Source organism: Gobius niger (assembly GCF_951799975.1).
Source record: "Gobius niger genome assembly, chromosome: 19".
NCBI classification, from domain to species: domain Eukaryota; kingdom Metazoa; phylum Chordata; class Actinopteri; order Gobiiformes; family Gobiidae; genus Gobius; species Gobius niger.
This window is the reverse complement of record NC_136870.1, coordinates 7070884-7179745: the sequence shown is the minus strand read 5'-3', so window position 1 is coordinate 7179745 and position 108862 is coordinate 7070884. Positions and strand designations below refer to the sequence as shown.

The 108862-nt window shown below is 41.2% G+C and overlaps 1 protein-coding gene across 1 annotated transcript; it reads left to right on the top strand.

The window, feature by feature from the left end:
* Window positions 1-8093: 8093 nt before the first annotated feature.
* On the top strand, window positions 8094-86465 carry rab26 (RAB26, member RAS oncogene family). The gene is made up of 9 exons (XM_079578010.1): window positions 8094-8301; window positions 11652-11762; window positions 30259-30300; window positions 36097-36163; window positions 52302-52354; window positions 73401-73466; window positions 74885-74941; window positions 76627-76703; window positions 85051-86465. The coding sequence occupies exons 1-9, from the start codon at window positions 8125-8127 to the stop codon at window positions 85151-85153; spliced, it is 753 nt and encodes a 250-aa protein (XP_079434136.1). The 5' UTR covers window positions 8094-8124; the 3' UTR covers window positions 85154-86465.
* Window positions 86466-108862: the final 22397 nt, after the last annotated feature.

Below are 108862 nucleotides of genomic sequence, written 5' to 3'. Positions count from 1 at the left end.
CCAAACTGGAGTTGGTGCTCCCTTGTAATCTGGGAGGAGCTCGGTATAGAGCCGCTGCTCCTCCATGTCGAGCAGAGCTAAGCGTGGCCCCAGCATCTTTTAGCCGCCTCCCTGACAGAACCAACTGACTGAGGGTTCATTTGACTTTCAAAGAGGGCCAAATAGACGCCCTCTGAATAACAATAGATGGAGATGCCACAAAAACTGCAAACCGGGTATGTCTTGTCGGAAGGAGAGACCTCTACGAAGCAGATGTATATGAATGGATGATTTTTTCCTTACACTGGTTTTTGTCAATATAAGTAATCATTTTAGGTTGATGATAGATGAAGTTCCTATGACATACTGTATATCAGCTGTCATATATCTTCCTGTCCTCCGAAAACATTGAGTAATATCCTCATCTGACTTCCTTAACCATCAAGAAGGTGCGTCAATCCCTTTAACCCCTTAACTCCCACCTGAACCGAGCACATTTTCCCCAATCCAAAAGCTTCTGGAAAAAAGGTGGGAAAATAGCGACAGAACTGAGACGAAAACAATGATGAAGATGTGACAAAAAAAAGTGAGAAAACTTTGACAAAAAAGTGACGAAAAAATGACAAAAAATGACCAAAAAAAAGATTAAAAATGACAAAAAGTGACGAAAAATGACAAAAAATACAAAAAAATGGACAAAAAAATGACAAAAAATAACCCAAAAAAATGACAAAAATGACAAAAAAAATGACCAAAAAATGACAAAAAATAATTAAAAAATGTCAAAAAGTGACGAAAAAATGACAAAAATGACCAAAAAATTGACAAAAAAATGATAAAAAAATGACAAAAATGTGACAAAGAAATGACATAAAATGACAAAAAATGACAAAAAAAAACCCAAAAAATGACAAGAAAATAACAAAAAAATGACAAAAAAGGGACGAAAAAATGACAAAAATGTGACAAAGAAATGACATAAAATGACAAAAAAGTGACAAAAAAATGACAAATATGGGACAAAAAATGACAAAATAATGACAAAAAAGACCAAAAAAAAGACAAAAAAATGATAAAAAATGACAAAAAAATGACAAAAAAAAAACACAAAAAAATTGACAAAAAATGAATGATAAAAAAAAATGGAAATAGATCTGATGACGGGAGGAAAAAGATCCATTTAGATGAGTTTTGTAGATCTTAGCTTTCAAATGAGGTGTTACACTGGCCTACAGGATTTGGGTAAAGCTGAACTGGAGAAAATGCTCTCGGTTCAGGCCGGAGTTAAGAGGTTAAGAGGTTGATTTGAGCCACGTGTTCTGACAATACATCAAATCTGGCATTGTGACGACATGGCCAAGTTCTAGTCCCATCAAGTCGCAAAACAAGAGCCAAGCGCGGCCCACCTTTCTTATGTGACAGGGCGTGGGAGGGAGAGTCTCAGCTTATCAAAAGAATGGGCTTCACTTTGGATTGTGAGTCAGCTGCGAGCAGATCAATCTCTATTCGCGGTCGCATTCAGCGCCATGAAGACCGTTTTTCACCACAGCCGTCCAAGTCATATATAGGGGAAGGTGCATTGAGCATAATGGATGAATCATCTGCTGTCACGGACTTTGAGAACATTGCTGACTTGCTGCGCAGGGACTGAAAGGCTTTGCTGTCGAACTCGACCGCGGAATTCAGAACACTCCAACAGAGAACGGATCGGCAGTGGCAGTCAGTTCGACGCCGATTTGTAAAAGAGTTAGAAGTGCGTTGAATTTTATGAAGAGTTGTGCGCACAGAAAATGTCTTAAGATTTTACTCTCTCTCTCCCACTGATCGCGACGACTATTACGACCAACCAAAAAGAAGTTGCAGGTCACACGTTCTAGAAGGGCTGCTCGATTAATGAAAAAATGATAATCACGATGATTTTAGTCATATTTATTAATAAAAAACTATGCTGAATATTTTCTGTTTTCTGAACAGTCATAAAAGTACAAATGATTTCAAGTAGGCCTTGATTAAGGAGAGGTCTCTGTTTCACACCTGCCCCCTGCTGGCCAGCCCTCACACCTGCGCAAGCAAACTGAGCAGCGCGGCCTGATGACATCATCACACAGCGCTGTTTGTTTTGATGTCAGACACCTGTGAGGGGGCGTCACAAGAGGAGGTGACTGCACTGATGGAAACACGGCTGACATTCACTTCCTCGTTTACATTGCGCTGTCTTGCGTTCTTTCTTAAGCCTTAGGCTCTCACGGGTCAAACTAAAAACTTGACTTACCCCATCGTGAGCTAAACCATGTTCACGTCTCGAGAGAAAAAGAGCTACAGCGTCCGCTGTGGCGCGGATCGGCCCGCGCTTGGCGTGAACGCGAAGCAAAACAAAAGCACATGTTCACCCCACACTCCCACACAACCACTCTCCTGGACGCTGAGTCGATCTGGTTGGAGGAAAATGTGTGTGTCTCAACCCACTTAAATGCGCTAAGTCTGGAGTGACAAGATCACAAAGTGCTCCTACTGAGCGCAAAATGTCATGCTAGCGTCTCCGTTTTGATGCACAAGATCGGGCCCATTGACTGCCAAGCTTTCCGCAGAAGAGAATGAACACATTTTCGCTGTTGTATAAAGACAAATAAAGCACTTACAGACAGTGCACAAATCGTATTATCCTCGAAGCAGCAGCTATTAAGTCCATCAATGCGGCAAATATTGTTGGAATGAATGACAAATAAGTATTATTTTACGCTCTGTACGGGCTAACGTCTTTTTGTTTTGCCATTTCTACATGCACTTTTTTGCAATTGTTGACTTTTGTAGAGAAATTCGTCCAACTGAATTTGTCAGTACCTCAAGGCAACATTTCTAAAAGCTGTGGACGTTTCAATATTTTGAATCTGGGTCAACCTCTTAACTCCCGCCTGAACCGAGAGGATCTTATTCCTCACGTCATCAGATTTTTTTTCCCATCATTTTTTTGTTGGGTATTCAACTCATTTTGGCAACTTTTTGGTCATTTTTTTGGGTCATTTTTTGTCACATTTTTGTCATTTTTTTGTCAATTTTTTATCACATTTTTGTCACATTTTTGTCATTTTTTTGTCAAATGTTTTGTCAAATGTTTTGTAATTTTTTTGTCACATTTTGGTCATTTTTTGGTTATTTTTTGTCACATTTAAAAAAAAAATCATAAATTTTTTATCAATTTTTTGTCATTTTTTGTCACATTTTTGTCTTTTATTCATCAATTTTTTATCACATTTTTGTCACATTTTTTGTCAAATGTTTTTTGTCACATTTAAAAAAAGAATGTCATCAATTTTTTATCAAATTTTTGTCATTTTTTTGTTACATTTTGGTCATTTTTTCGTCAATTTTTTGTCAATTTATTGTGAGATTTTTGCCACTTTTTCATCAATTTTTTGTCACTTTTTTGTCAATGTTTTCTCACTTTTTTGTCACATTTCCATCATTGTTTTCGTTTCAGTTTTGTTGCTATTTTCACAGCTTTTTTCCAGAAGCTTTTGGACTGGGGTAAAGCCAAACTGGAGAAAAAGGTGCTCGGTTCAGGTGAGAGTTAAGGGGTTAAGAAACGTTACAGTGAATGTTTTGGGTTGATGGGAGAAGCCGAAGTTTCCACGAAGAAACCCGCCCACACACGAGAAGAACATGCAAAGTTTACCGCACATTGGAAGGTCCTTTTCCATAAAGTCAACCTCTCTTCATTTTAAGGTCAGGACCAAACATTTCTCAGCTTGTTTCCTAAACGTCCACCTAAACGGTCCACCTTCGCACTTTCAGTAATTGAAACGAAGAGTGACCTCTCGATTCCTCCTTAGGCCTCAGACTTCATTTCTAACCTCGCTGCTTTCATAATTCTCAAACGCCTGAAAGCTTTGCACAAATAGACCCACACAAGCTCCATTTCTCTGCCCTCAGTGGGAGTTCTGCATTCCACCATTTATGCGTACAGACACTGCACCTGTGGCCCTTACACCTATACCCAAACGGCGAGGGCGCATGCAAGAATACTAAACAGCCTTCAGACTTGTTTGTCGAGAAACTTCCGACGCATAAAATGTCGGAGTCGAGTGCCTTTCTCGACGCGCTCTGAAAGTCCCGTGTCGCTACGCAAAAGGTTGGCCTGATTCCTCTTCGTTTAAAATTCAGATTGTGATTACTGGCTTTGCATAGTCAGGTAGCGGCCTCATTAAAAACCCAGTGCGGCGGCGGGCCACCATGGGCTCCTGCGCTTTGTGGCGGGAGAACAATGGATTTTTTTCAACTCCTGGACAGAAGCGGTGAGCGATTGCAGCGAGAGGAGCCTATTTGTTAAGCTACTACTACTGCTGCTTCCAATTTTTTTATTTTTTTTTACAGCATGCCTTGCATTAGCAGTGTTTTAAGCTTTTTATAATGCTCTTTTATGATAATAATGTTAACTTTTATTTGAATTTGATAAAGGACCATTTCAATTGGAAAATTGCAGTTTAAACTACATGGTTTTGTTTGTCTTAAACACCTGTATTTGGACCTAAATATAAGAAAGGCATAACTGTCATAAGCATGCCATTATGATAAGATAAGATAAGATAAGATGGTACTTTATTGATCTCACAGATGGAGAAATTGCATTCGATGAGAGAGCATCCGGCAGCAGCACCCATTCAGTGCGCACCACTCTTTTTCCACTTTTTTTTTGGTGAAAGATGGTTGTGTCGTGGCCGCCATCTTCACTGTTTTGGTCACAGGAGGAGCACTGGTTGATGGGAAACCGTAGACGATGACCACGGCGGTGGAGCTCTTGCGCTTGGCCACGATGTTCTTGGCCACACAGGTGTAGTTGGCCGTGTGGGACAGACACGCCTGCTTGATGATCAGGTTGTGTCCACGGTCATGTAGAAGTTCCTGTCCTCGGCCGGGTCGATGATCTCGTTGTCCTTCAGCCACTCCACCCGCATGACCTTGGAGGATGGAGAAACTGTAGCTGCCCTCTGTCTCCTCTGATCATCTGAAAACGGTGCACCGCCTCCTGGGCTTGTCCCCGTCTCAGAGCGCGGTGTCCTGCACTGGTCAGCTCCACCTCGTCCTTCCTCTTCCTCCTGCACAGCTCCCTCCACAGTCTATCACCATCTCCTCGTTGGTCCCTTTGGTTGTTTCCTGTAGCTCCTCTTGTGACGCCTCCTCCGTGCTGCAGGTGTGGGGGCTCTTGGTGCCTCTTCAGTGTTCAGTGTCTCAGAAGAAGATGTTTGTAGATCTCAAATGGGTTTAGCTGATGCCCTTTCTTCCACAGCGGCAGCATTATCATCAGCCTCCTCAGCCTAGTGGATTTCTACTTCAATGATCACGGCACCAAAGTTTTTCAATTCAGTAAGTTATTGTTTGCACCTCACTCATTAGTCTGCTGGTTCTATATTAGCGGCATACAAGTATTGTGCATAGACATTGTTGTAGCGTTAACTAGAAATTGTAAGTATTTCTGAAACATTTGTAGTGTTTGTGATTGATATGTTTGAAATGGGTCACTTGCAAATCAAACACTGAGTCTCAAGTAAATAGCATATACAGTGCCTCTCGTAAGTATTCATACACCTTGGACTTTTGCACATTTTGTCATGTTTACAACCCTAAACATAAAGATTTTATTTTGATTTTTTTACTGAATGTTCACACACAAGTAACCGACAACTGTGAAGTCAAAGCAAAATGATACATGATTTTGTTAATTTTCAAAAAATAGAAAAGTGAAAAGTGGGGCGTGCATAAGTATTCATACAGCATTTTCTGAGTGCATTAAATTGCCTTTATAACATTCCTAATAACTCCAGAATGTTCACTCCTTGGCCTAACGGTTAAATAGAGGCCACCTGTGTGTAATCTACTCTCAGTATAATTACAGCTGTTCTTTTAGGCCCTCAGAGCTGTGGTCGGAGTGTATCGGTCACTAAACAACATCATGAAGGTCAAGGAGCTCACCAGAGAGGTCAGGGATAAAGCTGTAGAGAAGTTTAAAGCAGTGTTAAGTTATACAAAGATTTCCCAAGATTTAAACATCTCCCGGAGCAACTGTTCAATCCATCATTCAGAAATGGAAAGATTAAAGCACCACTGCAGACTTACCAAGACACGGCTGTTCACGTAAACTTACAAACTGAACAAGGAGAACACTGGTGAGAAATGCAACCAAGTGCCCCATGATAACTCTGGAGGAGCTGTGAAGTCCTGCCGCTGAGCTGGGGGAATCTGTACATGGGACAACTATAAGTCGTATCTACACAAATCTGGCCTTCATGGACGAGTGGAAGAAGAAAGCCATTATTGAAAGGAGGCCATAAGAAATCCCGTTTGAAGTTTGCTAGAAGTCATATGGAGGACACAGCTCCATGTGGAAGAAGGAGCTTTGGTCAGATGAGACAAAAATTGAACTTTTTGGCCCAAACGCAAAACGTTATGTATGGAGCAAACCTGACACTGCTCATCGTCCTGAGTGCACCATCCCCAATGTCAAATATACGGGGGGGAGCATCATGCTGTGGGGCTGCTTTTCCTCAGCGGGGACTGGGGAGACTGTAAGAAGAGTTGGGAAGATGGATGGAGCCAAATACAGAGACATTTAGGAGGAAAACCTGCTGGAGTCAGAAAGAGAACTGAGGCTGGGGCGGAGATTCACCTTCAGCAGGACAATGACCCTAAATACAAAGCTAAATCTACAATGGAATGGTTCAATAAAAACATATTAATGTGTTAGAATGGCCCAGTCAAAGTCCTGACCTAAATCCTATTGAAAATCTGTGGAAAGGTCTGAAAACTGCTGTTCACAAACGCTCTCCTTCTAATGTGACAGAGCTTGAGTTGTTTTGTAAAGATGAATGGGCTAAAATGTCAGTCTCTACATGTGCAAATCTTGTAGAGTCAGACCCCAAAAGACTTGTGCTGTTATTAGAGCAAAAGGGGGTTCCACAAAGTATTCATTCATCTGTATGAATACTTATGCACGCCCCACTTTTCGGTTTTCTATTTTTTGAAAAATAACAGAATCATGCATCATTTTGCTTTCACTTTGTCTGTTACTTGAGTGTGAACGTTCAGTAAAAAAATAAAAATAAAATCTTTATGTTTAGGGTTGTAAACATGACAAAATGTGCAAAAGTTCAAGGTGTATGAATACTTTCGAGAGGCACTGTACACAGTATCATCATACCCAAGTATGACTTGGCACAACCAATGTATTTATTTCCTACTCTAATGTTCATATCAAAAGTTTATCATCAAGCCAAACAGAGCACACACAAAATCTGTCAAAAATCTGTTGGAATTACTGATAGGCCTACTGGATTGTTTTGATTCTGATTTCAGTTCATTAGGTTCATTCAGTGCTTAAAACTAGAATAATCTTTGAGAAAATATACTATTTGACTAAATAGAATCCTTTAAATTGTTATTTGGGTTGTGATTTGTCGTTCCAAGGGTGATGGTGGGTCCCAATAGCCCTCCATACCAGCTGAGAATCACTGCTGTGGGGCATGACAGAAAGCAATCTGCACTTCTACCAATAGGTGTCGCTTTATTGCCATAATCCTGCTTAGAACAACATTAGAGATTCCCAAGATTCTGCACTATAAACATACAAACAAAACTTTTCATTAAGGATATCTGGTTACAGTTGTAGATCTCTCTCTATTGGCAAAAACATTGAGTTACAATTTCGCCATGAGCAAAGCGCTGCGTGGAAGTTTTATTAGACAGCGGCGCTTAAACCAATGCAAGTGTTTTCTTCTACCCGCTAACAAACAGGTAAAGTTAATTCTACAGCTAAAGTCTATTATACGAATACGATCCAGCTGGATGCATGGTTCCTTTAAGCGCACCAAAACAATGCTCCCGTAGCCCGCGCTTCTCTCTCCCGTCTCCACCAGAGAGTGGAGAGGAAGGAGAGAGACAGCTCTACTGCCGCCGCGCCGCCGCTGGAGCCACACAGCTGCTCCGTCTCTGCGCCAAACACCTGCGCGTTTTTATCCGACATGCTCTGAACTCACAGGTGAACTCCTTCCCCTCACGAACCCCGTGAAAACAAGACTTTCCCGCGCTCTTCGGCCACTTTATCGCGCGTCTGCGTCGCTTTGTTTATTTAGTTTTTTTTTTATTGATAGAGGCATGTCACGGAAGAAGGCAGTGAAAGGCAAGGGGGGCAGCAGGAGCCCCAAAGCGTCGCCCGGCAGCGGGAGAGCGGCCAAGGGTCTCGCCGTGGCAGCCTCCCCGTCCTCCGGGGTGGTGTACCCCAGCAGACCGTCCATCAGCAACAGCGGGGAGTTCTACGACATATCGTTTAAGGTGAGATGGAGATAAGATAGATAAGATATAGATAAGATATAGATAAGATGTAGCCTTCTTCATTTAATGTCTTTTCTTTCCTCCCCCCCCCCTGCTTTTTGTTGCTTTATTTTACTTACACAGCTGAATTAAATTAAGCATTAAAAAGTGGCGCGCGCTTGGTTCAGCGCGCGACAAGTTCAGCTAAAATGACAAATCACTGTTTTTAGCTGGTGAATTTAACTATATTATATAAATGTTGTTTTATTTAATTATGCAATGTGTAATAGGTGATAATGAGCTGTTAGTCCGAGTTAAATCACGAGGGAAAGGTACATGAACCTTTTGTAGGCTAAAGTTTGATACAAAATCTAATTAGTCTGGCTTAAGCCTAATTAGACTCACAATATTGACCATTAAATATAATTAGCTATTTTATTTGCAGGTAACCACCAAAGAAAACAATGATAATGGTTTTAAGCTAATGAATTGTGAAAAAAAAAAAACATATTTTGCAATGACAAATTCTAAAGGACAATGACTGAATGGATGATGGCGCAGAATCCCAGCCACATCTTTGTTCGTCAGCCCCATAGTGACAGTGGCTAGCTTTGAAGACGAAGCTTGTTAAAGGAATAGGTCACCGTTTTTACATACTGAGATATGCTCTTACCTCACTTTAGCCGAGTTAATATATCCCCGTCTGGTCTTTGTCCGTGCGCTCTGCCAGGCAAACGGAGCACATACGCAGCCTCTCCCACATGTCACATAGCTCCAAAAAAGCTCACGATAGAAGCTACCAAGCTCTTCCACGTGTTCCCTATTTAAATAAAGTTACGTGAAGTGTTTTCATGCAAAGTATATTTACACAGAAATGTAGCATGTCGATTTTATAAGCAAATAAAAAGGGGGACTATATTGTGAGGCGTAATGATACGAGGAGCAAAACGTCCACGCAGTAACTCCTAAAGACTTCCCCCGCTCACTTCCGTCAATAACCTTTAGGAGTTACTGCGCGGACGTTTTACTCCTCGTATCATTACGCCTCACAATATAGTCCCCCTTTTTATCTGCTTATAAAATCGACATGCTACATTTCTGTGTAAATATACTTCGCATGAAAACACTTCACGTAACTTTATTTAAATAGGGAACACGTGGAAGAGCTTGGTAGCTTCTATCGTGAGCTTTTTTGGAGCTATGTGACATGTGGGAGAGGCTGCGTATGTGCTCCGTTTGCGTGACAGAGCGCGCGGACAATGACCAGACGGGGATATATTAACTCGGCTAAAGTGAGGTAAGAGCATATCTCAGTATGTAAAAACGGTGGCCTATTCCTTTAAGAGTGAAGCAAAATATGAATTTAATCAACTATTAAAGGGCTTCGTACTTTGATTTTGAAGGGATTTTTTTTTAATTTTGAGACGATGGGCGAGGAAGCACTTCTCGGTCCTCATGGCGGGAGCTGACGTTAATGTAATACCGCCCCCTTGTGGTCAGGGGCGACTCCAAAAGACACTTGGTAGATGGGATTCTAATGGGACTTCAGACCTCCCTAGAACGGCTTAAAAGCCTGGCTCCAAAGAGTTTTATTTTTTCTAAAAATCGCTATGACCCATGTGACCACGCTGGCGTGGGTGAAATGTTTTTAACCACACTGGTTTTTGTATATCAGCCCGAAAAAGTGGAAGCATTTTCAGTGCATTGACTGGCTCCAAAGCCTGTCGATCAAGCTCCGGAGCTCTGTGGATGCTCCGCCTGCAGGGCTTCCCGCCTTTTTTAAGGAACAGGCTACAAAGGAGGAGATTGAGCAGCCATGTAAGTTTTACAGAAGACTTGGGACCATTACTATGAATGGGCCTGAATAGGTGATCATTTATCTCTAATTATTATATCTATGTTTTGAGGGATTGATAAGGCAGGGGTCTTTCTGCAACCTTTATCACCCTGGTTGGAGAGGTCTCTGATTTGTTGCATCATCATAAAACACACCTGAAGTTTATATTCAGGCCTGTTTCAGTATTCCTGCATATTTAGTAGGGCTGAACGATTAATTGCATTTGCAATTTCATCGCGATATTACACAACGCGATTTCGAAGTCGCAGAGGCACGCGATTTCGGCTGATGACCGCGGCCCATAAAAGTGAATGTAGCAGCGAGAGACGCCACCGACGTCTGCTCCGCGCTCCACCGCGTGCTTTTGTTTAGGTGTGCGGTAGATCGTGGATGTACTGTGAAAATATCAGCGTGTATAATGCAGCCACCACTAAGGACTATTGCTGTTTCCTCCGTTAGCATTGCGTTAGCTGAAGCGCTACACGCTCTGATGCACTGATCACAGAAACGTTCCTCCGGATTCACACGTCTCGGCCTCCACAGATGAAGCTGAGCCTGAGCTGCTTGTTCAGAGTCCTTTGTGGCTCACATTTGGAGGCTTATGTTTGGGAATGTTTTGGATAAAGATAAGAACTTATCTCACAACCACTGACTAGTACACAAGAGCAAATAGCAAGAAATTATTTAGGCTATTTACAAAAAAAATAATTCAATATAAGCTTATTGGAAACTATGTAGGCTAAATGACTATGTGGACTATTTGGAATTATATTCCATGTGATAATAAAGGACTAAAGAGTAAGTAATACTTTATTAAATCACTTGTAAATATTTAATTGTATTGCAACAAAAAGTTATTAGCGGAAAATCGCAATAAAATCGAAATCGCAATATTGATTGAAAAAAATCTCAATATTGATTTTTGGCAAAATCGTTCAGCCCTAATATTTAGTTCATCTCCTCTTTCCTATGCCTGCCCACACTTCTGTAAACATCATACGGAGTAAACTTAATTAAAGTTTGGCTACTCCAGAAAATCTCACCAAACTTGTTTTGATGCTAACCGTGTTCAAACTCTTACTATGTTTGCTGTTTGCTAATAATTCCAAGATTTAACTTTTACTCTGCTGCTCTATTTAGCCAAAGAGAAAGAATTCTGCCCTCTGCTGGTGTTACATATAACTACATCCACCTTTGAATAACTCTGGGTGTTAAGTCTTACTTAAAAAAATGCTACGGTGTGTAAAGTAGTAGTAAAAGAGAAAGCGCTTCAGATGGTGACACAAACGGCAAGGCAAACATGTGTATCGGAAAAGCATAAGTGTTTGCGGTGGTATTGCGTGCTCCAACCTCTATGCTAGTGTTTCCTTTTGTGAACCCCTCACCAGATGCGCTTCTCTGTCAGTGTTTTCTATGCCTTTCTTCCTCTGATAACTTCCCACATGGCATTCTGACAAAAACGCCCAAAGAACACAGTGTTGACGTTTTCCTGTGTGAATATCCGTCCTCTCACTGTGACGCATTCTGGTCTCAGGTGATGCTGGTGGGGGACTCGGGTGTGGGCAAAACGTGCCTGCTGGTTCGCTTCAAAGACGGCGCCTTCCTCGCCGGGAGCTTCATCTCCACTGTGGGCATCGACTTCAGGGTAAGAACGCCGACGTTAAACAGTCACACGCTTCAGTTCACACAGACAATGCAGAGGATTGTTGTGCTTGTAGCTGCTTTCACAACACCCAGGTAGGTTAGAAATGTCAGGTAAGTAATACTGGTAAGTATGAAAGACATCAAGAGACTGAGCAGCTTTAACAATGTACATAATAACGTTGTTCCCTCATCAAAAACACATCGGTATAGTTTAGTAATCCCATTCTCTTTGGTTGTTTCGTCGTCTACTCCTTAAGCGCTCTGATCTGTATTTCCTGCATTTTGTGGCATCGTAGAAGGAACATGAAACTGTCACTAAACATTTTTCAACCCCAAAATGTTCCAGGCCGATTCCAAATCGTGACAGCCCAGTCTTATCCTTATTTTATTCCAATTATAAAATATCCCCGGGAAAGACGCTTCAATGTCTACCACAGTCACCGTAGTTATGGCTGGTCGTGACGGGAAACGTAATCTGCCAAATCACTGCTACTATTTCAGATGCTGACCCAGAAAGTACGTATATACAGGCTTTGGTCGAGTTTTGCCAGCCAACAGTATAAAACACTAATCAATCCTCGTGCAGCACAGGTTTTGCCTCCTGCCCTGAAAATCACTACTTTCAATGTGCTTTTTGTAAGAAAGAATTATGTACCAAGAAAATGTAGCTTTGGTAGAAGTCATTATTGCAGAGTGTAATCTGCTGCCTTACTGTTCTGTGTGAGACAGTCATTAATGTGAGCTGCTTAAATTCTCTGGCGGGGGGGGGGGAGGCGCAAGTGGTAAAGACATTGCACAGCATTACTTGCAGTGCATGCAAGTAGAGTATCGCAAAACTTCTTTGAACTGGTTTATTTTTCTGATGGAGTCGACTCATATACACCGTGTCTAAGTTTAGTACTAGACATGCAGAATTATGTTACTTTTGGACCAAAGATTCAAGATAATTATCAATATTCACTGTTGCCAAAAGGTATTTTTTGTTCTGTTGCATGTTCCACTGCTCGTGCCAGTTTTGGTGGCAGTTTGCAGCTTTTCTGGTAGACAAAACTATCAGACACTGAGAATTGCTCCCAGCTGGGTGTTACTCCATGTCATTGGCTTCCCTGTTGGGGGCTGTGGCTTGTTGAATGTTGAATCCAATTGAATTTACACGTCATGAAACATTATTGTTTACATTGTAGCACCAAATCACTTTGTCCCATTAGAGAAGTCTTTTTATTTTGACCCATCCTTCAATGAGGAGCAGTGAATAAACTGCATACCTGTCTGTCTCTATTTTTCAGATTGTGTTTGCATGCTACATACTTCCCAGCTTGTCACATCTTGTAACAAGTGAAGTCTTCCTTTGTGAGATGAATAAAGTCCTATCTTATCTCATCTTAAAGATGCAGCTGTCACTTGCACTGCAAAATGTGTGATAGAGACTTTGATTCCCAACTTTACCTGGAGCAGTAGCTGGAAAATAGGATGTCAGTTTAGTCGACATGCAGAGCAACTGTCTGAGGCAGAAGGAAACAGTATTTTCACCAAAGCATCTTCAGCGATGAAGATAAAAATAGAGATCTGTGATCGCTTAGAACTGGCCGTGATCACATCCAAAAACTAACGGCACATCCAGAACAGCTCCTGCGTCAAACAGCTCTCTGTGGACTGACTCAGCTTCAGGGAAGAAACTGACTGTTTCAACCCCGAATATCATCTTCAAACGTTTGGGTGAAAACTTTATGTTGACTAAACTCTTTACTCAGCTTCAGAATAGCTTTCAATAGCACTTTGTCTGAAATCGATGAAGAGTTTCTTTTTTACTCTTTGTGAAGATTGAATAGTAATGGCAAATCAATTCTAAAACCCTAAAAAAATCTCCTCTGTAGCCTGGTGGATTGAGACTTACGGTAATTAACTTCACAAAAAACAGGTTTGTGCCTTTTATTATCAAAAGGACAACTGAGTGATTGTCATCTGACCCAGACCAGCCACATTGATTTTGTCTTGTGTGACATTCACATGAAAAGTGTTTTAAAGTTTGGGTCAACATTAACCTTTATTTGTGTGGCTCAGTTTTGCCTTTACTTGGACATTTTGAAAGCTTTTCTGTGTCATGACTCACATAATTATTAATCTCTATGAGATGTGCGACTCCTTGTGAGGGCCCATCACTCCTTTCCTTCTTCTGCCCCACTGCTTTTAATAGTGAAGTGTTTGCAAATCGAATCTCTGACCCAGGTACAGTAGCATGACTTCTATCCAGGATCTGTGCCCTGTCTGAGGCGCTCCAGCCCACCACACAGTGGTAAATGATTAAACCAGCGGCGCTCTGACTGTGGCCTGTTTCCTGACTGCAGGATCCTGCTGACCACTCTCTCTGTCTGTACGCATTAGTCTGCGCTCCACATGTGCCACTGCGTTCAGGTTCCTCTTCTTATATCACTTTGTTTACATCACAAATGGATGACTCTCAGTTGCACAATCAGGCATGTCCCATATGATGAATGATAACATAAGGCACATGTTCTGGAGGGAAGATGGTACAAATTTAAGGACATTTTTGAAAAAATAAAAATAAAAAAATGTTCAATCCGCGTAATTACATTCTTCATCATACCATTATCCACTTTGTACTTAAATTTTATCTGACTGAACCATCATCATTTTGCTGCTGTGTGCTGTTTTTTTTCTTTATTGACTTGAATGGTAGAATAGTGGGGCTGTGTTACATTTATTTGCAGTCTTCCAGATGGCTGATGTCATAAACCTCCATTCATCAAGTATTCATGTTCTCGACGCCTGTGCTTGAATTAGACTGACGTGCGAGTACATCAGGACAAAAACATGGCTAAAATGGAACACATTTTTGGAAAATCAGGACTAAAACTGAACTTTGGCACATGTTTAAAGGAGACATGGCAAAAAAGCATACGCTGTTTTGGGTTATTGTTTGCACTGTAGAAACAGGCACTTTGATCCTATCCATATCCTATATTGAACCCTTTGTGAGCAGTTTTGAGCTCACTGCAGCGCCACAGATGATTAATGATTATTTAGATATTGTGCAGCCTTATTGATGATGCACTGTCAGGAGAACAAAGACACCATAGAAGATTCAAAGCACCATAGCGATCCCCTAACAGTGATTTTATTTGGCTAATTGAATCGCCTGGCAGGGCTAACTCTCCATATGTCTTTTTTATGTTGTCTTACCTCAGTGTTGATGTCAGCGAAGCATAAGATAATAGCATGGGGGAGTAAATAGTCATCTTCTCTATTGTACTTGTACTGCCTCAGCAAATATCCACAAGTGACAAAGTGCTGTGTTGCCGTAATGGCTCACCCCCATCATTTTCATCTTTCTCATAGAGGCGAACAGATAGGATCAATAGAAGGAACAGGCCGCGCCACCGCAGAGCCTGCTGTAGCCTCCCGTGTGGCTCCAATAGAAAATGCAGATGAGCGGAGTATTCGTGAATAAGCGCGATGATGAAACACACCCATGCTAATGAGCTGCCACGGGACAACAGCAGACACAAAAACAGCCCGAAAGTCAAAGCTTGTTGTCTGACGTCTCGCACAACACATCGCGCCTGCTTCTCATTCCTCACCTCCGACTTCCTGAAGCCGTGTCCTACATAACTTCACCTTTTTCACAAAGCAAACAAAGCTCCATGTGCAATTCCCGTCCCGTCATTCAACTTGTTACTCTTTTCCTCTCCTCACTTGATTTCATCCGGTTCCCAGGAGACTGTTGTTACGGGCCGGTAACCGTGACAACCCAGCGCAGAGCATCGAGTGTGTGGAAAGTGCGTACAGTTTAGATCAGATTCCTGTTCGTTTGGTTGGCAGATGGCTCCGGGCTTTTCGGAGCGCCAAGGTTGATTGGGGTGATGCAGTTCAGAATTTGGCCTCTGCTCAGCCAGAAATGCAGAACATTGTCTAAAGGTGCAAGGGGAAATGATTGACTAAAAACGGCAGACGGGTCTGCTACACCAAGGCCACGGAATAAAGATCGGCATTGTGTTGTTACACCGCTCCAAAATGAGTTCAGGCTGTAGGGCTCTTGACAAACTTTTTAAGTTGCAATGGAGAGACAGTATATTTTTGTTTCGTAGCATTGACTTTTGTTTCGTAGCATTGACTCGCACCAAGCTCGTGTGCAGTTGGGAATATTCACAAGGCATTAGAGTAAGAAACCGCTACTGCCATCGTCTAAAGCAGTGGTTCTCCTCTGGTGTGGCCTCGGGACCCGCCATCACCCCGGGATGACGAGCAGTGACACACGTTTGAATAATATTTTCAAACCTAAAAAACAATCAAGAGCTTTTTTTGATAGATAATGATTGTTAGGAATGTTTTCAGGAAAAGGCTTGTAAACACACTGAACATGGTCCTGGGACAACTGGTCTGAAGTATTGGGGGTCGTTGTGAGGTCTTCTCACTTCTGTTCTTCGTCTTCTTCTTGGAAAATCTGTTGGGTTTACAGTGTGTGAAACACTTTATGTGAAGGGTACAGAGCCACTTAGCTGAAGATTCTAGGTTCAAGTCCAAGTATTCGAGGCCTTTTCTCTGTCTAAGTATTAGAGATCAATGTCTTGGCAAAAGTTGTCTCTTCTGGTTCAAGTTCTAGTTTCCACATTGTGCCAGGACACCCATTGGTGTTTAATAGATGTTTTGTCTATGCTGACTTTGTTCTGTATTGATGGATTGCAGGGCTCGTAATTAACTTTTTTTCTTGGTAGCGCTTTTGCTCCTAACTCTGAAATCTAGGAACACTGCCTAAAAAAAAGTAACACAAGCTAAGAAAAAAACAACACTCTAAACAGCATTATGCAGTGTGGCCATCTCTGCTCAGTTCTATTGAGCTCAAAAGTTAGGGCACACACAAAACCTAAAAAAAAAAGCTTTAATAAAACAACGTTACAAAGCATCGTTATTGTTGCGCTATAGGAACAATAGAATACAATAGAAGAGAATTAGCCTAAATAAGAATTTACGTCTCATCATTGAAAGGTCTACACAGGCCTTTAAGCCTTTTTAACATTATTTAGTCACATGGTGCACCTGTGCATTTGGTGGTGAATAACAGGTCTCCATGGTAACACTGAGAGGAGGGGGCTGACTCTTTCTCCTTTTCAGGAGCTTTGTGAAGGACAGTGATACCTGTCTCTTCCCTGTTTTTCCGTGCGCTCCCTCCGTTTTGTATCCCGTCGATAAAAACCCTGGGCAAGTGGACAAGGACATACACATGAAGCACTACAATGTCTGCTGCGCAAAATTCACGTTTGCAGAAAACAGATTGCTGATAGGGAGGCAGAAGTGCGCATGGATAAACAGCTGCTGCTCAAGTCATAAAACCAGACAAATGCCCAAAAGGGAGGACGGGTGTTTTTCGTCCAGACCCAGGGTTCAAAAACCGGTACAGTAAATGTATTCTACTTCAATAATGGTACGGTTCATCGTTCCGTCCTCGTACCACAGCCACTCAAACACGCATGTTTTTTGAGGTAGTTCAAGAAGGATTTCTTTTAAGGTGGACCGGAGCATGTGCGCTGTGCTGCACTTGCAACACAGAAGAAAATCTTGCAGTGGCAAACATGCAAACAATTATATTTTTAGTTTCGCATTGGGCATACATTTTACCAAATTGGTCGCAATTTAAAGCCCCGGATCAAGCCCTTGGATCCAATTAAAAATAAATGGGCACTGAAGATCGCTGAGGGTCTTGTTTGTGATCGGAGACGTGTATTTAGTTCCAAACCCAGCAAAATACATTGCACAGTGCCAGTGGAAGATGACACACGGCGCTTCTGCGCGCAGTATTAGTTTGTGCTCAAGAGAGGGCCTGACAGAAACGAAATTAGTGCGAGATGAATGGACGCGAGAGGGCTGTTAACAAACTCCTTGATTGTAAATTGTGTTGCCAAAGAGGCAGACTAGGTTCCTTATTTGTCACGGTTAAAAGGAATGACAACACAGCTGTATTCACTTCTGTTCTCTCCATCTGCTCTGTACAATGATTCAAACATTGGGCCTGTCGATGCTATTCTGACTTTTCAAGCTGTTCTTAAACACTGACGATCATTTAAAGGCCGTTCTTTATTCCTATTATTAAGTGAAAATGAACAGCAGTAGTAGAGGATGAACGCATCTCTGGCTGAACTGTAGATGAAATTGTCTTCGCCAGCTCATCCTATAGAAAGTGAATCAAACCTGGTTGTAGCGCGTTTGTGTGTTCACAAATCACATCTGTGGACAAGCTCTGGCAGTGAGTTACGCCACATTGTTGCACTGATGTCACCACATGCTTTATTCTTTTTACTTCAAATCTCACTCTTTGTGTCCGTGAAATGTATTTTCCTCAACTCAATCTGGATAAATGATGCTTAAGAAAAGTGTGGTTTCTTCAGTCTCAGTCTTTTTTTATTACAACAGTTACATGAGTACATAACCAAGTCTGTCTTTATACGTACGTTTAACCTTGGAGTTTTTTTTTTCACCATTGATATTCCCTTTTGTAATGAATAAAGCTACAATGTGGACGTGCAGGGACTAGGTTGTTGACTAGGAAAGGCAAAGAATCGGAGATGACTCACCTACGCATCATTGTGACAGCACCACCGCCGATTCAAAACCATGGGCAAGTGGACAAGGACATACATATGAAGCCCTACAATGTCTGCAAATTCACTGAAATCACAATGTAGCAGTGTTCAAAGCAATCCATGGGAAAGGTAAGTAACTCTGAAGTGAAATCCAAAAGATTCACCGTGCCCCTATTTGTTGCATTTTCTCCAAATTTTGCATTTAGTTTTCTGCCTCACAAATAAAATGACAGCAAAAGTTGATATTAGTTGTTAACCAAGGACAAATCAAGTTACAAACACAAAAGGCACATTCTAAGCAGTTGTTGGGGGATGATTCATCAAATTGCCACAAACACTTTTTTTCTAATCTGACGGATGCTATGAACTATTACATCCGTAGAGATCAAGGATGAGCTGCAAAGCAAAGAAACTTTGAAGCAAGTCTGAACAGAAAAGAATACATTTCAGCAACTGCACTGGCGACAATGAAGATCCAAGTCTTTTTCATACTGTATCATCTCTTTCCAAAACCCATTTGTCATTTCTCTGGTTTTCTGCCTCAAAAGTTTTCTTCTTGCTCCACAGTGACACAACTACTTCTATTGACTTCTTTTATACAAAAAAAGTCAGATGAAAGCAGGCTTACTCAGTGTCCTAATATCAGCCAGCCTGTCTCCCTCCTACACAAAACATACCAGGTAGAATTACATCTGAAATGAATGCTTCAAAACTTGAATGCGTAAAAAGAAACGTGATAAACACTGACTATTCATCAAGCTGCCAGTTCCTGCATTTTAAACTATTAACAACAGAAGACTGCAGCATCAAAATAGATGCTCCTGGAATACTAAACCCTGTTCCCCACTGTCATTTGAATATGGAGAGATATTGGACTTAGGGGAATGTTTGGAGGACTTAGTGGAGGGAAGCGACAAGTCCTAATAGGATTTCTAGCCCTTTGTTGGGATAATGCTATCATGGCTAAGCAACGGCCGAATGGTTTATTGGGGCATTACATGCTGCACACTTAGAACAAAATATTATAGCTCTACGGCCAAGCTCACTCTGAAGACCAATTCACATTTCCTGGACTCTTGTTGTTGAATCCTGACATCATTTTGGGGCAATTTTATCGGAGTTCATCGAAATTCACTTGAAAAGATACTGTTTTATGCAGTGGCAATGGCAGCATATAATGGATGAGAAGCAAAATCACACTATTTCATTCATAAAAAATACATAACAAAATTGTGGAATGATATCTTGCAATTTGTGCTTTTTGGGGAGGAAAACAAAGGTCAGACAAGATACTTTTGGTCCCCACAGGAACATTTCTCCTCTGCTTTTGACCCATCCTTCAAAAAATGGTAAAATGAGTGATCCCTGTGGTAGCCAATTTAGCATTTTTTTTAAATTTGTTTTTGAATATGGTAATCCAGAGGTGTCGACTCCCCCTCCATTGTACATGGCTCATGAAGCAGCGGAAAAGTTCTGAAAAGCGTCTCCTAGTTTAAGACAAATGCTCCCCCCCCCCTGCCCCTTGAGATTGGAATAAGACAAGCGAAGCGGGCCCAGCTTTAAGTGGACACGTCAGAATCTCCGCGGTTCACTGCACCTTTAAATCTGCACCAAGATCTGTGACAGTAAAGCAACGAAGAAAGAGTGGAAGAAGCCCGGAGGGTCCTGGGAGATGCAAAAGCTTAATCCTATGACTTCTTGGACAACCAGGAACGTTTATCTCAAGCAAAAGTTGTATGACGCTTCTGAGCTAATGTGCAAAGAACAGGGAAAAGCTGAAGGGCAGGAGTTTGGAGACTGACAAAAGAACACAAGGGTAGAGATTTGTGGACTTGATGGACAGACGGATCGGTGTGTTTAAATCTCTGAGGTCGGGCCGGGAGCAGCAGAACAAAAAACAGACGTCTTAGAAAACCAAAAGAGCGTTGAATAAAGCGGTGTGGGCAGAGTGCAAAAGGATGGAAAGGAGTAGAGTAGTCATCAACAGTGACAAATCCAGGATTAGGCCATCTTGTTGCAGGCGATTTCAGGCCGAACTACTGAGAGAAAAATAAAGCTCTGAAACCGAACTGAGCATTGGGAAAGATAAAACACAAAACCATTGGGCTTGCAGTACCAGCCATATCAATTTGTTCAGCCAATGCATTCAATCCAAGTGCGCAGTTCAGTTCGATAAGGCAGAAATGTTGAAATATGACGCCTCTGCTGCCAAAAGTTTTACGACTCTGCATTGAACATCCAGGAGTCAGCCATGTCCTTGGAGAGTCCCACTTCGCACATGAAATAAATCACTGTTCGGAAGGTCACCGCATCCAGACCGATAATCAAGTGAGTGCCGGCGACACACTCTCTCACAGCAAGTTCACGAGGGGAAAATACGGCCCAGGACAGCAGCTTTATCATCGACAGGTGATTTCTTGGAGGGCCTCTTCAAATCTTCACAGCCGCGCAGCGTTTAAAGTGTCAACACGGTGAGGAACGGGCCAGGTGCGATGTTCGTTTCCACTGTGTCTTCACTCTGAATACATACATTTGACTGTAGGACTGCCTTCACTCCACTTCTTTGTGCCTGTACCCATGCTTTGATCGCTCTTGTTTTGTCAAGGCTTAGACGGTGCAGAGATAATCCAGCAAATATTTTCTTAAATAGGTTATTAAACATTCTGCAAGAACTTCTTTCCCTTTTGATCAGTGGAATTCGAGGCACTTTTGAGACGTGTTGTCTTCTGAGTTGGAGAATTCTTCTTGAGACTGTCCTTGAGAGGAGCGCACCATGTTGGCTTTGTACTTTGTTCATCTTAGACATAACTGACTCCCAAATGAAGGGCTGATTTAACGTTTTTTTTTTGAGGGCCACTCCCCCCCACCTCCCAAAAAAAACCCTTCATGTTGTCCATCAACTTGTCAAATGGTGATCACTTTTTGGGACCACATTTTGAAAGTAATGGTGTGAAAATAGTCTACATTTCAAAAAGACTATCTCAGTTTTGTTTCTCATCAGTCGGGCATCTCGGGACACTTTCCCACGCAAGGGCATTGTGGGAGTTCATACTGCAGTGCTTTGCTTTAACCCAAGGTCTGACAAAGAAAGTTATTATTTTTTCCCCGAGAACTTCAAGAACCGCAGTCGAGTGCATTTGTCACTGTCAAATAAAGCGCCTACGACCTTTTTATGTTTTTTTTTTATGATATTTTTCATAAAAGCATTTGTTATGTTCAGCGACCTGAGCCGTTCCTCCTTTTGTGCACCTGACAAGCCAGCAGACAGACATAATTAACTCTCATTATGTCAGTACAATCACACGCGCGGATGATGTGTTTATTTATGTGGCATTGAAGTTAGCTAATTGTACTGTCTATCTCTCAGTCGTGAGGAGTAGCAGACGATGACCACACTATCTGCTAACTGTGAAGATCGTGTAGTGTTTCTTTGTTTTCTCCATTGTCTAAGTCCAAACAAAGTGTTCATAGTTATGTTCCAATAATATCTTGTCTCTTAATATGAGAAAGTGCATTATGTGGTTCAAGAACTGACTGAATATTCTAAAGACACTCTGCAATCTGACAGTGATGGACACATTGCTTAAAGCCGAGTGATGCTTATAGTGGCTCAAGAATACTGATCGTCTTTAGTCAATCGCTTTCATTGCGTGCAGTCGTCTGGTATAATCTTTTCTTGTCGCCTTCTAGATAATCATTGCATGTGCCTCGGAAGACTAGGGGTGTTTACTTCCGATGCTAATTGCTGTGCGCCGCCCTGTGCGCACAGCAGATGATTGAAGTTGTCATTCTGTCAAAGCCCGCTCTAAACAGCCACCTCCCATGAACATGTATTTTAAGAGTTTGCACTCGAGTGTTCAGCTCTTAAAAATAGATGTTTGCTTTCCTGGTATTTGGGGAAAACTGTCACTGCCACTCCATGAAAAAGTTTGTAACAAGCAAAATGTGCTAAAATATATATCGTAAAAGTTAACTTGGTAGTGCTTGTGAAATTGAAGACGGAGTGCAATATATTTGGTAAGAGGAGTCGTTGGTGATCTTGTGCTGCATTGAAGGCAACTGATACATTCCCGATCTCCGCTTGAGCTGGTAATAACAACTTGTAAACACGGAGATGATCAGAGTGGCCTGACTTCAGATACAAGCTGAAGACAACGATGGGGAAGTGTAGCCGAATGATACAACTTTAAATTAACCACTGCATCAGTGATGTTAACCTTTGTAATTGGCTACAGCCTTCACTAAAGAGTTAGTTAACACGCTTTGAATTATTGCTGGTGTGAAGAAATGGTCATGTAACATTAGCATTTTATTGGCCAAGTGTTGTAGCATTAGCCATGTTCACTTAACACATTGAGTGCCAAAAACGTAAAATTGTTTTTCGTTCCATGCGTTGAGTACCATTTAAATGGTTAAAATCGGTCCAAGGATGGGTGTTTCAAAACGTGTCAACAATGTTGTTGTTTCAGATAGATATTTAGGCATTTGCCTCTTCCCATAATGTTAGTGTCCATCCAGAGAAGAGGAGAGAGGAGTTAATCAGAAAGGAGAGTGTTTCATAAAACACACAATATCTCAGTTTCTAGAAAAATATCAGTGATTTTGATCAAAATTAGCTTCTGCTTAGCTTAGATTTCGAGGCACGTAGAATTAAACTATTTTCACCTACGTAGAGCTTAGAGTACAGCTTAGCTGTAACATACAATATGGTGTGGTGCTACAAATATCATGAAAAATGGTCTGGACTGTTGGCACTTGACAGCTAAATCCCATCAACAGCGCGGCACTCAATGTGTTAAGAGCTTATTCCCCTGAAACGCCCTGATGCCCAAAGACATCATTTCTAGAACCTACACATTAATTGCAATCTCTACAACATTGTTTTTGTTTATTGTGTCAAGTAGCTGGTTCACTGTTGCGCTTTCAAATGTATTGCATTACAATTAAGTTGTGCTAAAGCTGCACAACCAATTTTGAATTTTGATTTGCGCAATAAAAATTCTATTGGGTACAATTAGCTTTTCGCAAAGATTGCAGTCGAGTAAAACAGTAAGACAGTAAAACACCTTTGCAAATACCACAATCCTGTGTCTGTGCACTCATATTGTGCTCAAACCTCCTGAACATGTTCTGAAGTGCATGTGACTCTTGTATTAGCATTAACACTTCAGATTTTAGTTTCTTGCTTAACAAAATCTTTTTAAACAAATCAAATCACTGTTGCAATTAGGCATTTTTCCCAAACTGTGCAGCCCTATATTAAGTGCACAGTCTTCGATCCAATTATTGTCTTATGAAATCTAATTGAAGGTTATTATCATCACATAAACCAATTATTTTCCCGGTCTCATAGTTCAGCGAAATAAAAAAAGGTCACTTCCTTCAACTGTACAGGCCTATTTTCCAGATGCGTGACCGATGTGAGTGGGAGATTGCATTTCAGTCCAATTACCCTTGGTCTGCCCTGGTCGAATCTGCTTTTGTTTAGGCGTCCACTCGAGTCTGCCGGCCCTCCTCTGCCGCGCACCTCTTATATATTACATTACACCACCATATGGCATAACATCTTCAGTTCTTGGCATGATCTTTCTATGAAATCCAATTCACAGTTACCTGAACCACACTTAACACCACTATATGAACAAATGACTAACCAAACTGTAAAGAAACGGCTTTATTTAATGTCCTCCTCCTGCACAGGATCAAAACCTAATCGTGCTAAATAAAACAGGTGAAAGAATTCACTGAATAGACTGATGGATAAATGATAGTTTCCATCCAATTTGCCATGATGTGAATGAAATAAACCCACTTACTGCAAAGTGGCTGCTGAAGCATTAGCGAGCTTTGGAAATACACTATAACTCCGACTCGTTCGCAGCTTTGATGGAGCTTAGTTGCTAATCTTTTGTCTGGGATGCGATACGTTCCACCTGCAGATGGAATTGAAGTTGTTACACCTGGCAGGGATCAAAGAAGCAAAGAAGAAGAAAAAAAGAGAGATGATTTTGCCTCAAACGTGCCAACATTAAAGGAATAGGCCACCGTTTTTACATACTAAAATATGTTCTTACCTCACTTTAGACGTGTTAATATATCCCCGTCTGGTCTTTGTCCGTGCGCTCTGTCACGCAAACGGAGCACATACGCAGCCTCTCCCACATGTCATATAGCTCCAAAAAAGCTCACGATAGAAGCTACCAAGCTCTTCCGCGTGTTCCCTATTTAAATAAAGTTACGTCCGTCCTTTAGGAGTTACTGCGCGGACGTTTTACTCCTCGTATCATTACGCCTCACAATATAGTCCCCCTTTTTATTTGCTTATAAAATCGACATGTTACATTTCTGTGTAAATATACTTCGCATGAAAACACTTCACGTAACTTTATTTAAATAGGGAACACGCGGAAGAGCTTGGTAGCTTCTATCGAGAGCTTTTTTGGAGCTATGTGACATGTGGGAGAGGCTGCGTATGTGCTCCGTTTGCGTGACAGAGCGCACGGACAAAGACCAGACGGGGATATATTAACACGTCTAAAGTGAGGTAAGAACATATTTTAGTATGTAAAAACGGTGGCCTATTCCTTTAAAGGAACAGGCCACCGTGTGTCCACACTGAGATATGTTCTTACCTGAGCTTCGACGAGTTGATACGTACCTGTCTGGTCTTTGTACGTGCCCGAGTTAGCTTCTAACTTCACCCACGGTTAACCCTGCTCCACTTTGCCATCTGACAACGCTGTCAGGCATTTAAATAACTGACGGAAAGACATTTGGACGTGCTGGATGTATTGTGAGAGCTTGAAACGAGTTGGAGATGTCGCTAACAGCTGACGTAGCAACTCTCAGCGCTTGAAAACGTGGATGAACTGGTGCAGCTGTATTTAGCACTGCTTTTGCCACTGTCTGATTGTGAAATCCGAAGTTATCGAGTGGTTCTATCTCATTTGTGCGGCGAAGTAACAGTAATGCAATATGGATGAAATGCATTAGAAATGAGGCAAAGCGAGAGCTGGCGAATGACCCCGAAGCTTTCACCCTCAAACACCCATCTCCGTTTCTCCAAGTGCCATTCACGCAGCGTAAGGAAAATGGACTTTAGCGCAGGTAATGAAGCGTTCAAAGCAAAACGGCAGAGTAATACTTTATCGCTCGTCATTAGTTTCATTCCGACTCTTCGTAGGACTTTGAAGAAGAGAATGAGCTGTGAGCGTTAAGTCTGGGCTTATGGGGGTTGTTTTCAAATTTAAACTGATGCGCGTGTGTCTGCCATATTCAGCAGCTTTCATTTATTTTTGGGCTGCCATCGGGACCCCTCCGCCTGACACTGTAAACCTGTCCGCTGCGGTTATTGGAGGGTCGCGGTGAAATAAGGCTTCTGCTGAAAAAGCCTCTTTTATCTGTCGCCGAAAAGCCTCTTTATCTTCTTTTTAGTGCAAGATAATAAATGAGGATTTGTTCGGCTACAGCAAGATCCTTTTCTCATCTTGAAACTCCAATAAAGTGTCGCTCAAGGTCTTTGTTTAAATATTTCAAGCTCATTTAACTCTTCCCTATGAAAATTAACAGCGCGGGGTGTGAACAGGGTTAGGGTGCGAAATAAAACAAAATCCCTGTGCTATGAGTCACATGCTTCCTGTCTAATTCTAAATATTAAATAAAGGTATTAAAGAGTCATGTGAATACTTTTGCGGATTATTGCAGTTTTCAGATAGTTGAAAGTTTCCATATCCAGCATTTAACCCCTTATCTCCCACCTGAACCGAGCACATTTTCTCCAGTTTGGCTTTACCACAGTCCAAAAGCTTCTGGAAAAAAGCTGTGAAAATGCAACAAAACTGAGACGAAAACAATGATAGAAATGTGACAAATAAGTGAGAAAACATTGACAAAAAAGTGACGAAAAATGTATGAAAAAGTGGCAAAAATGTCACAAAAATGTCACAAGAAATTGACAAAAATTGACAAAAAAATGACAACAATTTGACAAAAAAATTACAAAAATATGACAAAAATGTGACAAAAATTTGACAAAAAAATGACAAAAATGCGACAAAAAAATAACAAAAATGTGATAAAAATTTGACAAAAAAAATTACAAAAAAATGTCAAAAATGTGATAAAAATTTGACAAAAAAATTACAAAAAATTTCAAAAATGGGATAAAAATAATTGACGAAAAAATGACAAAAATGTGACAAAAAATTACAATAAAATGACAAAAAGTTACAAAAATGAGTTGAACACCCAACAAAAAAATGATGGAAAAAAAATCTGATGACGTGAGGAAAAAGGTCCTCTCGGTTCAGGTGGGAGTTAAGAGGTTAAGGTGCCTTGAGCGGGGCATCTGGGCAAAATAGGAATAATTCATCAGTAATTTGGGGTTACTGGTGAATTTTGTATGGTTACTATTTTCAGCTGGTCTTTTTGTTGTTATTTATGCTTTTAAGATGAATATTTCTTTTCTAATCAAATTTCCCCTCGTGGATTTGTACTCTGAACAGCTTTTACTTTACCAACTTCCCGGTGAATGCGTCCATATCTTCTGGGGTTCCCCTTCGAATCGAGGCCTCTCGGTAAATGCTCAGTTCGCCCACCCCATAGTTACGGCCCTGCCCGTGAGCGCTGTGAAACCCAAAGCCTTGTGCATCGTGTCGCACAAGTTGGAAAAAGGAAAAAGCAGTGGTGATACATTAAGAAAAAGCCGCATTGAAGCGATATGAAGTTCTGCAACGTGGTTTGTGGCAGCAATGGCTAAAGCTTTGTTCCCCAAGGTCTGGTGCTTTGTGAAGTTATGTAGGGCTTTTATGATGGACGGTGTCGGATAGAGAACCAGTGGAGCTGTTAGGAGGAGTTTGGAGTCTCTGAGGTCGGTGTGGACGAGCACTCAGGTGGGTAGCGGAAGTTTGAGTGCATTGTTTTTGGAAACAGAGGGGAGTCTGTTACAACAATCCAGCCTGAAAGTGATGACTGCAACGTTTTTGATATTATGGCAAGACTCAGCAGGTGAAAGAAAATCATGCAGTGGACAATTTTGAGACTTTCGGGCTTGTTTTCTCCCTTAAATTTGTTTACATTTTTATGTCCGTAATCTTTTTTCTTCTTTTGCTGCCACAGGCCTTTATTCTAAATGCAGCAATTTCTTAAGATTGCGTGTGCTAAGATTTGGGAAGACAGCCAGCTGTTCTTACTCAGCTGATCTCTTCTGTTCTTAAAGTTTTCACACCACTGTCCAAATCCTCCTTTTCCTATTGGTCAGTTCGACATAGAGAGAAATTATTACATTGTTACTGTTCGAGAGCTGTTTGTAGTCTCGTTGTGGGAGGCAGAAAACTGCTATTTAAGCATTATTTGCCAGAATATGGTTGTGTAAAATGCATATTTGCAAAAATGTTCAAGGAGCAGCACATTTTTACAAATTGCCCTAAAACTCTTGTGGCCCTACTAATGGCGTATACTTTGGCGCGAGTTTATTTTGGAACTTTAGCTGCTTAACTTGCGTATTTCCTTCTTTAGAGAGTTTTGTGAAGTCTTTATCTTCCGCCCAGCAGAGGCTTGAGTGATTTTTTTTTCGCTCGGATGGATCCAGTCGAGGGTGTGTGCGTCCGCTTGGCATTTGCGGCGTGCAGTTCCCTCCTGTTTTTGGGGCCAGATATCTGTGGACCCCCTGCGTGGAGGAAAGAGGAATGATGTATTCAAGGTCCATCACAAAAACCGGGAAACAGCAGCAGCCTCTCAGCAAGAGACCCACTCGCGGCAGCCACCGACAAATAAGTGCAAACATTTCCCTTTATAACGAGGGCTGTTTAAGATGCGCAGGGAAATAAGGCGGCGGCTGTGGACCTTCCACCGGGCGTACAGTTTGAACCCTGTAAGGGAGGACTGCTGATTTTCCCCTGGGATCTAACCAAGGCTCTGTGCTCATCCATCTTATTTGCCAGTACCATCACATCCGCGGTAATAATGGATGAGCAACCTGGCTCTGCTGGCAATTTGAAGAGAGTATAGAAAACAACACTGGTGCTGAAAAACAGTGATTGTTGCAGAGTAAAGTTACAGAAGCATGTTTGCTCATGTTTTCTTGCAATATTGGCAGCTTCCTGTTTTCTTTCAGTGTTGCTGCACTGGCACTGCCTCCAAAGTTTAAACTGAAACATCTTGCTTTTTTAAATGGCATGTTTGGATTCTATATTAGCATAATATCACTAAAATGTGCTGTTTTCATAAATGCAGCAAAATCAAAGTTAGGAATACTTCTGCAGCCCCCACCTCAGTGTTCAATCCATTTCTTGAACTACAGATGCTCTTATCGCCTATAAATAAAATAACCTTATTTTGTTGCTGGCCCCAGCCAATTTGGGAGCATGGACCTCCATTGGGTTAAAAAAATGAAAGCACAATTCAGCGTAGGGCTGAAAGATATATCATCATCGTATCGATATCGAGATATGAGCATGAAAGATGTTAATGTTGAAAAAGCAATGATGTATTGTTATCGTATTAATATTGAGATATTAACTTTCTAAACATTAGGCAAGGCAAGGCAACTTTATGTATACCGCGCATTTCGTACACAAGGCAACTCAATGCGCCTTATTAAAATCGAAAAAGCAAGATGTAAACGATATAGATTTTCATTAAACTGCACTCTTGTAATATGTTTTTATTTTGTCTGAAAAATGCTTGGTTTTCATAACCTGGCTAACACCATGCTGCTGTGTGCGCTCGAATTATTTCGAACTGCACAACAGCCTGGGGACCATGGCCAAATCTCCGGTGGATTTGGGAACCAATCACAGAGCGAGGAGGGACGGCAAGACGATGATGCGCTATTCGATATATGGAAGCTTGTAGTTTATTTACGGATAATTAAAAAAAAAGTTTATTTACGGATCCAACATGACAGCAGCAGACACGATGGTATTTTTTGATCAAGCTTTAGGCCTTGTTCTAAATAATTTAGCTCAAAAGTTTACAGCGGGTACGTCATACGTCATCTCATACGATGATATGATTGGCTGGGGCTACGTGCAGACGCATGAGACTTTTTTTTTTTTTTTTTCGTATCGCCCAATAAACGACTATGGACGATCGTAAACCACACCTCTCCTACGAGAAAATGAATTGGTGGTCCCCAGACTAAATATCACTTGTGATTTTAGTCTGGTGTTAGCCAGGCTATGGTTTTCACCTAACCCATAGTTATATCATATTGTATCGATATCGAAATATCTGGCATGAATATCGAGATATGAATGTTGTCCATATCTTTCAGCCCTAATTCGCCGCCCCCTCCAGCAGACGACGACCGAGGCTGGCCCTGGTTTGAAACTGAAATGATGCAATGCTCTTAATCTAGAGATTGTGCTCCTTCAATCAGGATTGTGACCGCTGCGGCATTGGCTTTCTAAAGAACTGCAAACAAACGTCACGCTGATAAAGGACGACCTCGCAGTAAAGGCCAGGGGCCGTATTACACCTACTGTGCTCACACGAACCGGCTAAATGCATCCGTCTCACAAGGCAAATCCTGCTTCACTTTACAAACCTGATTCTCTGACTCCTCAAAGCTGTTCTTCCGTTTACCAGACCCCAAAAGCCACCAACACTTTCAGCCAATTTCTCTTTCTGCCACTTTCTTTCACCACTGGTATTTTACAAATTGCTTTAAGGGCCTCACTTACTTTCAGAGTGTTAGGAAAAGCGTATGCAATAATATCAAAAAGACGGCGTTTTAGCCGCGGGCTGGCTGGAGGTCATTGACGGGCACAAGGAGGATTGTATTCCCCTTAATCTTCCCACGATTAAAATTCTTACTGTGCTTCTCTTACTAAAAATGCTAATCCTTTCCCAAACACGTTGTATACAGATATTTACAAGGCTGTTTCTTCTGTCTTTCAGAATAAAGTCCTGACCATCGACGCGGTAAAGGTCAAACTGCAGGTAAGCATTTCCATCCTCTTGTTATGGAGCTTATGTAAATGCCAAGCGTCTCCCTGCTCAATCAAACCTGTCGGGAGTGTTTGCGTGTATGTTCATGGACCAATAACCCCCTTAGCCTGCTGCAGGGATTACCCGAACCAGAGTTATTACTTCAAGAGACCATTGAGTCAGAACTTCAGGTATGTATGAAGTATGAAGAATGTGTCAATGAATGTGCTAAAATGTTTTGTTCAATGAAGGTGAGATAGAGGTTTTTGTTCTTAACTTAACCTAAACTTTGCTGTACGGTTGTATGTTAGACAACTACCTTAATCTTAACCTTAAGCTAACCTTTTGCAAACCACAGACATAAGGACATTTTTCTCAATAGACCCCAGAACGAGTCATGTGATCATGTGATGTGAGGTTTGTACCATCAGGACCAAAAAAACATGGATTATTCACTATTTAGTAGAGTGTTATGTTCAAAATAAAACTAAAATACTCTCAAAGTCAAACCTTTTACTGAAAAACATAATTAAAATGAGCTTTTCTTTGAAAGTAATATTGAAATTCTACTCGGTTTTACCTTCTTTTTTAAATCTGAGGTCATTCCAAGTACCCCCTTTCAAGTGCCCCCAGGGGTCCCCGTCCCTATGGTTGGGAAACACTGCTTTAATGCCTGGTGTCTGTGGCGAGAGGGACACAAAAGCGCGTGTGAGTGAAATCCTGGTTTGAAAGACGCCACAGGAGTGAGCCGGGGTGAGATAGATGTGTGCGAGGAGGAGCGTGGATGGCGGTGAGTTTCCGGATCGACTGTTTCTACACGAAGCGTTGCTCAAATCGCCATAGGAACAATTGTAAATATCAGACACGTTTGTTACTTCCGAGTTTGGTTTTGGACTCGTAGTCGTAGAACAATCGCACTGGCACTACACTTGAGGAGCCCCGTGATAAATCAGGGCTTGTGACAAACTTTTATTGGGCCAAGCCTCCCTGAACTCGAGGAGAGGCAAATCCAGCTCAATATCAGGCTGAATCTGTGTCCTCAAGCCAACTTTCTGTCAAGCATTTTGGGACTCAGGGGCATTGTTTTCAATCATGACCTAAAGTAACTTGTCCACGCCTTTGTTTCAAATGGACTGGGCTGTTGCTATGGCTTTACTGCAGGTCTTACACAAAGCAGGCAACTACAATTAACTAAACGCTTTCGCCAATTAGGGCTGCAAGGTTTATCGATATCGAATCACAATCAAGGTTTTGACCTCAAGAGGCTGAGTTTTTTTTTCTTTTGTCTCTGGTGTTTGAGTGATTGATGCCACCAGTCAGAATTGTCAAGCCTCTGAAGTTTGTCTGAGTTTCCAAGGTCTAAAGTGTTTACATAGACACTATCTGATTCCATCCTGGACTTATTTAGTCACGTGGCTGTCCCCCAAAACTACTTTGAATGTCGGGGAAACTCTCTGTTCACTTTAAACCAAATATTTTTGAAAGCAGATGTTGATTATTAGGCCCGAGCACCATCAGCGCTGGCGAAGGGGCTCAACGCAATACACACAAAACACCTTTTCACTTTGCAAGATACCAAGAGATTCTAAAAGAATAGCATTCCAACACCCCAAAAACCCTGAAAAAAAAGAAACGAGGCAGAAGCAATACCGTAATCTAAGATTGAGGGACAAAAGGGTGTAAAACGCCCCCTTGCTTTGGGCAGGGCAGTCGGCGAGGGCCGATAAGCGCCGCTTTGCGTCAGTATTTGTGTATTGTTCTAATGTGGGGCAACAAGAATATGTTGTGTGACAGTCAAAAACTAACACGACTTCCCTCACCCATCATTTTAGCAGTTTATGCATTTAAATTTAAATTATTAATTTTTTATATGCAATTAATCGTATTTCCCCGAACACTCAGAACCTTTCTATTTGTGTGTTTCTGGTACACCCGTATATCTGACGTCCATTTGTCCACAACAGCAATGGACTCGGCCCGTCGGGGACTCAGTTTAGTTTTAAAAACATCCTGACAGGACGATAGACGCTTTACTGCTGTGTGCAGGTTGTGTTAAAAAGAGTTCTCCTTCCACCGTAGTTACTCAAGTCAAAAATACCATCTCAATGACAAACATGCTGGACAAACACAGAGACGTCCTCGATGCTAATGTTAGCGTTAGCCTCAAACACAGAGACGTCCTCGATGCTAATGCTAGCCTCAAACAAACGCTCCAGCCACGCCCACTCTGAGCCACAATAACCCTAACCCTTCAGAAATGGCACTTTGATTTCTGTTTACAGCAATTGTTAAACACTTAAAGGCGCAGTTTTATGACCCTTCTGGTTTATTTATTTTTTACTTTTATATAAATGTGGCATTAGTATTACTGTTTAATGAACTCTACAAGTTACATGAGTGATCAGAGTTCCTAAAACACTTGAAAGCTAAATAGTTATAAATGCACTTTGCCTCTGTTACTTGAATAACTATACAGATGAACAATAATAAATACATTTGTTGTTGAACTCATGTTTCTATCTAATTATTAGGTGCAAAAAATGTTTGTTTTTGTTTTTCGATTAAATTCCCCCCACTACTTTAAATGTATGAAATATAAAAATCGGAATCACAATATTTGTCAATTTTTTTGTCAATCACACAGCCCTACCACCAATGCCATTCTAAAAATATATATATCACTCCTTTATTAGGATCGAACAGATTGAAGAATCTTTTACTGGTTCATATCTCTTGAAGGTATGTGACCTCCAAACCTAAATATTGTGATGCCTCATTTTCCTTGTTCACTTCCCAATGATTGAACTCACTATACTTGAATATCGTTGCCTTGAGAACTTATGACTACTATGTGTTACTTCAAATGTTCATCATCTTTTTAATTGTTTATCTGAAGCACTTTGAGTTGTGCGTGCACGGAAAGCGCTCTCTGAACGAAGCCGAGCTGAGTTCATCTCCATCAGGCAGCGTTTGAGAGGAGACGCCGGAGGGAACTGCCAACTCTGCATCCGATTGTCCACACTGGACGTTATCAGGCACAGACAGTTACAGAGGTGCCGTCTGAACAAACCAATCTTTCAAAAGGCACATTAGATACCGTCTGATGAGTTTTCCACTCCGACTGGAATAACTTTCACGTTGCACTCTGTTTGTCAAATGTCAATCTTCTTTTTTTCCCCCCCCCCCCCCCCCAAAGACTCATCTCTCGCAAATGTGATCTTTCCAGAGCAGGTTTAATTGACCGTGTAGACATTTATTTATCCGCTCACTGTTTATATAAGCTTTATGACACACGGCAGGAATCTTTTAGTTATAGGAAGGCAGGTGTTGTTTATCTCCCAGCTATACTGACTTCAAAACCACACAGCCCATGCGTCTGCTCTCGGAAGATAAAAAGGTAAACTAATCCAGCACCCCTCGGTCATCGCTCTGTTTCTGAAGAGTCTACCGTACAAAATGCACTGTGCGACAGACTTTTCTTACTTTGTATAATATAAATTGCCATCACCGCCCACTTCCACAATGTTTAGTGTCTTTGTGAGCGAAAATACGATACGGTACTATTGAAAGATTAATCATCCCTTTAATTACGCAGCAATTGAAGAATGTTTTTGAAAGCGAAGTAAAAGGAGAATACTACATTGTTTTTTTTTCATTCTGGTTTAGCCTTCGATATAATGTTACAGTAAATATTCCTTCCAGGCATTTTTTTGCATTGATCATAGATTTAATCACTGTTCCATGGAAATTCAATTGGTTGCTTTATCTCAGCTTTTTGTCAATAACTGAACGTGCCCTTTAACTCCTGCAGCTTCCGTTGTAGGACTTCAGATAAGCTGCTGGTTTTGGCTCAGAACGGTTTATGAGATTTATTGGTAAAATGAGCTTATTGTAAAAAGAGAGTCAAAGATCGACTGCCCTGTTATTTCAAACTCATTCGCACACGCTCACTAGAGTCCTTAGATCATTTCTGCATGAGCCTTCCTGTAACAATAGTATCAATTAGTGTTTAACCTTCCCTCCGTCAGCTGAAAATGATTCCTCACAGACGATGGCTATAAACTAGAGTCACAGCAGTAAAATAAGCTGAGGAACCATGACAACCTGAAACTCTGCCCTCTGTTTAGCCAAAAATATTACAACCATTACATTTTTATTATTATTTTTTTCTCATATTGAACGATTTTTGTCATAATCAAAATACATGTAGCTGATTCATGAACTTAGACATATGTTTAATGCAGACCTCCGCTCCAACAAAAATAAATACTTGTTTCATTCAACACAAAAACTTCCATTGGCTCGTCCAAAACTAGGAGCTGCTTCTGCCAAAGAAAAGCTGTAAACCTCACGATTATGAAGACCCATGACCATTATTGAGATTGACCAGAAGTAGAGATATTTACTATTTTTTTGGTCAGCGGCCACTTAGCTGTGGCTAGTGATTTTGTAAAGTTACTAGCTTCACTTGCCAAAACTAAAATGTGTTTTCAAAAGTGACCATCTATGTTTGTTATTTTAAGTAAAATTTAATAAAATAGCTTGGGCTTCCTTGAATAATGCAGCCCTGAATTTTCCTCACCCAAATAGCATTCTATTCTATAGCATTCAGCGCCCCCTCCAGCAGATGGCGCCCGCCCTGATGTTGCCTATTACTACAGTATTAAGACAGTAATATGCAGTATGTAGATTCCTCCGGACCGGTACAAAAGTGGCGAATAGACAATGTTCAACGTGAAACATTTAGGGATGTACAGATCCGATATTCAGTATCGGTATCGGTAGCCGATCTGGGCATTTTGAGAGTATCGGATTGGATCAGATTTGATGAGTGGACCAGTCTGAGACAAGGCGGCCGTGAATCTGCGGTCATGGATCTGCAGCGGCTCCAGCCTGCCGGTTTACTGCAGCGCTGCAGATCCAGGACCACAGATTCACGGCCTTCATGCTATCGCCAACATAGCATACTGATTTGATTTATCTTATTTTTGTGTCTTGGCACCCAGATGGCTGCCAAAATAAAATCACAGAAACTGTACAATCAATCATAGCAGAACAACATCCACATCACACAGGAGGATATAAATTAATTTGTTTACTATTGTTAACCTGTCGCTAACACCTGCTTCTGAATAACTTTCTAATTTAAAATTCAAAGCTAAAGCCAAAAATAAAAAAGGTAAAACTACTGTAATATCCATAGGCTATAATATATAATGATGTGCATATTATACAAAAATATGATAATATGAAAAGAATGTATCGGATCGGTATCGGCCAGATGAAGTGTCAAAATATCGGATCGGGAGCTCAAAAAAGCGGATCGGTGCATTCCTAGAAACAACTGCAGGCCGAGTCTCTCCAACCTCCAATAACCTCGATTTTAAAGTTTGGCCATTTACAATGATTCTAAACTAATCAAACCACAACTAATTGAATCCATGTCGTCTATTGCCCAGCCCAAACGACTATAGCTGATTTCACACTTAGTTTTGGGGGCACAATGATCGCTAAATTGAGCTTTGTGTTTGCAATGTGGAGCAGAACTGTGCATGACAAACAGCAGCTTGTTAATAGCTTTCTTTTTTTAATTTTTATTATACTCTAATGATGTTGTTTGTAATTACTTTGGACCGCCGTCGGATTTGCAGTTTAATTATACGTGTCTTCAGTTTCAGCGAGACTGGATGCTAATCACTGCGCAATAATGAAACCGAACTGTTGCTTTTAATGCACTTGTTAGCGTCGTCTCCGTCGCCCTCCCGCCGCGGTACAAGCAATTACATCCGCCGCTTGTTGTCTTTTCAGATTTGGGACACGGCGGGCCAGGAGCGATTCCGGAGTGTCACGCACGCTTACTACAGAGACGCCAACGGTAAGGGCTCGAGCTTATCGGCTGCAATCACGCTCAAACCTGACTGACATCTTTAGCAGCTCATGATGCAACGCAACCATGTCTTTATCCAGTGCTCGGTCCGCACTTGAAAGGCAGACACAGAACATATAAGGTCTTTTGATGTTCTGGCAAAGGACACTGTGTAATAAAGCCACATTATGTCACACACTGTCGAGTAAAACCCAAGCATTTGTTTCGTTGTGGATGTTTTTGTTATGAAAAATGGCTTGTAACATTTCTGGGAGTGGGACGAAAATGATGGTAAATTATCCGTTTGAGTACATTCCAAGGGTGGCGTTGTATAATATAGACTTTTTAGAGCTTTTTGCAATGTTCTCAAATCCAAATGTGTGTTTCAAGCCACTATTGCGCATCTTTGGGTCATCTTTAGATCCTCACCAGTGGCTATTCTTTGCAGCACAGCGGCAGCTCCCAAACTACATATCCACCTAATGCTTTACTTTTCGATCTCTGCCAAACTTAATTTAACTTATTGTCATAGCTTCACTGCAGCCAAACGCGCAGAGTTGTGTTTTTTTTGTCTCTTTATTGAAACGGCTGCGCAGCAAAGGGGAGAAAGAGACTACTGGATATTTAGTTTCAGCTGTATTGGAACATTGCCTTTTCTCACAAAGTGTAAGATTGTGATAAAGATGCATTTGAGATTATTGCTAAAACCTTGAAAAAGCACAGCACCTGCTCTCATCAGTTATCAGAATAGGATTTTTCCACAGTGTAGGCAAAAGGAACACCAAGGTCCTTCACCAACTGACAACTCAAACTAGCAACAATAATATTCTGGTGCGTTTTGAATCAAGAATAACTTTTCTAGCATATATATATATATATATATATATATATATATTTAGTTTTTTTAAGGGACAATATGGAGTTTAAGAATGTTAAAATTATGTATTTTCCTCCCCCTACATGTTCCATCAATGTCCTAATGTGTAGAATGAGCTCAGACCTGTTTACCACAACTGCCTCTAAAATCCTGCACTGTCACTCATAAAGGGGTAAACTCTGGTCGAAATGCCGTCATGCACGAGCTTAATATAGAACCTGTAGTTACGCATTAGACCTGAGGTGGCAGTAGTGAGTATATAATGACCAACTTGAATCTAGTTCCTTTAAGGGAGCGTGTTCTGGGGCCACCTATTGCCTGTGCCCCCCCACTATGATGCCCTTGTTGACCACCCACTGCCAAAACAGTAATGTCTGAGTCAAGCTGAGTGTTAGGAGCACGTCTGCTACCACTGGCACATTTGTTTATATTTCCAATTTTACCACAGTTGAGTTGCTTTTGCGATGTACCAAAACAAACCCTGCAAAATTCCATAGTGTGCCTTTAATTAATAATATTAGTAAGTAATATTAGTCTACCTGGCATCTGGAATTCGTATCAGATTAAAAAGTTGTTATAGAGTTTTATCTGTCACCATAAATCCTACATTATGATAAGTTCCTTTTGTCTTTTTCAAATGAATGGGATCAATCCTTCACCTTGTTCTTCGACTCCTGCATGAGGCTATTATATGAGGCTAGGAGTTTCTTTTTCCAAACAAATGTGTATATATTGTGCAGTGATTTCCCTATAGGCTGCATGTTCCCTAACTCTTGGTCTGCGTGAGAAAATGAAGCTTCCTGTTGCACAGCGGGCAGCGGGTGTTCTGTTCCCTGGAGAGTTTATCAGGACTGTGGAACAGGTATTGGCTCGACAGAAGCAGAGTAGAGATAGCAGCGCCTCAGGCCACCGTGATGATAAGCAACAGGAAGTATCATCAACGCAAAGTCATATCAAAATGCGCTTGAATGAAGATTATTGGCCAGCTGCCCAGAGTTTGTGTCTCCAGAGCCTCGGTTTACCCTCACTGATCCTTAAACAATGCGCCGAGGGAGCTGTCAGCCCATTCTTCACAGCATTCTCCTTCTGTTAGCGACTTTAAAGGAAAGCTCATTCCCACTGACAGGGCCGGGCCAGGGGGAGTGGATTCTCTGTCACTGAAGATGTCCATAGACTGATTTTTATGAAGTTCAGTATTGACCGTAGAAACTCATTTCTGTCAATGCTTTTCGGTGAAGTGAAAGTGAAAGAATGTTTACTTAACACCCCCGATGCCACTGAGGTCCAGATTGAAAAAAGTCAAGCAAAGCTCTTAGGGATGCACCGATACCGATACCAGTATCGGGTATCGGGCCGATACCACATGCTTGTACTCATACTCGTACTCATTCATGAGGTCCCGATACCAGGAACCGATACCATTTGACGTGCGGCCAGCGCACCTACGAGGCGCAGCTACGAGGCGCACCTCTCAGCTGAGGAGAGAAAATAGCAACAAACTGGAGAATTCTTTAGTGGAAATACAATAATCCACATAGAGCTGACTTTATTACAGACTGCGCTCTCTAAATCAGAGTCTGTGCTGGATTTAGCCAGAGCTATATGTTGTTCGTGCTGCAGCGTCTGCAGTGTTTACAACATACAGGCTAATGTTGCTAACTCGCGGCTAGCGCAGTTTTGGCCATTCTGACGCCGTTTTATGACCAGGGGTTCATTCTTCTGAAAAACTAACCCAGCGACTAAAAAGTCCTCAGAAAATCCAACGTAAAGACATACAGCATGTCCATATAGAGCGAAAATGAGCTGCAGCAGAACAATGAAAACGCTGTAGCTTCTCGCTAAGTTGCTACAAAACACACGAGAAAATCTACACGGAGCTGCAGTAAAGGCGAAAAGAGACCATTTAAGTAACCTCTCAATACTATTGTTAAATAAAAATACATAAATGAATAAAGCACAGGCATTGGGAGCTTTTGGACATGGGCTTTTCTGTCTATGATGGACAGTGCAATAAAAATAAAAATTATATTGAATGAAAATAAAAATAAATAAATAAATGGCATCAGCACAATTCTAATATAACTGCTCTTAAATGTGTAGCCTACTTGTAATGTAAATGAGTAAATTTACTAATTACAAACCAATCTGCTGTGAAAAAAGTAAGAATGTTGAAGAAAATGCCTTGTACTCGTATCGGTATTCGGTATCGGCGAGTACTTAAATCCAAGTACTCGTACTCGTATCGGTTTTAGAAAAAGTGGTATCGGTGCATCCCTAAAAGCTCTGGAACAATTTAAGGTTATATGAGCCCTGCATCGACCTGGTATAGTCCTGGTTTGGTCCTGGTTTAGTCCAGGTTCAGACCTGCTCGCTGCTCATTTCTCTAGAAAACAATCGGGAAATGGTACATTTGCGCCTAACAATCGCGCTTGCGAATTTGATTAGATTATAAAGGTCTTCGCGGTTTTAAAACTTTAACCGTATTTCAGTCTTTCATGTTTCACAAAGAAAATCTCAAGGAGTTGACGGCTCCTTCTCTTTCTGTTCATCTGGGCTGTAGTTTACCGCTCTGCAGCAAAGGTCTGGTCCAAACCTTGAATCCAGGGTTCAGGTCCGGATGGGTTGACGCGGGGACCCGGATTCGTACCGAGGTCCACCAATCCATGACCTTTGACCTTCACAATCCCAGCCTTTGCAAATACCTGATTGATTGTGATTTGCTAATGTATCAAGACAGTATTTCAACGTTTGCAAATTGGACATGGCAGGACTGTATCAAAAGTGTCGTGTGTAGAATGATGTATGAAACGTATGTTTTTGTTGTTGATGTTTTCCATAACCAGTGCAGCCGCTTCCTGTGCGCTCATAACGCACTGTGTGTCTGGCATCAAGTCTCTCAGGGCACCGCATGGAAGCCATTGTTTTTGAATGGGATGTACAGTATATGCGCCGCTGTTTGTTTCACGCAGCTGACAAACAACGGCCCTTGATCAATGAGGACGATGAGAAAGAAGAGTTATAGAAATATGTGACAATGTGACCGACGATACAACGCATGTAGGAACCTCTGTGCGGCACAAGGAGACTTCACGCATACAAACAAGTTAAGATGTCCTGACAAAGCTTTCACATCATGTAGTGTTCTTCGTTAGGGCTGTGCAATTAATCGAAATTCGATTACGATTTCGATTATTACACTAGACGATCACAAAAATAGCATAATCGAGAACAAACGATTATTAAGGATGCCCTCCCGCTCGTCCATCCAAAGCGCAAAAAATCTGTCCTGCACGGTTTGTACTAATATTTTTTATACTTAGCTCTTCAGATGGCACCACTGTTAAGAGCTCACCTTGTGCTGAAAGGAGAACAGCTGTTTTAGAAGCCTCGACATCCTTTGCCCAGACACTGGTTTTGTTTAGTAGAAAAGTCTAAAACTCTTCTTCAGGAGCAGATCAACTGAGCTCAAACAAACTCTTATTATTTCATGCTGCTGAGATGATTGTTTCTGTCCCCTTCGCATTTCACGTGCTAGAGGCTCAGGCATTGGTTTGACATAAAAACATTAGCGCGGTGTGATGATGTCATCAGGCCGCGCCTCTGTTGGACAGGTGTGAGGGCTGGCCAGCAGGGGGCAGGTGTCCCTATAGGATTAGTTTAGAAACGTGAACATATTTAAAAAAAAAAAAGTTTTATTGTCCAAAGAAAATGTAGTCCATAGTTGTTTATTAAAAATAATAATAAAAATGAATAAATAAAATAAAGATTTTTTTTTAAGGCAACAAATAATCGTTTGAATAATCGTGATTTCAACGAGCAGCCCTGTTCTTAGTTAAGGTTAGGTTTATTGTCCCCGTTGGGAAATGTGTCCTCTGCATTTGACTCATATTTTGATAGCACTGAAGCAGTGGGCGACCGCAGTGCAGCGCCCATGGACCCACCTGGCTGGCAGATGAACCTGTTGTGCATGTTTTTCGGTTGATTTAAGCCCACACAGTTGCTAAACCGAAGTATCCGCTCTTCATAAGTTGCCCACTGTGCGCATGAGTCTAAGGCAACAACAGCATACAGTACATTCGTCATTCTCTGTAAATAACTCGCACGATTCAAGTCTGTTTTCATCCACCGTCACTCAGTACTTTAACCCATTACTTTTTTGAAGGTGACTACAAAAATGGATATTTCCTGATAAAAAAAGAGTTGACGTGACGTTGTATGTGCCCTGTAGTGTTATATAAATTATGTGCATGTTGAGTCAACAGGATGCTCCTACATGAGGTGTTACTGCGTGTTGTGGCTATTTCCAGTATCACTCATGTAGCCAGTGGAGAGTTCAGCCATTTTTACCATCCCGCTTTCCTGACTACTTTTATCACACCGTCTTAATCCAATACTTTTCAGCAATGTCGTTTATTTGGTATTTACTTCCCTCCAGTACTTTGTTAGTAGTGCTGAGTTGGGATGAGCAATAATGATCGAAAACAATGATTGATAAAAGCCTTTATTCAGATGCACAGTTTATTCCACAGCTAGAAAAATATAGGGCCTTTGACTCTTCAAAAAAACAAAATGCGTCCTCCCTCATTTCCATCCTGTTATCCCATGTCATTACACAGCAGTAAAGTAACCATTGTGCTCGTGTCAGTGGACAGTAATCCCTCGTTTCCAGCAGTTGCGCGAAGGGGCTGGTACGGTGTATAAAAATAAACACACGGGCAAGTGACAATACAGCAGCAAAAGGAAGGAACCATGACAACCTACCCCCCGACTCAGAGACATGTTTGTTTTATTCGCCGCCGGCTTCGGTCGCGGCGGTCATTAGGCCTTTAATGACGGAGCATGGGGGAACCCAGACAATCAGCGCAAATGAGCGGCCGGCTGCACCGAGTCGCCGCAATCTGCCCGATCCATCTGGAGCCGAGGCCACCGTGAAGCCTCAGATAACAGGTAGCTGCCCCATCCTTTTATTCCCCAGTCTCAGCGGAGCCAGCCGTTTGTCATTTTCACCGGATGACGCGGAGCCTGGAGTTTAGAGGCAGGCAACCATGGTGGAAAGAGAAGCAGCCTTAAAGGACACATGCTGGGGGTGGGTGGTCCTTTCGATGTGCCTGCCTGGTTGGTATATGTCACAGTTTTGCTTACGTATATTTTTTTTCACCAAGACTACCTAGAGACTCGCCTCATCTCCACGGGACGTCTCAGAGACATCTCTGTAACCAGCGGCAACTCGAGTCTCCAAATAGTCTCCACCTAGTCTCCAGGCTGGTGAGAAAGATCTTTTAGGTCAGGAAGTACAGATATGAGGACTTCTACTGCAGAAGCGTTTCCATGTACACTATATGTATTCATCAAGGCATCGTCATCCTTGTGTCATTCCACTGCCGCCTGCAGAGGGAGCTCGGGCAAGAATTCTGACCGGCCATGGCCACTGTATCTCGGTCATTTCTGTATTATCATTACATCGACATTATTTCAAATTATAGAATGTGAAACATTTGACATTTATTTATTGGAGAAGAATAACCCTCTTAGATGAACCAACTCGTTCATCCAAAGGAATGTTTTAAGCCTCAGTTATACACATACAACTTTAAATCATAATACACACAATACAAAGGTGTCCAAAAATAGTTTTCAAAGCCAGAATAAAAGCTAATATAAGACCTTCAAAGAGGAGGTGATGTGAGTGTACGGACAGGCTTCACTCGTGTCCGTACACTCACTGACAGTGGAGGATGGCTTAATGCATAAAAGGGGATGGATCCAGCGAGCTTTAACTGCTCTCCAGACGCATGTGTGTTTAATGATGAAATACTAAGAATAATCAGCGTCACTCGAATGGATCTTAACAGGAAAGATAAAGGGTCTTTAGGAAAAGCCTCGGTTCCCAGGGTGATAACAGTCGTTTTATTTTTCTCGTCTACACTAATTGGACAACCATGAATTACAGCTCTGACCATTTTACAACGGTCACAACTAAGACTGCTTTTGTTGTTGCTGTTTTTGGAAATGTTTTACTTACACTTAAGCACATGATTTGAAGCTAGTTGTTTAATTGAAATCTAGTCTCCCCTTTTAAACGTAATGATCTTTTAAATAAAAAATAGCTAAGACGACTAGAACAAAATGGAAAAAGGAAAGTCAGCTCATTGGGTGGTTTAAGGGGGTAGTTTAAAGTTGAAGAAGTGCTGTCAGAGGTGTTGCTGCAAACCACGGGAGAATATTGAACTGCTGTACTGTACACGATTCTTCCATTGTCCTGTTGTTGTTTTTTTCCTATAGTAATGAAAGTGCAGAGAAATACGATATGGATGATCCCAGGAATTAGCTGTGCGTTATGTGACACCTTTCAAGTGGTATATGGTATCCAAATGATTGTCTCCAGGAACATTCTAAAACTAAATAATAACAACACTTTTAATAAACATGGTGTAAAATTATTATAAAGGTCTTATTTCACTGTTGGACCTTTGGAGGGACATGGCCTGAAAAGTTTGGGAACCCCTGCTCTTAAAACAATATAGACAAGTTTGGTTCTCATGGAATTGTTGAGAATCCGTCACTAGACAAACTCTAGACCTCATTACACCTCCTGGCCATATTGCAGTTATGCCGCTGTCATTCGGTAATGCACCTCATCAGTCTTTGTCTCGGAAAGTAGAGCTGACATAGTGCCGCAACTAGACTTCGAACTGTACCTGCCAGATGGCCCCGTGGTGCTCTTCCACTTTATATTTCATATCAGAACTAATCTCTATGCACACCTATCCATCTCGCCTGTCAGTACTTTCATTATGAGTATACATCCTTGCCCGTACAATCTTTTGGATTGACTTTTGAATCACTAATGATTTCTTGCACCATTTCTCTGTGTCTGGCTGAAGTGGACGAGCCAAGAGTGTGAACTGATAGCAGGTATAGAACCCCTGCCACATTTGGCTCTTGGGCTGCAATCAGTGTCAGCACAGTCGACTTAGGGACATTCTGTCTGTGGTGACTAAGTGGCTGGGAAGAACTCGCTGAAGTTTCATCTGTCTTTTACGTAATGATACCTCATTACGTCATTACCTCGTTACCTCTCCTCTGCCGTCTTCACTGAAATCCGACAGCATCATTTGTTATTGTGTATTGGGGTGTAACCACTGTCTCTAATGGAACCCCAAAAGCTTCTGGCTTTTTGATTTATTTGAACGTGACTGATTAAATAGTTTGACTGTTTGCTCCCTTTTTGTGACAACAAACCATTCACACAGCAGTGGACTTTTGCTCCAGAATCCCTTAGTGCTGCTGACTCTATTGTCAGGATTGGAATAAATAATGGGTGTGTCTTAACTAGGGATTAACTGGTTTTACCCCTTTCTTTACAATTGCATAAAATCCACCCTTTGCCCATTCTAATTTAGACTTGACGTTTTCTGATCGGAGGAAATTACGATTATCTCATGACCTGTATACTGAGGTGAAATTTGCTTCCTTTGCACAACTACAGAGACTACATCTGAAATGTCATACCAGGTTTTGAGACACAACCACAATCTATGCTAGATGAATGTTTAATTATACCCCCATAAACAGATACATTTATCTCTGATATATAGAACAAACTCTAAACAATGTCTTCCACCTCGTCCAATAAGTGTAAAGATAGTTGGGAGAAGGACTTTGGTATCCATTTTCCGTGATGACATCTGGGAAGCATCTCTGGAACACATACACTCCTGCTCCAATGATACCAGACAGAGTCTTACACAGCTCAAAATTATACATAGGCCTAATTTTTCAAAAGTAAAGATCCACAGTATTTTCCTGAACACTTTATCAAGCTGTGATAAATGTCTGTCACTTTTTGGTCTGATGTATTTGTATTTGATGTATTTGTACATTGTCACCAGAACCGTTGATGATTATCCTTGGCACATCACAATTATTTGGAAAATTGACTTCAGCCCAGCAGCGGGTCATTTCCTACTCCCTTATTACTGCAAAAAGTTACATCTGATGTCATGGAAAGGGCCAGCAGTACCCACTGACAAAATGTGGCTTTGGGATCTGTCCAATACATTCATATTTGGAAAAAAAATCATATTTGTTGAAGGATAATCTTTAAGGTTTTTATAATATTTGACAACCCTTCATAGACTTCTTACAATCAGTATCTATTTTATTTCTATAAACTCTTATTTTACTTCTTGTTACAGCATTGTACTCTACTTCTGCTCTGTTTTAGTTTTTTGCTTTTTAGTTTTTTCTGCTTTGTTTTGGTTTTCTAAAAGGATGTGATAGGTTAACTGTAACGATTTTAGAAGCTAAGGTTTATTACCGCTGTATAAATAAAGTTTCTTCTTCTTCATTATTGTAGGCAGTGTTAGCAATAAATGTGTGAATTGACCAATATATTCTGGCTTTGCGATGTGGAGTGGTATCGCCTAATATTGCAACGATGAAAATAACAATGTACCCTCCGTCCTGAAGGCGAACGCTGAGGCACAGCACGAGGCGACTATCAGTTCCCCGTCTACGTCTACACTGGATTGTTTTCATTTCCCAAAGTTAAGCGGTGAGGACCTTTTCTGATTGAGCAGTTGAAGATAAAGTGTAAGAGGCAATCAATCCAACAAGGATCGAGGAGCAGTTGCCACGGAAGATTGATGGAAAAGTGAGAGACTGGCACTTCGGAGGAAATGTTAAGTGGTTCGCCGTACGATTGTTGCGCGAGCCTCGAGGTGCGCCATCAATCAAGATCGTCTGTTTTCTTTCCCCCCTTCACACATGGCACCGACTCTCTGCATGTTAAAAAGCATGTCCAAGGTCACGTCCAAAGATGTTTGAAGGCCTGGATCTCGTGAGAAGTGAGCTCAAGCGACTCCTTTCGTCACACTAATGAAGTCTGAATATCGATGTCAATATTCTCAGCAGCTATCTTCTTCCACCAGCCGCACCTGTTCACTTTTCGCACTACTTTAGAAGATCGATCGAATTGGAATGTCCGTAGCTGATGTAGAGCTCAGCAATCGATGTCGTGAGCATTGTTGCCAAGAAGGGACACCTTGAAATGGAGCGCCCGGGGTCAAGCTTAGCACGGAGAGAAGTTCAAAATGATCGCGGCTGCTCCTTAGTGCCAGGATAACGGGGACGCTGATGGAATGAGAAGAGGCTGGTGGCTGTTTCAGAGGTCTGCACGGTAACATCAGAGTAGCGCCAGGCACAGCAGGGATGAAGTTGAAGTCATTAAGCAGAAATTCCCAGTGCTACTTTCTCATTAGCAGGTGTGCAGAGCGAGATCATATCACAAAGGTGCGCTTTTACACATTCCAAGCTTTACTGGACCCGCGTGTAGGCCACGACCATTATCATTATGAAACATTCCAGGCGTCTCATGGCCACCAAAACTTTTTGCTAGGCTTTGAATGTAATTAAAAAGCATACAATTTGATTCCACCAGGTATTAAATCTAAATATCTTTGGAAATAGTTACATTGCTTGACAGTTTACTGTTCTAAATCATGCTGAGAAAGAAATCACACTGCGTTTGTGGCATTAAAGATATCCTGCGTAGCCATTAAAACAGCATTAGGAAGCATTGAATTTAAAATGCAGCAATGTAAAATCTGAGCAGTCATAGAGTTTAGTTATAGTTTTATAACTTCAGCAACGTTAGGGATCTGCAATTTTTCTGGCAAAAGGAAGCAATATCCATTGATTAAAACATCCATCCATCCATCCATCCATCCATCCATTCATCCATCTTCTTCCACTTTTCCATTTCCGGGTCGTGGGGGCAGCTGTTGGAGCTGCCCAAATCACATTGCACCAGCCCCTTATGGCTCCTCCTGCAGGTGGTGGGTCCACAGAAGGACGGCCTCACGATTAACCAGGCCTGTTTGTCTCTCATAAGGGGCTTCTGAATCGCTCTTTGTCTGACCCGTCACCTAGGACCTGTTTGCCATGGGAGACCCTACCAGGGGCACGAAGCCCCCGACAACAGAGCTCCAGGATCATTCGGGTGCTCAAACCCCTCCACCACGTTAAGGTGGCGGTTCCAGGAGGGGTGATTAAAACAATGACTAAAAACATGTACAATAGGCCAGGATGAATGAGAGTGTGATTGAGAGTGCGCATGGGGGACGACGGATAGAAATGAGTCCAAGGCTACAATCTGGTTTGGCTTAGTCATTAACATGCACTGTCCTGACCAAATAAACCAATAAATAATACATAATAAATAATAATCCATCCATCCATCCACTTTTCCGTTGCCGTGGGGGCTGTTGGAGCTGCCCAAATCACATCACACCAGCCCCCTATGGCTCCTCCTGCAGGTGGTAGGTCCACAGAAGGATAAACAATGATGATTTTTTTTTAAAGTTAACAAACCTTGGCAAAACACAGACTGGGTCAATGATCAATACATCCAACTCATTGTAGCATTTGGATACTCATGAACACCAAATTGAGAACTTTACATTTTGAAATCTGTATTGGTGTAATGTTACAGTGGATTGTGAACTGTTCAAACTTCAACTGGTCAAATACTACTGCATGAGTTAAAAAGTCAAAGTTCATGGTGGCTATCGGGGCTGCTTGTGACTAGGCTTGAATCAATTTCATGCCAATACTGCAGATTTTTAGCATTATCATTGACCAGTACTAGAACCAAAACATCCCATACTGTGTTTTAAGCGGACTCAGTATCGATGAATGCCGCATTTGGTTGTTTACTGTGTTGTGGCTCATATCGGCTTAAATTCTGGTTATTACAGCTCCGCAGATACCAAAACCCCACAACAACCACGAGATACACATTTATTTTTGTTGCCTTTATTTAATCTTTAGAGTGGTCTTGGTTCATCTCGCATAATGAGCCATGAACTCTGGAGCTAGAGATCTTTGTATAAGTCTCACAGTTGTTTCTCTTCACACTACTACTCTGAGTCCAAGCATCAGTATCGAATACGACTAAGAGGCAGAAAAAACACTTGTTGTAGTGCATTGTGCCTTTGTTTGATGTGTTTTTTTTGTCTGTTCTAGAGGGAGGGAAGTGTCAAGGCAAGCTGACGTTTCCCTGTGCTGCCAAATAACTACATTTAAATGGATGTGGTGAGGTTATTGCTGCATTAATATGACATAAGCGTGTTATTGTTGAAGCAGCTCTGTGTGAATTTAAATGGGTTTGTTTCGTGGCATATGGGGGGGATGTACATTGTCCACTGTCAGAACCGAAATGCCACCAGCAATGACCTTCTTAGCACCAATAATCGGCCTGTGACTCTTCATTTTCTCTGTTATGGTGTGACTTGTTTTCACTCCAAGGTCAGCGTTGTAATAATTGATGCAGATTGTCGTCCGAGATGATGGATGCTCTTTCCGCATCCCTTCGCTCCATCACGGTCCAGCAGCGAGGCGTGCGCTGGTCAAAGAGGTGGTCAGGGGAAATCGAGTTAGCGTATCAGTATGCGGCTCAGCAAGGAGGTCATGTGTGAAGATGACCTTCTGTTAGACATTGTTACGCAAATGAAGTAGATAATGTAGTGCTGGGTGTAGCCACAGGTTACTTGAAGTCGAATTTAATAGGTGCACGTTCTTCTTGGTGTGCGCAGCATAGGTCTCTTAAGTTGGGTTGGTAGATAATATACAGTATATTATACTGTATAAATATAATATACAGTATATTTGCCCAGGTCTGGTCTGAGATGATTGAATCCAGCCCACGACTTGTTTGGCATAAATTCCTGAGTATGTCCAAAAAAAAGTCTCTATCCCATTCCTTTGCAGAGTATGACTTTTTTTTAAAAGAAATTACCAGAATGCTCATTACAGCCAATAGGGGGCAGCAGAGGACACTGACATAATGAGAGATCAGGACACAAACAACGCATTGGCCCTGTCCCAATACTCGAACTTCCACCCAGGGTGTCCCAATACTCGAACTTCCACCCTCGCGCCCCTCATATGCGCGTTCCCGATGATGGGTGCGAGTGCGTAGGGTGTCCCAATCCTCCAGAGGGGTCTTTCGCCCACGCCCCCTTTGCGCCCCTGATCCACACTTCGCCGAAGCCCGCATCCAAGCGGACTTTGGCAAAGCATATTGCCCATAATTCTTTGCGGTACAGACCAAAGAGACAGAAAAATGGCTGCATCCGCGGATCTTGCGCCGAAAAAAAATACTTTTGATTAAAGCAGTACTAAGTAACGTGTTTACCTTAATAAATCCTTTCCGTAGTCCCTGTGGGGGTAATACAAGTGTTTATGGGATGATTGGAGGGTCTTTCATCTCCCCCTGGTGTCTCTGGACAGAAAACCATGTTTGCAACTTGGCTGCCACCGGACCGGAGAAAGCAATACACACTAATGAAATCATGAAGAAGAAGCTAACATGCTAACGGGCAAAGCTAACTGCGGGCTAACGTCACTTTAAACAGTATTTACAGGCAAGTTTGAGTGAAAAAAAATATTTCCATTGTATAATTGGATGCACAGTATCCCTCTCTCCCTTCGCCCTTTTCTGTCAGCGTAGTATTTACTCTCCAAGACAATTATTAAGTTGAAAAATCGTAACTTGCTACAACACCTGCAGTTGCGCTTATGGCCTCTAGGGGGAAGGGTTACTTAGTACTGCTTTAAATATTTCAAACATAAAACTTACCAGATACTCGTTAGTTACCCACTCTACATTTAAAGTAAAAATTATACAGTGAGCTCAAATAAATAACTAATATCTAATATATATTTATTTTAACATGTTTTAACGTCAACTCTTTAACTACTATGGCTAAATATTTTCAGAAAATAATAGTCCTACTAAATACCAGTATCATATATTCAAAATACATAATTTAGTGTAGTGTACAATAGGATAAAGTTGCAGAATAAGTTCGCGTTATTGTTAGTGTAGCCCTCCGACTCAATCAGGCTTCTTTTGTGGCCCCTTATAAAAATGAATTGCCCACCCCTGGTCTAGACCCAGTTGTTAAAAGATGCCAAAACACAGTGCAGTGGTAGCGCGGCCAGCTCGACTACCGTACATGCTTCTCCAGTTTAGGCAGTCCTGCAGATTTTCTCCGACAATCTGATTTTTTGGACCTTCAAACCAAGCCGAAAAATAATGAGGCCATTCACAGAATGTGTGTGACGGTATGAGGTTGTCTGGTGCAGAAATACAATGTTTATGACGAGTACGTGGCTGAAGAACAAACGGTAATGAACAGTTCAGATATAAGACCATAATTAAGACCTTCTTGCAGAGTTTGACCTTAATCCAGTGCCGCTGTAATTAAATTAGGAGAGCTTTGCTGGCTATCATCTTTGTCACTCTGTCTCTCACCTCCTATTATCATTTTGTTAATGGCAAAAGCAGAAGCACTCGCTGTGATTACAGCTCATTAAGGACCTTCACAGACTTCTCTGAGGGAAATAAACAAGTGCTTAATTGAAGGGGACAAAACCTGACAGAAAAGCTGCTATGGTCAAGATCGGGGAGGACCCCACGACATGGAATGAGTAATGGTAATGATGAGCGATGTACAAGACTGAATAGATTGCTGGTAACTAGCTTGTGTCTGGTGTGACGCTAGAGCTCCAGCTGAGAAAATGACTTGGAATTGTCCACGTAGGTGTAATTAGCTTTCTAATGGCCCACCTCGACGTGGGCTAAAAATACCTGAGGAGCTTCGCCTGAACGACAGCGAGGCACTTCGTAGCTAATTGCAATGCCCGGGCGTGCCGGCGTTGTCAGGTCCAACGCAAATGTTTGGATAATTAGCATGGGTCAGCACTTCCACAATACAGTTAGGAAAGTTACAAAGCACTGTCTGCCGGAGTTTCAATTTCAGCAAAACATAGAATAACCACTGGTCATCATTTGGTGCATCAGAGCAAACTGTACCATGCATTAATTAGCTTACGCAGAGTGGCTGTACGATTGTTCTCTGACTATATGGTTAATAAAATCAATGGTTATGGTTACATTTATATACATAACTAGGCACTCAAGGCACTCTCCTTTGTCCCCTTCGTCGATGTCCTCGGTGGTGAAGCCGAGTGTCCTCTTCCCAGCTCAACTGGAACGGCCTCCAGAGCGAGCGGCTACGTCCGGTCACGTGTCAAATCATGTGATAAAATATTAAATTATGCTTACAAGAACAATGAATAAAAGAGGCCAGGAAACTGTTTAGAAACTGGTTTTGGTTGGCTGTTGTACTGTTTGAACATTTTGGCCTGAATAAAATAACATTTCTGCAAGAATTTCAATTAAAATATATATTCAGCAGGTTCACAGCCATAGGCCTAACTTCTCAACTGCACTTCATTAAGATTAACTTTATATAAACCTTATTGTTACATCTTTACTTGCTTACAAAACTTCCACCAATGATTTTATTAGTACAATTTTTTTTTTGCACAAACGTGGAACAAAACCTTTTATTTAGTGAGTACAAACAAATGCATTTTTTTGGAGAAAAGGAAAGAAAATAAAAAACATCGGATGCAAGTTTTTATGCTCCCCATCAAGTGATTTTAGCACTTCTTATGGGTGAGCTTTAATTGTTGCATTTTCACAATTTTAGCAGCCTTATACATATTTTAAAAAAAGGACATTGATCTACGTGCATTGATATCTTTTAGGCTTCATCTTCTCCATAGAGCAAAAGAATATTACACTCCAGTTGGTTTAACTTCTGTTCCACATTCTGCTGATCAATCACCAAATTGTGTGTTGGTGGTGATTGCAGGGGTTCCAAGGGGCTGCTTAATTTGATTTTTTTCAAATAAAAATGTTATACGGACAAATTAAACAGTAGAAAATACGCACAAAGGCTTTTGTCCGAAGTCAAAGCTTACTGATGGTCCATTTTAAGTGTAGATGTATTTTTGATGGAAGGACAAAAGGTCGGGAACGACGGCAGTTGAATTCTATCAGTCATTGTTCATTATTGTCATGATTGATTGAAAGGTCAGCTGCAGTGTGTACAATACAAGTCCCTACATTCTGATTCAGAAGTCAGTGAGTCTTCCACTGCTACAGGAACAAAACATGTTACTTGTGCAGATCATGATTCATCGCTACCTTGGGCAGCGCTCTTTCAGGTGTCAAGGATTTCCTTCAGCGATTTGGATTCAATTTCTACGATTTTCCGCTCAAAAACAGTCAATGGTCAAGGTGGTAAAAGCCACAAACATTACATAACAGAAATGACCTTAATACCAGAAACTGATTTGAAAGTTACATCCTTGGATCAGCTTTTCAAAAATAGTTTTCTCTTGTCTCCTCAGCTCTCCTCTTGCTGTACGACGTCACCAACAAGAGATCTTTCGACAACATCCGGGTAAGCCACGCACTTCTGTTCAACCCTAAACATTCACAAAAAATGGTTCTGTGACTTGCAAGCTATCAGAAATCAATGTCCATGAAGTTAAAGTATGCAACGTAGGGATATAACGCATAGGGAGCTGATTTTTCCTCCCAAATCGACCATGTGTTTGAAGGCGCCTTGATTTCCCGTCCACTCCCACTGTGATCTCCCCGCGACCCCATTTGATGCCACTTCGGTTCCGCTGATTACGGAGCGGTTTAGGACAGGGACAAATCAAAGCACCGCACCACAGTTACGCAAGTTCACCTGCTTGGACTTCGGACTCCGCCGGACATCCGTGAGCTTATTACTTGACGTGCAGCCAATGTGTCCAATGTGCAATAGGTCAACTCCGAATCACTGTGGCAGCTGTTTTGGTTTTCCAATGTCTTCAGTCGGCAACGACAAACCTTGTCACAGGGTTACAGTGCATGTGATATGATTACATCAGTGAGCTTTTTTTTGGTTATTCCTTAGCATTTCAAATTCCAAACCGTATAAAGTTGAAGGTCTGTTGGATTGAAGCGTCCCAGATGTTGGGAGTAATGAGTGGAAGTGTGGCCTGAGCAGGTCCACACTCTGAATCAGGTGTGCACAATAAATATCCAGTTTCCTTGTCTTACACAAAATGGAAAAAGGAAAAGACATCTGTCAGACACTGTGATTTGGTCCGGTCCCAATGTTTTTTGAAAACTTTCAAAAAATGACAAGCTTTGAAAAAATATTGATATTGGAACATAGAATCATCAAACGTTTTGTTGCCAATAGCCAACAAGGTCACAAGAAGCAATTTTTCAACTCAAACTTGCTCCTGGCTGTGCGCCTTGAACTCGTACTCGATTTGGAAAAACAGTTTTGGAAAAATGATCCATCCATTTAGTGATTGCACAGCTTGCGACACATTGACTTTAACCTTGATTCGTTTGTGTCATGGAAATATCTAAAATGGGTTGTGGTATCTATGAATCCTCACCTTGACGCTGACGTCCTTAAATTGCATTGTGGACGACATTTCTGAGCCAGCCACTAGCTAACCCCGCACTTATGGTCACTAAATACTATTTAAAAAGTCTATTGTCTAGACTGGATTGAATTGTCTGGCTTCAGCTTCCGAGTCCATTTGGTTATTCTGTCTGTCAGATGGCAGTGATTAAAGTCTTACACAAGGCTGCGTAGTCTGGCACGAATGGTCAGATCCTACATGCACATTATGCAAATCTACTTCAGAGCCCAGCACTTTTCATTTTAGCAGCTCATTTTATCCTAGTTTGAGTCAGTCTTTGGACAAAAGGGGTTCAAGTTTAGTCATTTTAGTCATTTTTTAGTCTTAAAACTGCCTCCCACTGGTGTAAACTGATGTCATGTTGTCGGGCGCTTCACCCGCCTCGCCTCTGTGTGAGTGGTTTGTGGTACGAAGTCGACGGCGCAGAATGGCAGCCTCTTTTCCGTCAGTCTAACCCAGGGCTGTTGTAGTTTTCCATGGCGAGGATGGAATAACAAATGGTGTTGTTGAGATTGTGTGGGAAGAACAGAGCAGTTCAGTCAGAAAAACATTTAGTGACAAAATCTATTTGGTCGATGAATTCATGACTTACAATCAGTCTGCCAGCCCGACGTTTTTGCCATCAACATGAAATTGTTCGACAACTTGTTTTTGCCGCTTGACATCTTGGTGTGAAAAGCGTTGCTCTGGAGCCGGTGCTTGTGACTGCAGCATTGGTTGTGCAGATCCGCAGCAGATGCCCGCTCGCCGGGGGGGCCGTTTGGACGGTCCCCGTGTGAGTGGATGGACAGTGTGGGCAGTATTCCCCATGGAGAGGTCAAAGGGCACACCTGTTCGACGGCCGACCGAGACTCAACCCCTGACGTACACCACACTGAAGCTGCTTTCATTTGTTCCACTTGTTTGTCTCAGTGGGCAAAACATGTGGTCGTAGTAGTGTTGTAGTATTATTAGCAGCATTACTTTACTTCCCTCTTACATCCTCATAATGATATTTATTAGAATTGAAGATATTTTCTGTTCAATTTTCCCGATGAGCCATTAGTTCAAAGGTTTGTGACTAAGCTTCCAGAGATTTCTTCATGTCAAGGAGATTATTGCACTAGTTTGCTTTGCTATCTTATCCCCACAAAACAATGCTTTTCAGATCCTTTTGTAAAAGTTCATTACAGAGGGGAGCAGTATTGAAAAAGTAAATATCTCAATATTTGATAGGAACTTTCTCAAAACAGACAAAATATAAAGATCCAACTCAATAATGCATTTTTTCTTGATTTTCTTGAATTCAGTAAAAAAAAAAAAAAAAAGAGAAAGTAAATACAATGTGTCAGCCTGGGGGTTGAGTCATCAGATGGTTACTAACAATCATTGAATAGGGATGCACTGAAACCACTTGATCTAAAACCGATACGAGTACATTGATTTGAGTACTCGTCGATACTGAGTACTGATACGAGTACAAGGCATTTTCCTCGAACTTGCTTTTTGAAGTGTAAAGACGGTTTATAGAGGGACTTTTTCACAGCGCTGTATTCATTTACTTTTATTTATTTATTTAATAATGGTATACAGGTTACTTATTGGTGGCTACTTATTACTACTGCTCATTTTTATTAATTTCTACAAATTGCGTATTGCTTTACTGCAACTCCATGTGGATTTTCCGTACGTGTGTTTTGTAGACGAGAGCAACTTTTTTTATTATCATTTTTTGATTATTTTTGCTGCAGCTAAATTTCGCTCAATATGGACATGCTGTATCTCTTTATTTCGCTCACTTTTTAGTGGCTGGGTTAGTTTTACAGATAGATTAAGCCCCTGGGCTTAAAGCGACTAACTAGCCGCTGGTTTGCGGCTAGTTAGCAACATTAGCCTGTCGTCTTGGAAAACACTGCAGACACAGCGCGAGGTACAATAAAGAAAACATTTAGCTCTGGTGAAATCCAGCACAGACTCTGCTTCAGGTAGGGTGCCGTCTGTGATAAAGTCAGCTCTATGTGGAATATTGTATTTCCACTGAAGAATTCTCCACTTTGTTGCTCTTTGCTCTCCTCAGCTGAGAGCTGCGTCCCGTAGGCGCGCTCTGCGGCACGCCAAGTCGTATCGGTTTCTGGTATCGGGACCACATTAATGAGTATGAGTATGAGTATGAGTATGAGTACAAGCCTGTAGTATCGGGCTGATACCCGATACTGGTATCGGTATCGGTGGATCCCTACATTGAACCATAATACTCTCCTGTTGGCGGGTCAGCAGTGCAACTCAAACAGGAGGGTCTTTCTGTCGTCTTCACGAGTCTTCACAACGCCTTTGTTTAGAGACACAGCAGTCAGGGAACCCTCTGCACGCTCTACAACCACCACTGCCAGCCTGTGTCTCTGTAGCGCTTCGATTTTCTTTCAAATGCCTCTTCACACCCCTCCTCCCATGGCACAGTAAGTTCCACCAGGATGATCTTCTTTCCTGCAACATGGAATTTGTTCTTTCACCTACATTAGGGTCCTAATAATGCTAATAAAGTGACATAAAGTGGAGTTACTGAGAGCTATCCATCCAAAGGCACAACCACTTACCCACAAGACCCGGCTGTCAGTCAGGAATCAGCCATTTGTCTGCAGGTTTGGCCACTTCACATTAGCTGTTATTCTTTGCAGCGCCACAGGTATTGCTATTGAAATGGTAATTGGAGTGGAAATGCAGGGCTGCAGGCTGTCCAGCGGCACACCGAAATAATGTTGTCAGCCTTCACACTATGTGGCTCTGCTTCCCTCCCCAAAGCACAGAGCAGAAGAAGCCAAAATAACACCGGCTCGTTTCCATTTAGACGGCCATTCCACTTTCACACGCGTCAATGTTATGAAACCTGCATTCAGTGCTGGTTAGGGACTACGGACATTCTGTGATTTTAATAACAAAACATTTCATAAAGATCTATCCTGTCAGACCTGCTACATGAGTGAAGTTTCTATAGCTGCACCAGCTATGAAGTATTTTACTTTTATACAAATTGTAAAAAGCCATTTTCCGCGAGACTCCAGACACTTGATGAATGGTCTTTTCCAATTTCCACCTGTCCAATATTTACCTTTTCATCATGCCCAGCTCCCCAACTTTGGCTCCAGTGTCCTTTTACTCGAAAACATTCAACTTTGTCAGTTCATTTTCAGTTGTCGCTTCGAAGAATAACACACATTAAACGCAAATTATTCTCGAACATACTTCTGTCACTCTGACCAAAGTGAAGATTGAGTGAAAACGCTGATTGCTAACCTTGCTAACTTTCCTGACCCGGAACAACAACACGGGGAAGAAAACCACAATGCAAACGCGGTTAAAGGCTAATAATATCTTCCCATATGGAGCGCTCTTCTCACGTAAGTCTCAGGACGAGCTCATCTCTCTCTCTTTCCCTCTCCATGTGCGTAGCGGCGGCGCGTCGTGCAGTGATGGAACTGGTTCACCCACCGTTTCGTACATTCCGTTAAAATTAATTAATTAAAAAATGCAAATAATAAGCTCCACTTTACATTTGTATGAGCGTAATCTGAGCCTTGATATTGATGAGCAGGTGACACTCTGAAAGTCGTCCTCTGAGACTTTTACGCACAAGTTTATACACATTTCTGTTGCAAAATGTACCACAACTGTTCAGATCAGGTTTAGTTAAGCTCCATTTATCCTGCAATCTCACATTTTTACTAACATAAATAATATGCATTTATATACAGTATATATATATATATATATATATATATATATATATATTTAAAAAAAAAAACGCTTATGAGAGATTCATGAGGGATGAAAATTGCTCATGACGGATGTTTTTCAACCCTGTTCTTCAAAATGAAGGAGAGAAATTAGCCCGAGCGAAACCACTGTTGTGGACATAAATAACCGGGGCTTTAGGTTTCCAAATGTCACTGCTTGTGTTACATGTGTGGCCTGTGTTTACCTTCAGAAACGGCACGGATGCCCCTAAAACATTAAGGATAGTTCAGGTTACTGCTTCAGGTCGAAGAGCACAGGCAAAGGATTATTTTCCGTCGGTTATTTTTCGGCTTCAAAGACGCTGACTTTGGATCAGACCGGTTGTGAATGAATTTTAACCTGGATGGCAGGGGAAGCGAAGAATCAATGGTATCATCATCCCGCAGCTGTAATGCATCTGCTGGGACAACAAAATGGCAGTCGCTGTTATTACGCACTCACACAAGGGGGCAGTGTCCTGTCATGCGATCCCGGGTCAGTGTGTTCAAGAAAGTTGGATTATGAAAAATGGAAAATGAGTTTGGTGTTAAGGCAGGTCGTGTCAAAAACTGGAAGGCATGTGCTTAAAGCTATGGACGTGGCCTAACCTTTACAAACAAGTTCTGAAATGCATTTGATTTTCAGTCTCGTTTCAGATGTGTGCTCCTGGGCGTGTTTCCTTTATGGTGCAAACCAAATCTGGATTTTAAAACATAAATTACAACAAGCGCAATTGCAAATGCCGGAAAAATAACACAATTAAATGATGTCTGAAGGGATCTCAAGCAATCCTTTCAAGATCTTTATTATTCATCCTGCACGGTGTAGTCTGGGATTACCATGCACCTGTTTAAAACCTGAATACAGAAATATAATTATGCAATGTGGTAAACAGCGTTGCATTTCCCCAATGATCCACAGTGGAAGCTCATATTTCAGAGCCTAACAGGTTCCTAAGTACTAAACTCCCTGTTGGTGAAAAGGTGAGCCCTGTGGCGTGTCTGCAGTGACACATGGCTGTACAGACACGCTTCCCGACCGTCTCAGGTATCGATCCGCAGACCCCAGGGCTCGCGGGCCACGGAGAAATCCATAAATCATTGCATAACTAAAGGCGTCTCGCGGGAGGCTGCCGCTGTTGCGCCACAGCATCCCTCGACAGTAAAGTAGAAATCGATGCCATGAGCTCGAGGTGTCAACTCATGGCGGCGAAGTGCTCGGCCAGAGGGGGGAATTAGAGGAACAAGTGCAACAGTTTGGATTTATAATCATCAATTTGCACCTGAATAGGATGTAATAATAAAGCAGCTCCAACACTGTCTGAATAAAGAATTTTAAATTACTTTGAAGGTTGAAGCATTCAGTGCACCCAAGTCTGCAGCCTTCGAAGTTACATCTTCTTTTGTGATGAAAAAGTGTATTTTGTAATAAAAATGTCTCTCAGAAGATAATTAAGGTTATATACACAAGGCAACGTGTCATACCAAAGCAATTTTTCACTCTTTAGTCATTTTCTGCACTAAATGGAAGCAAATGAGCACACACAAATAATGTCAAAATCAGCTACTTATGGATGTTTTGTCTCATTCATTCATTAGAAACTTAAAGGCATATTTCAGGACTTTTGATAGAGTTATCCAGAGTGTTGATTTCTGGCAATCTGTATTTTTTAATTTATGCAGGCCTTTTATTTGAAGAGTTTAATGGTGCAAGGCTAGTGCTAGGCTAGTGCATGTCTATGGTAACTAGTAGCCTGCATTAAAAACAGTCTGATCTACCTGAGGCAAATCACTTATAACACCAGACTAACCATATAAATGTCTGTGTTAATTATAACCATTTTTCATTTAAAATAACTTGTATTCGAGCAGCATCGGCGGAGTGATCTGCTAGAAAATAGTCCCTCAAAATGCGGTGATTCATTTGAGGCAAGGTTCAAAATATCATTCTATCGACACAGACATTTATATCGGTAGTCTGGTGTTATAAGGGATTTACCTCAGGTGCTCTTTGGAGCGGATCAGACTGTTTTTAATGCAGGCTAGCTGATACCATAGAAATGCGCTAGCCTTGCATTAGCCTAGTGCCACTAAACTCTAATAAATAATAAAGGCTGCATGAATGAAATAAAAATATATCTCCAGAAATCAACAACACGCTGGATAACTGGGAAATGAGGCCCTATGTCAGGGGTAGGCAACGTCAGGCCCGGGGGCCAAATCCGGCCCTCCAGCACAGAACCTCCGGCCCTCAAGATGATTTTGAGAAACATTACTACACAAATCAGAACGTACTTCAACATTTTTTGGGTTAAATGGGAGAAATACTGTCAATGCACCCACATTAAGTCATATTATGTACAACTCCGGCATTTGTAGAAAGTGCACTGGAAAAATAATAACTTTAAGGAAGTAATGACAGAAACCTACTTGAATTAAGAGATTCAATCTAAAGTTTGGGTAGATTTGGTCTGGTCTTAGATCAGATAAAACATCTTATCGCTAATGGAACAAGTCATTATTCTCTTAACTCAGATTATATTGTGTCATTTCAAGTAAAAAACAAATCTTTTTAAAAGTAAAAGTTCATTTGTCTGATTTCAAAGCGGGTTTTATGCTCGTTCTATTGGCATTAGCATTTGTATCTTTATCTTAGATTAGTCCAAACAGACTCAAACTCAACTTAAAGAACCTTTATTCAAGCAATTTTAAGTCTTTTAACTCATTTAAGATGGTCACTTTTCTAGTGTGGTGCTTTACTTTGGCCTAAAACTGGCGGCTTCGGCCCTCGGTCTTTTAAAATGAAAAAAATTGGCCCTACGTTAAGAAAACTTGCCTACGTCTGTCATATGTCAAAAATCCTGAAATATCCCTTTAATCAGATTGTCCAGTAGAAGTGTAAAACCAGCACGATACTAAGACACTTCACCCACTTTTATAAATGTGATGTGTTCATAGTGGTGGCGTCGAAAGAAAAAATGGTCTCAATGATTTTATACCATCTTTATAGCATAAAAAAATCCATTATTATTACTTGTATGTATATTTGATTACAATATAAACTTATACAAATCCATGTTACATTTTTTAATAACAAACTGTCACTGAGTGTTACAGCATTTTTATTAACATCCCTCGAAGAAAACCTAGGAATACATTCTTCAGATAGAAATCAATATTTCCAAAGGCTGGTCCACAGTACAAGGCCAAGATTTATTATTTTCGAAATCTATCATCTGCACAATTCCCAGAATATGGTCGGAAAAACGGCAGTAGCACCGGCCATGACTCACTCTCCCTCTACACTTCAAATGTATGATGAAAATCAGCCAGATCAATTCAGAAGCATAGAACAATTCCTGCATAAAACGTGAAAGTGATCAAATCAAATAAAACGTTTGGAATATCGCCAGCTGTGATTCACCAAAAGCAGGTTTTAGCGTCTCCTTGAAAAAATGTCCAAGCCAATTTTCCTAATAGAGCTACGGGAACATAAAAGGCTCTGTGATAAACTGAAAAAAAAAAAAAAAGGAATGATGAGAGACAATTGTTCTACAGGGTTTTTGCTTTAGCCAGACTCCAAATTAATGGCACAAAATCTCTCTCTAGCTCTCAAGCCTGTTTACAACTCTCATTTGCATAACGCTTGTGCCTCTCCACTCCCAATTTTCAGGCAGACGTACAAATTGGAGGATAATTGTTGTTTTTCTTCTGCATTTATATCTTCCGTTTTGTCCAGTTTGTCATAGATTGTCATGATTTTCTTTCTTTCTTCCTTCAAACTTCTTCTTTTTGTTTCACTTTGCAGGGCATTTTCGTAGTAAACAAATTCATCTCCCACCTGAGCTGTACTGGAACATCACTAGTAGAATTGTTGCTTCATTCACAAAGTTTTGAATCATTACCTTCTCCTCTCTTCTTCTAATGCCGATCTTTACTGTACAAGTTTGTTCCCTCATAGATGGTTCAGTGTACAGGGAAAATGAATGGGAATTTTTGAGATTATTGATTCAATCATTCACACTACAAGGGAAAAATAAGTCCCTTTCATCTTTCCTCTATGCCAGGGGTAGGCAACGTCAGGCCCGGGGACCAAAACCGGCCTTCCATCATCAAACTCTGGCCCTCGAGATGATTTTGAGAAATATTATGACCCAAATCAGAGATCAAATGACTGTTAAAGTACTCTAGAAATGTGAAAAACACTGTCAATTCCTTAAAATGTCTTAACAGAGCACCCTTATAGGCCATAATCCTAAAAGAATACTCATCTATAGGTAGAAATGACTTAAATCTGTTTGAATTAAGAGATTAAATCTAAAGTTGGTGTAGATTTGGTCTGGCCTTAGAGCAGATAAAACATATTCTTGCCAATGGAACAAGCACAAGTTTTGTCTTAATTCAGATTATTTTGAATCATTTCAAGTGAATAATTTTTTACAGTAAAAGTGAATTTTCCTGATTTCCAGTGGGATTTCTATTTGTTCCATTAGTTCAAACCGACATAAATTTAACTTAAAAACCTTTATTCAAGTGATTTTAAGTCATTTATCTAATTGAAATGGACATTTTTACAGTGTATTCGATGTATAACACTGGCATCATAGAAAGTGATGCTTTACTTCAAATCCTTCAATTGGAGGGAAAACCGGCCCTCCACCAAGCAAACCTGCCGACCCCTGCTTTATGCTATATAATGAAGACGCCAAGCACAAGACCTTCTCCAAGCCTCTTACCAATAGCCTTATATAATTACTCCGTTTTCAGCTGGCCATAAACTTAAGAGATTTCCATTCTCACCTCTACTCTTTTAATTTAGCCGGGGGTAATAAGTGGCAAGCGTCCCCCCTCGGCTCTCACTCTTTTGATGGGTGAAACCGGCTCTTTCTCTCCTCTCGTTTCATTTCACTCCCCTCATTTCGCCGCAAAGACAGAAGACGGAGCCTATCCATGCGTCTCATTTAGTCTCTCTAGCCTTTTGTTCTCGCTTCCCCCTTCAGCTTTCACTTATTAGTAGCTCCACTTAAGTGAGAAGTTCTATCAGGCTTCCTGTCAGACAGTGTGGACCACAGTGTTTGCCTTTCCAACTGTACGTATTTGTGTGAAGCCCGTCAAAGTGTTGGGGATGAGTTATATAGAGTAAGTGCTGCTATTTAAAGCTTGGGCCATGTTGTTGAACTTCCGATCTTTTTTTGTTTGCCTTCTTTTATTCACTGTTGGACCTTGAGAAAGTTCAGTGCTTTGATTTCCCAAATCTGATGGATTAATGTTGGCTTTGTGTGGATTGACATAAATTGCACAACCGGTTTTAATTTGGAAGTAAGGAGGAGTCTTTTGACAGAAAGCAGGCTTTTTGCCGCATAAGATGCCATCTAGACATCGACTTAGAAACGATTCAACTCATAATTTGCTCGGCCATTCATGTGTGAAAGAACACAAGGGTGGAATACATTACGTTGCACCTGCTGATGCGTTTTTTGCTTTTGCCTCATTTGGAAGCTCGCCTGCCTGCAGCGTAGCCCTCGCTCACCGTGTTCTGTAATGGTCCTTTCACTCCTGTAGCTGCTGCTGTGAGCCAAACTCACATTAGCCTCCTCGATCTGCTTTTGCATCTGCATTTCCACTTTGAATGAATTCAGTAAAGAAATATAAGTTTGCAGAGGTGGGTGAGTAACCAAAATGTTTACTCAAGTAACGATTCTGCAATACTATTTTTGCTCAAGTAAAAGTATAAAGTTCAACTATGTCAACATGAACCTTTGGTCACTTTTTGAATTACTCATTGTAGAAAGAGTAACATTAAGTAATCATTGATATAATTTCCTCAAAAAGTCAAAAGTAATGGTTCTCTTCCTTCCTTTGGCACTTCAGTTTTAACTTTGAAATGCCTCTGAATACAGATGAACAAACTAAAGTCTAATTTGACTAGACTTTCTTGCGTCACATTAACCTCTTAACTCCCACCTGAAAAATGTGACAAAAACTCAACAAAAAAATGACAAAAATCCAACAAAAATGTGACAAGAATTCAACAAAAATGTGACAAAAATTCAACAAAAATGTGAAAAAAATGTGAAAAAAATTACAAAAACTCAACAAAAATGTGACCAAAATTGAAAGAAAAAAGAAAAAACATTAAAAAAAAGGTGACACAACACAGCAACAAGGTGAGGAAAAAGATCAGTTTTGTGGGTCTTAGCTTTCAAATGAGGTGCTACACAGGCCTATATAATAACCTAAGCAATTGGTTTAGGCGGGTAGTAAGAGGTTAAGGGGTAGGAAGTAGGAAGCATTGCCACACTCGACGCATGACAAAATATAAACGGCAAAACGCAGCAAGTTGAGCATTATGCAAAACATTCATGTCAACATAACGGCAGATTCTTGAATTGCTAATTGCAGGATCGTCCTTTAACACTTCTTGATCATTGATGAACATAATGCATTTGGCCAGTAAACAGCTGCTCCTCAGTGATTACATACTTTATCTTTTATACTGTCTCGAGAATTGCGCCAGCATCTTTAATTAAGCCTGGCACGTGTCTCGAGAAGGGATGGAAACATTATTTTTATTAGCTATACAGTAAATTGCAAAACAGCGCAGCGTAAACACAAGCAATGATAATATTCACTGATGATCGACAAAGGCTTTGCAATGTTTTGTATTCTAAACTCCAAAATGTTCAGTGCAAATTTGTTGATTGATAATCTCTAAAAAAGCTGGAAGACAAAAAAGCAACATCTGCACAGTCTGACACCGGCATAAATAACCTTCTGTTTTCCTTTGGAGCTAAAACCACAACAGAGTGCCAGGTGTATCTTTGGCAGACGAACAATCTGTCAAGCCAATCTTCACCCCGCTTTCTGGTCCTCGCCGCATTGGAAGTGTGTTGCAGTCGTCTCGCTGTCGCTGCTGCTCCTCAGACTCTGAAACCCAGTTTAATCTTGTTACTATTGACTGGCAGAATGAAGGCCCACCTACCAGCTCGGCTCAATCAATCAGTTTCAAAGCAGAGGCACTTCTTAGCTTCTGAAAAGTTGAGGAGAAAAGGGCCTTACCTCTCTTTGCTTCCTGACGTGGGCCTGTCTTGAACACTTCTTCATGATTTGGGCCTTGTTTCAAGAGATAGCTCTCGGGAAAAAGCAATCAGCTGCGCTACTTTTCGGGACTTTTCAGATTTTACTGGAACTGGCGGTGGTTCTTTGATATTTTGCGCAGCCTTCTCATCGTTTTCCTCAAAGACGTCATCAGGGTCTGACATACTCTTTGCATGACGCAATTCAACAGTGCGTAACTCTTCTATAGTGACTGGCAAAGTGGTCAAGGAGGGTCGAACAAAAGAGTCCGAGTGGTGCCGAGATTTTGATTCGGGAAATGTAGCGGAAAGAGGGATCTGAACTGATAACCTTCCGGCGCGGGATCGAGATGCAGCGTTTCCGGAATTCTGTCGGACCTTCCAACCAAAAGGATCTGGACCTGTAATGGTGGACGTTTGGGTGAGTGGTGGTGAGGAACAAGTTGGTATGGAAGAAGATGGAGAGGAGTTCTGCACAGTAATCCCCAAAACCGGACAGGAGTAGCGTTTGCTGGTAGGTTTTGCTGGTTGAGGTCTCAGTAAAGATACACTTCGTCGAGGAGGTTCGGGTTCCTTTTTGCTTTTCTTTACGATGATGACAGCAGAAGTGGACGGCTTAGTGAAGTCGGCTGACCACTGGTGAAGGTGAGAAGTCTTGTTGCATGGGTAAACTGCAGACAAAGGCCGGAGGTTAGACTGTGGTCTGGTGTCTTCTCCTGTTCCAACATGACTGCTGTTGGATCGCTCCATCATAGCTCCAGACTAAATAACAAGAAGATCCCTCAAGGTTCAGTCGATTTGCAAAGCGTCAAGAGTCTAATGATCAGAGAAAGAGAATGGCTGTTTACAGTTTTGGAAAGAGGAAGTAAATCACCCGTTGACTTTGCAACATTTCTTGCAAAACATTGCAAGTGTTGCTTTGGTAACAGTGACAACATTGGAGTTTTGTGTGAAGTTGTGCAATAGTTAGCTAGTGCTTTTTCACGTTCGGCACGTTTTTATGGAACACTAATGCTGTAACTGTAAAAAGGAATTACTAAAAGCAAATGCAAACTGCAAAGTGTTAAAAAGTATATCTCAGAGCCGCCTTCTCCAGATCCTCCCCACCCTGTGACACCCCCCCCCCCCCCCTCCAACCACTACTTCCCTAAAACTTTAAATACACTCTCCTTATTCATTTGCATGTAAGCAGTGCAAATATTGCACAAATGTTTGCAGCGGTTTCAACTGGAGTTACTAGTTGTGTCGCGTTGAGTTTATTGTAATAAATTAAAATCTTATTCTTGCAATTTTGGCCTTGTGAAAACTCGGACAGTGTTGGAGAATTGTGAATGATGAAAAAGCCTGCACACTTACTCCAAAAAGATTGCATTCATTGAGACAACGTTTCGATCCACATGGATCTTTCTCAGGTCATGTGTTGGAGAATTCCCAAGTTGTGACGAGATGAGGACAGTAGCAGCGGCTCCTGTCTCGTCATGTGGAGGGTTAAACAACTCACCTTCAAATTGTGTGGAAGGCAACTGAAGGAAGGTAAACATCAAAACTCCCTCCGAAGTCAGTCGCTGATGTCTGTCCTTTTCTTCTTACTAAATCCACAGAAATATGTCCTCACATGGCTGTGTTTACTAATCTGGGTTCAGAATAAAGAGAACCACTGGGCTGGTCTGACCATTCAAGTCTGCCCATACTTTTACATAAGAAGGGAAAGGTATGACTTCACTGGAGATTTTCTTCTCAAACTGACAGAAAGACATACAGTCAGGACCATCGACCCTATTTGTATGTTTTGGGCTCTATTAAACCACTACAATCGATTTCAAATGAAACACCACATTACACATTACATCCAAATTGGATGAACGGTGTAGGAATTACAAGCATGTGTATGTGAGCCTCCCACTTTTTAAGGGATCATAAGTAGTGGCTGCTCAGCTGTTCCATGTCTGCTCTTCCCTCATTATCCCATTCATAAGGAACAGGTGAGACGTCCAGAGTTCATTTTCAAATGTGTGATATTTGCATTTTGTTGTTGCGGTTAATTCTCAGTATAAATTGAAGAGTTACCACTATCAATGAAGCAAGCCATCATTAGGCTGAAAAATCAAAACAAACCCATTGGAGAGACAAATATATTGGGTGTGGCTAAATCAACAGTTTGGAACATTATAAAAAAGAAAGGACACACCGGTGAGCTGGAAAACACCAGAAGACCATGGATGACAAATGTGGTGGATGGAATTCTTTCCCTGGTGAAGAAAACCCCTTCACAACAATAGGTCGGATAAAAAAACCTCACCACAGAGAATACAGACGATTAACCACAAGGTGTAAAGAGTTTGCCAAAAAATATATTGAAAAAAATGCCTTTACAGGGCTGAAGCAACATCCTAACATATGAGACAAAGATCAACTTGTACCGGAGTGATGGGAAGGAAGGGAAGAGTATGGAGAAATAAAGAAACTGCTCATGACTTAAAACATCCCACCTCATCAGTGAAACATGGTGGTGCAGCATCATGGCATGGGCTTGTATGGGCCAATGGAACTGGTTCTGAAGTGTTTCAGGCAATATTATGAGCTGATTTTCAGCCAAATGCTTGGACGCCGCTTCACAGTGCAGATGGACAATGAACCAAACCTACTGCCAAAGCCACCAAAGAGCTTTTTAAGGCAAAGAAGTGGAATGTTATTCAATGGCCAAGTCAATCGCCTGACATTAATCAAATTGAGTTGCATTTCACTTGCTGAAGACCAAACTGAAGGGAAAATGTCCCAAGAACAAGCATGAACTGAAGAGTAGAGGCCTGGCGGAGCATCACCAGGGATGAAACCCAGCGTCTGGTGATGTCCGTGCCTTCTAGACTTCAGGCTGTCATTGAAGGGTTTGCAACCAAGTATTAAAAAAGCAAAAAGTTTGATTTGCAATTGTTACTTTGTCCCATTACTTTTGGTCCCTTGAAAAGTGGGAGGCTCACATAAAAACGGTTGTAATATCTACACCGTTCATCCGATTTGGATGTAGATTGCCTCAAATCCATTGTGGTGGTTTGTAGAGCCAAAAACATGTCTGTGGACCTGACTGTATCTGCAAGGACTACATAGACTTCGACAAAATGTTGAAAGTTTTATTGGCAGCACAAGAGTGAAACAAATGAGCACAAATGAAAAACTTTGATCCATTTCTCCACCAAGTATTTCATTACTGTTAAACTATTAACTAACAAATGTGTTTGAGATAGAAAGTTTGCCACCGTTTTGAAAAACATAATTTACTTGCTGTGCTTCTGGTGTTTGTCTTTCTCTCCGTGCTCGTCAATAGTTTTTAAAATTATTGACTAAGCTATCCATTTCAACATACAAGTTTATACACACCTATTTCTCTTTGGGATTGCAAGGACAAGTCAAGTCAAAGTCCCCAGAGAGAACCAACAGCTCCCCAGGCTAAACTGGTCATCTCCGCTTTCAACCCTGACCTCGGCGTCTTTTATGCTCCTTCATTAGCCGCGATGAAAGCGAGCGCATCACCCGCGTGTTCCCCGCGACAGCACATCTCACATGTCAAGTGGTGGGCGCCTACACGTGTCCTGCCTACACACTCCCAACACCGAGCGAGTTCTTTTGAAGTTTTTGATCACTTTTCTGCTCACAACGGCGCTCACACTCTCGCCCCCCCCCCCCATAATCCACCCACGGGCCGCCGGAGCTCTCAAGGCTGCGAGTAATTGGCAGGTCGGCGAGTTGCGGAGAGAATCCGAGCTGCTAGGTGAGGCCCCGCAACATTAATCCGTGTGTAATGAAGCGCCGTAAGAAACCCCCGGGGAGTAAAGGATGAGAGAATGGTGTAAACCTGCGGGCGAGGAGCAAGGATAAAGGCTAATTGAAGTGGATTTTTTTGTGCTGGGCTCGGAGATGACCTTTGTCCCGCTGTTCAATCGCAATGAAGGGTATTTTAACAGTGTTGGCCACAGACGGTCAATATGTGTTCATCGATGCTTGAAACGTTAGCGTCGGGCCCGCACTCAGCCGGTCATCGTTGCTTAGCTTTTATTATGGCGACTTCGCTTCCGTTGTCAGGGGAAAGTCTGAGGCAAGCATTTCTGTTTGACTTTGGTGTAAATAAAACCTGCCATAAAAGAAATTAACAATAGCGAGAGGTTGGATGCAAATATTGTCCCGTGGTAACAAAAGCATTAACCTCTTAACTCCCGCCTGAACCGAGAGCATTTTCTCCAGTTCAGCTTTACCCAAATCCTGTAAGCCAGTGTAATACCTCATTTGAAAGCTAAGACCTACAAAACTCATCTAAATGGATCTTTTTCCTCACGTCATCAAATTTTTTTCCATCTTTTTTTTGGGGAGTGTTCAACTAATTTTGTAACTTTTTTGTCATTTTTTTGGTCATTTTTTGTCACATTTTTTGTCATTTTTTTGGTCATTTTTTGTCATTTTTTTGTCATTTTTTGTCATTTTTAAAATCATTTTTATGTAATTTTTTGGTCATTTTTTGTGTCATTTTTTGTTTTGTTTTTTGGTCCATTTTTTGTCTCTTTTTGTCACATTTTTGTCACTTTTTTGTCAACGTTTTCTCAGTTTTTTGTCACATCTTCATCATTGTTTTCGTCTCAGTTCTGTCGCTATTTTCACACCTTTTTTCCAGAAGCTTTTGGACTGGGGTAAAGGCAAACTGGAGAAAATGTGCTCTGTTCAGGTGGGAGTTAAGGGGTTAAGACTTCAAATGGTAATTCTGTGTTGCTTCATTAAGATCGTCTAAGTGAATTTGAGATCGTTTAGTTATTGTCTTGCCAACGGTGAAAAAGCTGCATTTTTCCTCACATTCGAAGCTAATAAACATAATTCCTTGAGCAAAACAATCGACACAAGATGATGTGGATTATTAACGTGCTAATGAGCTCCAAAAATCTATCATTTGGATTTTGAAGCCAAATGTCTTGTGTTATTTCCTGCGTCGCCTCATGGCATGTTGTAAAAATAACTATTAGACAAATACAGAGATCTATAGAAGGTAGCGCTCAGTGGAAAAGGTTCATTCATGAATATATCACCATTCATCATTCAGGAGGAGCTGACAAGAATATTCCGTGACATTCGCTCATGAAAGTGGGTGGAAGGGAGAGATGGGTAACAAAAAATCACTAACAACCTGTTTTTGTGTCAACGCTGCCCCTCCTCTGCGCCTCATCGCCAACACTGGCTGTTGCAAATGAGCTTTTTAACCTCTTAACTCCCGCCTCAACCGAGAGGATCTTTTTCCTCACGTCATCAGATTATTTTTCCATCATTTTTTTGTTGGGTCTTCAACTCATTTTTGTAACTTTTTAGTCATTTTTGTAATTTCTTTGTATTTTTTTTGTAATTTGTTTGTCAATTTTTTATCACATTTTTGTTATTTTTTTTCTCATTTTTTCGTCAATTTTGCATCAAATTTTTGTCATTTTTTGTCAATTTTTTATCACATTTTTGTCACATTTTTGCTATTTTTTTGTCATTTTTTCATGCATTTTTTGTCAATTTCTTGTGACATTTTTGCCACATTTTCGTCACGTTTTTGTCACATTTCCATCATTGTTTTCGTCTCAGTATTGTTGCTTTTTTCACAGCTTTTATCCAGAAGCTTTTGGACTGGGCTAAAGCCAAACTGGAGAAAATGTGCTCGGTTCAGGTGGGAGTTAAGGGGTTAAAGAATTATGTGTCTCCTGCTGCCTTTGAAGCAAACAGGTAATTTCCCGCTTTATATGATGGGAAGTTTATGTCAAGCCAGCCTAATATGTTAGCATACACATATTGTATAGCATATTTTTGTGTTTATTCGGGACCGATAAGAGAAATTATCAAAGGTAATGCTATCGATAAAATCTTCCCATCCCTAGTACCACCCAATAAAGCCTGACGAAGCTTCTTGGATAAGAAGACACAAACCCCAGGGTAAAGATATGTTTGTCTGTGATGGAAAACGTGATTATTAGTGCACACTTTTACATTTAATAAGATCAAAAAAGCTCAAAACTTGTAATGTGGCTTTAGTTGTAAAAATATACTATTATTCAGATCTAAAATTTCCATTTCTTCCCCTCTTTTCAAAGGCACACATTTCTCTCTCACAAATGTTGGCTCAACCTTGATCAGCAAGAATATTTGTACCAATACATCTAATTTTAATAGAAGAATCCAATCTTCTTTCAAATATGCACTAACTCCGTGATTATAAAGCATCTCCAGTGTAAAAGGGCTCGCATGTTAAAACAGACAGATGCTTGTTTGCTTCAGATATAATCACCAACATTCACATCCCAGGAGTAAACAGTATCTACACTGACACTGGTGTTTCCATAATTATCTAGCATAATTATACCATGAAAGCAGGACAGAGGCACCGCTGTAATATAGGTGGCTTTACCCTGCATTATTCAAAACATAGCAAGTCATTCCAGTAATGCATTTGTAGTACAGTTGTGTAAACATGGATGAAGTGGATTTGACTTATCCAACCAACACATGGAGTTGCCTCAAAGGAATATCCTCAAAGTCCACACGTAGGTTTCACAAATCTTGGTTGTTCAGCTGTTGTTTCAGTGTCGGTTGTTCGGCTGTTGTTTTCATTCATCGGGAAACAAAACCACCTTTATTTAATTAATAAAAGGATTTGACGTTTCAATCGCAGATGATTGAACTCTGTTTTGGATTTGGATCTTGATTTTAGGACCTTGCTCTTGACCAGTGGTGTTATTACCTCAGCAGCACATCTTCAGCTGGTACCTCAACATCATTAGGTGTTTTGGACTTCCTGTCTTCTGCTTAGGGAGGCCCACCTCAGGCTGAAGTGGAAGGCTGTAGGGTTTTGATGAGTTGGTTGGCTCTCTGGGGTGGCTTGGCATCACAACGCTTGATTGTGGCGCCAGGTGTATCTGCCTGGGGTTAAGGCTGTCTTGCAGCCCACTGGGATGTGCTTGAGGCCTGCAGGGAATGGTTGGGTCCTCTCCAAGCCAGAGACTTTACCTTACTGGTTCCTATATTCCACAACTCGCTACATGTGATTTTCTTTTTGGTTATGCTGTCCCATCTCAACCACTGAGCTTTCTGTGATTGACTGACTGCTTCAGAACATCTGGCAGCTTCTTCTTGTTGTTGGACCTCTTCCACCACCATTTGACGACACTCTGCTAGAGCGGCTTTTGCCATGTAGGAGCTGAAACTCCCATTCCAAAGCCACCCCTACACGATACTTTGTTTTCTTCAAAGCATATACATTTCTGATGCAATGTGGACAATTAACAAGTGCAGAAGCCTAACTTCGTTTCTGTGCTATTTTGATTCCTGTGTGCAGTAATCTATTTCAATTGAAGAAAAACTCCAATCAGAAATGTAGCTATTGAAGATTTTTTAAATTCATAAAGAAACCCCTGATATCCCAGAATCACGCTGTCTCTCATTTGCTTCATCCGGGGCCATCGCTCCACACCCAGCGCCCCCCCCCCCTCGCATGGCCAGGCTGCTGTATCAAACCTTTTGACTGGTTATTTCAAAAGCCATTGTGTCCTCGTTTCAGGCAGCCGCTCACAAACTTCCTTTAGCTTAATCTTAAAGGAGCAAGAAGTTTTCTCTTTAAAGAGCATGTGAGAGCGAAGCATTGCTATTTCATAAGACTCTTCACAGACCAAAATCAGGTTCGAGACCCTTTGAGAGCAGCACTTTTTTTCTCCTTTTGATATTTTATGAATGATGTGTGGCCTGATTCAGTTTGATAGTTGCATTTTACAAAACCATAGGCTTTGATACTATGTCATGTCTTGCTGTGATTTTTATGACAAATGTTACAATAGTGATTGTATTTGCCGTTTTTGTGGAATATTTTGTGTTTGATAACAGGTTTCAGTTGCACTCATTTTAAACACATTTAGGAGCATTCATTGTAAAGAAGACAGAATCTATGACAAACCCTCAGCTTGATGTTTAACTTCTGTTTTTTCACTCTTATTTTATTTGCAATTTATACAGTGTGAACAGGGAGTAGTCATGACCCAACACTTTTCAAAAGGAAGTTAGCCAACACAGTTGTAGTTTTGCCAGCCCAATGGTACAACAAAGACAACAAAACACTAAAGCAGGGGTAGGCAAGTTTGCGTTGAGGAGGGACGATTTTCATCATCGCCAAAACACCAAGGGCCGAACCTCAACATTGTAGCCTAAAGTAAAGAACTTTTTCTGCAAATGCCAAAGTTTTACATCAGTGGTTCCCAAGTCGGGACCCAACGTTACCCTTGGAAAGCAGGCCCAAATAACCTAAATAAAACCTTAATTTGTCATCTATCGTACAAAATATTGTGTTTTCCCACACAATTTTTGAACAAGCAGTAGATATGCCTTTAAATCTGAAATTCCAGTTGCAGTTTCAGATGGAACATGTTGAAAAAAAGTTTCCTATAGACTCGCGACACACTGAAAAAGGTTCTGCGACCCACTTTTGGGTCCCGACCCACCAGTTGAGATTCACTGTCTTACTGCATGACCAAGTGGGATATTCTGCCAGGGCATTTTTTGAATGTCTATTTCTTGCATTTTTAGAGTACTCTTAAAAGAATTTGATCTCTTATTTGCATAATAATGTTTCTCAAAATCATCTTGATGGCCAGAGGTTCTCTGCTGGAGGGCCAGATTTGGCCTGCGGGCCTGACGTTGCCTACCCCTGCACTATAGCATCATTTTTCACCTGGTTTGCCTGTCCGCCCCCTGCTTTTCAGTACAATCACACTCGTTGTGCCCTTTCCTCAATACTGCAGTCACCAAAAACGCCAGCCCTTGTTATGAACTGATGGCGACCAGAGCCTCAGCGGTAACGAACTGTTTGCGCGTGTGTTTGTGCGCCCGACATCCCCAGAGACTCTAACTTCCTTTGATCCGCCGTGCATCGCAGGGCGGCAGTGGCCTTTAATTGGCAGAAGATAGATGGAGCTGCAGCGAAACAACAAAGTGAAAGGTGAAGGGGACAGGAGCAGAGAGGGCAGCAGCAGGGCTGGCCCAAATCAACTGTCGCTAGTGGACGCTAAATTAATCTATAGTGTCTGTCTCTCTTTCTCCCTCCCTTCCCTGTGGTTCATCCATCTCCCCTAAATCCCCCCCCATCCAACTGCTCTTCGCCCTCCCTGCTTCGGATGCGGACCTGCGGGGCTCAGGCATGGCTGACAGAAATCCATGAGTACGCCCAGCAAGATGTGGTGGTCATGCTGCTGGGGAACAAGGTGAGCACCAACTGTCCACTAAAAACATGTACAATGGGTGGTACGCATGGAAATGTATTTAGTTATTTTTTTATTGTTTAATCAATCAGGGATGCAGATCAAGGACTTCTTGATTGAGAATAATATTATTCTTGTTAAATTTAGTTTTGATTCAACACCGTCTTATAGGGCTGCGCGATGAGAATACTGCGATATGGCTAATTTTGCGATGTATAGAATTTCACACAGTTCATCATCAGTTTGTGTCAAAACAAGGCTTAAAAAACACAGAGCTCCACAGTCCTGCCTCCTCTCCAGTCCGGAAGTAAAATTCCCCTTGCTTTGAGACCGTATTGATTTGGAATAAAGTCTTTAACTCCGTAACTACGTCAGCTCGGGCTGAATCCAGCTCTGTGGTTATAAAGCGACCGCAAAGTCCGACGCAGGTGAAAAAAGTCGTCCTAGAACTACATTACCCAGGATGCTCGGGAGTCCCATGATCTACTACGAGGCTTTTGATTGGTGGAGCTTCACGTTCCCACACGTGTTTATTTATTGTAATGTAGAAAACACATTATAAACAATGTATTAAAACATAATGCAGGCAGATAGTTGACGTTTTATCCATATCTAACACTGACAGTAAGAAAAACGTCAGATGGATCAAAAAAATGTTCCCAACGATCCAATTAAACGAACCACCGATCATTTTTATTCCAATTAGCAGGATTCAGATTGTTTAATAGTGAAATAATATGGAACTTTTGTCTGCAAAGTAACGGCGTTTGCTGAAAACCTGGTTGCCTTGACCAGCGGGCGCGATGTCGCAATGGTTCTTGGGATACGGAGTTTCTATAGTCAGGAAGTGAATTATGTACACAGCCTTGTACCTTTGCCTTTTCTTCAACATTATGTCTTCTTTTTGGATTGAAATGAAACATTTTATGGTCACGAATTGCTACATAACTGATTAGCTTTTGCGGTGACGTTAAACTCTTAATATTTGAATTTTTTGAAAATCGACGGTCGTGTAGACAGGGATTTTTTGCTTCCGGACCGGAGCAACAAGACCGCAAGGGGCGGGACTGTGGAGCTCTATAGGCACAATTCAAAACAATACTTTTCTTGTGGGATGTGTGATTGACCGGGAGAACATTCTGTAGGAAGTCTTGGGAATGACACACGATGAAACAAGAATACAAGCTTTCACTTTGAGCTACTGGCATGCCGACACATCAGTGGCACCACGTTGAGCACACTTTGAGTACTAGAACTGTTGTCATTTTGTATAGACCCCTGCTTTGCCGTTGATCCTATTTATAGTCAGCTTTATTACCGGCAGATATTGTCACTGGACGCTGTCAAAATGTGTCACAGGCGGATGACTAACACCTGCACATTCCTCCAAAGGTCATAATTACTATGCTTGTGTGTCGCAGGCCGACTCGTCACACGTCAGAGCCGTGAAGAGGGAGGAGGGCGAGAGGCTGGCCAAGGTACCGTCGCTTTTAACATATTTTTACATGGAAAGTGGCAGAAAACAGAGGGGAATTATGCACCCTCAGTCGCCGTAAAGCCGTTCTCGCCTTGATTAGCACGTGTAATTATGCATTCACAAGGCTCTACTGTTATTGTTTGGAGTAAATGGCAGGCAAAGAGGGGCTTGCTAACTCAATTTTCCAGGCCGTTTCACTCAGATAAGCTGTAAGAGGCGTGTTCGCGTCGGTCTGAATACAAGTGTTTCAGGCAAGCGTGGCAGAAGAACAACAGCTGTCAGGCTTTACACACAGCGGGAATATTGACAGTATAAACACATTTCATTAGAATTTTAAGGTTGGGCTTTCGACTACCACTATTATTTCCATGTAGGGCTCGCCAAAACATGAAATATGCAACACTAAATGGTCATTTGTCAACATTGAAATGGCACCCATGAAGTAGATAAATGGATTTGAGCCAGATTGAAACCAGCATTAAGAAATCAGAATCTTCATTAATGACTATACAACAGCTTCTGTGCTACTACCCCGAGCCTTCCCAGCCACACTGAAAAGGTCTACACGGCCACACCAGCTACTGCATCCCACCGAGACGTTATTACCCATAAACCGCTGCGCTTTACGAGGGAAGCAGCCATACAACAGTCAAGCTACCGTGAGTGTCCCCTCCAAAGCAGATAGGGAATGGGACGTACAACTAGTCCGGGATCACGCTGCTGTGAGGCGGCATCTCTCGGTTTTACTGCCACATTTACACCACTCGCTACCAGCACTTTTTCTGAGCCACTCAAAGAACTGGAATTAACATCGATTGACCCCTTATTTGCCAAGTTGTAGACCCTGTAGCCGATTGTGCACATTTTCAGACCAAAAACATAGAAACTTATATCAGTACTAAGAAACTCATTTACCTTAATAAATCATTTCCGTAGTCCCTCTGTTGGTAATACAAGTGTTAATGGGATAATTGAGGGGGTCTTTTATCTCCCCCTGGTGTCTCTGGCCAGAAAACCACATTTGCAACTTGCCTGCCACCGGACCGGAGCCACCAATACACACTAATGGCATCACGAAGAAGATAACACTAACAGTACTAACAGTATTTACAGCCAAGTTTGAGTGAAAAAAAATATTTCCATTGTGTAATTGGATGTACAATATCCCGTTCCCCCTTCGCCTTTTCTGTCAGCGTAGTATTTACTCTCACAGACAATTAATAAGTAAAAAAAAGCAATTTGCTACGACACCTGTAGTGGCACTTATGGCCTCTAGGGGCACGAGTTGCTTAGTCCTTCTTTAAGTTTTCGGTGGGTTTTCACTCTGGCTCTGGTCAGGCCAACCTAAAGGGGCTCTGACCCGAGGGCGGCGGTTTTGGGTCAGTGCGAATCCAACCTCATCAATTTAGACTGAACTGAACAGCACTTCCAACATCCAGATTCTTTGTGGGGATAAGTTTATAAACACTTTCATTATTTTTTTTAGGTCACAGTATTGTTTACAACCAATAGCCTAGACCAAGCTTAACATTGAACAAAAAGTATAAAAGTATCTAATGTTATCTCGTCTTTCTCTCTCCTCCTTATTGTTATTATCCTTATACTGGAGACATAGAAATAGTTGGCCCTCACGTGGACTCTCACCTGCTGTGCTCTTAACAGATGTTTGTCTCTCGCTGTGCGCAGGAGTTCGGAGTGCCCTTCATGGAGACGAGTGCTAAATCTGGGCTCAACGTGGAGCTGGCCTTCACCGCTGTGGCCAAGTGAGTCACACACAACAACAGCAGCAGCACAATGAGGGGAGCGCAGCACGGTTTTCAGCGCTCTGCTGCCAAAACAAGGGGAAAAAGAAAACTTCAGTTTGGAGAGGTTTGGAGGGTTCGGGCTCTCGCTGCGCAGGGATGAAATAGAGAATACAAGTGTCATTTCAGTCAGAAATAATCGAAAAGTTCTTAGTGAGAGAGGCAAAGGTAAGTGTCGGGGTGGGTTGACTTAACAGGCTGGCGTTTTGGAGCTTTTGACCATGTTTTAAAGTTATTCCCTCATCAATAACATCACTCAACTGGTGTTTTGTCAGTGCAATGAAATCTGTGGGAGTAGGACTTTACTGTAAGGGTCAAATAACATCAATAAATCAATAGATCAATGAAGAGTTTAAAGGCCAACCAAAAGCCTACTTTAAAAAAAAACACTATTTTCAACAACCCCATGAGCTGCTACCTTAACGTGGTGGGGTTGTTTGAGTGTCAGAATGATCCGAGGAGCTATGTTGTCTGGGGGGGGCAAACTTCACTTCGCTGGGGGGAAGGAGCCTGAGCTTGTGCGGGAGGTTGAGAGATGCCAGCGAGATATAGTCGGGCTCACCTCCACGTACAGTTTGGGTTCCGGATCCCAACTCCTGGAGAGAGGCTGGACTCTCCATTTTTCTGGAGTTGCCTGCGGGGAGAGACGGCGGGCCCATAACCCCCCAACTCAGCCGTCACGTGTTGGAGTTCTCCCTGGTGAATGCCTCCTGGTCCAGGTGTTCCAGGCATGTCCTATTGCGAGGAGGCCTCGTGGAAGGCCCAGGACACGCTGGTGGGACTATGTCTCCGAGCTGGCCTGGTGTCGCCTCAGGGTCCCCCCAGAACAGCTAGGGGAGGTGTCCGTGGATCGGGAAGTCGGGGGCATCTCTGCTGAGACTGCTGCCCCCGCGACTCGGCCCCGGATAAAGTGGAAGAAAACGGATGGATTTACTATTTTCAAGGATTTGTGATATGTTTTTTTCATATTACACTATGGCCAATCGTCTTGCCTTTAGACTCTTGAAATACAGTGTTTTTGGATGTGAAATTGACTGTTGGACTTATGTATGGACATTACATAATACATAAGAAATATCCACATCTTATCATGGTTGTTAAAAATGAAGGCTGAAATGAAAAAATACACGACTTTTGAGCCTCAAGATGCCGCCATCACACAAGAATAAAAACACACTTTCAAACGGTTGTGGTTGCGATCTTTTCAAAGCGTGACCTCTAATCATGAAGCCGCCTGTGGTTTCAAACGCCTGTGCCTCAGCACAGTCGCCTGCTGCCACATTGTATTTAACGGAGGTGGAAATGATCGGTTAGAGTCGGCTTCAGCCAGAGAAATGTTTATCTCTGCATGTTTGATGTTGATAGAAATGATGTGAGCTCAGCCATTACAGAGTCAAAACTCAAAAGCAATGCATTTTGAAGAAACATATTGAACACTTAATCTGTATTATTTTTGTTTTGCCCCTATGCTGATCTGTTTCACTGATTACAATTGAGCTACGGGGAAAACCATGAAATAAAGATTAATTTCAAGGTAGGGCTGCACAATATATCACCAATTTATCATTATTAAATGGTGTAATATCCGTGTCACAAGGAGCCCCAATATATGGGAAACTCCGGTAATGCTTTAATTAAGGTGTGCTTGTTAAGTATGAATAAGGTACTAATAAGCATTAATAATATGCTTGTAAAGTATTAACACACTGCTTATTATACTTTTATCTGTTAAAATGCTAATAGGTCATTAATAATTCGCGTATTCATAGCCAACCTTAAACCTAACCCTAAAATGATTACTAATAATTATTAATACTTAATGAGCACCTTAATCTAAAGTGATACCGAAAAAAATCGTCTGAGACTGACAAAAGTTTCAGTTTTAGTCAAGATTCTATTTTAGCCTTGCTTTGCTACTTATTTTGTATTTTTTAAACTATTTGTAATTAAATCTCATGGAAAGTAGCACTGAATACTTTTGTTTTTGCAACATGCAAGACTGAATATTGCCATTTTTCTCACATCGTGCACATTATAAACCCAGTCTATCATGTGACCTGCTAAATTAAAGCCACATTGCGCAATAATAAATAAACTACTTCTACTACAAACTTTCACTTTGAGTGTTTTAATGATGAAAAAGTAACGCTAAGCAATTTGTTGATGTGTCAATCACATCATTGCGGCATCAGTCCACCAACCACACAGCAGTATGATAGACTATGACAATTTACAGCCGATCCCAATGCAGAGAAAGTTCACGTTATCAGGTGTTTTTGTTGGTAGTTTTAGGCTGGTTCGAGATGAGCCAGACGGACGCAACAGCTATTGCAGCGGCTACATGGCCCCGTGCATGATGGGAAAACGCCCAACTGTCAGCGGCTCACGCTCAGGTGACTGGACATGAGTCTGCTGTGATCAGAAACGTGCTCCTCGCCCCCTCCTCACTCCACACTTTAGAACAGTTAAAGTGTGACTGAAACTATTACAGTTGTGTAAAATAGAGCTCATGTTTGATGCTTTTCAGATCAAACTCATGATATAAAGTCAATATTTTCTCTCTCAAACTAACAAAGGGGAAAGTTATCACCACTGATGAATGGTTTCGCTGAAGTAAAGGAAACAGAGCAGGGGGTAAATGAGTTTTATTATGGCACATGGGTAGGTTTAGCTGGATCTGCTTGTGATAATATGTCACCTGGAATTTAATACAGGAATCACATGCACTTCAGAGCATGTTTGTACAGGGTTTACACATGATATGACTCCATGGAAACAGAGAGATCTATCAGTTTCCTTTCCCTTTCATATTTGCACCCCTTCAGTTTGCAATTTCTATGTTGTTTAATACTTGAAATCGTCGCCAGCACATTTAGGTCTTATAATCTAAAATCCTCACGCATCAGTGGCCCATTGTTGACTAAATTACACCGTGATCCATCCACATTCTCGCCTTCGATAATAATGGCCAAAGCGACTGCAGCACGGGGTGTTCCTGGAGTGAAAAGGCGGCTATTTGTACTGAATAACAGAAAATGGAGTATGATGCTTTGAAAAGCAGCGCATTTACAAAGATGAAAGGAAATGCAATTGCAATTTGGTGCATTAAAATAGCCATTTTTGCCTCTGAGGAGACAGCTGTTTCCATTAGCGTATGTGATGCGTATCATGATTTTTAATCTCGTGATGATCAAAGAGAACTGTGTTAAATAGCATCTGTGATACTTTTTTGTTCTTGGGTAACTTTTTGAAGTAATGACAGTTTTTTCACACATTACTTTATACTTACAGCGAGAACCATATATGTTTACATACACTTCATAAAAAGACACATTTGGATTTTTTTTCTCACTATCTGACATGAAACCAGAATTAACTCTTTTTTTTTTTTTTTACACATTTGTGTATTACTTTCTATTGGTTCATCCTTGGGTGCCATTTCAAGACACTTGAAAGTGTCAGGTTCATTGGTTCAAACCATGATGGAAATGACCAGTCGTCATATTGATCAGAAAGAAGGCGGGTTCTGAGTCCCAGAGATGAACGTCCTGTGTCTGAAATGTGAATATCAACCCAAGAACAAAAACATAGACCTGGTGAAGATGCTGGTAAGAGTTTGACATTATCCAGAGTGAACCAGTGCACTTCACAAAATAGTTGACATGAAGGAAGAACGCTATGTGAAAATATTGGAACAAAATCTCAAGACATCAGCAAGAAAGTTAAAGCTTGAGCACAGATGGGTTTTCCAAATGGGCAATTTCCAAAGCCTATGGTCAATACTGGTTACGAAGTGGCTTAAGGATAAGAAAGGCAATGTTTTGAAGTGGTCATCACAAAGTTCTGACCTCAGTCCAGTTGAAAATGTATGGGCAGAGCTGAAAAGACGTGCACGCAAGGCGGCCGACAAATGTGTCTCAGCTACACCAGTTCTGTTTGGAGGAATGGACCACAATTCCTCCCAACTATTGTGAGAAGCTTGTGGAAGGAATCCAAACGTTTGACCCAAGTTATACAGTTGAAAGGCAATGCTACCAAATATTAATGAAATGTGTGTAAACGTTTGGTTTTGTAAAAAGTAAAAAAATGGTGTTGAAAATTCTTTCTCTCATTCTTCTGGAATTTGACAAATATAAATTAAATAATAATAATAAAATTCTGATTGACCTAAAAAATAATAATGATTTTTTTTTTTTTAATAAAGTGTATGTAAACATATGATTCCTGCTGTATGCTTTCGAATATCGTCACATGGACTGGGTCGGTTGCGTTGGGGTCGTTTCACTTCAACCTTCAGAAGCTTCCTCTCACTTTTGTTGTCAAAGTGTAAGACTTACACAATCTAGAATACTGCCTCATGGCAGTATTCTTGTTTAGGTGGGATTATGGCTACTACGATGGATCATTTGTGGCAACATACAAACACAAATGACAGTACAATCATTTGAAAACTCTACTACAACTTCCACTCTTGTTAAACAGAAGACAATAAAGACAAATGCATTTACAACAAAGACAAATGCAGTTACAACAAAGACAAATGCAGTTACAACAAAGACATATGCAGTTACAACAAAGACAAATGCAGTTACAACAAAGACAAATGCAATGCAGTTAGAACAAAGACATATGCATTTACAACAAAGACATGTGCAAAATGTACTTCTTTGAGAGTTTAAACCATGTTCTCACATTGTTACGTTGTCAAAAACACACCTATAGCAGTATTTACTTCACGCAGTGTTGAGTTATCCTCTCACTATTGAAGCTCTAATTTGTACTTCCTGGATTTTATTGTGTAGTAGGAAAAAACACCAAATTGTCCTCCACATTTTAAAGTCCACAACCCAACATTGATTCTGTAAAGTGTGTTCATGACGGCGTCATGGTGTTGCTAGCTACGTTATTGATGAAAGTGAAAGCAGCCATTCCCACTGCTGCCTACAGGGGGAGCTCCAGGTTTATCAGCCTTGGTGTCTGTATTTTAGAGCCATTGTCCAATTCCTACAGAATTAAGCATAATATTATAAAACAGTAGTTACTCAAGAAGCATTGTCACCAAGTACTTTTTTTTAAACTTTTCTCGTGCAAATATTTGGCTACATTCTCCACATACGGTTCCCGCTCTGCACTTTTCCATAATGTCACAGGTAGGTTAGAATTTTCTCCTCCGGGCCACAGTGTTGTTTGTTTCCTTTGCAAATGACGGCGTACTATCTTTGAATCTCACCTAACTGTGAAGTGTTGGACAGTACGTGGGCGCTTTCCCTCCATTTATAGCTACATTATGGCTACAGGCTGCTGGCACGCCACGGCGTTGCCCAGAATAGAAAGACCGTCTGGAATTGCAGCTCACAACAAATGTTTTAAATGAGACAATTTTCTTCTTGTTTTGACCGTTTCTTTTGTCATTTTTCTTGTTGGCTCTGCGGATTCTAATTAATTTCACTTGGAAGTATCAGCCTGTCGATGCGTTTCACCCAAAGACAAGTATGAGCTAATTATCTCGCGCAAAGACATCAATGCTGTAATTTGCACAAACACAGAAAAATCTTTGGAAATACTGTGCTCCCTTTCATCTCTCCGGTAAAGTAGAAATACAAGGAAACTTCAGAAAGAGTTTGAAGGAAGTTTGAGCCACTGTTGCTAATGATAACTGGTGGGCTGTTATCTATTATTCAGTGAACATAACTCGAGCTAGTGTTTTTGTTTCCACTTTCTAAAATTTGAAGAGTCCATTAGTTTTATATTCACTGGTTAAATTATAATTCACACAAAAAACAATCCCCACCTACGCTATTGTCAAAACTCTCCCAAAGCATAATTGCCTTTGTGTCTCTGGGCAGCACAGTGGTGTAGCTGTTAGTGCTCGTACAAGGTCCTTTGCATGTCCTCCCCATGACGTCGGGTTTCCTCTGGGTGCCCTGGAAACATGATAAAAACCTAATAATATTGCCGAAATACCTGGAATTTTAAAATTACAAATACATTTTATTTTTGTTTACTTGAAGGGGAAAAGTAAAACATTGGCATTATAACATTAACATTACATTCATAACATTCAGTAGACTTTCAATTAAAACATGGAATATATAAAAATGATCTGATCTATTGTTCTTTATGAACATTTAGACTATAATTTAAAGGTTTTGAGAAAAACGGAGGTTTTAAAGGTTCTCAGTATTTTCTTCTATAATGTTGATAATCTCTGCGTTGCTGTGGAGCTGAATGACCAACAGCAGGTGAATACACAAAATGTGCAAATATTGTGGCCAGGTGCGTTTATTTGTTCCTAACATGGCACTGCCATGTTGTTTTCCCTAATTTGGCCCAGTTTCTGAGTCAGAATTACGGGGTTGGTGCGTGTTCCAGTTGAAATTTACTCGTCGGAGATTGGAAATTCCAACCTACAATAATCAACTGGAAGGCAGCAAGACCCCCAGGTTGACATTCTTGCTCTATAGCCATGGTTACTTAGTCCAGGTCATGATGAATGAAATGATAAAGACAACACTTTATGAGAAGGAGTTTTTAAAGTATTAACATGTACGTGTTACCCTGAACTAACAACAACAAAACTAACAGTGGTATGCATAAGTATGGGCCCCCCTTTAACTTTTCAACATTATGCCATACTTGACCATAAACATAAATATATTTAATTGAAATTTGAAAAAAAAATGACCCTGGATCAACTGCAGAGAGCTACAGCTCAGGTGGGGGAAACTGTCCACAGAACAACTATTAGTCGTACACTGCACAAATCTGGCCTTATGACAGAGTGGCTAGAACAAGCCATTTTTGAAAGAAAACCATAAGAAGTCCCGTTTTCTGCCGGGTCTTGGTAGGTTTGCAGTGATGCCAGACTCTTTCCATTCCTGGGTGGTGTATTTAACTGTACTTTGAGAGATATTCAAAGCTTAGGAAATCTTTTTTTAACCTAACCCAGCTTTATACTTCTCAATAACTTTATCCCGGACCTGTCTGGTGTGTTTTTGGACTCCATGATGCTTCTGCTCCACAATAGTCTCACAGACCTCTGAGACCATCGCAGAGCAGCTGTATTTGAACTGACATTAGATTACACACAGTTAGACTCTATTAAGTCATTGGGTCAACATGTGATCATTCAGAAATCATCAAGGAACTTCTGAAGGCAATTGGTTACACTAAAAGGAAAGGGGGCATATAGTTTTGCACATCACACTTTCAGTTTTTTATCTTTTTTTTATTTTATCTAAATCATATATACATTTTATTTCACTTAACGATAGTGTGTCACTTAGTGTGTGTCTTTCACATGAAATTTCAATTATATATATTTATGTTTATGGTCCATCGTATGGCAAAATACCAAAGTTAAAGGGGGCCTATACTTATGCATACCACTGTATTTTTGATCAGTTGATGCTTTCATATAGGCTAAAGTGCTCACTCCACGTGTTCTTCCTCAGAGTGGTAACATGATGTGACTGATGTGTGTTGTCAGCTGGATAAAGTAATGAACAATGGGCTCTGAATGAACGCAAGTGACACTTGACTTGAATTCCCTGGGGCCCGATGTATTTCCTCTTTTGCTTTTTCCCCATTAGGGATTAGTGGTGTCTTGTACAAATCAATAAATAGTTCAGGAAAGCATGACGGACAGTGACTTACTGGTTGACAGTCATTGGGAGGTGTTAAAAACATTACGTTGGATATAAATACTTGAATGTGTTTAAGGAGTTTTACGGAGTTCAACTATAAAGTATTTATAATAAAGAGTGACAGGCTGACTATATTTTGAGAGGCAACCTTTCTAAATGAGCTGGCAAGACATGTCAATTACTTCATTTTTAGTTCATCATTTGTTTCTGATTTACTGTTTCCAAACACTTTTTAGAAATGCTTTAAGAAAACTAAAGTTGTATTTGGAAGTGAAGTCATGGAGTTGCAAATGCTGTAAGTTTCTCCTCTTGTTGTTGCCGTGCTCTGTCCTGACTGGACCGTTAATTAGAGCCTAACCACATGCAAATTTGTTGATTATTTTAATAGCATTTCCTCCTAACCTTCGCTATAAGCCAATTTATTAAACTGCAGTAAGTGGTTTTCACTTCTCCGTCAGCTCTAAACACTTTAATAGTGGAAAAACATCCCTCTAATTTCGAGCACAAACTATTCAGCATTAGTTCTGCCAAATAGTGATAAATATGCAAAGTGCCGTCTGACTCAACCTCATCGCCATGGCAAAAAGCTGTTGTAAAGTCAGTCAAAAGGCTGAGAGCAGTTGGAGTGCTGAAAGCTGTGTGTTTTTGTGTGTGCTGTGCAGGGAGCTGAAGCACAGGACCATGAAGGAGCCAGACGAGCCTAAGTTCCAGCTGCAGCAGTACGTGGACAGAGAGATGAGGACCATGGGCTGCTGCCGCTCATAGGCCGCCTACGCCACCCACCTCCTGTATGCAGTGTGTCTGTGTGCGAGTGTGAGTGAGAGAGCGGGTTAGATACATCAAGATCAACCTGTCTGTTCTAAAGCACGTTCCCACCAGGGCCACAGGGTGAAGCTCAGTATGGCACAAGTGCACTTTCCTCTGTGCCTGGTGGTAACGGGGCCATGTTGTCCTACTGATTGGAATACTTTGTCTCCAAACCCACCTGTCCTCTGCAAATGTGAATGTAATCAGTGCTCTGTAGCTGCGTGAGCAGACAGATGCATGTCCACAGCTGTGCGTCATGTGTGAAAGGACTTCACAGCCGTAACTCCATTCTGTGAAGTGATGTACAGAATGTTGAGTCTCATATTGATTTTGTGCTCTTAAACGTCGTCTTGTTAAAGGTAGTATATAAAGTTATTTATGTTGATTTGTACAGAGAGATTAATGCACCCAATGTAAGCTGTTAACAGCACTGTGTGCTGTTGAAGATATTATTGTTACTAATTTGATATTTGTGATAATGACTCACAGTTTCCATGTCCATGCATCAGTGGGATATAATTTATACACTGAATATTCAAATGATGTTGATGTAAATCCTAAAAGCTTGTTGTAAATACGTGTTTTATCTGCAGCACCAAATGGAGGCCACGCTCAGTCTTTATACAGATCCACTTATGTTGGTTTCAAAAAGCAAAAAAAAGTAAAACTAAAACCTGTGTGGGAGCAATGAGGCGGCAGAGCCCTGTGTCCATGAGAGCAGTAGTTTTGAAAAGCCATTGAAACCTGGAGAGTCCTATTCCTTTTGTAAATCACAAGGTTTTAACAGACATTAGTTACACTCCCTCTTCTGGAGTATTGTCAAAGCAAAAACAAAACAACAACCACATGGCAGATATGCAAACCGTTGTTCTTTGCATTCAAAATGTTGTGTACGTTATTTTTGTAAAGATTAGTCAATGCCTTTAGTAGATCCTTTTTCTCAAGTGAATGTTGAGCTAACTTTGTGCTGTGATCCACCTTTGTACAGACTCAAAGACAGTTTCGAAGGAGGCGCTGCTTTAAAGGGGCGGAGTGTGACCGAAGCTACCAGCATGCATTATATTTTTGTTCTTTATTTGCTAGAAAATCTTAGCAAATGTGTTTGAATGTTTCTATGGATACCAAACGGCTTCAGTATTTATTTGGAAGTTAATGTATTTTTCATAACCTCATGTTATTGACTGAAGTCTTTGAATCTGTCGACTGTAATCTCTGTATTACATCTTATATGAAACTATTTGCATTGTATCTACGAACTGTGCTCCAAATAAAGACTCTATATTGGACAGTGGCATTTTTCTTCCCTTAGTGAGATTAGGAAGGATCTATAGCTCCATCACGTGGAATGTTGCTGCTATTACACCGTGAACGTAAGCCTGGAACAGAATTTAGACCAGTGTGATTCTCAGCACATTCAATGTTTTCTCACTTTTGCAGGTTTTGCAGAGTAGTAGAGATAGAGGACTTCTTCAGACTGCCTGGTATTGCCACTGAACTGCATTTAAGCCAGTCTTTCCATCAGATCAGGTTTGTCAGGGAGGTAAGAAAGAGAGGTTATGAAAAGTGATTGGATATCTGTTTATTGAGTGTATTTGATGCTTTAAACTAAACCTTAAATGTTTTCCATGTTATATAAAGATATTAGCTTTTACTGCCCCGCTTAATCATGGGTACAACTCTATATTCCAAAAGAGGATCGCTTTAGAGTAAATGATCAAGAAAGTTACAAAGTGTTGTGCTTTCATGATTCTGTAACCGTTATTTCCAATTGATGGAACAGTTCTGAAACGTTTACACATTTAGCATCATATTTACAAAAGAAAAAATGCAAAACTGAAAAATATTGTTATAAACCAGTGGTGGCCAAACAGTAGATCGTGATCCTCTGATCTTTGTTCTTTAATAATATAAATTGGGTTTGATATAGTGAGTTATATCTGGCAACACAATACTTTATGGTAGTAGGAGCAGTAATTTACGTAGAACAATAAGCATCACTTGATCCTAAAGAAAAGGAAAAAAAGTACAGTGAGACACCCGATGTATTTGAATAGGGCGGAAAAAGGTTGTCAATAGGAAACTTTCCCTGTTGATTGCTGACAAAATAATGTTGCCAAAATTGTTTACATTCTCTGCAACAAAACTGGATAGAGCCAGGTTTATACTGTATATGGTTTTGTTTTGTTGACATGTTAGATTCATACCTTTTTAACAAGACTTAGAATTGTTGACAGTGGTGGTTTTGGCCTGTTTGGGGCCCTGGGCGAACAATCTTTCCAGTGCCCCCACTCAAAATGCAAAAGTACGACAATTTTGATGAGAGTTAATTTGACTCCACTTTTTTTCAATTGTCATATTTACTTCCCTGTCCACATGAAGCCACTGAAGGCTCTATATTTTTTTTTTTCTAGTAGTGGACCCAAATGTGTTTTGTCCTCCTTTAGTATATTGCAAACTTAATTGACCCTTTTGTGAAATGCGCCGATAAACTCAACCCTGGGAAAAATTGCGACACTAACATGTTATCAGGAAAGTTAGGAAAGCGTTTGGACACAAGCAACATTTAAATTTTGTAGATTCCTCTTTCATGGTTTGACAAAAAAGGGCCTTTAACAGGTCAAATCTCTGGCATCATACTATAGCCATGTACTTTTAAGATAAGATAAGATAAACCTTTATTGATCTCACAAAGGAGAAATTCACTTGTTACAGTCGGCGTTCAAGAAGATCACTCAGAGTTAATAAAGTGCAGCTGATACAGAGATTATTGCACATGTTACTTTACAGTCTTATTGCACAGTCTGACAGCAGTGGGGATGAAGGCTTTGCGGTAGCGCTCCGTCCTGCACTGAGGGTGTCTCAGTCTGCCACTGAGAGAGCTGCTCAGCTCTTCTACAGGCCCGTGCAGTGGGTGGGAGGTGTTGTCCATGATGGAGGTGACCTTGGCTAACACCCTCCTGTCCCTCACCTCCTCCACAGAGTCCAGGGGGCAGCCCAGGACGGACCTGGCCCTCCTGACCAGCTTGTTCAGTCTGTTCTTGTCCCGCTCTGTGCGGCCCAGGGCCCAGCACACGGCAGCGTAGTGGAGAGCAGAGGCCACCACAGAGTCATAAAAAGTCCTGAGCAGAGGCCTGCTCACTCCGAAGGACCTCAGTCTCCTCAGAAGGTGGAGGCCACTTTGGCTGTTGGTGTTGTGGGACCAGTCCAGTTTATTGTTGAGGTGAACACCCAGGTACTTGAAACTGTCCACCTCCTCAATGTCCTCCCCCTGGATGTTCAGCGGTGTGTGCGGTAGTGGCTTCCTCATGAAGTCGATCACCATCTCCTTCGTCTTACTGGTGTTCAAGCACAGGTGGTTGCGCTCACACCAGTCCACAAAGTCTCGGTACTCCAGGTCGTTCTCCTTAGACACACAGCCCACGATGGCGGACTGTGTGTCTAACATTTAAATATATTGTGCTCTTTTGATAGTGTAAACTAAATTCTGACCAAATTTAATTGCTGTTGCAAAAATGCTGTTTGAATCAATAGGATGTTATGCTCAAGTGTTTATTTCAGAGAAGCTCCAAACGGGGGTCAAGTTAGAAGCGACCACGCTCTTCCACAGGCACAAAGACCAGAGAGGTACGTATCAACTCGTCCAAGCTCAGGTAAGAATATATCTCAGAATGGCCTGTTCCTTTAAATGTGTGTGTTTTCTTGTTGCACTCTGATATTCCCTGAATGAAGAGTGCCTTCCATATAAAATGTATTATTATTATTTTTACGTATTAGATTCAACTTTTTCAGAGGGGACTTTGAACATCATGATTAGTAAATTAACACACTAGTTGTTACTTATTGTGTTCAAAACTCAATAAATCAGGCTTTTATTTGTTTATTTACTTATTTTTATTTATTCAATAAAGACATAGCAATAACATTGGACGAACCAGATTGTATTGTTTTACTCTGACTCGATTGTAGCCACTGTTTGAGCTGCTCTCTGCTATAGATATTAATATCAGTCTTCAGTTTCAGTACAGGAATAGATTATTGCAAGATGAAAGTTCAAAATCTTGTTTAATTACAAGACTGGAAAATTAATTTTCTGTGGGCACTACTTTAAGTGCTGATGTTGTCGTCACATTGTGAAAGAAGTGCAATTCGAGAACATGGGCTCTGGAATGAAAATTTCCCATATAACCCGTATGGAGTGACGGTGCCTCATTGCAATAATTACATACATTATTGTCTGCGGCGTCTCAATAAATATGCAGCAAGCCTTTTATTATCCTGGAATTTCTCATAGCATTTTTTGAATCAACAACAACAATCCTCATTTCACCTGAATGCCCACGCTCTAGCACCATTATCCCAGTGTCACAGCAGGTCTGATTGGAGCCGGAGGCCGTGGGATGGAGCCGTCAGAGGTTTGTCTGATGATGAAAGTCTCCAAACTAGAGCGAAGCCACTCTAACCTGAGCCCGTCTATTTCTGTCTCCGATGATCTTTGAGCCACGACACTCTGCCGCACCTTCAAAAACTCTCTCTACAAAACAACAAGAAAGACGAACAACGGAAGCGGATCAAGGAGACATGAGAGGTCGGCGTCAGTCAAGCTACAATACGAGCAGAGCAGGCAAAGTGATGAGTGACAACTTTATATGTTAACCTCTTAACTCCCATCTGAACAGATCACATGTTCTCCAGTTTGGCTTTACCCTAAGCCAAACTGGGTAAAGCCAAACTGGAGAAGCTTTTTTTGCCCAAGAAGCTTTTTTTGCCCAAAAAGCTTCTTGGGCAAAAAGCACCAACACAGCCACAAAAAATTAGAAGAGACCAAGGATGTAAACGCAACCAAAAAGTGACAAAAATTCAACAAAAATGATAAAAACTCAAGAGACAAAAAGTCAACAAAAATTCAACAAAAATTCAACAAAAAAGTGACAAAAATGTGATAAAAACTCAAAAAGAGACAAAAATTCAACAAAAAAGTGACAGAAATTCAACAAAAATGTGATAAAAATGTGGCAAAAATGCAACAAAAAAGTGACAAAAATGTGATAAAAACTCAAGAGACAAAAAGTCAACAAAAATGCAACAAAAAAGTGACAAAAATGTGATAAAAACTCAAAAAGAGACAAAAATTCAACAAAAAAGTGACAGAAATTCAACAAAAATGTGATAAAAATGTGACAAAAATGCAACAAAAAAGTGACAAAAATGTGATAAAAACTCAAGAGACAAAAAGTCAACAAAAAAGTGGCAAAAATTCAACAGAAATGTGACAAAAATGCAACAAAAATGTGACAAAATTCAACAAAAATGTGATAAAAACTCAAGCAAAAAGTGACAAAAATTCAACAAAAATGTGACAAAAATTCAACAAAAATGTGACAAAAATTCAACAAAAAAATGACAAAAATTTGACAAAAATTTGACAAAAAATCGACAAAAATTCGACAAAAATGTGACAAAAATTTGAACAAAAAGTGACAAAAATGCAACAAAAATATGACAAAAATGTGATAAAAACTCAAACAAAAAGTGACAAAAATTCAACAAAAATGATAAAAACTCAAGGGACAAAAAGTCAACAAAAATTCAACAAAAATGCAACAAAAAAGTGACAAAAATTTGACAAAAAATTGACAAAAACTCAACAATTAAAGTACAAAAACTCCCCAAAAAAACCCACATAATAAAACATAAAAAAAGGTGACACAACACAGCAACAACGCGAGGAAAAAGATCCATTTTGTGGGTCTTAGCTTTCAAATGAGGTGTTACACAGGCCTATAGCCAAAGAGGACAGAAGGCATTCGGTTTAGGCGGGTGGTAAGAGGTTAAATGTTGACTTGAACTCACATAGGACATGAGTTTTCTCCTTCAGTTTATTGTAATAGCAGACATTTGGTTGATCACGTGTTTATGAACTCATCTCTGTGAAGAAGTGGGATGTTATGCATACTTTGGGTAACATAGGATCAAGTGAGACATTACTCTGACCTATAGGCTGTAACCTTTTAGATTTGGATGAAGTTGAGCTGGAGAAAATGCACTCGGTTAGGGCGGGGGGTGTGAGGTTAAGCTCATTTTAAACTCGTATCGATTTCCTGGGCGATATGGTGTAAAGCTGGCCCGTTTATAGCAGGTCAAACGACTTCGCTGTCCCCAAGCGCAGGTTAATATGTTTGTCTGCGGTCATCGGCGTGTTCCCGGCGTGTCCTCGACCGTCTTTGGCTTGACCCGTCTCTCTGCCTCTGTGTGAGTGGAAAATTCATGGGCACGCATAAGCCCCCGCCGGTGACTCACTCTGACTAAACAGTTATTCCAGCCCGAGCCCTCACAACATGCCGCTGACGAACAGAATGACAAAGACACGTTTTTCTGCTTAATTTCCAGAGGGACGACCTACAAATCCGTGACCCGCCCCGACCCCCATCCTGTGACCTGCAAAACTCTGCGGCGACGGGCATGAAAGGTTTTCTTGTGGGGTTTTTGAGCACTGTCTCTTCAATAGTTTTGTCCGTCATCGTACGTCAATGGGCTGCGATGGACTGGAATATCTTTTGCGTCAAACCGTGTCTTTGGCAACGACCGTGCAAGGATGAAAATACACTGTCACATAAAAAGGTCACACGCCTCCGTAATGTCAAAAGCTCAAGTGAGTTAAGATCTGGACTCTGGCAGCAGATCCATCTCATGCTCCCTGATCCACTCTTCGACAACGTGAGCCTGATGAATCCTGGCATAGTCATCTTGGAATACGCCCGTGCCATCAGGGAAGAAGAAATCCATTGATGGAATAACTTGGTCATTCCGGATGTTCAGGTACACAGCTGATCTCATTCTTTGGGCTCATCGTGTTGCTGAATCTAGACCTGACCAACTGCAGTAACCCCAGATCAGAACAGTTATGGAAATCCAGGTGGTGACTTTTTTTCGGGCTGTGCTTATGATACGATCTGTTGATGTTCAGCTGAAACTTCAGAGTTCAATTCAGTTCAGTTCAGGCCCTTATTGTCAATTCTAGCATGTGCTGCACCTGAAACACTGAAGAGGCACCAATAGCTCCCCACACCTACAGCCCAGAGGAGTCACAAGTGGAGCTACAGGAAACAAAAATTGGGACAAACGAACAGGTATAGGTACAGCTAAGCCACACATGCCTTCTATTGTTCTGGCTAATAGACATTCACTGGAGAATCAAATTATTATTATTATTAACTGCTGAGCTCTTCTCTTTTCTTTTCTGGTGAAAGACTGAGGGAGCTGCGCAGGAGGAAGAGGGAGGAGGTGGAGCTGACCAGTGCAGGACACCACGCTCTGAAACAGGGACAAACCCAGGAGGCGGCGCACTGTTTCAGAGCATCAGAGGAGACTGAAGGCAGCCAGCCAGGTTTCCTACGGGTACTACGGTTTCATCTACCTCTAAAAACACATTGTTGTACGTTTGTACAATGACAAATAAAGTACTTACTTACTTAAATGATTAAAAATGACCATCTCAAAGCCTTAAAGCACATTTCATACAAGCATGTGGCACAATGTGCTTGACAACACAACGGTGCTGATAAAACACAAGACTTCATTTCAGCAATGCAATTTTTGGCAAAAGACAATAAATAAATAATAATAAAGAACAATACAAAATCCATCTCTATGCCCAAAACAGCAGAGGCAGTTGGAGTTCAGCATCCTGGCATCTGGTGGATGAAGTTGTCGTTCAGTCAGTTGGCCCTGGCCAGATCGAGACTCCGCTGTTGTCTCCCTGAGAGTGGTGCAACCAACCTTCCATCCACACGGTATCCTCTTTTTTCTGCTCTGCTCATGGAACTTTTTTCTAGCGTTTGCTCCCTTCAATTTGTGCAAAATGGCAAAAAAACAAAGAACAAGAAAGAAAAAAATATTTTTTTAAAAAGGATATCAGATTCCAGCTGTTCACACCACTAATTAAAGTTAGAAAAAGTAGATTATTAAAAACAGAAACTCAAAAGTGCAGTATTCATTAGCTGTAGTGCATCACAGGGTCTGCAGGGGGCAACATTGCACCAGTTTTGGAGCTACTAGGCAGGTTATATGTTTATAGACTTAAGCAGAACAAGTTTCTATATTCATTTATTACCTTATTGTTTCAGTTCTCTTTGCACTAATTTAAAAATTGTTTTGATATTTTTAGACCACATGTTTCTTTTGTTTTTTTTGCACTATTATTAGGCCTATTGTTTTAAATTTTCTGTTTTGACTTCATTAAACTGAGCTATATTTTAAAAGATGTTCTGCATGATTGCTAAGGGCAACACGCCAAACAAAAACCCTGAAGACAAAAGTGCTTTCAGTTGTATAACCAACATAAAAGCCTCACCGTTTATGAAACGCACTTTCTCTGCTCCACGAACTCATCTTCAATTCAAACACCTTCATTCACTAATGGCCTTTATGTAAAAAAAGAATCCCTCATGTTGTTAAACAAACGGTGTGGGGGGGGGAAGGAGTCGTATGGCTGAACTCTGGTGCACTCCCGCAGGCTGCATATGTGTAAATGTGTGCAATGGTGTGAATAAGTAAATACATGCGGGTCACAGCCACCGCGCGGGCTTCAGGAGGGCCTCATATGACTCTGTGTGGGCCATCTGTCGCTCCCATCGAGTGTCATTAGCCCTGAGCTGATGGGCACCATAACCCCGATGGCTCCGCCGCAGAGTGCTGACCTGTGTGTGCGCTCTCTTCACCAGTTGCCCGGCAGTCGGACATTTAAGAAACCAGGAGCTTTCCCTTTCCAGACATGTGCGCCGCCTTTGTAGTGTTGTAAGGACCGGAACAATGATTCACATTAAAGGTCAAACCTAAGAAAACACTTTTTGAAAGAGCAGTGTGGGCACAGCTCATACGGCAAGGTGCTCGTGTACACTTGTTGCATTTTGACTAAGTGCTGGCACTCATTCATGAGACCGACTACTAACGTGGCGTGAACAGAAGACAACCCTCTGTGACAAGCTCGTCATACGTGATTCAGTGTTTCACAACATAACACTGTTGAAAGAGGTGATTTTAATCAATAGCATTAGCATAACATTAACTATTATGTAAGCTTTCCTTCATCTTTCAGCTCCTTCACTCCTCTAGTTTTGGGCCCATTGAATAATTTCATCAACTCCATTAAGAAACGGTATTTGTACTTCTCGTAATGGAACCGGTAGTAGTACAGAGTTGTAGAGTGTATCCTAATGAAGCTGTGAACATTTTTTAGACTCCAAAGTGTTGGACTTTTAGTTACATAATCTCTTAGCCTTCTTGTCGTGTATTACCCGTCTCCAACAATTCATCCGGTTCTTTTGGATCATACCGTCGATAAATAAAGACATTAAACAGATATAAGAATCATCAATTATTATTATTGAGAATTGGTATCACACGTAAATACAAACAATAGTTACGCTTCACGAGCAGTAGGTCGTTCCACGTTGAGACAACACAGCGCTGCGACCACATGTGAGAGATCTCCGCCGCTACTTTGTCTCTTACACTTTTTATAAACTCCCTGACACCTCCCATGCAAGGGGGCATCTGTTTGTGTGTCTGCAGAGTTCATCTCAAATCGCCCAAGGTCGGTTCGAGCTGTTCTCCACTTTGTGACAATGTATGTGCAGCGAGCGTGTTTAGGCTTGCGAGCGCGAACTTTCTCCTTTCTCATCGCTTTCTGTAACTTCTTAGTTACCATCTTTATACTCTCTGTACTTTCTCTGTCATCATATTTACTTGTTGTTGTCTTCCTCGCATTCCAGTTAGTGCTATGGCAGATATAATTTCCTAACAAAAGTTTCTGATAAAGGGTGAAATTATCGGACTATAACTTGCTCCGGAGTGGAAGACACACCAGCCAAAATATGCATAATGAAGAAGAAAGTAACATATATAAGTCGCACCGGAGTATAAGATGCACTAACCAACTAAACAACAGGCTGAATAGGCGCACGGTATGCTAACGTAGCACATTGATGGTTAGCTACATAAGCTAAACAACAAACTAAATAGGTGTCTGGTATGTTAAAGGGGGGGTATTATGCAAAATCGACTTTTTCAAGCTTTACATCATGTTATTATGTCATTCCCTCATTAAAAACATGCCTGAAGTGTTGCCTTGGCACATTCACGTATTTTTGAGTAATCTGTAAAAACTCTGATGGCGGCCATTTTAGGGATCGGTTTGCCTGAGTCCTCCTAGGAACGCCCCCACCTCCTGGAGACGCCTCCGAGCTTTCATCACCAGCCGAGTAACCAACCACTGCTCCTCAGCAGAACCCCCTCCCCACTGATGCCACAGACAGCGTGTGGAGGGGGCGTGTCTGAAAGAGTCAGAGGTTCTTAAAGAGACAGAGGCCTATTTCAAGACATTCACTACAGCCATTTTGAGAGAGCAATTTTATACAAGGCAGTTATTCTAATTTACTGCATTTACAGACCAACAGAAGGTTTGGTCATCATTGTAGTGTGCGATAGACTGGTGCTATGTGATTGAAAAAAGCATAATACCCCCTCTTTAATGTCACATAAACAGTTCAGATAGCTATAGCATAAAGAACATACCACTGCACCGTTGACAAACAGCATGTTTTTCAAGCTCTCATTTGCGAACTTGTTCCTCTAGCTGTGGCCATCTAGCTTTTAGCCCGTGATTAGCTTTGTTTTGTTTTGTTTTTTGCTGTAAGAGAGGTAAAAGAGTAAACTCCGCTTTCACGCTCACTCCAGACCTTCTTTCTGTTGCTCGATTAGCCCACCGTGCCCTCTAGTGGCATGTTAAATTGTATATTTGAATTTTAAAAAAAAAAATAATAATCACATATTAGTCGCTCCGGACTATAAGACACCCCCCCTGCCGAACTATGAAAAAAGTGCGACTTATTGTCCGGAATATACGGCAAGCAAAGTGCTGAAGCATTTCCTGCAGTACAAAGTAATGACTTTGCTTTAGCTTCAAAAACATAACGATGACGACCAAATTCACCACCTGTGGAGCAACGCACACCTCCCTCCTTGTCGTGTCAGGGACAGTACGTGAGAGTCATCACAGCGCCACCTACTGTTCTGGAGTGTTCATCAAAAGGGTTTTAACTGGTGCATAACACAGCCAAGTTTTACTCTTTTACTTTGGCACCTTTGTGGAGATGTAGTTGCGTAGAAAGCAGTATATTTATCTGTCAAAAGAGTCAAAGTTGTCAGTTTCCTATAAAATACCACTCAAGTAAAGTACAGAAAGTTATTTACCACCTCTGATTCTAACTGTATACAGCCATGTACATACCCGACATCGTCCTGGAATCAGTGTGTGTGCTTTTGAATCCTGTATAAGATGGAAAAACAAATCAAACATGTTTTGTGTGAAAAGGATTAGCGAAGAATACAGATGTGAAATCGACTCCATAGCTCCCCTGTAGAAGATAGCTTTCTGATTTCCCCCCACTCATCCACACTCAGTCTCCCCAGTCGCCCGGAGCGCTGGTATTTTTAGTCGCAGACGCTGATGAGGGAGTAAGTAGGAGCCTTTTGTTCTCCTTGTCTAGGTTTGTTGTTGTTGTTGCTCGGGATCTATGTCTGTCTGCGTCCTGACTCATCCAGCCCTGTGGCGGTGACACACGGTGCACTCATCGTTGCCTTGATTTTATTATACATCAGGGAAGGACCATACAGGAATCTCTTACAAGTGTACGCACTTTACAAGAGATAAGGGCCATTGTGCGCAGCTGGACGTAAACATGTTGTTGATATTGAGACGTAAGACTTGAAATGTTGGCAGCGTGGAGGGACGTGTTGTCTTCAAAGGCAGATCATTAGTATGTGCTCGGACAGGAATAACGCCCTAAATTCAACTAACTAGAGCAACAATGCAACAACAAACAATCTTTCAGTGTGTACACCCATTTTGTGTCCATTTTGAGTGTAGTGGAAAGCGCTAGATGAAACAGATACAATGTTGTTCATCTTGTGTCAGCACTTTTGGGTTTATATTAAGCAAAAATATGTCAGTGGAGATCACTTATTTTGTTTAAGATCGTTTATTTCGAACAAGTTAAAAATAATAATAATGCATGTAATTCAACAATACAAAGCATATGTTCGAAAAGGAGTGGGTTGAAGTGTGACCTTATTTAGTCCCACCCCCTTTACATTCGATATTTGCAATTTTTACAGGTGCAAAAGAAGCTGAAAACTTTTTTTCTTTTACAACAACAACCTGCACAACTAAGACACACAATATTTACAACAACTGTTTTACAAATTATGACTGTGTTTCCATAACATATTCACTCACAGCCATGTAAGTCCAGTGACAATGGTGTTACTGATCGTTTAAAATATAATGAATGTCCAGCCCTGTAGTTTGTGAAGACCATGTTTTTATACATAGATTTAAATTGCCAAACTGTGGTACATTGCTTGAGTGACACATTCAAGCAATTCCATAGTTTAACTCCGCAAACAGCAAGGCAAAAACTCCTCCCGGTGGTTCGGACAACTGGAGTTTTGAAATTCATCACCCCTTAATCTACAGTGTAGATTAAGGGCGTTCTTTCGACAACAGGAGGAAGGGTATAGATTCTATTCCCTTCCTCCTGTTGTCGAAATAAATCCTGAATACTGGCTGGTAACAGATCATTTTTAGATTTTATATCATTATTGCGGTGAAATAGTTGATTAGACCCTTCAATTTCAATAGATTTGACTTTAGCCATTCCCCCAGACCTCAATACAATATATGAAATGTGGTAGGACTAGAAAGTGAGGTTGTAGAAACCACCGTGATGGAAAGTAAAGGCATCATGCTGACCAGCGGCTGGGTCACTATAAGGTCAAATACCCACAAATGTCAACTTTTTTGTTCACATAAAAAGTTGCATAATGCACTTTTTAAAATAAGTTACTTGGTTTGTTTTAAAGGTTTACTTTGAAAGACACTGGGTATAACACAAAGCTTTTGTTGAAATACCTTTTGTCAGAGAGTTAACAATGGTGTCCGAGAGGATAGATGAAGAATAGGCAGCTGTCTGGATGTCTTGTACAGGAGAAGTTTATTTACCATCAGTACGGGACCCAGACATGAACTTGAGACATTGCGCTAGTCCTACCATTCAAGTCTGTCTAAGCTTCCACAGAAGAGGGATAAATACCCTCTCAGAGCGTCATACTGGCACGCAAGCAAACATTCAGTGGCTGAGAGTGGGCCCCTGAGCACCACAGTCAGGGCTATGACAGAGATAGTACTTGACCCAGTATGATAAATATCCATTTAATGTTTTCCTCCTTGCGCATTTCGACGGACTGGGAATTCTACTTCCTAGACCTAGTGTCTTTCTAAGAGAACCTTTAAAACCAATTTGTAAAACAAGAAGACATAATGAATGTAATGAAAGAAGTTACTTTTCTGCTTCTAGACAACACTTTTTTTTAGGTATAGAAAAAAAGTATCGTGAATAAGAGCTTTATTCGTATAGCGCCTTTCACAGACATGAACAAAGCGCTTTACATGAGACAATTTTACATTCACTCCACACTCGGTGGTGCTTACCTTTGTGGCTTCAGTTTCCCCACACATCTGCACCAACCATCATTCATTCACGCACAGTCACACATCATTCATCCTGGTCTATTGTTCATGTATTGGTATTATAAACCAAGTATTCTTAAAGGAACAGGCCACCGTTTTTCCATACCGAGATATGTTCTTACCTGAGCTTAGACGAGTTGATGCGTACCTGTCTGGTCTTTATGCGTGCCCTCAGTCACGCAAAAAGACCAAAGATGTTGTTAGCATTTGGCCTCTTCCAATGTATTCCTATAGCTCCAAACGGGGATGAAGTTAGAAGCTACCACACTCTTCCACGTGCACGCACAAAAACCAGACAGGTACAGATCAACTCCTCTAAGCTCAGGTAAGAACATATCACAGTATGGAAAAACGGTGGCCTGTCCCTTTAAAGTACTTAAATTGGGGGGAGGGGGGGGGAGTGCCTGTACACAGCCCCGGTACTGAGTAAACGTTTCAGTACATAAAACAACGAGAAAATGTGCAGAATAAAAAAAGAAAGCACCAACTACATTTATTTTATGAGTATGTATGAAGCTTTTGCCGTTCACAGTGGGACTAGTAACTATTTTCTTTCCTCAAGTACAGATACGTCATTATATTATTACTCAATTAGAAGTAAAAAGGATCGTATTATAAATCTACTCTAAGAAGTTGAATTACTTAAAATCGTTATTGAAGACTAAATGTAACTGAGGACTACCCACTTCTGCTTATCAGATAGAACTGATGCATGATTATGACTATTCCCACTAGATACTGTTCTGTATGCTAGTCTGAAGTGCCATGGTATTGTACGTGTATTTCTTTATTTGTGAGTTACTGGGAAAGACGCCTAATTATGCAGTTGAGTAGCATTTCAATAACCACTTGTGTCCTCATCCCCCTGTCTTGGTTAAGCTGTGGAGATCTGGGAACCCCCTAATGAAGAGCGAGGCGGCCCGAGCCAGTGTCGTGATGTTTTGGTCCAGTCGCCTCAAACAAGGAGGTATTGTGTGTTTCCCGAGAAGCCATTATTTAACAATAAGTGTTGTTTTGTTCTGTAGCAGCTGAACAAAACACTCCAATAATGAAAAACACACATTCAATTGTTTTATTTCACATTATGAAACCATTGGGGGGTTGTTTGACTCACTTAAGGTTAAAAGAAAAATACAGCCCCTTACAAGTCAGATCAGCATTACTAACTCCTGTAGCCTGTATTTTATTTATCAATATCCATTTCTGGAAAAGCAGATGAAGAGAAAATGCAGCTGTAAAGGTTATTTCTGCATAAATTAAGGTTAAGATGCTTTTTCCATTCCAACACTTCAAGATCCAATATTATCCACGCTATTAAATGTACTTCGGTGGCCTTGTAACACATAGGGCCCGATCTTGTGCATCAAAACGGAGACGATAGCGTGACATTTTGCGCTCAGTCGGGGCGCACTTTGTGATCTTGCCACTTCAGACTTAGTGCATTTAAGTGGGTGGAGACACACATTTTCCTCCAACCAGATCGACTCCGCGTCCAGGAGAGTGGTTGTGTGGAGTGAACATGTGCTTTTGTTTTGCTTCGCGTTCACGCCGAGCGCGGCCGATCCGCGCCACAGCGGACGCTGTAGCTCTTTTTCTCTCGAGACGTGAACATGGTTTAGCTCACGATGGGGTAAATAAAGTTTTTAGTTTTACCTGTGAGAGCCTAAGGCTTAAGAAAGAACGCAAGACGGCGCAATGTAAACGAGGAAGTGAATGTCAGCCGTGTTTCCATCAGTGCAGTCACCTCCTCTTGTGACGCCCCCTCACAGGTGGCGGAGGCGAATGGCACATATAGCGCCGCCACTCGGAAAATAATTCGCCAAGAGCCTGCGCCGCCCCGTGCACCGCCACAAGATCTGGCCCTTAAAGTGATAGTCTGTCAGTTTGCAAAGTGAGGAGAAATGGAGTGAAATTTAAGTCAAGAATCACATTCCTCATCTCGCTAACCAGAATGCCCGTCTTTGTTTGCAAAATGAGGAGAGCAGGAATGTAATTTTCAAAAGTAAATGATGAAGCTCCTCCCTCCTGATTGGACCTGACAGGCCAGTTCAAAGGAAAGCTCGTCTCATTGGTCAAAGTAGTAACCCCATGATTCTGATTAGAAGGGAGAGACTTGAGAAAAAGACTAACCATATAAATGTCTGTGTCGATAGAATGATTTTAACCATTTTGCATTTAAAATACCTTATGTTTGAGCAGCATCAGCTCCGTGGTTGTATAAGCTACGCAGCGGCGGAGTGATCTGCTAGAAAATAGTCCCTCAAAATGCGATCTTTCATGTGATGCGAGGTCAGTTATATTCCAAAAATTATTCTATCGACACAAACATTTATATGGTTAGTCTGGTGTTATCAGTGATTTGCCTCAGGTGCACTGTGGAGCGGGTCAGACTGTTTTTAATGCAGGCTAGCTGATACCATAGAAATGCACTAGCCTAGCGCCACGAAACTCTTCAAATATAAGAACTGCATGAAATACAAAAAAATATCTCCAGGTATCAGCAACACTCTGGATAACTAGGAAATGAGGCCCTATGTCAAAAATCCTGAAATATCCCTTTAAACTTACAGACTATCACTTTAAAGGAAGAGGCCACTGTTTTTTCCGTTCTGTGATATGTTCTTTCCTGAGTTGGAGCTATGGGAATATGCGGAGGGAGGCCAAATGCTAATAACATCTTTGGTCTTTGCGAGTGACTGAGCCCACGCACAAAGACCAGATAGGTACGCATCAACTCGTCTAAGCTCAGGTAAGAACATATCTCAGTATGGAAAAACGGTGGCCTGTTCCTTTAAAGAGTGTTATGGGAATGCCCCAAGGACAGATTTAAATGTAGTTACACTTCACATCAACAGAATGCGGTCGCTGTTGCTGCAGTGAAAAGGGAAACAGAGAGTGAAACCTGTTGATGTGCATGATGTTGTGAAGGTGTATGAAAGAGGAGGGCTTATGTTTTGGGTGCAGAGAAGTGTGACAAAATAGGTAGATACGTAGAATAACTGAAACATGTACGAAATCAGCCAAGGCAGATTTATTTGTAGAGCACAATTCGCATGCATGGCAATTGAAAGTGCCTTAAAATTACAAGAAGATTGTCACTGGTGGGTTGTTTTTTTGTTGAGGAAGTAACAATAAGCTAAAGTTTCCCCTGATTTGATTGAGTATTGATTCAGCATAACTAGTCATAGATAATCTCAGCCACACTGTAAATATTATTGTCTAATTACCGTCAATGAGGTCGACAGCGCTGCCCAACTTCCCCTAATCACAGACGGTCAACAATGGAAATGTATACCTGCTCTACTTTATCTTTCCAGTGGTTCGATCGGTCGGTAGCTCTAATCGAGCACATGCTGATGTTGATGTTTTGGTTTGGGCGCGTGCGTGAGACCGAGAGCGCACGTACGCGCCTCTTCTGTTATGGATACGAGGCGGCCTGCCCGGTATGCAGTCCCATTAAGATAAGCCTCCTCGCTCAAGCGGCTCTCACAACGTCAACAAACGGCCAGAGCGGCCTCTCTCCCGCCCGCAGACCCGCAGACCGCAGCGCGTTCGCCTTTGTTGACATTTCGACCGATAAGATGGGATAACAAATGATGGAGACGGATTAATATGCAGACAGCGGCGCTCGAGCGGCGCGTTGAAATCATTAGAGTGTTTGATATTCGCCTGATTAATGCACAAGAGGGGGTGAGGCTCCCCTGGAGTGGGAGGTAAACATGTTATCAAAGGGTTTATTGCTGCCCATGTGACATTTAGTCAGCACGTTATGCACCGTGCAAAAGAACTGAGATGTCCATTTTTCATTTACTGCAATAACAAGCAGGGTTTAGCTCTGTTGTAAAGTATCTAAACCATTTAACCTCTTACCACCCGCCAAAACCAAATGCATTCTCTCCTCTTTGCCATTGCCGTCACTTTTTATTTCCCTTATGTGTTTTTGTCACTTTTTTATTGCACTTTTTCTGACTTTTTTTAATGCAGTTGTGTCTCTTTTTGCTGGATTTTTGTCATTTTCTTTGCGGGATATTTGTCTTTTCTTACTGGATTTTTGTCTTTTTTTGCTGGATTTTTTGTATTTTTTACTGGATTTTTGTCTCTATTTTTTTTGCTGGATTTTTGTCGCTTTTTTCTGTATTTTTGTCTTTTTTTCTGTATTTTTGTCTTTTTTTTTTGCTGGATTTTTGTCACTTTTTTGCTGCTGTTTTGTCACCTTTTTGTTGAGTTTTTGTCATTTTGTCGCTTTTTTGGGTCACTTTTTAACGCTTTTATGTCGTGTTTTCATCCTCATTTTCTTCTCATTTTTTGCCTCTGTTTTGAAGAAGCTTTTAGATTTGGAGAACAGGAGAAAACATGTTCAGGTGGGAGTTAAGAGGTTAATGACCCATGATAATGTTGATATTAAATGAAATAACTACCTTGAAGATATAATAGGTCCGGTGACTGAATGCAGCTGGGCCTTTCATGACACCAATGTCTGTCGCTTCAGAATTCCCCCACATTCCATCTCCAGAGCCCAAAGTTTTATATTCAGAAACATGTATTTATCCCAGGAGGGCAGTTAAGTTTGCAGCAGCCGCTTTTAGAATAGAAACATAAAGAAAACATACAAATCAACAACATGTCAATCAACTACCAAACCAAAACATAGTATTTATCTGTCAGTGCTCAATACGAGCGATCGCTGTTATTGTTTACTTCCGCAATTTTCGCCGGATGTTTTGGTGAATGGTAGGCAACAGCTGATGCATACAGGCCTCTAACTCGGTTTTATAAAATGATGGATCTGTTACAGCGCAAGAGAAGCAATGCACTGTTTATGGACATTGTTTTTGCTGATTATAGGATTTTAATAAAATGTTTATCAAATATGAAAATGTAAAATGCCTACCACGGACAAAGGAAGTGACGACATCGCGATCGCTTGTATGGGAGGCAACAACAACAACAAGAGATACGACATCTGTATTAAAGGGATATTTGACATAGGGCCTCATTTCCTAGTTATCCAGAGTGTTGCTGATTTCTGGAGATATTTTTTTTGAAATTCATGCAGTTCTTTTATTTGAAGAGTTTCGTGGTGCTAGGCTAATGCAAGGCTAGCGCATTTCTACGGTATCAGCTAGCCTGCGTTAAAAACAGTCTGGGACACATCATCAGAGATAGTCCTTTTTATTTGAAATGTAATAATTCCACCAATTCTAACCTAACAACTAACCTTTTACTGTGAGACAGAGCTGGAATGAAGGTTTTCAGCAGAAATAAAGGTGTGGGGCACAATTTAAACCTCTGCTAGTCAAAGGTTTTGCGGCACTAACCACCGATCTATGGCCCTTCACCCTGTGTACGCTTCAATATGCGGCCCCACAGGAAAAAAGTTTGGACACCCCTGCTTTAAGGTTAAGGTGCATGAGAGAACAATAGTGAAAACACCACGCAGTTACTGCTTTCCCCTGTGGCAGGAACCTAACAAAATCAATGTATTTATAAACACAAACTGCAGATTACAGTGAGAAAAAATGCTCTAACTTTGGGTTCATTTGACTCACTGTTTTCTCCCATTTAAAGTCCCTTAAATGGCAGTGAAATGACATGAGATGAATTAGTAAATTTACATTGAAACAAACTAAACCTCAGCTAGGTTTATGTACAAGGTTAAAACAATACACACTTTTTTTGCACCATAACAATGAACTCAAAGCTAAAGTGGACCTGGAGTTGAGATCAGGGCCATATAGCATCATGTAATCACGTCCGCCTCATTACACATCACGTGAATGTTGCGCCAATATTTGTTCAGTGACCAATCCAATCAGCAGCACACTTTCAGAAGCAAACGGAAAAGCCTTCCTCGGAACAAATTTCAGCAATTTTCGCTGCGCTTTTGCACGTCTCCACCAGTTTCCTAGAAACTGCATAATAAGATCCAGATATTTATCATTACCGCTCCTACCTAAGATGAAAGAAGTGCTCTTTAAAACCATGAATGATGTATACCCTTGTAAAGATTCTTTAAGAATTAGATACCAATTTCAAGATAACATATGTAAATTTTGTCAAATTGATATTGAATCTCAAGAACATTTATTTTATGAACGTAGCAATGTGAAGAAATTTTGGGTTGATTTATACAATTGGTTGAAGGTAAAGAACAATGTACCCATGTTGGATTATAATTGTGTCAAATTTGGAGTATTTATGAAAGACAAAATATAGAATATGTGTATAATAATTTGATAATTCTGAGTAAATTTTATTTACATAGATGTAGATTTCTGAATGTAAATCCCAATTTTGTCCTTTTAAAATTCAAAGTCTCTTAAAAATTCTAGAATGTAAAAGTGCCTTAAAACTATGTGAAAAATTATCTGTATATATGAGCTAATGCCCTGATGTTTTTGTAACAAATGTTTATTTAATTTTTTTTAATCTGTAAAAACTCTGATGGCGGCCATTTTAGGGATAGGTTTGCCTGAGTCCTCCTAGGAACGCCCCCACCTCCTGGAGACGCTTCCGAGCTTTCGTCACCAGCCGAGTAACCAACCACTGCTCCTCAGCAGAACCCCCTCCCCACTGATGCCACAGACAGCGTGTGGAGGGGGCGTGTCGGAAAGGCTCAGAGGTTCTTAAAGAGACAGAGGCCTATTTTTAGACATTCACTACAGCCATTTGGAGAGAGCATTTCTAATTTACTGCATTTACAGACCAACAGAAGGTTTCATCATCATTGTAGTGTGCTATAGACTGGTGCTGTGTGATTGAAAAAAACATAATACCCCCTCTTTAAGATACATTGTCAATTGACTTGTCAAAAAAAAAAGTATCTAGAAACTTATATAGACTTTTTCCCAGATCTGCACACCTCAAGTGCTTTAGTTGTTTTGTTTTTTTTCCTATCACAGAAAGAAAATGCTCTGCTTTTTTTTATCTATTCAGATTTCTCCTGCCTGTCCGGTTCAACTGAGGCTGTTTTGCCTTTGCTTTCAGTCATTCCAGGACAAAGCACCCTCTCTCGTTTATAGGCTGGCCCCTTGTACTCTTGCATTTTTCTAGCCCGGAGCTTGCAGCCGTGTCTGACTGCCAGGTGGGCTGCTGCTGCTGCTGGCTTTCTGGGTTGAGAGTGACGCACAACAACAGATATAATTGCGCTGAAGAGGTGTGCCGTTTTCCGCCAGCCAAGAGTCCCTCGCTGTGCTGGAACAGAGCCAAATTAAAAAATCCTACCTTGTTATCAGAAGGTTGCAATAACAATGATCAAATGCCCCCTTTCTGTCTCAAAGCCTTTGTCATGGCCCATATTTGCTTTTGTGCATTTTTTTTCTTCTCCTCACACTTTCAATCAATAGCACATACTTACAAAAGGAAAAAGACAGTATTTTGGATTCAGCTAATGTGACGTTCAGTCAGAGAACCAACTTTATGTCCTTCTTTTCGAGATGAAACTTCACTAAGTTTCTTTTCTTTTTCTCTCAACCCTTGTCCCTTAAAGAGAGTTAATTGAAGAGGGCTAGTGCAGTACTGCATAGATTGGGCTATTGTGAGCAGCCCCATTTCCAATCCCGCTATATTTTTATGGAGAATATGCCAAGGGGTCTTCAGATATCGACATTTAATTTAACATCGTTCATATATCATTCGTATATTCATTGGATATAGGGCCTGATTGGAAACTGTGTTTTGACATTGTAACCCATGTGCGTGGTGTTGGTTGTCACAGTTGTTATTAAAAGGTGATTTGTTTTTAAAGGGTGATTTTGACAAAAGAAAAACTTGGCAAAACTCTGGACTCATTATAAGAAAGGAGGCCTAATATGATGCTTTGCTGTTGTTCTGAAGGAGCGAAAATGGTGAAGTGTTCCCCGGCCAGCCAGACGCTCCTCCTTTCTGTTCAAAAGAAGAACCAGCTTCTGGCAGCCAATCATTTCTCGATTTTACCCATATCGGTCCAATCACGCACCGTGAGGCGGGAGTTCATCACATCACCGCGCTCTTCCAAAGCATTAAAGATGGCGGCGCTGCGACCGATACACTCCTTTCTTCTGCTCTTTCACGTGCTTTAAATCATTTCAAAAATATCAAATCCCTAAAACTGGAGCAAGAAACAGCTTTGGAAGCGTTCCTCTTGAAAAGGGACGTTTTTGAAAAGGCTTCCTGCCGCTTGCTCCTGCGACATATCCAGCGTTTCTTTAATTGGTTGATCCCGTCTGTCAATCACGCCCTCCGGGAAATCACTGAGATCACACCAATGGGCGCTGGCTGCCCTGCTTTTTGACAACGACACTGGGGACCGCCATTGCTCCGCCATTGATATAGTACCTCCATATCGCAGCTAGTCTCCCATTGAAAAGCATTGGACTTTAGACACGTTTAAAACAACTTTAACGCCTGGTTTCAATTTTTTCAACACTAGACTAGGCTAGATATGCCTCCTGAGATAACGCTGGGTTAGTCACAATTAAAGAAACCAGGCTGGTTTTCGTAAGAAGAATTTTAGAAATCTCGTACTTAATGAGGGTCGGACTGTTAGCATTGGAGCTGCGCGAGCTACACGTCATGCAAGGGCCGAATCTACGGTGAGGATCCCGCCCTCATGCCCTTTTTAGGAACATGCTTCGTCAGAGTTGGGGAGGGGGAGTCTGTAAATCCGCCATGACTTCCCCTACAACCGTGGTCATTATGGTAAACGGGGAGGAGTGAGCAGAAGCTGTCCATTTATATATACAGTCTATGGATCACACTGGCTCCCAGACTACATGTCTTTGAAAAAAGCATGAAGTTTGGCAGGCCAGGCAGAGTGCCACAGAAATGTTTGTCAATGCCAGAGTGAGCATGTTAACGGTCGTTCTGTTAACTCTGATGTACAGCTTTAGTCAGTCTCCACATGGTCTCCGAGAGGTCTCCAAGAGGTCTCCACATGGTCTCCGAGAGGTCTCCAAGAGGTCTACGTGGTCTCAAGCAGTTGCTGCCAATGTTGCGAACATTATTTGTTGTCCTCAACCTGTGAGACGTTTCTGTGACCTGTTGGAGATTTGAAGAAGTTGTGTGAAAATGAAATAATAGCGTCCATCACTTATATGAAATGTAGCGCGACCCTTGATCAGTCTGACCTATTGAGACACTGGCATGATTGTCTTTTTAAAATGCCTTTTTAATTTTCTTTTATTTATCTTTAATGGACCACAAGTCCGGATAAAAAGTAGATTTTTAAGACAAATTCAATTTTAGGAACCCCTGACCAACTTGAGACAACAGGCCCCAACTGCCCACCCGGCAAAAAGTTTGAGACAGCCCTCACATGGCTTTAGCTTGAAAGCTCCGGATTACTCAGGTTAAAAGCTATCACCTAAAGCTTTTTGCTCTATTTTACATTTTTCAGAAACAAATCCCTTCAGGCTTTTGAAACATTTGAATGAAAACATACTGTATTTCTGCAGAAGAAGAAGGATGTTTAGCTGTATGTTCACTAGCAACATTAAGTCAATCACAACATCCTGTAAAAGCAATGAGACAACCAGCCCCGGTTTCCCCTACTACGCCACTAGTTTTGCTTGGATCACAATAAAACACAGTGAGCACATCGAGACATGACAAAACTGGCAGCCAGAATTGCTTCATGACTGCTTTTTCTGTGACAAGTCCGAACAGGGAAAACCGTGCTCCATCTGTCGCTGTGTCTTACTGTTCTGCCGATTATTCATGACTGGAATCACTGCTAAAGTTAGCCTGAGACATGGCCCCGGGACAGTGTCGAACATGACTCATGGATGAGAATATGCCACTCCATCACCAGGGACTGGTGCTCACGTCTCAGAGTTTTTACAACCCCCTCAGGGTTTTCCGAGTTTACAACAGGCCAAAGGGAGGAACGAAGGGGCTCTCCTAGGAACGTGTGGGAAATCAATCAACAAAAACACATGGTGTGAACAGAAGAGAAAACGACAGGATGTACGTACAGCGGTTTATTGAAATGGGGAAAGTGACGACGGCGAGAGATTCTTTGGAAGACATTTTCAGTGGAAGGCAAGGGATCCGTACTGAACGCATTGATCCAATCCACCAGTAAAACCGTCACGCTAACT

What these genes read in the sequence shown, in the direction of transcription:
- rab26 (XM_079578010.1), top strand. Translation starts at nt 8,125, where the DNA reads ATGTCACGGAAGAAGGCAGTGAAAGGCAAGGGGGGCAGCAGGAGCCCC. An exon ending in TCATGCTGCTGGGGAACAAG is followed by an intron (nt 73,467 to 74,884) that starts GTGAGCACCAAC and finishes TGTGTGTCGCAG; the next exon opens with GCCGACTCGTCACACGTCAG. An exon ending in AGGGCGAGAGGCTGGCCAAG is followed by an intron (nt 74,942 to 76,626) that starts GTACCGTCGCTT and finishes CGCTGTGCGCAG; the next exon opens with GAGTTCGGAGTGCCCTTCAT.